We start from the raw sequence: 142502 nt of genomic DNA, 5'->3' as shown, positions 1-142502 counted from the left end.
TTTGTTTCCCATGCGACGTTCCCCAACAGTGGCATCATGAGCTAGGTTCATGCGTAGATGTCTTCTCGAGTAGAACACAAAAGTTTTTGTGGGCGGTGATGTGCGTTTTGCTGCCCTCCTTAGTCTTTTCTTGATTCCGCGGTATTGTTGGATTGAAGCGGCTTGGACCGACATTACTCGTACGCCTACGAGAGACTGGTTTCATCGCTACGAGTAACCCCGTTGCTCAAAGATGACTGGCAAGTGTCGGTTTCTCTAACTTTAGTTGAATCGGATTTGACCGAGGAGGTCCTTGGATGAGGTTAAATAGCAACTCATATATCTCCGTTGTGGTGTTTGCGTAAGTAAGATGCGATCCTACTAGATACCCATGGTCACCACGTAAAACATGCAATAACAAAATTAGAGGACGTCTAACTTGTTTTTGCAGGGTATGCTTGTGATGTGATATGGCCAACGATGTGATGTGATATATTGGATGTATGAGATGATCATGTTGTAATAGAAAATATCGACTTGCACGTCGATGGTACGGCAACCGGCAGGAGCCATAGGGTTGTCTTTATACTAACGTTTGTGCTTGCAGATGCGTTTACTATTTTGCTAGGATGTAGCTTTAGTAGTAATAGCATGAGTAGCACGAGAACCCCGATGGCAACACGTTGATGGAGATCATGGCGTGGCGCCGGTGACAAGAAGATCGTGCCGGTGCTTTGGTGATAGAGATCAAGAAGCACGTGATGATGGCCATATCATGTCACTTATGAATTGCATGTGATGTTAATCCTTTTATGCACCTTATTTTGCTTAGAACGACGGTAGCATTATGAGGTGATCTCTCACTAAAATTTCAAGACGAAATTGTGTTCTCCCCGACTGTGCACCGTTGCTACAGTTCGTCGTTTCGAGACACCACGTGATGATAGGGTGTGATAGACTCAACGTTCACATACAACGGGTGCAAAACAGTTGCGCACGCGGAACACTCGGGTTAAGCTAGACGAGCCTAGCATGTGCAGACATGGCCTCGGAACACATGAGACCGAAAGGTCGATCATGAATCATATAGATGATATGATTAGCATAGGGATGCTTACCACTGAAACTATACTCAACTCACGTGATGATCGGACTTGAGCTAGTGTAAGTGGATCATGAACCACTCAAATGACTAGAGAGATGTACTTTTTGAGTGGGAGTTTAGCGAATAATTTGATTAAGTTAAACTCTAATTATCTTGAACATAGTCTAAGTCCACTTTGAATATATTTGTGTTGTAGATCATGGCTCACGCGACAGTCATCCTGAATTTTAATACGTTCCTAGAGAAAGCTAAGTTGAAAGATGATGGAAGCAACTTTGTAGACTGGGCTTGTAATCTTAAGCTAATCTTACAAGCTGGGAAGAAGGATTATGTCCTTAATGCTGCGTTAGGAGATGAACCACCCGCTACGGCTGATCAGGATGTTAAGAACGCTTGGTTAGCACGTAAGGAGGACTACTCAATAGTTCAATGTGCAGTCTTGTATGGCTTAGAACCGGGACTTCAACGTCGCTTTGAGCGTCATGGAGCATTTGAGATGTTCCAGGAGTTGGAGTTTATCTTTCAGAAGAACGCCCGGATCGAGAGGTATGAGACCTCCGATAAATTCTATGCTTGCAAGATGGAGGAAAACTCATCTGTCAGTGAACATATGCTCAAAATGTCTGGGTACTCAAACCGTCTAGCTGAGCTGGGGATTGAACTCCCGCAAGAAGCTATCACTGACAGAATCCTTCAATCACTGCCGCCAAGCTATAAAGGCTTTGTGTTGAACTACAACATGCAAGGGATGAACAAGTCTCCCGGCGAGTTGTTTGCGATGCTGAAAGTCGCAGAGTCTGAACTCCGTAAAGAGCATCAAGTGTTGATGGTGAATAAGACCACTAGTTTCAAGAGAAACGGCAAAGGCAAGAAGGGCAATTCAAAGAAGAGCGGCAAGCCTATTGCCAATCCGACGAAGAAACCCAAAGATGGACCTAAGCCAGAAACAGAGTGTTACTATTGCAAGGGTATGGGTCACTGGAAGCGCAATTGCCCCAAGTATCTGGCAGATAAGAAGGCGGCCAAAGAAAAATTAGGTATATTTGATATACATGTTATTGATGTGTACTTAACCGGCTCTCGTAGTAGTGCCTCGGTATTCGATACCGGTTCTGTTGCTCATATTTGCAACTCGAAACAGGAACTGCGGAATAGGCGAAGGCTGGCGAAAGATGAAGTGACGATGCGCGTAGGAAATGGTTCCAAGGTTGATGCAATCGCCGTCGGCACAGTGTCACTTCAGTTACCGTCAGGATTAGTGATGAACTTAAATCATTGTTATTTAGTGCCTGCGTTGAGCATGAACATTATATCTCGATCTTGTTTATTGCGAGACGGTTACTCTTTTAAGTCAGAGAATAATGGTTGTTCTATTTCTATGAGTAACATCTTTTATGGTCATGCACCGAATGTGAGAGGATTGTTCATATTGAATCTTGATAACGATACGCATATACATAACATTGAGACCAAAAGAGTTAGAGTTAACAATGATAGCGCCATATTTTTATGGCACTGCCGCTTAGGTCATATTGGTGTAAAGCGCATGAAGAAACTCCATGCTGATGGACTTTTGGAGTCACTTGACTTTGATTCACTTGACACGTGCGAACCATGCCTCATGGGCAAGATGACTAAGACTCCGTTCTCCGGAACAATGGAGCGTGCAAGTGACTTGTTGGAGATCATACATACCGATGTGTGTGGTCCGATGAGCGTGGAGGCACGCGGCGGATATCGTTATTTTCTCACCTTCACTAATGATTTAAGTAGATATGGTTATGTCTACTTGATGAAGCACAAGTCTGAAACATTTGAAAAGTTCAAACAATTTCAGAGTGAAGTGGAAAATCATCGTAACAAGAAGATCAAGTTCCTACGGTCTGATCGTGGGGGTGAATATCTGAGTTTCGAGTTTGGTACTCACTTAAGACAATGTGGAATTGTTTCACAGTTAACACCGCCTGGAACACCACAGCGTAATGGTGTGTCCGAACGTCGTAATCGTACTCTATTAGAGATGGTGCGATCTATGATGTCTCTTACTGATTTGCCGTTATCATTTTGGGGTTATGCATTAGAAACAGCTGCATTCACTTTAAATAGGGCACCATCAAAATCCGTTGAGACGACACCATACGAACTGTGGTATGGCAAAAGGCCAAAGTTGTCGTTTCTTAAAGTTTGGGGATGTGATGCTTATGTCAAAAAGCTTCAGCCTGAAAAGCTGGAACCCAAAGCGGAAAAGTGCGTCTTCATAGGTTACCCAAAAGAGAGAGTTGGGTACACCTTCAATCTCAAATCCGAGGGCAAAGTGTTTGTTGCTAAAAACGGAGCTTTTCTCGAGAAGGAGTTTCTCTCGAGAGAATTGAGTGGGAGGAAGATAGAACTTGACGAGGTTGTCGAACCTCTCATCCCTCTGGATGGTGGCGCAGGGCAAGGGGAAACCTCTGTCATTGCAACACCGGTTGAGGAGGAAGTTAATGATGATGATCATGAAGCTCCAGTTCAAGTTTCTGTCGAACCACGCAGGTCGACGAGACCACGTGCTGCTCCAGAGTGGTACGGTAATCCCGTCTTATCAATCATGTTGTTAGACAACAATGAACCTGTAAATTATGAAGAAGCAATGGTGGGCCCAGATTCCAACAAATGGCTAGAGGCCATGAAATCCGAGATAGGATCCATGTATGAGAACAAAGTGTGGACTTTGGAGGTACTACCTGAGGGCCGCAAGGCTATTCAGAACAAATGGATCTTTAAGAGGAAGACGGACGCTGACAGCAATGTGACCGTTTATAAAGCTCGACTTGTGGCGAAGGGTTTTTCACAAGTTCAAGGAGTTGACTACGATGAGACATTCTCACCCGTAGCGATGCTTAAGTCCGTCAGAATCATGTTAGCAATAGCTGCATTTTTCAATTACGAGATCTGGCAGATGGATGTCAAAACGGCGTTCCTTAACGGTTTCCTTAAGGAAGAGTTGTATATGATACAACCCGAAGGTTTTGTCGATCCTAAGAATGCTAACAAGGTGTGCAAGCTCCAGCGATCCATTTATGGACTGGTGCAAGCATCTTGGAGTTGGAACAAACGCTTTGATGAGGTGATCAAAGCATTTGGGTTTATACAAGTGGTTGGAGAATCTTGTATTTACAAGAAAGTGAGTGGGAGCTTTGTGGCGTTTCTAATATTATATGTGGATGACATATTGCTGATTGGAAACAACGTGGAGTTTTTAGAGAGCGTAAAGGATTACTTGAATAAAAGTTTCTCTATGAAGGACCTAGGAGAAGCTGCTTACATTCTAGGCATTAAGATCTATAGGGATAGATCAAAACGCCTGATAGGACTTTCACAAAGCACATACCTTGATAAAGTTTTGAAGAGGTTCAAAATGGAACAGTCCAAGAAAGGGTTCTTGCCAGTTCTACAAGGTACGAGATTGAGTAAGACTCAGTGCCCAGCAACTGATGAAGATAGAGAGCATATGCGCTCCGTTCCCTATGCTTCAGCCATAGGTTCTATCATGTATGCGATACTGTGCACTAGACCGGATGTTAGCCTGGCCATAAGTATGGCAGGTAGGTTCCAGAGTAATCCAGGAGTGGATCACTGGACAGCGGTCAAGAATATCCTGAAGTACCTGAAAAGGACTAAGGAGATGTTTCTCGTGTATGGAGGTGACGAAGAGCTCGCCGTAAAAGCTTACGTCGATGCAAGCTTTGACACAGATCCAGACGACTCTAAGTCACAAACCGGATACGTATTTATTCTTAATGGGGGTGCGGTAAGCTGGCGCAGTTCCAAGCAAAGCGTCGTAGCAGATTCTACATGTGAAGCGGAGTACATGGCTGCCTCGGAGGCGGCTAAGGAGGGTGTCTGGATGAAGCAGTTCATGACGGATCTTGGAGTGGTGCCAAGCGCACTGAATCCAATAACCTTGTTCTGTGACAACACTGGTGCCATTGCCTTAGCAAAGGAACCACGGTTTCACAAGAAGACCAGACACATCAAACGACGCTTCAACCTCATCCGCAACTACGTCGAGGGAGAGGACGTAAATATATGCAAAGTGCACACGGATCTGAATGTAGAAGACCCGCTGACTAAACCTCTTCTTGTGTCAAACCTAATGATTATGGGGCTGGATATGAATCAACTTTGGTTAAAAAGTGTGTTGGAATTATGCCCTAGAGGCAATAATAAATATAGTTATTATTATAATTCCTGTATCAAGATAATCGTTTATTATCCATGCTATAATTGTACTGAATGAAGACTCATTTACATGTGTGGATACATAGAAAAAACACCGTCCCTAGGAAGCCTCTAGTTGGCTATCCAGTTGATCAAAGATAGTCAGTGTCTTCTGATTATGAACAAGGTGTTGTTGCTTGATAACTGGATCACGTCATTAGGAGAATCACGTGATGGATTAGACCCAAACTAATAGACGTAACATGTTGATCGTGTCATTTTGTTGCTACTGTTTTCTGCGTGCCAAGTATTTATTCCTATGACCATGATATCATATAACTCACTGACACCGGAGGAATGCTTTGTGTGTATCAAACGTCGCAACGTAACTGGGTGACTATAAAGATGCTCTACAGGTATCTCCGAAGGTGTTAGTTGAGTTAGTATGGATCAAGATTGGGATTTGTCACTCCGTGTGACGGAGAGGTATCTCGGGGCCCACTCGGTAATACAACATCACACACAAGCCTTGCAAGCAATGCAACTTAGTGTAAGTTGCGGGATCTTGTATTACGGAACGAGTAAAGATACTTGCCGGTAAACGAGATTGAAATAGGTATACGGATACTGACGATCGAATCTCGGGCAAGTAACATACCGAAGGACAAAGGGAATGACATACGGGATTATATGAATCCTTGGCACTGAGGTTCAAACGATAAGATCTTCGTGGAATATGTAGGATCCAATATGGGCATCCAGGTCCCGCTATTGGATATTTACCGAGGAGTCTCTCGGGTCATGTCTACATAGTTCTCGAACCCGCAGGGTCTGCACACTTAAGGTTCGACGTTGTTTTATGCGTATTTGAGTTATATGGTTGGTTACCGAATGTTATTCGGAGTCCCGGATGAGATCACGGACGTCACGAGGGTTTCCGGAATAGTCCGGAAACGAAGATTGATATATAGGATGACCTCATTTGATTACCGGAAGGTTTTTCGGAGTTACCGGGAATGACGAATGGGTTCCGGGAGTTCACCGGGGGGGCAACCCACCCCGGGGAAGCCCATAGGCCATAAGGGTGGCGCACCAGCCCTTAGTGGGCTGGTGGGACAGCCCAAAAGGGCCCTATGTGCCATAGAGATAAAAATCAAAGAGAAAGAAAAAAAAGGGAGGTGGGAAGGAAGGGAAGGACTCCCACCCACCAAACCAAGTCCAACTCGGTTTGGGGGGGGGGGGAGTCCTCCCCCCTTGGACTCGGCCGACCCCCTTGGGGCTCCTTGAGCCCCAAGGCAAGGTCCCCTCCCTCCCACCTATATATACGGAGGTTTGGGGGCTGATTTGAGACGACTTTTCCACGGCAGCCCGACCACATACCTCCACGGTTTTTCCTCTAGATCGTGTTTCTGCGGAGCTCGGGCGGAGCCCTGCTGAGACAAGGTCATCACCAACCTCCGGAGCGCCGTCACGCTGCCGGAGAACTCTTCTACCTCTCCGTCTCTCTTGCTGGATCAAGAAGGCCGAGATCATCGTCGAGCTGTACGTGTGCTGAACGCGGAGGTGCCGTCCGTTCGGTACTAGATCGTGGGACTGATCGCGGGATTATTCGCGGGGCGGATCGAGGGACGTGAGGACGTTCCACTACATCAACCGCGTTCACTAACGCTTCTGCTGTACGATCTACAAGGGTACGTAGATCACTCATCCCCTCTCGTAGATGGACATCACCATGATAGGTCTTCGTGCGCGTAGGAAAATTTTTGTTTCCCATGCGACGTTCCCCAACAAAGTGTCCCAATGATTCGGAGTCCATCTATCTTGATGCTAAAAGCATTGAAAGTGGAGTAGAAGATATTAAAACTTTGAGTAGTAATGAAATTACTACTATGGATTTCAAGGAATTCAATTACGATTGTTGCTCCTTGATTGAATACATTTCCTTGATGCAATCCATGTTAAACTCTCCACACGCTTATAGCCAAAACAAGGCCTTTACCGATCATATCGTCGAAGCTATGATAAAATCTCTTGAAGAGAAACTTGAATTGAAATTCTCTATCCCTAGAAAGCTTCATGATGAGTGGGAACCTACTAACAAAAACAAAATCAAAAACTATGAATGCAATGCTTTGTTTGATTTGGGTGCTAGTATTTCCGCGATTCCAAAGTCTTTATGTGATGTTGTCGGTTTTAATGAGATTGAAGAGTGTTCTCTTAATTTGCATCTTGCTGATTCTACTGTCAAGAAACCCATGGGAAGGATCAATGATGTTCTTATTATTGCAAATAGGAACTATGTACCCGTGGATTTCATTGTGTTTGACATTGATTGCAGTCCTACATGCCCTATTATTCTTGGTAGACCTTTCTTAAGGACTATCGGTGCTATCATCGATATGAAGGAAGGGAATATTAGATTTCAATTTCCTTTAAGGAAGGGCATGGAACACTTTCCTAGAAAGAAAATAAGATTGCCTTATGAATCCATGATGAGGGCCACTTATGGTTTGAATACCAAAGACGATGATACGTGATTCTATTGCTTTTATGCCTAGCTCAGGGCGTTAAACAATAGCGCTTGTTGGGAGGCAACCCAATGAATTTATCTTTTTTTCTTTCTGTTTTGTTGCGTCCACACCATCATAATTCTGTTGTGATTGTGTTTTTGTGTTACTTTTTGTGTTTGAGCCAAGAAAAACCTTTATGACTAGTCTTCGTAATGGTTGTTTGATCCTGCTGGAAAAAGACTGAAACTTTTCGCTCATGAGATGATTTTTCATTTTTATTCAGAAAGAGATTTTGAGTTGATTCTTTTTTATGCTGGTTGATATGCATTTTGTCAAGGCATTCGTAATTTTTCAGATTTTTTGAGGTGCCATAAGTATACGAAGTATACAGATTGCTTCAGACTGGTCTGTTTTTGACAGATTCTGTTTTTTGTTGAGTTGGTTGCTTGTTTTGATGAAACTATGGTTAGTATCGGGGGGTACTAGCCATCGAAAAGTGAGAATACAGTAGCCCAACACCAATATAGATAGAATTCAAGTTTGCTACAGTACCAAAAGAAGTGGTAGTTTGTTTTCTTGTGCTGATGTTATCACGAGTTTCTGTTTAAGTTTTGTGTTGTGAAGTTTTAAAGTTTTGGGTGATGTTCTCATGGACAAAGAGATAAGGAGTAGAAAGAGCTCAAGCTTGGGGATGCCCAAGGCATCCCAAGACAAATTCTTTGGCTGTTATTTATCGCTTCTTTGGCTGTTATTTCACTTCACGGTACAATTCTTATGCCTTTTCTCTCTTATTTTGCAAGGTTTACATGAAGAGGTAGAATGCCGGCAACTGGAACTCTGGCCTGAAAGTGGAGCAAAGTTGAGATACCTATTATGCGCAACTCCAAATACCGTAAAAATCAACGAGGATTTTTTTTCCCGATTTATCAAAAATACTGGGCCGAAGAAGTGCCAGAGGGGTACCAGGGGGTGCCCACAAGCCTGCACGGCGCGGCCACCCCCCCAGGCCGCGCCATGAGGGCTTGTGGGCAGCCCACTGGCCCACTTGCTCTCCTCTTTTTCTATATGGAGGGTTTCGTCCAGGAAAAATCAAGGAGGAGCTTTTTCGTGGTTTTGCCTCCGCCACGAGGCGGAACTTCAGCAGAACCAATCTAGAGCTCCGGCAGGACGATCCTGCCGGGGAAACTTCCCTCCCGGAGGGGGAAATCGTCGCCATCATCATCACCAACAGTCCCCTCATCGGAGGGGGCTCGTCACCATCTACATCTTCATCAGCACCATCTCATCTCCAAAGCCTAGTTCATCACTTGTAACCAATCTCCGTCTCGCGACTCCGGTTGGTACTTGTAAGGTTGCTATTAGTGTTGATTACTCTTTGTAGTTGATGCTAGTTGGATTACTTGGTGGAAGAGTTTATGCTCAGATCCTTGATGCTACTCATTACCTCTCTGATCATGAATATGATTATGCTTTGTGAGTAGTTACTTTGTTCCTGAGGACATGGGATAAGTCATGCTAATAGTAGTCATGTGAATTTGGTGTTGGTTCGGTAATTTTATATGTTGTATGTTGTTTTTCCTGTAGTGGTGTTATGTGAACGTCGACTACATAACAATTCACCATTATTTGGGCCTAGAGGAAGGCATTGGGAAGTAGTAAGTAGATGATGGGTTGCTAGAGTGACAGAAGCTTAAACCCTAGTTTATGTGTTGCTTCGTAAGGGGCTGATTTGGATCCACTAGTTTAATGCTATGGTTAGACTTTGTCTTAATTATTCTTTCGTAGTTGCGGATGCTTGCGAGAGGGGTTCATCATAAGTGGGATGCTTGTCCAAGTAAGGGTAGTACCCAAGCGCCGGTCCACCCACATATTAAACTATCAAAGTAACGAACGTGAATCATATGAACATGAGGAAACTAGCATGACAGAAATTCCCGTGTGTCCTCGGGAGCGTTTTTCCTCCTATAAGACTTTGTCTAGGCTTGTCCCTTGCTACAAAAGGGATTGGGCCACTTTGCTGCACCATTTCTACTTTTGTTACTTGTTGCTTGCTACGAAACATCTCACCACATAATCACTTGTTACCGACAATTTCAGTGCTTGCAGATATTTCCTTGCTGAAAACCACTTGTCAGATCCTTCTGCTCCTCATTGGGTTCGACACTCTTATCATAGCTATCCTTACAAGCTATTAAGTCCTCAGCTATCTCTCCCTCCATAACATATCCCTCAGGCATATCAGGCAATTCATATCTAGGAGAGCTAGTTCTAACAGGCGAAATAGCAGGTTCTACTTCAATAATCTCAGCAGTTTTAGAAGTATCATCACATCTAGCAGCAACTCTAGCAATTTGTGCATCAAGGAATGCACCTAGTGGCTGTTGGGTAACGTAGCATAAATTCAAAATTTTCCTACGCATATTCAGATCTTCCTATGGAGAGACCAGCAACGAGAGAGGGGTAAGAGCATCTTCATACCTTTGAAGATCGCTAAGCGGAAGCGTTGCTAGAACGCGGTTGATGGAGTCGTACTCGTAGCGATTCCAATCTAGTGCCGAACAACGGCACCTCCGCGTTCAACACACGTGCCGCCCGGTGACGTCTCCCGCACCTTGATCCAGCAAGAAGGAGGGAGAGGTTGGGGAAGAACTCCAGCAACACGACGGCGTGATGTCGATGGAGAGACGAAGTCTCCCGACAGGGCTTAGCAAAGCACTGGCGGAGAGGAGGAGGAAGAAGAGCAGGGCTGCGCCGAGAGATAGGGAAAAACCGTGTGTCTCAATGGCCAAAAGTGCCCGATATATATATAGGGGGAGGGGAGAGGGGGTGCCACCCCTAGGGTTCCCACCCTAGGGGGTGCGGCAGCCCCCCCAGATGGGAGGTGCGGCGGCCAGAAGGGGAGGAGGGGGTGGCGCACCATCTGGTGGGCCTTAGGCCCACCTGGCCTAGGGTTTGCCCCCCTTTTTTCTCTCCCTTGCGCAATGGGCTGAGTAGGGAGGCGCACCAGCCCACCTAGGGGCTGGTTCCCACCCCCACTTGGCCCACCTTATCTCCCGGGGTCGTTGCCCCCTTCGGTGGTCCCCCGGGGCCACCTTCGGTGGTCCCGGTGGTCCCGGTACGTTACCGGTGATGCCCGAAACACTTCCGGTATCCGAAACCATCCATCCTATATATCAATCTTTACCTCCGGACCATTCCGGAGCTCCTCGTGATGTCCGGGATCTCATCCGGGACTCCGAACAACTTTCGGTAACCTCGTATAACAATTCCCTATAACCCTAGCGTCATCGAACCTTAAGTGTGTAGACCCTACCGGTTCGGGAGACAGGCAGACATGACCGAGACACCTCTCTGGCCAATAACCATCAGCGGGGTCTGGATACCCATGGTGGCTCCCACTTGCTCCATGATGATCTCATCGGATGAACCACGATGTCTAGGATTCAATCAATCCCGTATACGATTCCCTTTGTCTGTCGGTATAGAACTTGCCCGAGATTCGATCGTCAGTATACCTATACCTTGTTCAATCTCGTTACCGGAAAGTCTCTTTACTCGTTCCGTAGCACGTCATCGCGTGACTAACTCCTTAGTCACATTGAGCTCATGATGATGTTCTATCGAGTGGGCCCAGAGATACCTCTCCGTCACACGGAGTGACAAATCCCGATCTCGATTCGTACCAACCCAACAGACACTTTCGGAGGTACCCGTAGTGCACCTTTATAGTCACCCAGTTACGTTGTGACGTTTGATACACCCAAAGCACTCCTACGGTATCCGGTAGTTGCACAATCTCACGGTCGAAGGAAAAGATACTTGACATTAGAAAAGCATTAGCATACGAACAATACGATCTAGTGCTAGGCTTAGGATTGGGTCTTGTCCATCACATCATTCTCCCAATGATGTGATCCCGTTATCAATGACATCTAATGACCATGATCAGGAAACCATGATCATCTATTGACTAACGAGCTAGCCAACTAGAGGCTTGCTAGGGACACATTGTGATCTATTTATTCACACATGTATTATTGTTTTCTGTTAATACAATTATAGCATGAACAATAGACGATTATCATGAACAAGGAAATATGATAATAACCATTTTATTATTGCCTCTAGGGCATATTTCCAATAGTCTCCCACTTGCACTAGAGTCAATAATCTAGTTACATTGTGATGTATCGAACACCCATAGTATTATGGTGTTGATCATGTTTTGCTCGTGGAAGAGGTTTAGTCAACGGGTCTGCAATATTCAGATCCGTGTGTACTTTACAAATATCTATCACTCCACTCTGGACATGGTCCTGGATGGAGTTGTAGCGGCGCTTGATGTGCTTCGTCTTCCGGTGAAACCTGGGCTCCTTGGCTATGGCAATGGCTCCAGTGTTATCACAGAAGAGTGTCATAGGACCCGACGCGCTTGGAACCACTCCAAGGTCGGTGATGAGCTCCTTCATCCAAATTCCTTCATGAGCCGCTTCTGAAGCAGCTATGTACTCCGCTTCACATGTAGATGCTGCCACGACTTCTTGCTTGCTGCTGCACCAGCTCACTGCCCCACCATTCAACACATATACATATCCGGTCTGTGACTTAGAGTCATCCGGATCTGTGTCGAAGCTAGCGTCGACGTAACCCTTTACGACGAGCTCTTCGTCACCTCCATAAACGAGAAACATTTCCTTAGTCCTTTTCAGGTACTTATGGATATTCTTGACCGCTGTCCAGTGTTCCGTACCGGGATCACTTTGGTACCTCCCTACCAAACTTATGGCAAGGTTTATATCAGGTCTGGTACACAGCATGGCATACATTAGAGAGCCCACGGCTGAAGCGTAGGGGACAAAACTCATCTTCTCTCTATCTGCTGCCGTGGTCGGCGACTGAGTCTTACTCAATCCCATACCTTGCAAAACTGGCAAGAACCCTTTCTTTGAGTTTTCCATATTGAACTTCTTCAATATCTTGTCAAGGTATGTACTTTGCGAAAGACCTATGAGGCGTCTCGATCTATCTATATAGATCTTGATGCCTAATATATATGCAGCTTCTCCAAGGTCCTTCATTGAAAAACTCTTGTTCAAATAGGCCTTTATGCTCTCCAACATCTCTATATTATTCCCCATCAATAATATGTCATCCACATACAGTATGAGGAAAGCTACAGATCTCCCACTCACTTTCTTGTACAGACAGGCTTCTCCGTAAACCTGTATGAACCCAAACGCTTTAATCACCTCATTAAAGCAAATGTTCCAACTCCGAGATGCTTGCACCAGCCCATAGATGGAGCGCTGGAGCTTGCACACTTTGTTAGCACCCTTAGGGTCGACAAAACCTTCTGGTTGCATCATATACAACTCTTCCTTAAGGTTCCCGTTAAGGAACACTGTTTTGACGTCCATTTGCCAAATTTCATAATCATAAAAGGCGGCAATTGCTAACATGATTCGAACTGATTTCAGCTTCGCTACGGGAGAGAAAGTCTCTTCGTAGTCAACTCCTTGAATTTGTCGAAAACCCTTTGCGACAAGTCGAGCTTTGTAAACCGTATTTGGAGAGAATTTGGAGAGAAAGTCTCTTTGTAGTCAACTCCTTGAATTTGTTGAATTACCGTTTGCATCAGTCTTCTTCTTGAAGATCCATTTATTTTCTATGGCTCGCCGGTCATCGGGCAAGTCCACCAAAGTCCATACTTTGTTCTCATACATGGATCCTATCTCGGATTTCATAGCCTCAAGCCATTTGTTGGAATCCGGGCCCGCCATTGCTTCTTCATAGTTCGAAGGTTCACCGTTGTCTAACAACATGATTTCCATCACAGGGTTGCCGTACCACTCTGGTGCGGAGCGTGCCCTTGTGGACCTTCGCGGTTCAGTAGTAACTTGATCCGAAGCTTCATGATCATCATCATTAACTTCCTCTTCAGCCGGTGTAGGCGCCACAGGAACAACTTCCCGCGCTGCGCTACTTTCCTGTTCGAGAGGGGGTGTAATTACCTCATCAAGTTCTACCTTCCTCCCACTTACTTCTTTCGAGAGAAACTCTTTCTCTAGAAAGGATCCGTTCTTGGCAACAAAGGTTTTACCTTCGGAGCTATGATAGAAGGTATACCCAATAGTTTCCTTAGGGTATCCTATGAATACGCATTTCTCCGCTTTGGGTTCGAGCTTTTCTGGTTGAAGTTTCTTCACATAAGCATCTCAGCCCCAAACTTTAAGAAACGACAACTTAGGTTTCTTGCCAAACCACACTTCATACGGTGTCGTCTCAACGGATTTAGACGGTGCCCTATTTAAAGTGAATGCTGCAGTTTCTAATGCGTATCCCCAAAATGATAGCGGTAAGTCGGTGAGAGACATCATAGATCGTACCATATCTAATAAAGTGCGATTACGACATTCAGACACTCCATTGCGCTGCAGTGTGCCAGGCGATGTCAGTTGTGAAACGATTCCACACTTCCTTAGGTGTGTGCCAAACTCGTGACTCAAATATTCTCCTCCACGATCAGATCGTAGACATTTAATTTTTTCTGTCACGTTGATTCTCAACCTCACTCTGAAATTCCTTGAACTTTTCAAACGTCTCAGATTTGTGCTTCATCAAGTAGATATACCCATACCTACTCAAATCATCGGTGAGAGTGAGAACATAACGATAACCACCGCGAGCTTCAACGTTCATTGGACCACACACATCAGTATGTATTATTTCCAATAAGTCGGTTGCTCTCTCCATTATTCCTGAGAATGGAGTCTTAGTCATCTTGCCCATGAGGCACGGTTCGCATGTGTCAAATGATTCAAAGTCAAGAGACTCTAATAGTCCATCAGTATGGAGCTTCTTCATGCGCTTAACGCCGATATGACCAAGGCGGCAGTGCCACAAGTATGTGGGACTATCATTATCAACTTTGCATCTTTTGGTACTCACACTATGAATATGTGTAACATCACGATCGAGATTCATCAAGAATAAACCATTCACCAGCGGAGCATGACCATAAAACATATCACTCATATAAATAGAACAACCATTATTCTCTGACTTAAATGAGTAGCCGTCTCGCATTAAGCAAGACCCTGATACAATGTTCATGCTTAAAGCTGGTACTAAATAACAATTATTAAGGTTTAAAACTAATCCCGATGGTAGATGTAGAGGTAGCGTGTCGACGGCGATCACATCGACCTTTGAACCATTCCTGACGCGCATCGTCACCTCGTCCTTGGCCAGTCTCCGCTTATTCCGCAGTTCCTGTTTTGAGTTGCAAATGTGAGCAACAGCACCGATATCAAATACCCAGGAGCTACTACGAGCGCTGGTAAGGTACACGTCAATAACATGTATATCACATATACCTTTAACGTTGCCGGCCTTCTTGTCCGCTAAGTATTTGGGGCAGTTCCGCTTCCAGTGACCCTTTCCCTTGCAATAGAAGCACTCAGTCTCAGGCTTGGGTCCATTCTTTTTCTTCTTCCCGGCATCTAGCTTACCGAGTGCGGCAACAGCTTTGCCGTCTTTCTTGAAGTTCTTCTTACCCTTGCCTTTCTTGAAACTAGTGGTCTTGTTGACCATCAACACTTGATGCTCTTTCTTGATTTCTACTTCTGCAGACTTGAGCATCGAGTACAACTCGGGAATGGTCTTCTCCATCCCTTGCATGTTGTAGTTAAGCACAAAGCCTTTGTAGCTTGGTGGGAGAGACTGGAGGATTCTGTCAATTATAGCATCATCCGGAAGTTCGACTCCAAGTGAAGTCAGACGACCGTGTAACCCAGACATTTTGAGTATGTGCTCGCTGACAGAACTGTTCTCCTCCATCTTACAGTTGAAGAACTTGTCGGAGACTTCATATCTCTCGACACGGGCATGAGCTTGAGAAACTAGCTTCAGCTCCTGGAACATCTCATATGCCCCGTGTTGCTCAAAACGCCTTTGGAGCCCCGTTTCTAAACTGTATAACATGCCACACCTGACCTGAGAGTAGTCATCACTCCGCGTTTGCCAGACGTTCAGAATGTCCTAGGCTGCTGCGGGAGCGGGAGGGTCAACTAGCGGCGCATCAAGGACATAAGCCTTTTTAGCTGCTTCAAGGATGAGCTTCAAGTTGCGAACCCAGTCCGCATAGTTGCTACCATCATCTTTCAGCTTGTTTTTCTCTAGGAATGCGTTGGAATTGAGGTTGACGTTGGACATCTACAATATTTATAAAGACAACTTTTAGACTAAGTTCATGACAATTAAGTTCATTTAATCAAATTAAGTATGAACTCCCACTTAAATCGACATCCCTCTAGTCATCTAAGTGATACATGATCCATGTTGACTAACCCGTGTCCGATCATCACGTGAGACGGACTAGTCACCATGGTGAGCAACTTCATGCTGATCGTATTCAACCATACAACTCATGTTTGACCTTTCAGTCTCTTGTATTCGAGGTCATGTCTGTACATGCTAAGCTCGTCGAGTCAACCTAGGTGTTTCGCGTTTGTAAATCTGGCTTACACCCGTTGTATGCGAACGTTAGAATCTATCACACCCGATCATCGCGTGGTGCTTCGAGACAACGAACCTTCGCAACGGTGCACACTTAGGGGAATACGTTCTCGAAATTTTAAGAGGGATCGTCTTATTATGCTACCGTCGTTCTAAGCAATAAGATGTAAAACATGATAAACATCACAATGCAATCATATAGTGACATGATATGGCCATTATCATCTTTGCTCTTTCGATCTCCATCTTCAGGCATCGCATGATCATCATCGTCACCGGCGTGACACCATGATCTCCATCATCATGATCTCCATCATCGTGTCTCCGTGAAGTCGTCACGCCAACTACTACTATCACTACTACTATAGCTAACCGTTAGCAATGAAGTAAAAGTAGTAAGCACATGGCGTTGCATCTCATACAATAAATTAAGACAACTCCTATGGCTCCTGCCGGTTGTCATACTCATCGACATGCAAGTCGTGAAACCTATTACAATAACATGATCATCTCATACATCATACATGCAACATCACAACTTTGGCCATATCACATCACATGTCAAACCCTGCAAAAACAAGTTAGACGTCCGCTAATTGTTGTTGCAAGTTTTACGTGGCTGATTTGGGTTTCTAGCAAGAACGCCTTCTTACCTACGTGACAGCCATAACGATGATATGCCAAAGCTATTTACCCTTCATAAGGACCCTTTTCATCAAATCCAATCCGACTAGAGTAGGAGAGACAGACACCCGCTAGCCACCTTTATGCACGGTGTGCATGTCTGTCGGTGGAACCAGTCTCACGTAAGTGTATGTGTAAAGTCGGTCCGGGCCGCTTCATCCCACAATACCGCCGGAAAAGAATAAGACTAGTAGCAGCAAGCAAATTGACAAATCATCGCCCACAACTTTTGTGTTCTACTCGTGCATAGAATCTACGCATAGAAAACCTGGCTCGGATGCCACTTTTGGGTAAAGTAGCATAAATTCAAAATTTTCCTACGCATATTCAGATCTTCCTATGGAGAGACCAGCAACGAGAGAGGGGTAAGAGCATCTTCATACCTTTGAAGATCGCTAAGAGGAAGCGTTGCTAGAACGCGGTTGATGGAGTCGTACTCGTAGCGATTCCGATCTAGTGCCGAACAACGGCACCTCCGCGTTCAACACACGTGCAGCCCGGTGACGTCTCCTGCACCTTGATCCAGCAAGGAGGAGGGAGAGATTGGGGAAGAACTCCAGCAACACGACGGCGTGATGTCGATGGAGAGACGATGTCTCCCGGCAGGGCTTCGCCAAGCACCGGCGGAGAGGAGGAGGAAGAAGAGCAGGGTTGCGCCGAGAGATAGGGAAAAACTGTGTGTTTCAATGGCCAAAAGTGCCCGATATATATAGGGGGAGGGGAGAGGGAGTTCCACCCCTAGGGTTCCCACCCTAGGGGGTGCGGCAGCCCCCCCCCCCCCAGATGGGAGGTGCGGCGGCCAGAAGGGGAGGAGGGGGTGGCGCACCATCTGGTGGGCCTTAGGCCCACGTGGCCTAGGGTTTGCCCCCCTTTTTTCTCTCCCTTGCGCAATGGGCTGAGTGGGGAGGCGCACCAGCCCACCTAGGGGCTGGTTCCCACCCCCACTTGTCCCACCTTATCTCCCGGGGTCGTTGCCCCCTTCGGTGGTCCCCCGGGCCCACCTCCAGTGGTCCCGGTGGTCCCGGTAAGTTACCGGTGATGCCCGAAACACTTCCGGTATCCGATACCATCCGTCCTATATATCAATCTTTACCTCCGGACCATTCTGGAGCTCCTCGTGATGTCCGGGATCTCATACGGGACTATGAACAACTTTCGGTAACCTCGTATAACAATTCCCTATAACCCTAGCGTCATCGAACCTTAAGTGTGTAGACCCTACCGGTTCGGGAGACAGGCAGACATGACCGAGACACCTCTGTGGCCAATAACCATCAGCGGGGTCTGGATACCCATGATGGCTCCCACTTGCTCCACGATGAACTCATCGGATGAACCACGATGTCAAGGGTTCAATCAATCCCGTATACGATTCCCTTTGTCTGTCGGTATAGAACTTGCCCGAGATTCGATCGTCGGTATACCTAGACCTTGTTCAATCTCGTTACCGGTAAGTCTCTTTACTCGTTCCGTAGCACGTCATCGCGTGACTAACTCCTTAGTCACATTGAGCTCATGATGATGTTCTACCGAGTGGGCCCATAGATACCTCTCCGTCACACGGAGTGACAAATCCCGATCTCGATTCGTACCAACCCAACAGACACTTTCGGAGGTACCCGTAGTGCACCTTTATAGTCACCCAGTTACGTTGTGACGTTTGATACACCCAAAGCACTCCTACGGTATCCGGGAGTTGCACAATCTCACGGTCGAAGGAAAAGATACTTGACATTAGAAAAGCATTAGCATACGAACAATACGATCTAGTGCTAGGCTTAGGATTGGGTCTTGTCCATCACATCATTCTCCCAATGATGTGACCCCGTTATCAATGACATCTAATGCCCATGATCAGGAAACCATGATCATCTATTGACTAACGAGCTAGCCAACTAGAGGCTTGCTAGGGACACATTGTGATCTATTTATTCACACATGTATTACTGTTTCCTGTTAATACAATTATAGCATGAACAATAGACGATTATCATGAACAAGGAAATATGATAATAACCATTTTATTATTGCCTCTAGGGCATATTTCCAACAGTGGCAAAGCAGTATCAAGCATAGCATCATCACAAGCATCATGGATAGCAGAAGTAGCATCATCAAGCACAGGCGACATATCAAAATTTCTAGCAGGAGGTGGTGTCGCAAACTTACTCATAGCTGAAGGTGAATCAAGTGCAGAGCTAGATGGCAGTTCCTTACCTGTCCTCGTAGTTGAGGGCAAGACTTTAGTTCTTGGATCTTTCGGATTCCTCATAGTGATCAGCAGACGTAAATCCCAAGTGACTCAGAGAATAGAGCTATGCCTCCCCGGCAACGGCGCTAGAAAAAAGGTCTTGATAACCCACAAGTATAGGGGATCGCGACAGTTTTCAAGGGTAGAGTATTCAACCCAAATTTATTGATTCGACACAAGGGGAAGCCAAATAATATTCCCAAGTATTAGCAGTTGAGTTGTCAATTCAACCACACCTAAAAGACTAAGTATCTGTAGAAAAGTATCAGTAGCAGAGTAATATGATAGCAACAGTAGCAACAGTAACCAGTAGGAAAAACTCGTAGGCATTGGATCGGTGATGGATAATTATGCCGGATGGTATTCATCATGCAACAGTTATAACACAGAGAGATAAGTAACTAGCTCCAGTTCGTCAATGTAATGTAGGCATGTATTCCGTATGTAGTCATACGTGCTTAGGGAAAAGAACTTGCATGACATCTATTGTCCATCCATCCCGTGGCAGCGGGGTCCTAATGGAACCTACGGGATACTAAGGTTCTCCTTTTAATAGAGAACCGGACCAACGCATTAACACTTAGTGAATACATGAACTCCTCATACTATGGTAATCTCCGGGAGTGGTTCCGGCTATTGTCACTCCAGGGTTGCCTGGTCATAACACATAGTAGGTGACTACAACTTGCAAGATAGGATCAAGAACACACATATATTGATGAGAACATAATAGGTTCAGACCTAAAATCATGGCACTCGGGCCCTAGTGACAAGCATTAAGCATGGAAAGGTAGTAGCAACATCAATCTCAGAACATAGTGGATACTAGGGATCAATACCCGTCAAAACTAACTCGATTACATGATAGATCTCATCCAACCCATCACCGTCCAGCAAGCCTACAATGAGATTACTCACGAACGGTGATGAGCATCATGGAATAGGCGATGAAGGAAGGTTGGTGATGACGATGGTGACGATCTCCCCTCTCTGGAGCCAGAACAGACTCCAGATCTACCCTCCAGAGGAAGAACAGGTGGTGGCGGCGCCTCCGTATCGTAAAACGCGATGAACTCTTCTCCTTGATTTTTTTTCCGGATGAAAGGGACTAAATAGAGCTGGATTGGAGGCGGTGGAACAACGTGGGCCCCACAAGCATGCTAGGCGCGGCCAGGGGGGCCCGCGCCTGGTGGTCTTGTGGGATCCACGCTCCACTTCTCCGGTTGATTCTTGCGCTAGTATTTTTTATATATTCCACAAAAACTCCTCGTAAATTTCCAGGTCATTCCGAGAACTTTTATTTCTGCGCAAAAACAACACCATGGCAATTTTGCTGAAAACAACGTTAGTCCGGGTTAGTTCCATTCAAATCATGCAAATTGGAGTCCAAAACAAGGGCAAAAGAGTTTGGAAAAGTAGATACGACGGAGATGTATCAAGTATCTCTACTTAGTGCGGAAGTTTTGGCTAATCTGAGGTGGAAGCAATCGTCACATGCTAAGGGATCTCTAGTCATATAACATTGTTCGGAACCAAGCAAACACAATTCATTATGTTGTCTTCCTTGTCCAACATCTACTTCTAAGCATGTAATAGTTTAGTGAGTGTTCACAATCATAGATGGTGTCAAAGATGATATATTCATATGTGAACCTCTCCTTCTTTATCACTTCCTAATAATTACAACAATGACCAAGGTCTACGTTTGTCCACCCTCAACAAGATTCAATCAACATTCTTTTTATATGTGAAGCCATCACTTCCCATAAGATCATTACATGATCTTTATTGATTTTGTTATTTTCTCATTCTCTTGATCATGGCATGAGGCAAGGCCTTAACTAAAACACTCTTTATTGTATGACTCACGAACTCGAATACATCGGGGGTGACACAAAACAAAACTCAAGCCTAAAACACTAAGAACTTTATTCTACTAGAGAAAGATAAAACCAAAAAGGATCGAACTAAGAAAAGGTAAAGGCAAAAGATGTGATGGTGATACGATACCATGGAAACTCCCCCAAGCTTGGCACAAACCAAGGGGATTACCCATACCCGTGCTTAGTTGTCTTCCTTTGGAGGTGATGGTGGTGGAGTTGTTGCAACCTTGGTTTGATCCTCCGTCTTCCAAGGCATAGGTGCTCCATAATGGAAAGATGATCGAGTCTCCAAAATCCTCAAATCTGTAGCCAACCGTATTGATTTAAATCTATACTCATACTCATAGTTTTGGTTCTGCAGGTCATAGATCTCGGCTTGGAGGTGATCAATTCTATCATAGAACCTGGAAAGGTGTTTCCTGATGTCATTGGCATTGATCTTGTGCTTGTTTGCGAACTATGTGATCATCATGTGGTTGACGTTGAGTCTGCGTTCCACCATCCCTTGGCACTTGAAGACTTGTTGCTCCATTGCTTCGAGCCTCGCCTCCATGCTTCCGGTCTTCTTGGGCCCCTCAACATCATGGATGTGCAGCACCCGCTCATGCATCTCGATAGATTGAGGGTGTTGCAGCACTCCTGCGAGGTAGGGATTGATGACCTTCTCGAAGAACTTGTCCTTCGGAGCTTTTGGGGATGCCATAGCGATCTAGATCTGTCTACACAACAGCTCAAAACGAAAATAGAGGAAATTTGCGTGATACGAGGGTTAGACCTTTCGGGATAATATACAATGATTTTTTCCCGACCAGAAGGAATACTCCGCAAGAAAACGGAGTCCGGGAGGCACGCGAGGTGGTTGATACGTCGCCAACATATCTATAATTTTTTATGGTTTCATGCTATTATCTTGTCAAACTTTGGATGTTTTGCATGCCTTTTATATATTTTTTGGGACTAACTTATTAACTCAGTGCCAAGTGCCAGTTCCTGTTTTTTCCATGTTTTTGACCCCTTTCAGAGGAGGATTTTGAACGGAGTCGAAACTGAATGAAACTGCCAAAAAGATTTTTTCCGGAACAGAAAAGGATAGGAGAGCCGGAGAATCAGGATAGGGGCCCACCAGGGACCCCACAAGCCCTCATGGCGCGGCCAGGGGGAGGTCGCGGCCCCCTGGCTTGTGGGCTCCCTGAGGCCCCTTTGCCCTAGGTTTTGCACCTATATATCCCCAAAAATTCCACAAAAAATCAAGAGATCATCGAAAGTACTTTTCCACCGCCGCAAGCTTCTGTCTCCGCAAGATCCCATCTTGGGCATGTTCTGGTGCCCTGTCGGAGGTGGGATTCGGATACGGAGGGCTTCTTCATCAACACCATGACCTCTCCGATGATGCGTGAGTAGTTCACCATAGACCTATGGATCCATAGCTAGTAACTAGATGGCTTCTTCTCTCTCTTGGATCTTCAATACAAAGTTCTCCATGATCTTCATGGAGATCTATCCGATGTAATCTTCTTTTGCGGTGTGTTTGTCGAGATCCGATGAATTGTGGATTTATGATCAGATTATCTATGAATCTTATTTGAGTTCCTTATGATCTCTCTTATGCATGATTTCATATCCTTGTAATTCTCTTTGAGTTGTGGGTTTTGTTTGTCCAACTAGATCTATGATTCTTGCAATGGGAGATGTGCTTGGTTTTGGGTTTGTACCATGCGGTGACCTCACCCAGTGACAGAAGGGGTAGTGAGGCACGCATCATGTTGTTGCCATCAAGGGTAAAAAGATGGGGTTTTCATCATTGGTTTGAGATTATCCATCTACATCATGTCATCTTGCTTAAGGCGTTACTCTGTTCGTCATGAACTCAATACATTAGATGCATGCTGGATAGCGGTCGATATGTGGAGTAATAGTAGTAGATGCAGAAAGTATCGGTCTACTTGTCTTGGACATGATGCCTATATGTATGATCATTGCCTTAGATATTGTCATGACTTTGCACGGTTCTATCAATTGCTCGACAGTAATTTGTTCACCCATCGTGATATTTGCTATTTTGAGAGAAGCCTCTAGTGAACACTATGGCCCCCGGGTCTACTCCACACTATATTTTCAGCCTTACACTTTTTACTTCGTTGCACTTTCCGCCTTCAGATCTCACTTTGCAAACAATCTTGAAGGGATTGACAACCCCTTTGAAGCGTTGGGTGCAAGCTCGTTTGTGTTTGCGCAGGTACTCTGGACTTGACGAGACCCTCCTACTGGATTGATACCTTGGTTCTCAAACTAAGGTAAATACTTACTGCTCCTTTGCTGCATCACCCTTTCCTCTTCAAGGGAAAAACCAACGCAAGCAAGTCTCCGACAACGTGTCAATTTCTGGCGCTGTTGTTTGAGAAGTAGCAAGAAGAATTTCTGGCGCCGTTGCCGGGGAGGAAGATCAAGTCAAGAACTCATCCAAGTAGGTGTCGCAAACTCATTGCTTGCATTTACTTTGTTTGCCAGTTGCCTTTCGTTTTCCTCTCCCCCACTTCACCAACTTGCCTTTCTCGTTTGCCATTTCGTTCGCCCTTTTTCTCGCTTGCTCTTTTTTCGCTTGTGTGCTTGCATGCTTGCCGAAGTCACCATGAATGAAAACACCAAACTTTGTGACTTCTCGAATACTAATAATAATGATTTTATTAGTACTCCGATTGCTCCCGCCACTAGTGCGGAGTCATACGAAATCAATGCCACTTTGCTGAATCTTGTTATGAAAGAGCAATTCTCCGGCCTTCCTAGTGAAGATGTCGCATCCCATCTCAATACCTTCATTGAGCTTTGCGATATGCAAAAGAAGAAAGATGTGGATAATGACATGATTAAATTGAAGCTTTTTCCTTTCTCGTTGCGAGATCGCGCAAAAACATGGTTTTCTTCTTTGCCCAAAAATAGTATCGATTCTTGGGATAAGCGCAAAGATGCTTATATATCCAAGTATTTTCCGCCGGCTAAGATCATCTCTCTCCATAATGATATCATGAATTTCAAGCAACTTGATCATGAACATGTTGCACAATCTTGGGAGAGAATGAAATTAATGATTAGAAATTGTCCCGCTCATGGCTTGAGTCTTTGGATGATTATTCAAATCTTTTACGCTGGCTTGAATTTTGCTTCTAGAAATATCTTGGACTCCGGATCAGGTCAAATGTTCATCGTAATCATGTTAGGGGAGGCCACAAATCTCCTAGACAACATCATGACGAACTACTCTCAATGGCACACTGAAAGGTCACCTACTAGTAAGAAGGTACACGCTATAGAAGAAATTAACTCGTTCAGTGCTAAGATGGATGAGTTAATGAATTTGGTTGCTAGTAGAAGTGCTCCTTTAGATCCTATTGATATGCCCTTGTCTTCTTTGATTGAGAATAGCAACGCTAGCTTGGATGTTAATTTTGTTGGTAGGAATAACTTTGGCAACAACAATGCTTTTAGAGGAAACTATGTTCCTAGGCCTTTTCCTAGTAACTCCTCTAATAATTTTGGCAACTCCTACAACAATACTCATGGAAATTACAATAGATTACCCTCTGATCTAGAGAATAATATCAAAGAGTTCATCAACTCTCAAAATATTTTCAATGCGTCCATAGAGGAAAAGCTACTCAAAATTGACGATTTGGCTAAGTGCGTTGATAGAATGTCTAGTGATGTTGATGCTTTGAAAGATAGATGTGCTCCTCCCAAGATCAACATGCATGAAACTTTGAAAGCTATGCGTGTTTCCATGATTGAGAGCCAAGAAAGAACCGCCCAAATTCGTGCTAGACATGAATGGCTTAAAAAGGCGTGTTCTCGTGATAAGAATCACGAAGATCTTAAAGTGCGTGGTGTGACTCCCATTGAATCTTTGTTTTCCTGTGTCAAACCTAATGATTATGGGGCTGGATATGAATCAACTTTGGTTAAAAAGTGTGTTGGAATTATGCCCTAGAGGCAATAACAAATATAGTTATTATTATAATTCATGTATCAAGATAATCGTTTATTATCCATGCTATAATTGTATTGAATGAAGACTCATTTACATGTGTGGATACATAGACAAAACACCGTCCCTAGCAAGCCTCTAGTTGGCTATCCAGATGATCAAAGATAGTCAGTATCTTCTGATTATGAACAAGGTGTTGTTGCTTGATAACTGGATCACGTCATTAGGAGAATCACGTGATGGATTAGACCCAAACTAATAGACGTAGCATGTTGATCGTGTCATTTTGTTGCTACTGTTTTCTGCGTGCCAAGTATTTATTCCTATGACCATGAGATCATATAACTCACTGACACCGGAGGAATGCTTTGTGTGTATCAAACGTCGCAACGTAACTGGGTGACTATAAAGATGCTCTACAGGTATCTCCGAAGGTGTTAGTTGAGTTAGTATGGATCAAGATTGGGATTTGTCACTCCGTGTGACGGAGAGGTATCGCGGGGCCCACTCGGTAATACAACATCACACACAAGCCTTGCAAGCAATGCAACTTAGTGTAAGTTGCGGGATCTTGTATTACGGAACGAGTAAAGAGACTTGCCGGTAAACGAGATTGAAATAGGTATACGGATACTGACGATCGAATCTCGGGAAAGTAACATACCGAAGGACAAAGGGAATGACATACGGGATTATATGAATCCTTGGCACTGAGGTTCAAACGATAAGATCTTCGTGGAATATGTAGGATCCAATATGGGCATCCAGGTCCCGCTATTGGATATTGACAGAGGAGTCTCTCGGGTCATGTCTACATAGTTCTCGAACCCGCAGGGTCTGCACACTTAAGGTTCAACGTTGTTTTATGCATATTTGAGTTATATGGTTGGTTACCGAATGTTATTCGGAGTCCCGGATGAGATCACGGACGTCACGAGGGTTTCCGGAATAGTCCGGAAACGAAGATTGATATATAGGATGACCTCATTTGATTACCGGAAGGTTTTTCGGAGTTACCGGGAATGTACCGGGAATGACGAATGGGTTCCGGGTGTTCACCGGGGGGCAACCCACCCCAGGGAAGCCCATAGGCCATAAGGGTGGCGCACCAGCCCTTAGTGGGCTGGTGGGACAGCCCAAAAGGGCCCTATGCGCCATAGAGATAAAAATCAAAGAGAAAGAAAAAAAAAGGGAGGTGGGAAGGAAGGGAAGGACTCCCACCCACCAAACCAAGTCCAACTCGGTTTGGGGGGGGGGGAGTCCTCCCCCCTTGGACTCGGCCGACCCCCTTGGGGCTCCTTGAGCCCCAAGGCAAGGTCCCCTCCCTCCCACCTATATATACGGAGGTTTTGGGGCTGATTTGAGACGACTTTTCCACGGCAGCCCGACCACATACCTCTACGGTTTTTCCTCTAGATCGCGTTTCTGCGGAGCTCGGGCGGAGCCCTGCTGAGACAAGGTCATCACCAACCTCCGGAGCGCCATCACGCTGCCGGAGAACTCTTCTACCTCTCCGTCTCTCTTGCTGGATCAAGAAGGCCGAGATCATCGTCGAGCTGTACGTGTGCTGAACGCGGAGGTGCCGTTCGTTCGGTACTAGATCGTGGGACTGATCGCGGGATTGTTCGCGGGGCGGATCGAGGGACGTGAGGACGTTCCACTACATCAACCGCGTTCACTAACGCTTCTGTTGTACGATCTACAAGGGTACGTAGATCACTCATCCCCTCTCGTAGATGGACATCACCATGATAGGTCTTCGTGCGCGTAGGAAATTTTTTGTTTCCCATGCGACGTTCCCCAACAGTGGCATCATGAGCTAGGTTCATGCGTAGATGTCTTCTCGAGTAGAACACAAAAGTTTTTGTGGGCGGTGATGTGCGTTTTGCTGCCCTCCTTAGTCTTTTCTTGATTCCGCGGTATTGTTGGATTGAAGCGGCTTGGACCGACATTACTCGTACGCCTACGAGAGACTGGTTTCATCGCTACGAGTAACCCCGTTGCTCAAAGATGACTGGCAAGTGTCGGTTTCTCTAACTTTAGTTGAATCGGATTTGACCGAGGAGGTCCTTGGATGAGGTTAAATAGCAACTCATATATCTCCGTTGTGGTGTTTGCGTAAGTAAGATGCGATCCTACTAGATACCCATGGTCACCACGTAAAACATGCAACAACAAAATTAGAGGACGTCTAACTTGTTTTTGCAGGGTATGCTTGTGATGTGATATGGCCAACGATGTGATGTGATATATTGGATGTATGAGATGATCATGTTGTAATAGAAAATATCGACTTGCACGTCGATGGTACGGCAACCGGCAGGAGCCATAGGGTTGTCTTTATACTAACGTTTGTGCTTGCAGATGCGTTTACTATTTTGCTAGGATGTAGCTTTAGTAGTAATAGCATGAGTAGCACGAGAACCCCGATGGAAACACGTTGATGGAGATCATGGCGTGGCGCCGGTGACAAGAAGATCGTGCCGGTGCTTTGGTGATAGAGATCAAGAAGCACGTGATGATGGCCATATCATGTCACTTATGAATTGCATGTGATGTTAATCCTTTTATGCACCTTATTTTGCTTAGAACGACGGTAGCATTATGAGGTGATCTCTCACTAAAATTTCAAGACGAAATTGTGTTCTCCCCGACTGTGCACCGTTGCTACAGTTCGTCGTTTCGAGACACCACGTGATGATAGGGTGTGATAGACTCAACGTTCACATACAACGGGTGCAAAACAGTTGCGCACGCGGAACACTCGGGTTAAGCTAGACGAGCCTAGCATGTGCAGACATGGCCTCGGAACACATGAGACCGAAAGGTCGATCATGAATCATATAGATGATATGATTAGCATAGGGATGCTTACCACTGAAACTATACTCAACTCACGTGATGATCGGACTTGAGCTAGTGTAAGTGGATCATGAACCACTCAAATGACTAGAGAGATGTACTTTTTGAGTGGGAGTTTAGCGAATAATTTGATTAAGTTAAACTCTAATTATCTTGAACATAGTCTAAGTCCACTTTGAATATATTTGTGTTGTAGATCATGGCTCACGCGACAGTCATCCTGAATTTTAATACGTTCCTAGAGAAAGCTAAGTTGAAAGATGATGGAAGCAACTTTGTAGACTGGGCTTGTAATCTTAAGCTAATCTTACAAGCTGGGAAGAAGGATTATGTCCTTAATGCTGCGTTAGGAGATGAACCACCCGCTACGGCTGATCAGGATGTTAAGAACGCTTGGTTAGCACGTAAGGAGGACTACTCAATAGTTCAATGTGCAGTCTTGTATGGCTTAGAACCGGGACTTCAACGTCGCTTTGAGCGTCATGGAGCATTTGAGATGTTCCAGGAGTTGGAGTTTATCTTTCAGAAGAACGCCCGGATCGAGAGGTATGAGACCTCCGATAAATTCTATGCTTGCAAGATGGAGGAAAACTCATCTGTCAGTGAACATATGCTCAAAATGTCTGGGTACTCAAACCGTCTAGCTGAGCTGGGGATTGAACTCCCGCAAGAAGCTATCACTGACAGAATCCTTCAATCACTGCCGCCAAGCTATAAAGGCTTTGTGTTGAACTACAACATGCAAGGGATGAACAAGTCTCCCGGCGAGTTGTTTGCGATGCTGAAAGTCGCAGAGTCTGAACTCCGTAAAGAGCATCAAGTGTTGATGGTGAATAAGACCACTAGTTTCAAGAGAAACGGCAAAGGCAAGAAGGGCAATTCAAAGAAGAGCGGCAAGCCTATTGCCAATCCGACGAAGAAACCCAAAGATGGACCTAAGCCAGAAACAGAGTGTTACTATTGCAAGGGTATGGGTCACTGGAAGCGCAATTGCCCCAAGTATCTGGCAGATAAGAAGGCGGCCAAAGAAAAATCAGGTATATTTGATATACATGTTATTGATGTGTACTTAACCGGCTCTCGTAGTAGTGCCTTGGTATTCGATACCGGTTCTGTTGCTCATATTTGCAACTCGAAACAGGAACTGCGGAATAGGCGAAGGCTGGCGAAAGATGAAGTGACGATGCGCGTAGGAAATGGTTCCAAGGTTGATGCAATCGCCGTCGGCACAGTGTCACTTCAGTTACCGTCAGGATTAGTGATGAACTTAAATCATTGTTATTTAGTGCCTGCGTTGAGCATGAACATTATATCTCGATCTTGTTTATTGCGAGACGGTTACTCTTTTAAGTCAGAGAATAATGGTTGTTCTATTTCTATGAGTAACATCTTTTATGGTCATGCACCGAATGTGAGAGGATTGTTCATATTGAATCTTGATAACGATACGCATATACATAACATTGAGACCAAAAGAGTTAGAGTTAACAATGATAGCGCCATATTTTTATGGCACTGCCGCTTAGGTCATATTGGTGTAAAGCGCATGAAGAAACTCCATGCTGATGGACTTTTGGAGTCACTTGACTTTGATTCACTTGACACGTGCGAACCATGCCTCATGGGCAAGATGACTAAGACTCCGTTCTCCGGAACAATGGAGCGTGCAAGTGACTTGTTGGAGATCATACATACCGATGTGTGTGGTCCGATGAGCGTGGAGGCACGCGGCGGATATCGTTATTTTCTCACCTTCACTAATGATTTAAGTAGATATGGTTATGTCTACTTGATGAAGCACAAGTCTGAAACATTTGAAAAGTTCAAACAATTTCAGAGTGAAGTGGAAAATCATCGTAACAAGAAGATCAAGTTCCTACGGTCTGATCGTGGGGGTGAATATCTGAGTTTCGAGTTTGGTACTCACTTAAGACAATGTGGAATTGTTTCACAGTTAACACCGCCTGGAACACCACAGCGTAATGGTGTGTCCGAACGTCGTAATCGTACTCTATTAGAGATGGTGCGATCTATGATGTCTCTTACTGATTTGCCGTTATCATTTTGGGGTTATGCATTAGAAACAGCTGCATTCACTTTAAATAGGGCACCATCAAAATCCGTTGAGACGACACCATACGAACTGTGGTATGGCAAAAGGCCAAAGTTGTCGTTTCTTAAAGTTTGGGGATGTGATGCTTATGTCAAAAAGCTTCAGCCTGAAAAGCTGGAACCCAAAGCGGAAAAGAGTGTCTTCATAGGTTACCCAAAAGAGACAGTTGGGTACACCTTCTATCTCAAATCCGAGGGCAAAGTGTTTGTTGCTAAAAACGGAGCTTTTCTCGAGAAGGAGTTTCTCTCGAGAGAATTGAGTGGGAGGAAGATAGAACTTGACGAGGTTGTCGAACCTCTCATCCCTCTGGATGGTGGCGCAGGGCAAAGGGAAACCTCTGTCATTGCAACACCGGTTGAGGAGGAAGTTAATGATGATGATCATGAAGCTCCAGTTCAAGTTTCTGTCGAACCACGCAGGTCGACGAGACCACGTGCTGCTCCAGAGTGGTACGGTAATCCCGTCTTATCAATCATGTTGTTAGACAACAATGAACCTGTAAATTATGAAGAAGCAATGGTGGGCCCAGATTCCAACAAATGGCTAGAGGCCATGAAATCCGAGATAGGATCCATGTATGAGAACAAAGTGTGGACTTTGGAGGTACTACCTGAGGGCCGCAAGGCTATTCAGAACAAATGGATCTTTAAGAGGAAGACGGACGCTGACAGCAATGTGACCGTTTATAAAGCTCGACTTGTGGCGAAGGGTTTTTCACAAGTTCAAGGAGTTGACTACGATGAGACATTCTCACCCGTAGCGATGCTTAAGTCCGTCAGAATCATGTTAGCAATAGCTGCATTTTTCAATTACGAGATCTGGCAGATGGATGTCAAAACGGCGTTCCTTAACGGTTTCCTTAAGGAAGAGTTGTATATGATACAACCCGAAGGTTTTGTCGATCCTAAGAATGCTAACAAGGTGTGCAAGCTCCAGCGATCCATTTATGGACTGGTGCAAGCATCTTGGAGTTGGAACAAACGCTTTGATGAGGTGATCAAAGCATTTGGGTTTATACAAGTGGTTGGAGAATCTTGTATTTACAAGAAAGTGAGTGGGAGCTTTGTGGCGTTTCTAATATTATATGTGGATGACATATTGCTGATTGGAAACAACGTGGAGTTTTTAGAGAGCGTAAAGGATTACTTGAATAAAAGTTTCTCTATGAAGGACCTAGGAGAAGCTGCTTACATTCTAGGCATTAAGATCTATAGGGATAGATCAAAACGCCTGATAGGACTTTCACAAAGCACATACCTTGATAAAGTTTTGAAGAGGTTCAAAATGGAACAGTCCAAGAAAGGGTTCTTGCCAGTTCTACAAGGTACGAGATTGAGTAAGACTCAGTGCCCAGCAACTGATGAAGATAGAGAGCATATGCGCTCCGTTCCCTATGCTTCAGCCATAGGTTCTATCATGTATGCGATACTGTGCACTAGACCGGATGTTAGCCTGGCCATAAGTATGGCAGGTAGGTTCCAGAGTAATCCAGGAGTGGATCACTGGACAGCGGTCAAGAATATCCTGAAGTACCTGAAAAGGACTAAGGAGATGTTTCTCGTGTATGGAGGTGACGAAGAGCTCGCCGTAAAAGGTTACGTCGATGCAAGCTTTGACACAGATCCGGACGACTCTAAGTCACAAACCGGATACGTATTTATTCTTAATGGGGGTGCGGTAAGCTGGCGCAGTTCCAAGCAAAGCGTCGTAGCAAATTCTACATGTGAAGCGGAGTACATGGCTGCCTCGGAGGCGGCTAAGGAGGGTGTCTGGATGAAGCAGTTCATGACGGATCTTGGAGTGGTGCCAAGCGCACTGAATCCAATAACCTTGTTCTGTGACAACACTGGTGCCATTGCCTTAGCAAAGGAACCACGGTTTCACAAGAAGACCAGACACATCAAACGACGCTTCAACCTCATCCGCGACTACGTCGAGGGAGAGGACGTAAATATATGCAAAGTGCACACGGATCTGAATGTAGAAGACCCGCTGACTAAACCTCTTCTTGTGTCAAACCTAATGATTATGGGGCTGGATATGAATCAACTTTGGTTAAAAAGTGTGTTGGAATTATGCCCTAGAGGCAATAATAAATATAGTTATTATTATAATTCCTGTATCAAGATAATCGTTTATTATCCATGCTATAATTGTATTGAATGAAGACTCATTTACATGTGTGGATACATAGAAAAAACACCGTCCCTAGGAAGCCTCTAGTTGGCTATCCAGTTGATCAAAGATAGTCAGTGTCTTCTGATTATGAACAAGGTGTTGTTGCTTGATAACTGGATCACGTCATTAGGAGAATCACGTGATGGATTAGACCCAAACTAATAGACGTAACATGTTGATCGTGTCATTTTGTTGCTACTGTTTTCTGCGTGCCAAGTATTTATTCCTATGACCATGATATCATATAACTCACTGACACCGGAGGAATGCTTTGTGTGTATCAAACGTCGCAACGTAACTGGGTGACTATAAAGATGCTCTACAGGTATCTCCGAAGGTGTTAGTTGAGTTAGTATGGATCAAGATTGGGATTTGTCACTCCGTGTGACGGAGAGGTATCTCGGGGCCCACTCGGTAATACAACATCACACACAAGCCTTGCAAGCAATGCAACTTAGTGTAAGTTGCGGGATCTTGTATTACGGAACGAGTAAAGATACTTGCCGGTAAACGAGATTGAAATAGGTATACGGATACTGACGATCGAATCTCGGGCAAGTAACATACCGAAGGACAAAGGGAATGACATACGGGATTATATGAATCCTTGGCACTGAGGTTCAAACGATAAGATCTTCGTGGAATATGTAGGATCCAATATGGGCATCCAGGTCCCGCTATTGGATATTTACCGAGGAGTCTCTCGGGTCATGTCTACATAGTTCTCGAACCCGCAGGGTCTGCACACTTAAGGTTCGACGTTGTTTTATGCGTATTTGAGTTATATGGTTGGTTACCGAATGTTATTCGGAGTCCCGGATGAGATCACGGACGTCACGAGGGTTTCCGGAATAGTCCGGAAACGAAGATTGATATATAGGATGACCTCATTTGATTACCGGAAGGTTTTTCGGAGTTACCGGGAATGACGAATGGGTTCCGGGAGTTCACCGGGGGGGCAACCCACCCCGGGGAAGCCCATAGGCCATAAGGGTGGCGCACCAGCCCTTAGTGGGCTGGTGGGACAGCCCAAAAGGGCCCTATGTGCCATAGAGATAAAAATCAAAGAGAAAGAAAAAAAAGGGAGGTGGGAAGGAAGGGAAGGACTCCCACCCACCAAACCAAGTCCAACTCGGTTTGGGGGGGGGGGAGTCCTCCCCCCTTGGACTCGGCCGACCCCCTTGGGGCTCCTTGAGCCCCAAGGCAAGGTCCCCTCCCTCCCACCTATATATACGGAGGTTTGGGGGCTGATTTGAGACGACTTTTCCACGGCAGCCCGACCACATACCTCCACGGTTTTTCCTCTAGATCGTGTTTCTGCGGAGCTCGGGCGGAGCCCTGCTGAGACAAGGTCATCACCAACCTCCGGAGCGCCGTCACGCTGCCGGAGAACTCTTCTACCTCTCCGTCTCTCTTGCTGGATCAAGAAGGCCGAGATCATCGTCGAGCTGTACGTGTGCTGAACGCGGAGGTGCCGTCCGTTCGGTACTAGATCGTGGGACTGATCGCGGGATTATTCGCGGGGCGGATCGAAGGACGTGAGGACGTTCCACTACATCAACCGCGTTCACTAACGCTTCTGCTGTACGATCTACAAGGGTACGTAGATCACTCATCCCCTCTCGTAGATGGACATCACCATGATAGGTCTTCGTGCGCGTAGGAAAAATTTTGTTTCCCATGCGACGTTCCCCAACAAAGTGTCCCAATGATTCGGAGTCCATCTATCTTGATGCTAAAAGCATTGAAAGTGGAGTAGAAGATATTAAAACTTTGAGTAGTAATGAAATTACTACTATGGATTTCAAGGAATTCAATTACGATTGTTGCTCCTTGATTGAATACATTTCCTTGATGCAATCCATGTTAAACTCTCCACACGCTTATAGCCAAAACAAGGCCTTTACCGATCATATCGTCGAAGCTATGATAAAATCTCTTGAAGAGAAACTTGAATTGAAATTCTCTATCCCTAGAAAGCTTCATGATGAGTGGGAACCTACTAACAAAAACAAAATCAAAAACTATGAATGCAATGCTTTGTTTGATTTGGGTGCTAGTATTTCCGCGATTCCAAAGTCTTTATGTGATGTTGTCGGTTTTAATGAGATTGAAGAGTGTTCTCTTAATTTGCATCTTGCTGATTCTACTGTCAAGAAACCCATGGGAAGGATCAATGATGTTCTTATTATTGCAAATAGGAACTATGTACCCGTGGATTTCATTGTGTTTGACATTGATTGCAGTCCTACATGCCCTATTATTCTTGGTAGACCTTTCTTAAGGACTATCGGTGCTATCATCGATATGAAGGAAGGGAATATTAGATTTCAATTTCCTTTAAGGAAGGGCATGGAACACTTTCCTAGAAAGAAAATAAGATTGCCTTATGAATCCATGATGAGGGCCACTTATGGTTTGAATACCAAAGACGATGATACGTGATTCTATTGCTTTTATGCCTAGCTCAGGGCGTTAAACAATAGCGCTTGTTGGGAGGCAACCCAATGAATTTATCTTTTTTTCTTTCTGTTTTGTTGCGTCCACACCATCATAATTCTGTTGTGATTGTGTTTTTGTGTTACTTTTTGTGTTTGAGCCAAGAAAAACCTTTATGACTAGTCTTCGTAATGGTTGTTTGATCCTGCTGGAAAAAGACTGAAACTTTTCGCTCATGAGATGATTTTTCATTTTTATTCAGAAAGAGATTTTGAGTTGATTCTTTTTTATGCTGGTTGATATGCATTTTGTCAAGGCATTCGTAATTTTTCAGATTTTTTGAGGTGCCATAAGTATACGAAGTATACAGATTGCTTCAGACTGGTCTGTTTTTGACAGATTCTGTTTTTTGTTGAGTTGGTTGCTTGTTTTGATGAAACTATGGTTAGTATCGGGGGGTACTAGCCATCGAAAAGTGAGAATACAGTAGCCCAACACCAATATAGATAGAATTCAAGTTTGCTACAGTACCAAAAGAAGTGGTAGTTTGTTTTCTTGTGCTGATGTTATCACGAGTTTCTGTTTAAGTTTTGTGTTGTGAAGTTTTAAAGTTTTGGGTGATGTTCTCATGGACAAAGAGATAAGGAGTAGAAAGAGCTCAAGCTTGGGGATGCCCAAGGCATCCCAAGACAAATTCAAGGACACCAAAAATCCTAAGCTTGGGGATGCCCCGGGAAGGCATCCCCTCTTTCGTCTTCAATCCATAGGTAACATTACTTGGAGCTATATTTTTATTCACCACATGATATGTGTTTTGCTTGGAGCGTCTTGTATCTTAGGAGTCTTTTCTTTTTGTTGTGTCACAATCATCCTTGCTGCACACCTTTTTGAGAGAGATAGACATGCACTCATCGTGATTTTCCTAGAATGCTCATAGTGCTTCACTTATATCTTTTGAGCTTGATACTTTTTCTCTTTGTGCTTCACTTATATCTTTTAGAGCACGGCGGTGCGTGATTTGGTAGTTGGCTTATGCTATGAAAGTAGTCCCAAATGCGATAGGTACCCAAAGACGATGCAAAAACCTCCATCTTCATGTGCATTGAGTAGAAAAGAGAAGTTTTGATTCCTCTCAATTAGTTTTGAGACGTGAATTTGGTAATATTATGAGCTATGTTTGTAGGGTGTTGTGAATCTAGAAATACTTGTGTTGAAGTTAGTGATTCCTGTAGCATGCACATATGGTGAACCGCTATGTTAGGAAGTCGGAGCATAATTGATCTATTGATTGTCATCCTTTGTGTTGAGGTCAGGATCGCGCGATGGTTAACACCTACCAACCCTTCCCTAGGAGTATGCGTTTAGCACTTTGTTTCGATTACTAATAAAAACTTTCGCAACAAGTATGTGAGTTCTTCATGACTAATGTGAGTCCATGGTATAGATGCTCTTTCACCTTCCACCATTGCTAGCCTCTCTAGTGCCGCGCAATTCTCGCCGGTGCACAAACCCACCATATGCCTTCCTCAAAACAGCCACCATACCTACCCACTATGGCATTTTCATAGCCATTCCGAGATATATTGCCATGCAACTCCCACCGTTCCGTCTCATGACTTGTGCCGTCACTCTCATATTTCCATTGCATGATCGTAAGATAGCTAGCGAGATGTTTCAACGTCATACGCCATGCTAGATCGTTGCACATCCCGGTACACTGCCGGAGGCATTTCCTATAGAGTCATCATCATTTTGAGCTCTGAGCTGTGAGTAAATAAAAGTGTGATGATCATCATTATTAGAGCATTGTCCCATGTGAGGAAATAAATAAATAAATAAATAAAAGAGGCCAAAGAGCCCAAAATAAAAAAGAGAAAAAAGAGGCCCAAGAGCCCAAATAAAAAAAGAGAGAAAAAAAAGAGAGAAGGGACAATGCTACTATCCTTTTCCACACTTGTGCTTCATAATAGCACCATGGTATTCATGATTGAGAGCTTCTTTCTTTGTCACTACCATATGCTAGTGGGAATCTTCATTATATAACTTGTCTTGTATATTCCAATGATGGGCTTCCTCAAAATTTCCCTAGGTCTTCGTGAGCAAGCAAGTTGGATGCACACCCACTAGTTCTCCTTTTGAGCTTTCACATACTTATAGCTCTAGTGCATCTCTTTTATGGCAATCCCTACTCATTCACATTGATATCTATTAATGGGCATCTCCATAGCCCTTTGATACGCCGAGTCAATGTGACCATCTCCTCATTTTTGTCTCACAACCACCACCACACTATATTCTACTTACAGTGTTATATCCATGGCTCACGCTCATGTATTGCGTGATAGTTATAAAAAGTTTGAGAAACTAAGAGTGCGAAAACAATTACTTGGCCAATACCGGGGTTGTGCATGATTTATATTAGTTGTGTGAGGATGATGGAGCATAGCCAAACTATATGATTTTGTAGGTATAACTTTCCTTGGCCTTGTTATTTTGAAAATTCATGATTACCTTGCTAGTTTGCTTGAAGTATTATTGTTTTCATGTCAATAGCAAACTATTGTTTCGAATCTTACGGATCTGAACATTCATATCACGTGAAAGAAGTTGCAAAGGACAACTATGCTAGGTAGCATTCCACATCAAAAATTCATTCTTTATCACTTCCCTACTCGAGGACGAGCAGGAGTTAAGCTTGGGGATGCTTGATACATCTCCAACGTATCTATAATTTTTGATGGTTTCATGCTATTATCTTGCCAAACTTTGGATGTTTTGCATGCCTTTTATATATTTTTTGGGACTAACTTATTAACTCAGTGCCAAGTGCCAGTTCCATTTTTTCCATGTTTTTGACCCCTTTCAGAGGAGGATTTTGAACGGGGTCCAAACGGAATGAAACTGCCAAAAAGATTTTTTTTGGAAGAGAAAAGGATCGGAGAGCCGGAGAATCAGGGCAGGCGCCCACCAGGGACCCCACAATCCCTCATGGCGCGGCCAGGGGGGGCCGCGGCCCCCTGGCTTGTGGGCTACCTGAGGCCCCTTTGCCCTAGGTTTTGCGCCTATATATCCCCAAAAATTCCACAAAAAATCAGGAGATCATCGGAAGTACTTTTCCGCCGCCGCAAGCTTCTGTCTCCGCAAGATCCCATCTTGGGCACATTCTGGTGCCCTGCTGGAGGGGGGATTCGGATACGGAGGGCTTCTTCATCAACACCATGAACTCTCCGATGATGCGTGAGTAGTTCACCATAGACCTACGGGTCCATAGCTAGTAACTAGATGGCTTCTTCTCTCTCTTGGATCTTCAATACAAAGTTCTCCATGATCTTCATGGAGATCTATCCGATGTTATCTTCTTTTGCGGTGTGTTTGTCGAGATCCGATGAATTGTGGATTTATGATCAGATTATCTATGAATCTTATTTGAGTTTCTTCTGATCTCTCTTATGCATGATTTCATATCCTTGTAATTCTCTTCGAGTTGTGGGTTTTTTTTGGCCAACTAGATCTATGATTCTTGCAATGGGAGAAGTGCTTGGTTTTGGGTTCGTACCGTGCGGTGACCTCACCCAGTGACAGAAGGGGTAGCGAGGCACGCATCATGTTGTTGCCATCAAGGGTAAAAATATGGGGTTTTCATCATTGGTTTGAGATTATCCCTCTACATCATGTCATCTTGCTTAAGGCGTTACTCTGTTCTTCATGAACTCAATACATTAGATGCATGCTGGATAGCGGTCGATGTGTGGAGTAATAGTAGTAGATGCATAAAGTATTGGTCTACTTGTCTTGGACATGATGCCTATATGTATGATCATTTCCTTAGATATCGTCATGACTTTGCGCGGTTCTATCAATTGCTCGACAGTAATTTGTTCACCCATTGTGATATTTGCTATTTTGAGATAAGCGTCTAGTGAACACTATGGCCCCCGGGTCTACTCCACACCATATTTTCAGCCTTACACTTTTTACTTCATTGCACTTTTCGCCTTCAGATCTCACTTTGCAAACAATCTTGAAGGGATTGACAACCCTTTGAAGCGTTGGGTGCAAGCTCGTTTGTGTTTGCGCAGGTACTCTAGACTTGACAAGACCCTCCTACTGGATCGATACCTTGGTTCTCAAACTAAGGGAAATACTTACTGCTCCTTTGCTGCATCACCCTTTCCTCTTCAAGGGAAAAACCAACGCAAGCAAGTCTCCGTCAACGTGTCAATTTTTGGCGTTGTTGTTTGAGAAGTAGCAGTGGTCACAAGCCCCCCAGGCGCGGCCAGGGGGTGGCCCGTGCTTGGCAGGCTTGTCGCCTCCTCGTGCGCTTTCCGGACTATTTTAATTTTTTCTAATTTTCTAAAAATTATAAAATGGAGAAAATTTCCTACTTGAAAAGTTTTGGAGTGTGTTTACTTACCGAATCACATACATCTTCGTTTTTGGAGTCTAAAACAGGCTGATAAATATCCCTTATGTACTCCTTCGGAGTTATGGTATTGATAATATTGCTTTCAACATTTATGGGAGTACCTGAGATATAATGCTTGATTCTCTACCCATTTACCACTCTCGGAAAATTACCTTCCGTGTTGCTGATCTTGATGGCACCGGAACGATATACTTCCTCAACAACATAGGGACCTTCCCATTTAGAAAGAAGCTTGCGTGCAAAGAATCTTAAACGTAGAATTATATAGCAAGACATAATCACCTACATTGAACTCACGTTTCTGTATCCTTTTATCATGCCACCTCTTAACCTTTTCTTTGAACAACTTGGCATTTTCATATGCCTGAGCTCTCCATTCATCAAGCGAGCTAATATCAAATAACCTCTTCTCACCAGCAAGTTTGAAATCAAAGTTGAGCTCTTTGATTTCCCAATAAGCCTTATGCTCTAGCTCAAGAGGTAAATGACATGATTTGCCGTAAACCATTTTGTACGGAGACATGCCCATGAGATTCTTATAAGCAGTTCTATAAGCCCACAGTGCATCATCGAACTTCTTAGACCAATTCTTTCTAGACCTATTGACAGTCTTTTGCAGAATTAGTTTAATCTCTCTATTACTTATCTCTACTTGACCACTGGACTGAGGGTGATAGGGAGATGCGATTCTATGATTGACATCGTACTTAGCGAGCGTTTTACGGAAAGCACCATGAATGAAATGTGAACCACCGTCGGTCATTAGATATCTAGGGACTCCAAATCTAGGGAAAATAACTTCTTTAAGCATCCTGATAGAGGTGTTATGATCAGCAGTGCTAGTTGGGATAGCTTCTACCCACTTAGTAATGTAATCAACAGCAACTAGGATATGAGTATACCCTTTGGATTTTGGAAAAGGTCCCATATAATCAAAACCCCAAACATCAAATGGTTCAATGACAAGTGAATAATTCATAGGCATTTCCTGACGTTTACTGATATTACCTATTCTTTGACATACGTCACAATACAAGACAAACTTACGGGCATACTTGAAGAGAGTGGGCCAATAGAAACCTGATTGCAATACCTTGTGTGCAGTTCTATCTCCCACATGGTGTCCTCCGTAGGCCTCGGAATGACACTTTTGTAGGATCTGTCCCTGTTCATGTTCAGGTAAACAACGTCTAATAACTCCATCTACTCCTTCCTTATAAAGGTGAGGATCATCTCAAAAGTAATGTCTCAAATTAAAGAAGAATTTCTTCTTTTGCTGGTAAGTGAAACTAGGTGGTATATATTTGGCAACGATATAGTTTGCATAATCAGCATACCACGGTGTACTACGTGAAGTATTGATGACATTCAATTGCTCATCAGGAAAGCTATCATCAATAGGTTGTGGGTCATCAAGAACATTCTCCAACCTAGACAAGTTATCTGCTAACGGGTTATCAGCACCCTTCCTGTCAACAACATCCAAATCAAATTCTTGTAGCAAGAGAACCCATATGATAAGTCTAGGTTTAGCATCTTTCTTTTCCATGAGGTACTTAATAGAAGCATGATCAGTGTGAATAGTGACTTTGGAATCAACTATGTAAGATCTGGACTTTTCACATGCAAACACGACTCCTAAAAATTCCTTTTCCGTAGTAGCATAGTTTCTTTGGGCACTGTCTAGAGTTTTACTAGCATAGTGAATAACATTCAACTTCTTATCAACTCTTTGTCCTAGAACAGCGCCAACAGCATAATCACTAGCATCACACATAATTTCAAAAGGTAAGTTTCAATCAAGTGGTTGAACAATAGGCGCAGTTATCAAGGCCTTCTTAAGTATTTTGAAGGCTTCCTCACAATCATCGTCAAAAACAAAAGGAATATCCTTTTGCAAGAGATTGGTAAGAGGCCTAGAGATCTTAGAGAAGTCTTTAATGAACCTTCTATAGAAACCAGCATGACCAAGGAAACTTCTTATACCTTTGATATCTGTGGGGCATGGCATTTTCTCGATCGCATCAACCTTAGCCTTATCGACTTCAATACCTCTTTCAGAAATTTTATGTCCTAAGACGATGCCTTCATTAACCATGAAGTGGCACTTCTCCCAATTCAAGACAAAATTGGTATCTTTACATCTCTGCAAGACTCGATCAAGGTTGTTGAGGCAATCATCAAAAGAAGACCCGTAAACGGAGAAGTCATCCATGAAACCTCAACAATCTTTTCACAAAAGTCAGAGAATATAGCCATCATACATCTTTGAAAGGTGGCTGGTGCATTACATAAGCCAAAAGGCATACGTCTATAAGCAAAGGAACCGAAAGGGCAGGTGAAAGTGGTTTTCTCCTGATCAGATTGTGCAACAGGTATTTGGGCGAAACCAGAATAACCATCTAGAAAGCAGAAGCGTGTGTGTTTAGACAGTCTTTCTAGCATTTGGTCGATAAAAGGCAAATGGTAATGATCTTTCCTAGTGGCTTTATTCAATTTCCTAAAATCGATCACCATCCTATAGCCAGTAATAATCCTTTGTGGGATCAATTCATCCTTATCATTAGGGACAACGGTAATACCTCCCTTCTTAGGGACGCAATGCACCGGACTTACCAATCACTATGAGCAATAGGATAGATAATACCTGCTTCCAGGAGCTTTAGTATTTCCTTTCTTACTACCTCTTTCATCTTATGATTTAATCTCTGTTGATGATCGGCAACTGGTTTGGAATCTGGATCGGTTTTAATCTTGTGTTGGCATAGAGTGGGACTAATGCCCTTAAGATCATCAAGAGTATATCCAATAGCAGCACGGTGCTTCCTCGGAGTTTTTAGTAACTTCTTTTCTTCATGCTCTGAGAGGCTAGCACTAATTATAACAGGATATATCTCCTTTTCATTGAGATAAGCATACTTAAGAGTATGAGGCAACTGTTTGAGCTCAAACATAGGATCACCCTTTGGTGGGGTGGATCTCCAAGCAGTTCAACAGGCAAGTTATTCTTAAGGATAGGATATTGTTCAAAGATAACTCTATCTATCTCATACCTTTCATCCATATGCATATCATTTTCATGCTCAAGCAAGTATTGCTCTAAAGGATTAGTAGGAGGCACAGCAATAGAAGCTAGGGCAATAATTTCATCCTTACTAGGCAACTCTTTTTCATGAGGTTGTCTACCAAACTTGGAGAAATTGAACTCATGTGACACACCTTCAAAGCCAACAGTGATAGTTTGCTTCTCACAGTCAATATGAGCATTGATATTATTGAGGAAGGGTCTGCCAAATATGATGGGACAAAAGCTATCTTGTGTGGTAGCAAGAACGAGGAAGTCAGTAGGATACTTCGTTTTACCACACAAGACTTCAACATCTCTAACAATTCCCACAGGGCAGATAGTATCTCTATTGGCAAGCTGAATAGTGACATCAATAGGTTCCATCTCAACAGGTGCAATATCGTATTTAATTTCATCATATAAGGATTGAGGTATTGCACTAACACTAGCACCCACGTCACATAAACCATGATAACAATGATCTCCTATCTTAACAGAAACAACAGGCGTGCCAACAACAGGCCTATATTTGTCTCTAGCATGTGGTTTAGCAATTCTAGCAGCATCTTCACACAAGTGAATATCATGGCCATCAACATTGTCGGACAGGAGATCTTTGATAATAGCAATGCTAGGTTCAACTCTAATTTGTTCACGGGGTGTAGGTGTTCTAATGTAGCCCCTACGTATCACAGTTGAAACTTTAGAATGATCCTTTATCCTAACAGGGAAAGGTGGTTTCTCAATGTAAGCATTGGGAACAATAGGATCATTATAGGCAATGACTTTCTCTTCAACTGGATTGGGTTTAACTACATTGACTTCTAAGGGAGGATGATATTTAAACTACTTCTCTTTAGGGAGATCAATATGAGCAGCAAATGATTCACACAATGAAGCTACTATCTCAGAGTCAAGTCCATACTTAGCGCTAAAATCACAAAAAGTATTTGTTTCAGCAAAGGATTTACCGCAATCAAACTTGAAATTCATACCTGTCTCCTTACCTTCATCAAGCTCCCAATCTTCATAGTTGCATTTAATTCTTTCCAATAAATTCCATTTGAAGTCAATATCTCTCTTCATGAAAGAACTGGTACAAGAAGTGTCAAGCATGGTGCGATCATCATGAGAAAGCCGAGCATTGAAGTTTTGAATGATAATTTCTCTCGAGAGCTCATGGTTGGGGCATGAATATAACATTGATTTAAGCCTCCCCCAAGCTTGACTGATGCTTTCTCTGTCACGAGGCCAAAAGTTATAAATATAATTCGGATCACGATGTACTAAATGCATAGGATAAAACTTTTGATGAAATTCCAATTTCAACCGATTGTAGTCCCATGATCCAGTATCATCACATAGGCTATACCATGGCAACGCCTTATCCCTCATAGATAAAGGAAAGACTTTCTTCTTCACCTCAGCCTCGGGCAAACCTGCAAGCTTAAATAAACCACAAACTTCATCTACATAGATTAGATGCAAGTATGGATGTGATATTCCATCCCCTGTAAAAGGATTAGCCAGCAGTTTCTCAAGCATACCCGAAGGAAATTCATAGCAAATATTTTCAGTAGGTGCAGAAAATTGAGGAGCAACTCCGTGTGCTTCCGTTCGAGGTGAAGATACCCCGAACAAGCTCCTCAAAATTCCATAGTGACAAGTGACAATAAATTTCAGCACACTATATAAATGTTTCCTTACCAAATTCCACTTACCAAAGGCGCCTCACTACCCGGCAACGGCGCCAGAAAAGAGTCATGATGACCCACAAGTATAGGGAATCTATAGTAGTCCTTTCGATAAGTAAGAGTGTCGAACCCAACGAGGAGCAGAAGGATCTGACAAGTGGTTTTCAGCAAGGTAATCTCTGCAAGCACTGAAATTATCGGTAACAAGTAGTTGTGTGACAAGATGATTCGTAGCAAGTAGCAAGTAACAACGGTAACAAAGATGTAGAAAAGTGGCCCAATCCCTTTTGTAGCAAGGGACAAGCCTGGAGAAACTCTTATAGGAGGTAAAACGCTCCCGAGGACACATGGGAATTTCTGTCAAGCCAGTTTTCGTCAAGTTCATATGATTCGCGTTTGGTACTTTGATAGTTTGATATGTGGGTGGACCAGTGCTTGGGTACTGCCCTTACTTGGAAAAGCATCCCACTTATGATTAACCCCTCTCGCAAGCATCCGCAACTACGAAAGAAGAATTAAGACAAAGTCTAACCATAGCATTAAACTAGTGGATCCAAATCAGCCCCTTACGAAGCAACGCATAAACTAGGGTTTAAGCTTCTGTCACTCTACCAACCCATCATCTACTTACTACTTCCCAATGCCTTCCTCTAGGACCAAATAATGGTGAAGCGTTATGTAGTCGACGTTCACATAACACCACTAGAGGAGAGACAACATACAACACATCAAAATATCGAACGAATACCAAATTCACATGACTACTTATAGCATGACTTATCCCATGTCCTCATGAACAAAAGTGACTACTCACAAAGCATAATCATATTCATGACCAGAGAGGTAATGAGTAGCATCAAAGATCTAAACATATAATCTTCCACCAAGTATTCCAACTAGCATCAACTACAAAGAGTAATTAACACTACTAGAAACCTTACAAGTACCAATCGGAGTCGCGAGATGGAGATTGGTTACAAGAGATGAACTAGGGTTTGGAGATGAGATGGTGCTGATGAAGATGTTGATGGTGATGAGTCCCCTACGATGAGAGGAGTGTTGGTGATGACGATGGCGATGATTTCCCCATCCAGGAGGGAAGTTTCCCCAGCAGGACGACCCTGCTGAAGTTCTAGATTGGTTCTGCTCAAGTTCCGCCTCGTGGCAGCGGCGATTTCTCCCGAAAGCCTCCTCTCGATTTTTTCTGGAACGAAACCCTCCTTATAGCAAAAGAGGGGGGGCAGTGGGCCAATAGGGAGCCCACAAGCCCCCTAGGCGCGGCCAGGGGGTCGCGCCTAGCAAGCTTGTGGCCTCCTGCTGGCTCCCCTCTGGTACTTCTTCGGCCCAGTATTTTTTATAAATTCCAAAATAAATCCTTGTTGATTTTCACGGCTTTTGGAGTTGCACGGAATAGGTATCTCAAACTTGCACCTTTTTCAGGACAGAATTCCAGCTGCCGGCATTCTCCCTCTTCATGTAAACCTTGCAAAATAAGAGAGAAAAGGCATAAGTATTGTACTGTGAAGTGTAATAACAGCCCAAAAAGCGATAAATATCAACATGAAAGCATGATGCAAAATGGACGTATCAAGGGACTCCGCCCTAGGGTTTCAACCCTAGGGCGGCGGTCAAAGGAGAGAGGGGCGGCGGCCAAAGGAGGGAGGGGCGTCTGCCCTAGGGGTGGCTTGCCCCCCAAGTTAGGGTGGCGCCCCCCTCTAGGGTTGGCCCTCCACCAGCCCAGCCACATGGGCCTTAGGTGGGGAGGTGCGCCCAGCCCACCAGGGGCTGGTGCGTATCCCTCACAGCCCGTGTGGGGCCTCTGTGGCTGGTGGCCCCTTCCGGTGGACCCACGGAACCCTTCCGGCACCCCCCGTACGCTATCGCTGACGCCCGAATTTTTTCCGGTGACCAACACAGAACTTCTCATATATCAATCTTTACATCCAGACCATTCAATAGCTCCTCATGACGTCCGGGATCTCATCCGAGACTCCGAACAACCTTCGGCCACCAACATACATAACTCAACTATACCAAAATGTTGTCGAACTTTAAGTGTGCAGATCCTACACGTTCGAGAACTATGCACACATGACCTGAGACACTCTCTGGTCAATAACCAATAGCCGGACCTGGATGCCCATATTGGCTCCTACATGTTCTACAAAGATCTTTATCGATCGAACCACAATGTCAAGGATTCAATCAATCCTGTATACTGTTACCTGTGTCCATCGGTATGTTACTTGCCCGAGATTCGATCATCGGTATCTCCATACGTAGCATATGATCGTGTCAGTTTATTGCTATTGTTTTCTGCATGTCAAGTATTTGTTCCTATGACCATGAGACCATGCAACTCAATGAAACCGGAGGAATACCTTGTGTGTATCAAACGTCGCAACATAACTGGGTGACTATAAAGATGCTCTACTCGTATCTCCGAGGGTGTCTGTTGGGTTGGCATGGATCAAGACTAGGATTTGTCACTCCATGTGATGGAGAGGTATCTCAGGGCCCACTCGGTAATACAGCATCACAACAAGCTTGCAAGCAATGTGACTAAAGAGTTAGCCACACGATCTTGTATTACGGAATGAGTAAAGAGACTTGTCGGTAACAAGATTGAACTAGGCATGCAGATACCGACAATCAATCTTGGGCAAGTAACATACCGATAGACAAAGGGAACAGCATACGGGATTAACTAAATCCTTGACATAGAGGTTCAATCGATAAAGATCTTCGTAGAATATGTAGAAACCAATATGGGCATCCAGGTCCCGCTATTGGTTATTGACCAGAGAGTGTCTCGGTCATGTCCACATAGTTCTCGAATCCGCAAGGTCTGCACACTTAAGGTTCGGTGACCTTTTGGTATTATTGAGTTATGTATGTTGGTGACTGAAGATTGTTCAGAGTCCCGTATGAGATCATGGTAGTCACGAGGAGCTGCGGAATGGTCCGTAGGTAGAGATTGATATATGGAAAGTTCTATGTTGGTCACCGAAAAAAGTTTGGACGTCACCGGTAGTGTACCGGGAGTGCCAGAAGGGTTCCGGGGGTCCACCGGAGGGGCCACATGGGCTGTAAGGATGCGCACCAGCCCTTGGTGGGCTGGGCACACCTCTCCACCCAGGCCCATGCGGCCAGGCTTGTGGGAGGGCAACCCTAGGGGTGGCGCCACCTCTAGGGCGCATCCACCCTTGGCCGCCACCCCAAAGGAGAAACCCTAGGGGTGGGCGCCTCCACCCCTCCCTAAATATACTTGAGGGGACAGAGGGCAGCCACACCTGAAAAATCCATGTGTTGCCCTATCCTCTCTAGATCGTCTTCCTCCTCTAGATTAGTTCGGCACATCTAAGCGAAGCCCTGTCAGACTAGTTCACCACCACCGCCACCACGTCGTTGTGGTGCCAGAAGAACTCAACTACCTCTCCGCCCTCGCTTGTTGGATCAAGGAGGTGGAGATCGTCATATAGCTATTCGTGTGCTGAACGAGGAGGTGCCATCCGTTGGGCACTAGATCGTGATTGCATAGCGGGGTGGCTTGCAATTTGGATCGTGAAGAAGTTTGACTACATCAACCGCATTTGTTAACGCTTCCGCTTAGCGATCTACAAGGGTATGTGGATCCGCTCTCTCCTCTCGTAGATGCTCATCACCATGGATAAATCTTGTATGTGTGTAGGAAATTTTTTGTTTCCCATGCAATGTTCCCCAACAGTGGCATCATGAGGTAGGTCTATGCGTAGATGACATCTCGAGTAGAATAGAAAGTAGTTTGTGGGCGCTCATATTCAGATTGCTTCCCTCCTTAGTATTTGCTTGATTCAGCGGTATTGTGGGATGAAGCGGCCCGGACCAACCTTACTCGTCCACGTACGAGAGACATGTTCCATCGACTGACATGAAACTTGTTGCATAAAGATAGCTGGTGGGTGTGTGTCTCTCCCACTTTAGTTGAATCGGATTCGACAGAGGTGGTTTTTGTAGAAGGTTAAATAGCAACTTCCTTATCACCGCTGTGGTTTTGCGTAGGTAAGAAGCGTTCTTGCTGGATACCCATAGCAACCATGTAAAACATACAACAACAAATTAGTGGACGTCTAACTTGTTGTTTTTGCAGGGTATGATGTGATATGATATGGCCACAGACATGATGATATATATTTAATATATGAGAAGATCATGTTGTAATAGTTAATATCGACTTGCATGTTGACGGCAACCAAAAGGAGCCATAGGGTTGTCTTTAATTATTGTATGACATGTGTGTCAATCATTAAGCGCTATGTAATGCTTTACTTTATTGTTGAACGGTAGCAATAGTAGTACAAGCATCGCTGGCACGACAACCTTGATGGCAACATGATAATGGAGATCATGGTGTTGTGTCGGTGACGATGGAGTTCATATTGGTGCTCTGGAGATGGAGATCAAAAGCACAAGATTATGGCCATATCATGTCACTTATGATTTGCATGTCATGTTAATACTTTTATGCACCTTGTGTTTGCTTAAGACGATGATAGCATTATAAGGTGATCCCTCACTAAAATTTCAAGATAAAATTGTGTTCTCCGTGTGTGTGCACCATTGCAAAAGTTCGTCGTTTCGAGACACCACGTCATGATCGGGTGTGATAGACTCTACGTTCACATACAACGGGTGCAAGACAGTTTTGCACATGCTAAACACTCGGGTTAAACTTGACAAGCCTACTATGTACAGACATGGCCTCGAAACACAAGAGACCGAAAGGTCGAACATGAGTCATATAGTAGGTATGATCAACATGAAGATGTTCACCACTAAAACTAGCTCATCTCACGTGATGATCGGCCTTGGGTTGGTGGATTTGTATCGTGTATCACTCGAATGACTAGAGGGATGTCAATTTGAGTAGGAGTTTTGTTTGTAATATGATTGAGTAAATTCATTATCTTGAACAATAGTCTAAGTAATCTTTGCAAATTTATGTTGTAGATCAATGGTTCGCGCAGTAGCACCCCTAAATTTTAATGTGTTCCTAGAGAAAGCTAAGTTGAAAGATAATGGGAGTAACTTTGTAGACTGAGCCAAAAATCTGAGGATTGTCCTCACGGTTTCCCAAAAGGATTATGTCCGTGATGCACCGCCTGGTGATGCACCTATCCTCCCGGTGACTGAAGACGTTATGAACGTCTGGGAGGCGTGTTCTGATAACTACTCAATAGTTTAATGTGCAATCTTGTATGGCTTAGAACCAGGACTTCAAAGACATTTTGAACATCATGGAGCATATCAGATGTTCCAGGAGTTGATGTTTATCTTTGAAAAGAATGCCCGGATCGAGAGGTATGAGACCTCCGATAAGTTCTATGCTGGCAAGATGGAGGAGAACGGGTCTGTCAGTGAACACATACTCAAAATGTCTGGGTATTCCAACCGTCTTGCTGAGTTGGGAATTGCTCTACCGCCAGAGGCAATCACTGACAGAGTATTTCAATCACGTCCACCTAGCTACAAAGGATTTGTGTTGAACTATAACATGCAAGGGATGAATAAATCACTTGCCGAGTTGTTTGTGATGCTGAAAGTCACTGAGTCAGAAATTCGGAAGGAACATCAAGTGTTGATGGTCAATAAAACCACTAGTTTCAAGAAAAATGGCAAGGGCAAGAAGGGTAACTCCAAGAAGAGTGGCAAAGCAGTTGCCCCTCCCGTGAAGAAACCCAATGCTAGACCCAAGCCAGAAACTGAGTGCTTTCATTGCAAAGGGACTGGTCACTGGCAGCGGAACTGCCCCAAGTATCTAGCTGACAAGAAGGCGGCCAACATCAAACAAGGTATATATGATATACATGTCATTGATGTGTACCTAACCAACTCTCGTTCTAGTGCCTGGGTATCTGATACCGGTTCGGTTGCTCACATTTGCATCTCAAAGTAGGAACTACGGAATACACGGAGGTTGGTGAAGGACAAAGTGACGATGCGCGTGGGAAATGGTTCCAAGGTTGATGTGATCGCCGTTGGCACGCTCTCACTTCAATTACCATCGAGATTAGTGATAAACCTGAATAATTGTTATTTAGTGCATGCGTTGAGCATGAACATTATATCTGGATCTTGTTTATTGCGAGACGGTTACTCATTTAAATCAGAGAATAATGATTGTTCTATTTATATGAGTAATATCTTTTATGGGCATGCACCCAATGTGAGGGGTTTATTCTTATAGGATCTTGAAAGTGATAGCACACATGTTCATAACATTGATGCCAAAATATGTAAAGTTCATAATGATAGTACCACTTTCTTGTGGCACTTCTGCTTAGGTCATATTGGTGTAAAATGCATGAAGAAGCTCCATGTTGATGGACTTTTGGAGTCACTTGATTTTGAATCACTTGACACATGTGAACCATGCCTCATGGGCAAGATGACTAAGACCCCGTTTTCCGGAATAATGGAGCGGGCAAGTGACTTGATGGAAATCATACATACTCATGTGTGTGGTCCGATGAGCATTGTGACGCACGGTGGATATTGTTATTTTCTCACCTTCACTGATGACTTAAGTAGATATGGGTATATTTACATAATGAAACACAAGTCTGAAACGTTTGAAAAGTTTAGGCAATTTCAGAGTGAAGTTGAGAATCATCGTAACAAAAAGATTAAATTCCGACGATTTGATCGAGGAGGAGAATATCTGAGTTATGAGTTTGGCACTCACTTAAGACAATGTGGAATTGTTTCACAGTTGACACCGCCTGGAACACCATAACGTAATGATGTGTCCGAACGTCGTAATCGTACTTTATTGGATATGGTCCGTTCTATGATGTCTCTTGCCGATTTTTTGTTATCATTTTGGGGTTATGCATTAGAGACAGTTGCATTCACTTTAAATAGGTCACCATCAAAATCCGTTGAGACGACGCCATATGAACTGTGCTTTGGCAAGAAACCAAAGTTGTCGTATATTAAAGTTTGGGTATGCGACGCTTATGTCAAAAAGCTTCAACCAGAAAAGTTGGAACCCAAAGTGGAGAAATGCGTCTTCATAGGATACCCAAAAGAGACAGTTGGGTACACATTCTATCTCAGATTTGAAGGCAAAGTGTTTGTCGCTAAGAACGGAACATTTCTTGAGAAAGAGTTTCTCTTGAAAGAATTAAGTGGGAGGAAGATAGAACTTGATGAGGTTATTGAACCTTTAATTCAACCAGAAAGTAGCGCAGCACATAAACATGTTTATGTGGAGCCTACATCAATTGAAGAAGAAACTAATGAAGATGATCATGGAGCTTCAGATCACGTTGCTATCGAACCTCGTAGGTCGACAAGGGCACGCACTGCTACTCAGTGGTACGGTAACCCTGTCTTAGCAGTCATGTTGTTGGACAACAATGAACCTACGAGCTATGGAGAAGCGATGGTGGGCCTGGATTCCAACAAATGGTTAGAGGCCATGAAATCCGAGATAGGATCCATGTATGAAAACAAAGTATGGACTTTGGAAGTATTACCTGAAGGGCGAAAGGCCATTCAGAATAAATGGATCTTTAAGAAGAAGATGGACGCGGACGGTGATATCACCGTCTATAAAGCTCGACTTGTGGCAAAGGGTTTTTCACAAGTTCAAGGAGTTGACTACGATGAGACTTTCTCACGTGTAGCGATGATTAAGTCCATCAGAATCATGTTAGCTATAGCTGCATTTTTCGATTATGAAATTTGGCAAATGGATGTCACAACAACATTCCTTAATGGATTCCTTAAGGAAGAGTTGTATATGATGCAATCGGAAGATTTTGTTGATCCAGAGAATGTTGACAAAGTATGCAAACTCCAACGATCCATTTATGGACTCGTGCAAGCATCTCGGAGTTGGAATCAACGCTTTGATGAGGTGTTCAAGGCGTTTCGGTTTATACAAGTTTATGGAGAAGCTTGTATTTACAAGAAAGTGAGTGGGGAGCTCTATAGCATTTCTAATATTATATATGGATGACATATTGCTGATTGGAAACAATACAGAATTTTTGGGAAGCATAAAGAATATTTGAATAAGAGTTTTTCAATGAAGTGCCTAGGAGAAGTTGCTTTCATATTAGGAATCAAGATCTATAGAGGTAGATCGAGACACTTAATAGGACTTTCACAGAGCACATACCTTGACAAAGTTTTGAAGAAGTTCAAAATGGATCGGTCCAAGAAAGGGTTCTTGCCTATATTGCAAGGTGTGGAGTTGAGTAAGACTCAATGCCCAGTGACTGCAGAAGATAGAGAAAAGATGAGTGTTGTCCCCTATGCTTCAGCCATAGGCTTTATCATGTATGCAATGATGTGCACAAGACTTGATATCAGGATTTCCATAAGTATGGTGGAAAGGTTTCAGAGTGATCCAGGAATGGAACACTCGACAGCGGTCAAGAATATTCTGAAGTACGAAAAAAGGACTAAGGAAATGTTCCTCGTGTATGGAGATGATCAAGAGCTCATCGTAAAGGGTTACGTCGATGCAAGATTTGACACTGATCTAGATGACTCTAATTCTCAAACCGGATACGTATTTATTCTCAATGGGGGAGTGGTAATCTAGTGTAGTTCAAAGAAAATCGTGGTAGCTGATTCTACATGTGAAGCAGAGTACATAGTTGCCTCGAAGGCGGCTAAAGAAGGTGTCTTGATGAAGGAGTTCATGACAAATCTTGGAGTCGTGCCCAGTGCACTCGATCCAATGACTCTGTTCTCTAACAACACTTGTGTCATTGCTCTAGCCAAGGAACCAAGGTTTCACAAGAGGACCAAACACATAAAGTGACGCTTCAATTCCATCCACGATTACATCAAGGAGGAGGACATAAGTATTTGCAAAGTACACACGGATCTGAATGTTGCAGACCCGTTGACTAAGCCTCTTCCACGAGCGAAACATGATCAACACCAGAACTATATGGGTGTTAGATTCATTACAATGTAAATCACATAGTGATGTGAGCTAGATTATTGACTCTAGTGCAAGTGGAAGATTGTTGAAAATATGCCCTAAAGACAATAATAAAATGGTTATTATAATATTTCCTTGTTCATGATACATGTTTATTATCCATGCTAGAATTGTATTGATTGAAAACTCAAATACATGTGTGGATGCATAGACAACACGCTGTCCCTAGTGAGCCTCTAAAGTACTAGCTCGTTTAACCAAGATGGTCAAGGTTTCCTGGACATAGACATGAGTTGTCATTTGATAACGGGATTACATCATTAGGAGAATGATGTGATGGAAAATACCCAAACTATGAACATAGCATATGATCGTGTCATTTTATTGTTATTGTTTTCTGCATGTCAAGTATCTGTTCCTATGACCATGAGATCATGCAACTCACTGAAACTGGAGGAATACCTTGTGTGTATCAATCGTCGCAATGTAACTGGGTGACTATAAAGGTTCTCTACAGGTATCACCGAGGGTGTCTGTTGTGTTGGCATGGATCAAGACTGGGATTTGTCACTCCGTGTGACTGAGAGGTATCTCAAGGCCCACTCGATAATACAGCATCACAACAAGCTTGCAAGCAATGTGACTAAAGAGTTAGCCATGTGATATTGTATTACGGAACAAGTAAAGAGACTTGTCGGTAATTAGATTAAACTAGGTATGCAGATACCGATGATCGAATCCCGGGCAGGTAACATACCGATGAACAAAGGGAACAACATACGGGATTAACTGAATCCTTGACATAGAGGTTCAACCAATAAAGATCTTCGTACAATATATAGGAACCAATATGGTCATCTAGTTCCCGCTATTGGTTATCGACCGGAGAGTGTCTGGGTCATGTGTACATAGTTCTCGAACCTGTAGGGTCTGCACACTTAAGGTTCGGTGACGTTTTGGTATTATTGAGTTATGTATGTTGGTAACTGAAGGTTGTTCGGAGTCCCGGATGAGACCTCGGACGTCACGAGGATCTCTGGAATGGTCCGGAGGTAAAGATTGACATATGGGAAGTTCTGAGTTGGTCACCAGAAAAAGTTCGGGCATCACCAGTAGCATTCCGGGAGTGCCAGAAGGTTCCGGGGGTCCATGAGAAGGGGCCACATAGGTTGTGAGAGATGCGCACCAGCCCCTGGTGGGCTGGGCACACCTCCCCACCCAGGCCCATCCGGCTGGGATTTTGGGAGGGCTAAAATATGGGTGGTGCCACCTTTCCTTGGGTGGCAAGCCACCTCTAGGGCGCCTCCACCCTTGGCCGCCGCCCCAAAGGGGAAACCCTAGGGGTGGATGCCTCCACCCCTCACCCTATATACACTTGAGGGGAGAGAGGGCAGCCACACCTGAAAAAGTCATGTGATTCCCTCTCCTCTCTAGATCGTCTTCCTGTTGTAGATTAGTTCGGTAGAGCTCGGCGAAGCCCTGCCGGATTAGTTCACCGATTTGGGCCATCTTTATATCCCTTTTTTTAGGAAACCTTTGTATCAATTTCGATTTTCTCGAAAAGGATTCATCCAATGGTGGTTTCTTGGCTGGTTTGAGGCAACCGAGCATCGATTCGGGCCATCTTTATATCATTTTTTTAGGAAATCTTTATATCAATTTCGATTTTCTCGGAAAAGATTCATCCAATGGTGGCTTCTTGGCTGGTTTGAGGCAATCGAGCACCGATTCGGACCATCTTTATATCTTTTTTTAGGAAATGTTTATATCAATTTCGATTTTCTCGAAAAGTGTCATTCAATGGTGGCTTCCAATCATAAGTTTGACTTCATCTTGGCATAGGCCAACATACTTTTGAGCATCAATAATCGGTTCTCCTTTTGCATAGGCCAACATACTTTTGTTGAACACATGTTTCTACACATACATACATATACTGCCCTAAAGAACGCATACATATGCCGTAAGATGTAACTATAACATCAGTTTACCATTGTATCCCATTTGAATCTTTAAATCATGCGGTTCCTATTGATGATAGCACTTGGCTCGAACGCATCTAGGCATATGTCGTTTGTGAACCATTTTACTACGCCACGCCCGCATCCCGACATAACCGGACAGAAACGCGTCAATCATCAAATGTTGCCCGTTTCACCTTCTGAATCGAAAGAAATGTAGATAGGATACGGCCGAAACTTCGTCGAGCCGAATCCGTGCCGGTTTCACCCTTAACCATGATGAAGAAGGCAGCCAAACTTAGCCGATTTGATGCAAAGCGTTTGAACCAGTCTTGGCAGGATGCGTTGCCCTGGGATATGTACGTGATGGGCCAACTTTCCCACCTACACTCCGCCGGCCTCCACTTCAATTCGACCGTTGGCAGCCCGCTCCCGATTTAAACCGACTTCCCCCACCGATCCAACCGCAAAGCAGAGCACAACTAGCCGTTGCCCAACCAACACTCTGCTTCCTTCCTTCTCCCCCGTCGCCGCGCCGCACACATCGCCCGTCCTCTGACCCCGATGGACTCCGCCGCGGCGTCCTCCCTCGTCGTCAGCCCCGCCTCCGACGACCGCTTCTGGGACGGCCTGCGCAACCGCGTCGACACCATCCTCGAGGACCGCCGCCTCGTCGCCTCCGCCGCGTCCACGGTACTCTCTCTCGATCGATCCCGACTGAAATCCCTCCTTTTCTTTCTTTGTCTTGAGTTGGATGGATCCTGACGCGTGCGTGCGTGCTTGCTTGCTCTGATCTGATCTGTTGGGCGCAGTGCGCGGTGGCGTCCGGGCGCCCCAAGCGGCTCCGGGAGGACTCGCTGATGCTGGTCCGCGGCCTCGACTCCGTCGCCGCGTCGCTCGCGCAGCTCTCCGACACCCTCACCGCCGCCCAGAAGGTACCGGCGGTTCCTTCCTTCCCTCGCCGGCAGTTCCAGTTGCACGATCTGACACCGGACCTGCGTGTGCTCCGGGTTTTTTCCAGGGCGTGAACGCTCTGGCGACGTGCTCGTCCCAGGCAAGGGAGCGCGAGAGCGGGGAGGAGGAGCCCGAGCCGAAGCGGCACTGCGGCGGCGCCTCGACCCTGGACGCCCAGAAAGTCGCCGACCAAGCTTTGGGCAACGCGGACGCGAAGCCCAACGGCGACGTCGTGCTGGCCTCCGCCGAGGTCGCGCAGAGCACCAACCTGAAGCGGGCGCGCAGTGTGGGTGGCCGCGAGACAAAATAAATTCCCCCATTTACTTAATCCAACGCGATCTTCGCTGGTGATCTCGTCGCTGATTCGGATGGACGAAACGGTGCAGCTGGCGGTGTCGATGGCGGGCAGGGCGGCGAACCTGGCGCGGGAGCTGACGACCATCAAGTCGGAGCTGCGGTTCATGCAGGAGCGGTGCGGCCTGCTGGAGGAGGAGAACAAGCGGCTCCGCGACGGCTACGACGGCGGCGGCGCCGCCGCCCCCGAGGAAGACGACCTGGTACCCACATTTCTTGAGAACCAAAATCGATGTTAGTATCGTTTATGCTTTGCTGATCATCTTGAGCTTGTGTGATGATGCGGCGGCAGGTCCGGCTGCAGCTGGAGGCGCTGCTGGCGGAGAAGTCGCGGCTGGCGCAGGAGAACGCGAACCTGGCCCGGGAGAACCAGAGCCTGGTGCAGCTGGTGGAGTACCACCAGCTCACCGCGCAGGAGGAAGAAGAAGAGTTGGAGGACCACCTCCTCACCGCCTCCTACGAGGAGGCCATCATGCAGGGGATGCGGCTCGACTTCTCGTCGCCGCTCGGCAAGTTCGACGGCGAGTTCGACGGGGTTCCGGCGACCCCCGGCAGCAAGCTCGGTGTGCCTGATGAGTAGCCAGATGCCGGGAGGAGAATGAGCTGGGTGGTGGTGCGTGCTTCAGTTTGAGCACTCTCTCCGGTGGCCAGATTTGGTGCTTATTATCTTAGATGTTGCTTCTTCATTCTTATTTATTCAGAGGCTCTTCATAACCGCCTCAGATAGTAGAAACTACTGTGTTGTAACTGCACAGATTATTAGCATGCTCCAATGAGCTCTGAATCTTGTTATCACAGTGCAATCCTTGGGTGGTTCTGAAGAGATGATCTCCGGGACTTAATTCTGTCTGTGTTCTCTATTCAGACTGTGTTCCGCTCTGAAGTCTGTGTAACCTGGATGATTCTGACGGAATGAAGTCACAGATTCTGTTAACTTTCTTCGAAACAAGTTTACCCAACTGAAAACGCGGATGACGTTTCCATTAACCAGTTCAGGAACCAAAAATAATAATTTAAGGCAGGCAGCCGAGCCATAAAAAAGCGGCATCGCAATTGCATTTTCTTGATGATCTAGACAGAATAGGCGATTTACAGGACAGCGCTTCTTGTTGTCTATGCTCTAAACTATTCCCTCCGTCCCAAAATAAGTGACTCAAGAACGGAGGGGGTACTACCTAGTCAGTCTCTACTGTGTCTATATATACTAATTTACAACCATTTTGCTCCAAACCCAATTAGAAGATCAGCAAATGGAGGAGCACAAACATCATCAAAAGCAAGCTATTATTGTGCCACCACACTAGAGGAGGGGAGCTGCTGACGTGCCTCAACTGGCTAGCACCGGCTGGGTTTTTCGTCTCCTGGGGAGAGTAGTTCTCAGGCGTCGAGTTCCGTGAGTTGATGGAGAGAGGGTTTAAGCTATCGGTGTCATAACCTGCATATCCGCAAAACAAACATATCATAAGCATAATACGCAAATGACTTTCTATGAAGAAACAAAGCATTCGTAACGGTTTGCTTACAGTTGAATTTCTTCCAGCCAAGTATCTTCCTCTCTCGGTCGAATACAACGCGGACACCGGTCATGAAATTTTCTGCGCCACAAACAATGCAGAGTCCATTTCTTAACTGATTTTACCATTGGGAGAATGCACTTCCCCAGTTGGGTGCCTACTGCCTAGAGTCCTGGACTGCCCTATCCTAGACAGATCCCATGTGAGTATGTGACTATATAGTTTCATTTGATAGAGATAGGCATTGGCAAGGTTACGATGGATTTTAAAAGGTACTCATGTTTGTAGGGTGAGCACTCTAAACTACATTACTGCAGATGGCATACAAAACACTTCAATAATGAAACCAACGAAAACGTGGTAGTGCTTGTTTGTTTTGGGCATAATGAAGCACATTTAAACAGAGTAACGTGGGACTAATAAATCTCTGGCCAAGTTCGACACAAGAAATAAGGCTAGAAACAAAGAAAAAAGGAACTTACTAGCATTTTCGCATAAAACCAACACAATGCTAAATCAGGTGCTAAGTTCTGTAAAGACATATTTGGGCCTCATAGGCATGAGACTACACAACCCCTAGACTTTGCTAACTACTCAGCCTCAGGATCAGAAAGATTAGTGGCTGCCTAATTTCTTTACTACTATTATTTGGTTTAATTCATATTAAAAAAAACTGTTGTCCGTATGAACTTATACAAGAAAACAAACAAATATTGTACCATCCCGGACAAGCAACCAAAGAAAAAATGTTGTATAAATATAGTTCAGATAGGCTATATCCCAAGTTAATACATGATGTTATCTCAACTTAGGACATCGTTTCCAAATACTCTGTACATGATACATTTAGATGATTTAAGACAAGCAACTGTATGCCCACTGGACAGATTTGCAATTGTGATATTGGCAATCGCAGCAAAAGAAAAGAATCTGAAATGCTTATGTGAATTGCCTCTTCTGTTACCTTCTTAAGTGAGAATAATTTATTACCGTTGAAAACCATGATGATTTTGGTTTTCAGCAAGACCAGGTTGATTTGTTGTGGCTTGTGGGGATGAAATTCCCTAGATACATTGCATTATTACTCAAAAGGATACAAAAGGAGACAACACAATTCTTACTCGGGAGCCAGAGAAAATTACATGTTTTGTTCTTCTCAATGGTCTCGGCATACAAAAAATGAGAAGCAAAAATGACATTGTAAAAATGCTTAGAAGTGTCAATGATAGTGCAACAGAACAGTTCCAAAGTAAAGGTTCTGCAGTAAACTTACGTCCAATTATATTTAGCTTCGTGCTCTTGACAATCGCCAAGCAATAAACATACTCATGTTGCTGCAAATTTCAAAGCCAGGGAGATGGTTATATAATCATCGTCCTAGTGTTAAGAGAACTGCAGAATCTGAGGCTCACAATACCTGGATGGAGATAACCTGCCCTGGATCAATAGCAGGGAACAGGCTTCCACCTACTGTTCTAAGACTTATACTAGGAGTTTGAATCCTTGCCTCACTAGAGCTGCACAAGTAAACCTTGGTCATTTTAGTCATGGATTGACAAAGCATACAACTAATGGTTCTTATAAAAATTATTTATGACATAAAATAACCTCAGATCGTAGCAATATTCGAAGGGAATTCTTGAGTCAGCGGCGTGGCGATTTGCTTGAACTTGACTATGGAACTGAAAATGAGAAATTACGGCATGAATATTCCCCTATGCAAGACCAAACCAAGACAAAAAAAAATACTTACACCATCTGTTATATATGTATATGCTGGGTCTGCCAAGTATGTGAAGGACGTCCCTGTGTCGAAAATAGTACTAACTTCCAAATCCATTAGGTTATTTCCAACAGCAATCCCAGTGATAGTGATAGCATATGTGGGGCTGGAAAACAAGAAATTATCCCAGGCAGGAGGCCAAATTAACAGGAGGGAGACAGCAATGGACTTGGCAAGGTAAATGGACAAGTTTTGCTTACTGTTTCTGATTGATGTCAAGTGGTGTCTCTTCTTGGTCTGAGCTGCCTTGGTCTCCAAAACTGATCCTCCCAATACCATCACGGCCAAAACACATTGAGAAGGAATTTGATGTCAGACCTTTCTGAGCTAAAATGCTAGGGACTGATATCATGTCTACTCCAAGTCCAAAAAGACCGTTTGGAGCAGCAGCATCAAGAAATGAGCCTGTCTGAACCTCTCCACAACTGATAAACATGAAACAGATCAAAGTTTATCAAAAAGCTAGAAATAATATTTTTCATCTCGCCAGATACAGAATAAATATTACCCAAACATTATTTGTGCCTTGAGAAATTGAGGGTGAGTATCCTCTGTTGATAGGTAAAGTACATCCTCAACAAGAAATCCAGAGGATGATGTGTCTGCAGACACATACACCATCTTGTATGGACAACTTGATGTTTTAGAGCATTCTTTTCTAAGACCACAAAAGTCACTGTTGCAAGGAACTGCTTGGCTTGTTGATGACAACGAAGGAATGTAAAACGAAGCCTGAAATCTCAGAAAATTAACAAACTATAAGTAGACAAAAATGTAACTCTAAAAAGAGAAAATGCAGGCATACAGAAAGGTAACACAAAAGGTTAGATAATACGTGTGTTCCTATATCACAAATGATACTACTGAGAGGGAAGAAAGGAAAGGAAAACGTTTTTACAATAAACAGAGCTCAAGATATGCAGAATGATTTTGGGAATAACAGCGCTGACCCTAATGACCCATACACCATGTATTTGTAGTGCTAAGGACTGCACCCACCGTAAAACAGACTACCATTAGACCTGAATTTTAACTGTCAAACAGAGGCTGTGCAAACAAGAACAGAAAACCCAAAAAGGAACACTCAGGTGCTACTCATGTAGATGTATGCCTAACAATTTGGTCAGGTGATTCTTTCAATGATCCAGTAAAACAAGAATATAAGTCGACAAAATTAAAGGACTAGAGATTTTTCTTTCAGTAAATTAAAAAAATCAGATTTATGAGGTTTGAGCCAATCTATCATCAAAGCAACATAAAACAAGGGGCAAAAGAAAATGAGAAGTTCATAAAACTTGTAAGTAGATCTACACTGCACTTCAGGCCTTTCTTATTCTCCACTATTAACTGCACCCAGAATAATGACACCGTAGAAAAGAACAGTTCTGTAATTAACTACAAACAGTCAAAGAGCACTGAAAATTCACCCCAGAACTTGTCACCCCGGATCAGTGTTACATGATAAATGAACATGTAAGCAATTTATTACTATTAGAGACTACACATAAATAGTGCATACATACACATTAACGGTACACATCTAACACATTTTCCTTCATACGCAGATACTGTGACAACCAATAGTTGTCCACAATGGCAGCACAGCTGATAGGAGAGGCTGAAATTTGAGAAACCTCTGAGGAGAACAGAGGTGTTACCGGTGCGGACGCGGCCGAAGAGAGCGGCGGCGTGCAGCCGTCGCACTGGCAGGGGAGCCAGAAGAGGTCGCTGCCGGTGTCGAGCGCCACCATGAACGTGTGGCCCGGCGTGCCCACCGTCACGAGCGCATAGTGCAGGCTGCAGCCAGAAAGCGCAAACAGTAGTGAGCATCTGAATTGTGAAGCACCAAAAGCATGCTAACAGAATCACGAGACGGGGGTAGGTGGTGGTGGCTGGGAGGGGCTTACAATCCGAGGTTGCTGACCTTCAGCGTGGCGTTGCCCTCGGAGAAGGTGAGCGGCGGGCGTCCTCCGGCGGCCGACAGCGCGCGGTGGCGGTCGTGGCCGGCGAGCGCGGCGACGTAGGCGAAACCGCCGGGCGACGGCCAGCCGCCCGGGAGCTCGTGGCCGCGGGAGTCCGCCCACCGCCGCACGCGCGCGGAGAACCGGTGGTGGAACTCCAGCGACGGCGCCCCGCCCGCGACGCCGGCGACGAGGAGCAGGGCCGGGAGCAGGAGCTGGGACGCGGTCAACATCGGGGATGCGGCCGCCGCATGTGCCTCCGCTCCGTGGTCCGGCGGCCTCGGTCGGAACGCGACGGGCGGTCGGCGGCGGGACTTCCGGTGGTGTGCTGGTGTGTGTCGGAGTGTCAGTGGGTGCGGCGTCGAGTCGCTTTGCTTTGCGTTGGGATGGATGATTATTTTTAGCGGCTTGTTAGAGTACGGGGGCCAATAATTGCTGTTGGCTTTGCCTTTTTACTCGTGGGCTGGGCTGTAAAATGAAGGAAAGTTGCGCGCCTAATGGCATCCGCATCTCCCTCCTTTTCCACCTTTCCCCCTCCCCCTCCCCTTCTCCTTTCACCCTCCATCTTGGCCAAAAATGCTCATAACCTCTTTAGAGGTGGTTTATCGTTTCGGAGCGATCGATATGTTCCCCTCTTAGTCCGAGGTTTCAGGGTGAAAATACAAGTCCGCTCCTTCAGACTCGTCGACGATGACGCTTTGCGTCGCTACCCTCTTGGAGGTGTAGCCATGGAGCTCGGGCACCTTTTTCCGCCGCGAGCACGACTGCCGGTGAATACTCACAACATATGTCATAGGTAGGCTAAAGTCGGTGAGAACCGAAGGGACAAAGGTGGGCGCTGGAAACGAGGTTGGTACACGCATGGGACGCACGATGTACCCAGATTCAGGGCTCTCCGTAGAGATAATACCCCTAATCCTGCCGGAGTGTTTGATGTATAGGAACAGAGTACAATGTCGCTCCTGGAGCTGTGTTGGGAGGAGGAAGAGGGGAGCAGCCGGCTCGTCTCTACCTCTCTCTATGCGGTTGGTGAGTGTGCGGTGTTGAATGACTGGTGAATCATCGCCCCCCCTGCATGGGGGGCGACCGGGGGGTTTTATAGACGAACCCGCCAGCCTACAATATGGATAAAGGGTACAAGTGTGGGACCCGGTTGGCTGCTTTGCCGGCTGGCCAGGGGCCCACAAGGGTCTTGTCTTGTCAATGAGGGGCCCGCCGGCTGCATGGTCTCGATTGCCTGTGGGACCCGTCGGTTGGCCAATGGGGCTCTCGCGTAAGGCTGACGCTGAGCACGCGTTGTACGTCAAGCGTTGCCCCGCGAGATTCGTCATGGGCAGGTAGTACGACCGCCTGCACTGTTCCCCACGCCGAGTGCAGTAATGGAGTGGGAGTGTGACGGTCCAACACTATGCTAGGTGATGGATCAGAGCCGGGGTAGGTTAGCGGCGTGGCCGCCGACGCTTGTACCTGTCGGACGCCCTGATCCCGTACCTTTGCCGACGCGTAGCTACCTTTAATCGTGAGGTCTCTTCCTGACCTACGATCTGATGTGACTTGTGATCCTTGGCCGGCTAGCCTGCTTGGTCAGCCGGCTTGAGGGTGGCCGCCTCCCCCTCAGTCCGGCTGGCGGGACCAGGCCGGCTCTGAAGGGAAGCCCGCCTGGATTCTAGCCGGCAAGGGTTGCCTCGCCGGCCAGAAAGGTGGCTGCCTCGTCTTCCAGCCGGCAGGTGATGCCTAGCCGGTCAGAAGACTTGGGCCTTGGGAATCTTCATACGTTCATGTCCATTGGGCCGGAAATGAAGGAATAGGCTTGATGAGCCTACCCCGGGGTTATCCCCCCGACAGTAGTCCCCGAAGCTGACGAGGTCTGCCGCCTACGGGCGGGCGGCCTCACCGGCTTATTGGTTTGTCTTGATATTTTGGCCGTTTATTCGCGGCGAAGGACGCCGGCTTCGGAACCTGGTGGCTTCGAAGCGACGCCTCGGTCCAGTCGTAACTGGCCCGGAGAACGCCACGTGCCAGGCCCCGCCTGGCGTAATGATGGCGATTACTGCTGACGGGACCGGGCCTGGGCCCTGGGTCCCACCACGACGCCCCCTCGGCCTGTTGGGTTACGTAGCATAAATTCAAAATTTTCTTACACATATTCAGATCTTCCTATGGAGAGACCAGCAACGAGAGAGGGTAAGAGCATCTTCATACCTTTGAAAATCGCTAAGCGGAAGCGTTACTAGAATGCGGTTGATGGAGTCGTACTCGCGGCGATTCAGATCACGGTGTGATTCCGATCTAGTGCCGAACTACGGCACCTCCGCGTTCAACACACGTGCAGCCCGGTGACGTCTCCCGCACCTTGATCCAGCAAGGAGGAGGGAGAGGTTGGGGAAGAACTCCAGCAGCACGACGGCGTGGTGTCGATGGAGAGACGAGGTCGCCCGGCAGGGCTTCGCCAAGCACCGGCAGAGAGGAGGAGGAAGAAGGGCAGGGCTGCGCTGAGGGAGAGGGAGAAGTCTATCTCCCAAGGGCCAAAATCCCTCTCTATTTATAGGAGGAGGGGGAGGGGGTGCGCCACCCCTAGGGTTCCCCCCTAGGTGGTGCGGCAGCCACCAGATGGGAAGGGGCGGCGGCCAGGGCAGGGAAAGGGGGGCGCCCTAGGTGGGCCTTGGGCCTCCCCTGCGCCTAGGGTTCCCCCCCCCCCTTCCCCTTCTCTGGTGCGCATGGGCTGGGTGGGGGGCGCACCAACCCACCTAGGGCTGGTTCCCTTCCCCACTTAGCCCATCTAGCCTCCCGGGGTCGTTGCCCCCCTTCGGTGGACCCCCGGGGCCACCTCCGGTGGTCCCGGTGGTCCCGGTACGTTACCGATGATGCCCGAAACACTTTCGGTGTCCGAAACCATCCGTCATATATATCAATCTTTACCTCCGAACCATTTCAGACCTCCTCGTGACGTCCGAGATCTCATCTGGGACTCCGAACAACTTTCGATAACCTCGTATAACAATTCCCTATAACCCTAGTGTCACCGAACCTTAAGTGTGTAGACCCTACGGGTTCGGGAGACAGGCAGACATGACCGAGACGCCTCTCCGGCCAATAACCATCAGCGGGGTCTGGGTACCCATGGTGGCTCCCTCTTGCTCCATGATGATCTCATCGGATGAACCACGATGTCAAGGATTCAATCAATCCCGTATACGATTCCCTTTGTCTGTCGGTATAGAACTTGTCCCAGATTCGATCGTCGGTATACATATACCTTGTTCAAACTCGTTACCGGTAAGTCTCTTTACTCGTTCCATAGCACGTCATCGTGTGACTAACTCCTTAGTCACATTGAGCTCATGATGATGTTCTACCGAGTGGGCCCAGAGATACCTCTCCGTCACACGGAGTGACAAATCCCGATCTCGATTCGTACCAACCCAATAGACACTTTCAGAGATACCTGTAGTGCACCTTTATAGTCACCCAGTTACGTTGTGACGTTTGATACACCCAAAGCACTCCTACGGTATCCGGGAGTTGCATAATATCACGGTCGAAGGAAAAGACACTTGACATTAGGAAAGCTTTATCATACGAACAATACGACCTAGTGCTATGCTTAGGATTGGGTCTTGTCCATCACATCATTCTCCAATGATGTGATCCCGTCATCAGTGACATCTAATGCCCATGATCAGGAAACCATGATCATCTATTGACTAATGAGCTAGCTAACTAGAGGTTTGCTAGGGACACATTGTGATCTATTTATTCACACATGTATTAATGTTTCCTGTTAATACAATTATAGCATGAACAATAGACGATTAAAATGAACAAGGAAATATGATAATAACCATTTTATTATTGCCTCTAGGGCATATTTCCAACACGGCCTCCGCGCGGGAGATCCTCTGCGGATTTACTCCGCGGCGGTTGGGCTTAGGGGAGCGTTACCGCCCGTAATACACGGGATTAATGGGGCCCGACGCGCATCGGATCCCCTCCCCACGACGCTTTGTGGGGGTTTAAATGGGACGCGAGGGTTCCGAGGAAGCCATTCGCCCCCTCTTCTCGCCCTGCGTCCGTGCTCTCTTCCTCCCTGCGCCCTGAGAAGAAGAGCTCGCGTCCTTTGTCTTCTTCATCCTCGCGTTGCGGCATCGTTGACCACTTCGAGCTTTCACCACCCGCAGCCATGGCCGGCGGTTCTTCCTCGAAGAAGTCGTCGGCGCAGCAGGCGTCCTCGCAGGGGGCCTAGCTGGGCAGCGACGTCGACGAGGGGCACATCGAGGCGCTTCGTCACCATCGACTGCTGCCCCCGGCCTCCCAAGTGTCGGTGCGCCTTCCCAGCTCCGAGACCGCTCCCGCACCCGCCGCGGGAGTGGTTGTGGTCTTCGTCGAGCACTTCTACCGGGGTTTCGGGCTCCCGGCTAGCTCCTTCTTCGCCGAGTGGCTCCAATTCTTCGGCCTGCAGCCGCAGCATCTGGCGCCGAACGCCATACTGCAGCTGGCCACCTTCGTGGTCCTGTGCGAGGGCTTCGTGCGGATCGAGCCTCGCGTCGATCTGTGGCGCAACCTGTTCTTTTTTAAGCAACAGTCCATCGCCATGGAGAAATCCGAGGTGGCGAAGCTTCGAGGGCCGCGCCCCATGACGCCGTGCGGGGCCGCGCTGGTGCACCATCGCCTGAAGTCTGCCTTCCCCCAGATGCGTCTGCAAGACTCCATCAAACATTGGCAAAAGGGTTTCTTCTACGTGAAGAGCGCCGACCCGGCCCAGGACGCCCTCAACATGCCCCCCTTTGCCATCGCTCCTCCGACGCGGCGGAACTGGGATGCGAAGACTCCCAGGCCGCATCCTGAGGTGGCGCTTATCTGCGCCCACCTCGACATCTTGGGGAAGAGCGGCCTCCTCGGCCACGACCTTCTCGCCACCATGGTGGTCCGCCGGATTCTGCCTCTGCAGAGGCGGCCGCATCCGGTCTGCGAGATGAGCGGCCGGCTTGATCCATGCCGGCTGTCCACCAAGAGGTTTACCCCGGGCGCTGTAGCGCGAAGGGTGAACCTGATCTCCACCGCCCGCATAGATGAGGGCGGGGAATGGACATGGCGGATGTCCCCGTTTAACCGGGCTCACCCGCCTCCGATGGTAGCCTTACTCCATTCTTCTTTGTTGTTTTGTCTTGAAGTTGGTAGCGTTGCTGAGCCTTTGGTTGAATTCCTTTTTTGTAGCTGTTCAAGACCCTGCAGGGGTCCCTCCGTCAGCCTGCTCCTGACGTGGAGGTGTCCGACGCCTCCGAGATGGAGGACGAGGGCGCGATGGAGCCCCGCTCAGACTCCTCCGTCGGCTCGGAAGATCCCCTGGAGTCGGAAGGGACCGAGTCGTCTGGTGAGTAATCCAGGAGTGGATCACTAGACGGCGGTCAAGAATATCCTGAAGTACCTGAAAAGGACTAAGGAGATGTTTCTCGTGTATGGAGGTGACGAAGAGCTCGCCGTAAAGGGTTACGTCGATGCAAGCTTTGACACAAATCCGGACGACTCTAAGTCGCAGACCGGATACGTATTTATTCTTAATGGGGGTGCGGTAAGCTGGTGCAGTTCCAAGAAAAGCGTCGTAGCAGATTCTACATGTGAAGCGGAGTACATGGCTGCCTCGGAGGCGGCTAAGGAGGGTGTCTGGATGAAGCAGTTCATGACGGATCTTGGAGTGGTGCCAAGTGCACTGAATCCAATAACCTTGTTCTGTGACAACACGGGTGCCATTGCCCTAGCAAAGGAACCACGGTTTCACAAGAAGTCCACACACATCAAACGACGCTTCAACCTCATCCGCGACTACGTCGAAGGGGAGGACGTGAATATATGCAAAGTGCACAAGGATCTGAATGTAGCAGACCCGCTGACTAAACCTCTTCCACGGGCAAAGCATGATCAACACCAGAACTGTATGGGTGTTAGATTTATTACAATGTAATTCACATGATGATGTGAGGGCTAGATTATTGACTCTAGTGCAAGTGGGAGACTGTTGGAATTATGCCCTAGAGGCAATAATAAATATAGTTATTATTATAATTCCTGTATCAAGATAATCGTTTATTATCCATGCTATAATTGTATTGAATGAAGACTTATATACATGTGTGGATACATAGACAAAACACTGTCCCTAGCAAGCCTCTAGTTGGCTAGCCAGTTGATCAAAGATAGTCGGTGTCTTCTGATTATGAACAAGGTGTTGTTGCTTGATGACTGGATCACGTCATTAGGAGAATCACGTGATGGACTAGACCCAAACTAATAGACGTAGCATGTTGATCGTGTCATTTTGTTGCTACTGTTTTCTGCGTGTCAAGTATTTGTTCCTATGACCATGAGATCATATAACTCACTGACACCGGAGAAATACTTTGTGTGTATCAAACGTCGCAACGTAACTGGGTGACTATAAAGATGCTCTACAGGTATCTCCGAAGGTGTTCGTTGAGTTAGTATGGATCGAGACTGGGATTTGTCACTCCGTGTGACAGAGAGGTATCTCGGGGCCCACTCGGTAATACAACATCACACACAAGCCTTGCAAGCAATGTGACTTAGTGTAAGTTGCGGGATCTTGTATTATGAAATGAGTAAACAGACTTGCCGGTAAACGAGAGTGAAATAGGTATGCGGATAGTGACGATCGAATCTCGGGCAAGTAACATACCGAAGGACAAAGGGAATCACATACGAGATTATATGAATCCTTGGCACTGAGGTTCAAACGATAAGATCTTCGTAGAATATGTAGGATTCAATATGGGCATCCAGGTCCCGCTATTGGATATTGACCGAGGAGTCTCTCGGGTCATGTCTACATAGTTCTCGAACCCGCAGGGTCTGCACACTTAAGGTTCGACGTTGTTTTATGCGTATTTGAGTTATATGGTTGGTTACCGAATGTTGTTTGGAGTCCCGGATGAGATCACGGACGTCACGAGGGTTTCCGGAATGGTCCGGAAACGAAGATTGATATATAGGATGACCTCATTTGATTACCGGAAGGTTTTCGGAGTTACCGGGAATGTACCGGGAATGACGAATGGGTTCCGGGAGTTCACCGGGGGGGCAACGCACCCCGGGGAAGCCCATAGGCCTTGGGGTGGCGCACCAGCCCTTAGTGGGCTGGTGGGACAGCCCAAGAAGGCCCTATGCGCCATAGGAAGAAAATCAAAGAGAAAAAAAAGAGGAGGTGGGAAAAGGGGGAAGGACTCTCCTTCCAAACCTAGTTGGACTCGGTTTGGAAGGGGAGGGTTGCCCCCCTTGGCTCGGCCGAACCCCTTGGGGGTCCTTGGACCCCAAGGCAAGGCTCCCTCTCTTCCCCCTATATATACGGAGGTTTTAGGGCTGATTTGACACAACTTTGCCACGGCAGCCCGACCACATATCTCCACGGTTTTACCTCTAGATCGCGTTTCTGCGGAGCTCGGGCGGAGCCCTGCCGAGACAAGATCATCACCAACCTCCAAAGCACTGTCACGCTGCCAGAGAACTCTTCTACCTCTCCGTCTCTCTTGCTGGATCAAGAAGGCCGAGATCATCGTCGAGCTGTACGTGTGCTGAACGCGGAGGTGCCGTCCGTTCGGCACTAGATCGTGGGACTGATCGCGGGACGGTTCGCGGGGCGGATCGAGGGACGTGAGGACGTTCCACTACATCAACCGCGTTCACTAACGCTTCTGCTGTACGGTCTACAAGGTACGTAGATCACACATCCCCTCTCGTAGATGGACATCACCATGATAGGTCTTCGTGCGCGTAGGAATTTTTTTGTTTCCCATGCGACGTTCCCCAGCAGTATGTGCCAGTGAAGTTGCGAACGAACGCCTCCTCGAAGTCCACCCAGGAGTTGACACTGCCGGCCGGGAGGCTGTTAAGCCAAGTCCGGGCCGAGCCGGCCAGCATGAGTGGCACGTAGCGAACCGCTACGCGCTTGTTGCCCCTGGCGATGCCTACGGTCGTGGTGTAATCGATCAGCCAGTCCTCTGGCTTGGCCGTGCCGTTGTATTTCGGCGTATCCCGAGGCAGGGTGAAACCTCAGGGGAACGGCTCCCCTCGGATCCGGGGGCCGAAGCATGCCGGACCGACGGGTCCGTCTTCCTCTAGGAGGGCTGACCGGGCCAGGACGATGATACGCCGGCGGGCGTCCCGCTCATCGTGGGTGACGGGGGCGCCAGCCCCGGTGGCGAGAGGGGAGGCGCCTCGGGAGCCGGAGGCGTGAGTTCTTCGCGGAGGACAATCCCCGTACCCCGAATCGCCCTCGTCGCCTCCGTGACGCAAGCCCGAAGTGTGCTCGCTCTAGCGCTGAGAGCGCCGGTCTTGGCTTCCCTCGCCCCTCCAGCCGGAAGGGCGATGCGAGGAAGATCCTTCTGCGTGGTGCTGGCCGCAAGGGTGGCGGCGTGCCCCCGAGTTCGGTCCCGGGGACTCTGATTGAGCCTGACCGGGGTCGAACCGAGCGTGTTGCTGGTTAGCGGCGTCAAGGAGATCCTTGACACGCTTTTCCTGGAAGGCGCGCTCCTCGCCTTCCAGGCTTGCCATTTCCTCCATGGCCGCCTGCGTCGCCCGCATGTTGGCCGCAGGAGTCTCGTAGGTGGGCAGGTCCCCGCCTAGAACATCGGCGACGAACCGGCCGCGGCTGCGGACCGATCCAAGCCGGCTAGGGGCCTCGGAAATCGGAGTGAGACCGTATGCGGAGTTATACTCGCGCTGCGTAGCCTCTAACCGACGTTTCGCCGAGGCCACGGCGATGCCCTCCTCCAAGATACGCTTACGAGCCTCCTCCAGCGAGGCCCGAGCGTCTGCAGGGTCGGAGGAAGTGGTGACCGGTGTCTTCAGGCCGGCGATGGCGTCCCGAAGAGCATAAGCGGTGGCTGCAGCGGGCTCGCCGGCGCCTGCGGAGGCCTTGCCGGGAGCCGTGCTGGTGTCGGCGCCGATAACCATCACCTCCACAGTGTTGGAGACGGCAGCAACGTGGTATGGGGTGAAGAACCCCACTGACGACGGAGGGCCGTCAAAGATGAGGACGTTACTCGGGTAAACGTCGCGGACACGCATCTCAGCGATAGAGAGCCTGCTGAAGCTGGCGCAGAGCGCCTCAACGTCGAAGTCCTCGCCGAAGTAGCGCGGGCCGTCGTTGAGACGAAGGTCACTAAAGAGAACGCTGAGGTTCTCCATGGCAGCGACGACGACGCTAGGGAGCGCCTCGTCATCAGAATCTTCGTCCGAATCCGCATGGCGGACGGGGACGTCGATCATCATGGGTGTTGCCTCGTCGAAAGCAGGCTCCACGGGCATGCAGACTGATCCGGACGCGATGCATCCGGTGGTGTAGGTGCGGGGCCCCACCCAGCGCGTAAAGCCAGCCGATGTCGCGATCGGCCCCACGGTGGGTGCCAAATGTCGGTGAATACTCAGAACATATGCCATAGGTAGGCTAAAGTCAGTGAGAACCGAGGGGACAAAGGTGGGCGCTGGAAACGAGGTTGGTCCACGCATGGGACGCACGATGTACCCAGGTTCAGGGCTCTCCGTAGAGATAATACCCCTAATCCTGCCGGAGTGTTTGATGTATAGGAACATAGTACAATGTCGCTCCTGGAGCTGTGTTGGGAGGAGGAAGAGGGGAGCAGCCGGCTCGTCTCTACTTCTCTCTATGCGGTTGGTGAGTGTGCGGTGTTGAATGACTGGTGAATCATCGGCCCCCCTGCATGGGGGGCGATCGGGGGGGTTTATAGACGAACCCGCCGGCCTACAATATGGATAAAGGGTACAAGTGTGGGACCCGGTTGGCTGCTTCGCCGGCTGGCCAGGGGCCCACAAGGGTCTTGTCTTGTCGATGAGGGGCCCGCCGGCTGCATGGTCTTGATTGCCTATGGGACCCGTCGGCTGGCCAATGGGGCTCTCGCGTAAGGCTGACACTGAGCACGCGTTGTACGTCAAGCGTTGCCCCGTGAGATTCTTCATGGGGAGGTAGTACGACCGCCTCCACGGTTCCCCACGCCGAGTGCAGTAATGGAGTGGTAGTGCGACGGTCCAACACTATGCTAGGTGATGGATCAGAGCCGGGGTAGGTCAGTGGCGTGGCCGCCGACGCTTGTACCTGTCGGACGCCCTGATCCCGTACCTTTGCCGACGCGTAGCTACCTTTAATCGTGAGGTCTCTTCCTGACCTACGATCTAATGTGACTTGTGATCCTTGACCGGCTAGCCTGCTTGGTCAGCCGGCTTGAGGGTGGCCGCCTCCCCCTCAGTCCGGCTGGCGGGACCAGGCCGGCTCTGAAGGGAAGGCCGCCTGGATTCTAGCCGGCAGGGGTTGCCTGACCGGCCAGAAAGGTGGCCGCCTCGTCTTCGAGCCGGGAGGTGATGCCTAGCCGGTCAGAAGACTTGGACCTTGGGAATCTTCATACATTCATCAAATGAATGAATAGGCTTGATGAGCCTATCCCGGGGTTATCCCCCGACAACGACGATGTCTTAGGGTGGGCTTAGATTGTAGGTCAAAGCATCTTTGGTTTTCGGCAAAGCGTGGTCATGTTGATGCCTGTGTCGGCAATGCTCTCGTCCCGTACTACTCCTTGGCCAAATCTGTGCTCCACAGCCCAAAGCGAGAGGGCGGGTGGCCCTCTACGACGACAGTTGGGAGATGCACTACAAGGTACAGTTGCTCCTTCCGGAGGCGCGAGTCGGCTCGGCGACAACGGTTGCATGAGTGAATTACTAGAGTCTGACTACTCAAGTAACCATGCTCGCCGGCACAGTCTGTAGCACTTGTAGTGCATCTCATGTGTCTTCTTTGTGTTGTCTTTTATGCCGACTTACAAACATTATTGTGATAATTAACACATACTTTCATATACATCATGGCAAAATCAAACTATTTATGTCCTCCACTTATTTGGCTGATACTGTTTACAATTTGGAGTTATTTATTTGCAGTGAGATAGCTCCCTACATCTTGCCAACCAATGGATCAAGTGTGGATATCCACTTGTCGTAGTTCAGTGGAAAATCAAGGTCATTGAGTGGTATGCCATTAACAAAGTAGTAGGGTGTCCCGGTGACACCTCGTGCACAACCAAACTACAAAATAGAGAAAACACACGGTGAATAATGTGTCTAGAACAATACAAATTATAGAATACAACGTTTAATGCGAGATGAGTTCAACAAACCTTGAAGGAAATCCTTGCGGCCTGATCCGACCGTGAGTCGTTGAATCCTGCTATGTATGCAGCCAAATTGGCTTCGCCAATGATGGGCGTGACAAGGTTGTTCGCTATTTCGGCGACCACTGCCGCTCTTGTTTTGATGTATGTCGGCGCGTTGTAATAATCCTCCTGAAATGTACCATCCTTTAATCCTTGTGATCTCGTTGTGTGTGTTATATGTTGTGAGTTGTGACCAATCTAGGAGGTATTTCCCTCTTATGAAAAAAGTGTCATATTTTGCTTAAGCATGTTTGATGTATTCATCGGCTAATCCGTATTTTAAAAGCTAGCTGTGGATATAAGAGCATCTACAGCCGGACTTCTCATACTCATCCCATATACAACCGGATAGGAGAGAGAAGGAAAAACTTGATCCAACTGGACCCCTTATAGCCTTCTTAAATGATCGGGTTGTCCGACACTCCTCATATTGCCCTCATATATGGGATGAGTATGAGGTGCGTCCGGGCATGTACGGTCAGTCGTTCTGCGTTCGCCACATGGGATTTTGCCCATCTTTTTTATTTGTTGATTCTTTTTTTCTCTCACTTTATCTCTACCAATCACATGCATGTGACCGGACGTATAAAAAAAACATATCTATGAAAATAAAAATTAAAGAGGTGATCGGTCAGTATCCACGGACGCATCCGATCGCATCCGTGGACGTTTGAGGGGCCAGATTTCCTGGTTGCGGCTATAGATGCTCTAAGCTTTTGCTTATATATGACTTGGCATGGACAAAAGAAAACATTGCATGGTGGTTCCATCCAATGGGATGTGAGCAGGGTGCTTCTCGGTTCCCTCTCTTTGCCTCAAAAAGTTGCACTGCACTCCACCTATTAGTGCTTCCAAAGCAACGCCTAGTCATCTAGAAAAAGCAACAACGCCTTTTCTCTCCGTTTTTTAAAAAGGTGTTTTATTAACTCAAAATGCATCAAGCTGATACCTCTGCTTATATTGGCCGTGGTGTTCAGACAAGAGGCAGCACCAAACATCTCAAGATTTTCCTCTGAACAGCACCAAACGCTTGTGTTATGCCTGATTTATTTTTTCTCCTTTTCTTATACACCTTTCGCTTCTTCTCTTTTAGTAAAATTTTGCGGGTATGTAAAGAAGCATACAAGCAAGAGATAATTAACCTGGTATTTGAAGAACTTTTCGAGCAGGGGGTACACGGCTGACGCATTTAGCTTGTGCGCCGCGTGGATCGACCGACAAGCAATGAAGGCGTTGCTGTGGTAACTGCAAATTTCACAGAGAAATTCGTTACTCTTGCTGCTGCTTTACGATGATTTTTGTAAGCCACAAGCGGTCAGTGTATCGAATTAGAAAACTAAATATGACCAATGATGTAAGAGACCTTCTAATAAAAAGTTTCCACCTTTTCTTCTTTTTTGCGCCAAATATCGTTTTCACTGGACTTTTTGCTTACTTATTAATAACTTCCTAAGGCATATATCCAACTAAAAAAACTACCTAAAGCATATTGTACAAAACAAAATAATACCGTTAACAAGTTTAGTTTTTCTTTTTGTTATTGATTTGAAGAATCTTAGTCTATTTCTTCCAAAATGTGCGGTGCAAATTTCAGGGGAAGTATTTGATGCTCCCTCTTTTCACGCTATTTGCATGCTATGTATGTAACTATGCACAGAAGCCACAACCAAAATTTAAAGAATTTTTTTCCCAAAATAGCGTAAAACATTGGTACAGATCGATGCATCGACCATGCATCAAGTTTCATGTCCGAATAAGATTGCAAAAGAAATCTAAAAATATAAGAAGACAATATCAATTATGATTTGAATTTGAATTTAAATTTGGTGTCATTTAATGCTCCTTTTGTCTCTCAAACCGAGTAGCAAATTCAAGTGCAAAAAACCATGGCATCGTAGAACCGTATACATGGATCTGATATTAATTAGGGTTGTGGATGATATTGTCATGACTTGCACCAGCCTCATATGTCTTATCATTGTGTTTGCCTAATAACTGGGGCATCTCTTGTTTTTTTTCCTTTTTCCTTTTCTTTTCTGAGTGGAGGCTGATTGAATTGACATGATCCAAAAGCAGTTCTTATTTTCTTCCAGGAATACACGAAAAAATATGCACACATGCATGAAAGAAAAATAAATAGTGCAGTATGTGGCAGCTATTATAGTGGTGCTTTTGTTTTCTCTAGCTATAAAGCTGGACCACGCTCTTGTTGGAAAGTTTATGATGCAACAGATTTAATAACAGGACAATTAATCTTCCCTTTAATTAACCTAGGAAAGAATAATCTTGGTGTGTCATTTCCATAGAAAAGAATAATCTTGCCTTTAATTACGTGAACAAAAGAATAATCTTGCCTTGAATTACCAAGATAAAAATCTCTTTAACTATTCCCTCCGTCACGCTTTAGAACGCACTATTAAATTTGCGTGCGTTTTTAAAATAGACAAGGTTTAAGACGCGAAAGCAATTACTTCTATTAATTAGTACTATTATTACTCATGCATGCACTGGTTATTAACTCGACTGTGGGAACATCAAATGCTTATTTTCTTAATTGATTAGGTGCATTAGCGTCTACACCTGCTACATCTCACAACCAATCGATGACTACCTTGGTCTCAGAGATTTTCCAAACGTGCCTTCTAAACCGTGACGGAGGGAGTGTAATAAGATCAGTTTGGTGTGCCTTGACATAGAAAAGAATAATCGTTCCTTTAATTATCATCCAAAACTACACCCTCTGTAACATTTTATAAGACGTTTTTAAGTCCATGGCAATGTCAAAAAAAGTTTCTTATGTATTATGTTAACGATCGAAGGAGCATCTTATCTTACCCTTTTGTGCAAAATTAAAATGGAATGGACTTCAGTTCTGTGAGGTGCAGTTAAATGGACGGTAGCGAGGTACACAACAAATAGAGATCACATTGGAAAGGGCTCCATGTTTTCATTCCACACTCCTCTCGAATTGTGTTGTCTAGACAGACCTGGTCTGATCCTCTAGCACTCAGCAGGCAGCACTATGCAGTGACAACTTCCAAGTACCAGGTAGGCCAGCTATCTGTGTTCCGTCACCTTCAGGGCTGCTCCTGGGATTTTATGGGCCCGTGCAGAAGCTTAAGCTCGGGGCCTCTTGAAGCTGGCCGCGAAAACCGATTTCCTCGCAATTTTTCCCACTTTCACTTGATCCTAAGATTAATCTTCAGTCTCACGCCTCATAGAAATTACATATGCGGAGGAAGAATTTGAAGCACTACCAAATCCAGTACCTTGCAGAAAATCATGGACTAGCTTATTTTCTTCGTTGAGCGCTTGCATCAGCTCTTGTAGAAAACAAACAATATCCAATCAATTTATTTAGAAAAGCATCTCTACATTGCAATTAGCACCAGACGTTAAGACTTTTAGGCTGATGTTCTAACTTTTAATTTTTATGAGCTTTCCGTAAGCATCGTATCATAACATGTGCATAGGACATAGACTTAGTAATTGGAAATTAGAGAAAATCTATAAAAACACATCGATAAAATCCTATTGATTGTCACGTTCAACTCGTAATGACAAACCATGATAATTTTTTATTAATATTAGGGGGAAAATGCTAGTGCATAGGTAGCTGTTCAAGAATCAGCTTCTAATCTCTCAGTGGAGGGACCGGTGCTGGGTAGATATAGCTATTGAGTTTCTCATCATGGTAGCGTGTTATAACCTATAACGAGCTCATTATACGGTTGATAATCTAGCATTGTGTAATGAATGGATTATGTATAATGTTGCAATGACAATATATTTTTATTATCGACACCTCGCTTCATAAACATGACGCCATGTTCATCAAGCTCATCTTTCACTTGGGTACATTTAAGAACCTAAGCTTTGGGGAGCTTATATCTACATTTTGCATTGCAAATTTAGAGGAGAAATTTCCTGATTTTTCATGCAATTGAAATCACCATGGACATATTTTACCAATAATTTATCTATTAATATAGATTTGCATTGAAAATTTAACTGATCACAAGAAATTTCCGAAAGAAGCACATTGCTTTCTGATTGACTAGACCACAGTTATTGATAACCACAACAGAATTCTCGAGGGCACAAGAATGTTTCTTTTTTGGTATCGATCGATGAAAATATGCCTATGAATGAAAGTTGAAGAGCAAATTCTATTCATTTTTCCTTAACTCATACTATACTCTTTTGTTTAGTTTAGTTTTTTCTTTAGTTTATCAAAAATTACATCCATCTTTTGCATCATTATTATACACTTGTTGTTTTATAAGGCCTCTAAGGCATGTTATGGGACGGACCAGGCTGATGGACACAAGGGGCATGTCGGGCCTGTCTAGCCTGGAGTTGATTCCATCCGTCGAGGCTCGCTACTTACTCGTGCCCTAGCCGTCAGTCCTCTTTCAAGGAGAGGAGAAACCGTGCATAATTTCCGCCCACCGGCGTGCCCGTCGCCTGCCGGGTTGCAACATGGCCTTGGTGCCGCATCCTCCCCTTCCAAACAGTTGTGTCACCGAATCCAAGGTAAGACATCAAGCAATGCTTGAGTTATTTTGTCAATGAAGCCGATGTTCCTGTGACCAGTGTGTTCAAGGTGCTTGTTCCCAAAGGTTCGATTGTTTCGATCCACTGGATTTTGGATGTGGACGTAGGTGTATGTGTTGTTGCCATGTTTTTTTGCTCTTTTGGTGATGCAGTGACACGTGAATGCATCCCAACTTGTTCTCGTTGCAATTTATGTTTTTTTTCAAAACAAAATTACATCCTATGATGGCTTTGGCTTTGGAACAAGTTAAACATAAAAATATTTATATTAAACTCTTATACATTTTATAAATACCAACATTGATCTTAACTGTTATATATTTGTATTGTTTTGTATAAAATCAGAAGTCCGTATAAACATGTGGTGTTCTTAGTTATAAATTTCTAATATCTATCATTTAAACTATGCCAAATTCAAATTGTATGCCAAATATTATGCTACATTCTTGTGTCAAGATGGTAATCGCTCCTAAAAATGTATTCCGCTATACGGGATCACCAAAAATATAGTCTGTTACAATGAATCACCACATATCTTTGGATTTGTGACTTGCATATATTCGTATGTGCATGCACATATATTGATATCCTTAGATGATTTGTTAGAAAAAATCAAACCATAAGTCTTACAGATATCTTGATAAATATTTCTAGTGAATGATAAAATATCACAATAAATAAAGAATTCTAGAGTACATGAGGTGATTCGGAGAAGTTTGTCATTATGTTGGTGTTGCCACTTTACTGGTTTTATGGTGGAGAACTATGTCTTACATGTTCGAGTGGTTTCAGTACTAACGTAGTATATGTAGGTTACCGAGGTGGTTTAATGATTAATCGTTTATGGTCTGAAATCACCGAAATCTTCACTTAAAGTTGGCTCATGCAAAATCCAATATATTTATATGTCATCATTAAACCTAATAAGTTGCCCGGCCCGTGTGTTATTCGATTCCACAGATACTTGGCTTCGTGACTTGTGAGGAATCATCTCTATGGGAGTAACTGATGATTCTGTAGTCTAGTCTCACCTTTCGTCGTGAAAGTACGTACACAAGCGAGACGTGTGCCTAGTGTTTTTTTGGGGATTTTGGCTGGATTTTACTCGTTGGATTCACGGGCAATTACGTCGGGTCACGGGTGAATTTGCTAGGAACCGACACAGACCAAGACGACAATTCAAAGAGAGAATGGCTTACTGGCTTAGTGCATGCGTGACTTACGGGAGCGGGAAGAGGTGGACGACGACGGCGACGCGGCGGGCGCCGAAGTGGTCGGCGGCCCTCTGCAGCGGCGGCCAGGCGTCGCGGCTGTCCGGGCAGAGCGGGTCGAAGAAGGCCTCCACCACCACCGCCTCGCCCCACGCCGGCGCCCACGCCTGCCCACCGTACACGAACCCCACCGTCCTCGCCGGCACCGGCACCTGCGCGCCGCACCGCCCGGCCGCGGTCACCACCGCCACCAGCACCAGCAGCAGCGGCGACACGCGGTGGCGCTCTCGCCTGGCCTCCATTGACCGACCGATCGATCACCGGCCTCACAGAGTCACGGCGGTGGCTACTCGATCGTACGTGTCTGGTTGTTGAGCAACAGTGGCAAACAAGGTGAGCACCCGAGGCCGGCCGGTGCACGGCGGGGGCGCGAGTATTTATATGCGCGGCCGGCTCACGGTGACCGATGACTCGATCACTTCACGCCCAGTCTTCCTCCAGGACGATCGTCCGTAGATGCAATGCAAGATGAACTGCTGATGGGAAAATGGGTGCAATTGGAACCTTCTACAAATGCATGGCACAGTATCTGGCGGCCAGCGTACGATCTAGGGGTTCAAATGGAATCTCATTAGTACCGTATAAAAATGTCATTACTAGGGCGTTACTTCTAACTTTCCTAATAATGCGGCAGGCATGCACCAAGCCTGAAACACGTATACTCACTCCATTCCTGGCCTAGATACATTCGTTTGAATAACAACTAATTTCGGACCCTCAAACGGACTGTATACTCATGTCTAAATACATCTGTTTGAGCGATAATTAATTTCGGACGCTCAAATGGATGTAATTAGATGTGTCTAGATTTGTTTTAAACATGGTCCCTCAGGAGAGGATTCATTAAAAAATAGTACTCCCTCCGTTTCTAAATATAAGTCTTTAAAGAAGTTTTATTAATGAACTATATATGAATGTACATAGACATATTTTAAAGTGTAGATTCACTCATTTTGCTCCGTATGTAGACTCCTAGTAAAATATCTTAAAAGACTTATATTTAGGAACGGAGGTAGTACTGAATAAAGTTGTCCGGTTAATTAAGAAAATTCGGACGAAAACCGTTACAATGCGCACACAAGAAAGGGCACCCGGCCGACCTGTCACCAACAAGACCACACACATCATCGAAAAGAGGACATTGTCGAAGCTGCTTGGATTGTCATTGTTATCACCTCTCCCCGAGCAAAGGACTCTGACTTCGCCGCAGACGACGACCCTTCAAAACCCGAACGACACACAACGACCTAGTCAGTCATAGCCAAACAATTGACCACAGACGTCAGCGGCTGGCACCTTTGATTTTGCTTTTACGCTTCACACAAGACAGTTGCACGCCTTGCACCAACCTAACCCATCGCAAACTCCGGAGAGCACATCCCGCTCAAACCATCCTATTGGAGTCATCGATGTCGCAGGGGCCCCACCGCATGCAACTCTGGCTTCTCTGTCATAGTGGGATACAAATATAGGCACATTCGTTGGCGGACCGGACCGTCGACATGAGAAGGACATTATTGTGATAATCAACACATACTTCCATCAACATCATGGCAAAATCAAGCTATTTATGCCCTCCACTTATTTAGCTAATATTGATTATAATTTGGAGTTATTTAGCAGCAGCGAGATAGCTCCCTACATCTTGCCAACCAACGGATCAAGCGTGGAAATCCATTTGCCGTAGTCCATAGGAGAACCAGAGTCACTGAGTGGTATGCCATTAACAAAGTAGTAGGGTGTCCCGGTGACGCCTCGTGCACAACCAAACTATAAAATAGAGAAAACGCAAGGTGAATATTCCGGCTAGAAAATAGTACAAAATATAAAGTACGCCATATAATGCGAGGCAAGTTCAACAAACCTTGAAGGAAATCCTTGTGGCCTGATCCGACTGCGAGTCGTTGAAGCCGGCTTTGTATGCTGCCAAATTGGCCTCGCCGATGACGGGGGCGACAAGGTTGTTCGCTATTTCAGCGACCACCGCCGCTCTTGTTTTGGTGTATGTCGGTGTGTTGTAATAACCCTCCTGAAACATTGTCATCCTTTAAATCCTCGTGATATTATTATGTGCAATATATTGTGATATTTATCCCTTGGAACATAAATGAAAATGTCATATATTGTGCTTGATGTATCATGTATGTACTGGCTAAGCGATGGTGGAAAAGCTGGCTGTGGAATATGAGCTTTTGGTTGCATAGATGGTGCTTGGCATGGACAAAAGAAAACATTGCATGGTGGTCTCATCCAATGGGATGTGAGCAGGGTGCTTCTCGGTTCCCTCTCTTTGCCTCAAAAGGCTGCACTGCACCTATTAGTGCTTCCAAAGCAACGCCTAGTCACCTCCGTCTAAGAAAAGCAACACCATCCCTTCCACCGAAATGCCTATCCTCTTTTCTGCTTAATTATGTTGGAGTATTCACACTAAAGGCAAACACCAAACATTTCAAGATTGCCCTCTAAGCAGCAGGGATATTTTCGAAAACGTGATTTCCAATTGGTATGTATGCTTAATTTATCTCATTTTCTTTCGCACATTTTACATTTAAAAAAATACAGGCAATACATAACCTGGTATTTGAAGAATTTCTCAAGCAGGGGATACACAGCTGAAGCATTTAGCTTGTGGACCGTGTGGATCGAACGGCAAGCAATGAAGGCGCTGCTGTGGTAACTGCAAATTTCACAGAGAAAAACGCATCACAAAACCAAAACCAGTAAAAGGTTTATCGAGTCGTTACTCTTGCTGCTGGTGGAGCTGAAAAGAGCACTCTTATGATTTTTTGTAATCGAAAAGCCTTCACGGTATCATTTTTTCCTGAATGTGATGGATGATGTAAGCTGAGTTTCCAATGCAAACTCAATTTTACTTCTTTTTTCCACCAAACATCATTATTATTAGACGCTCCGCTTGCTTAATAAATATCTAAATCATACCATCAACAGTTTAGTGTTTTTTAGTGGAAGAAGTTTAGTTTATTGGTTGCAGATGTGCAATACGCATTTCAGAGATTGTGTTCGATGCTCGCTTTTCTCATGCTATTTTCCTGCTACATATGTACCTACGCATGAAAACCACAACCAAAAATTTTAAGAATTTCCTCCAAAATGGTTGAAAATATTGATACGTCATTCATCGATCCTGCCATGAAATTTCATGTCCAACTTATATTGCACAAGAAATATAAAGGAAGAAGACAAAACCGTTTGAATTTGAATTGAATTCGGTCATATTCCTTGCTCATTTTGTTGCTGATAATTGAATTTCAGCTACAAAAGTCATGGCATGGTACGTAGATGGATCTAATACTAGCGCAATCAATCATGTTGTCATGACTTGCACCTCATATGTCTTATCATTGTGTGTTTGCCTAATGGTTGGTGCATCTTTTATTTATTTATTTGTTCTTTTGCTTTTCTTTTCTGAGTGGAGGGCAATTGAATTGACATGAGCCAAAAGCAGCTCCTATTCTGTTACAGATATGCATCACTTGCATGGAAGAGAATATATATATATGTGGCAGCTATTATAGTGGTGCTTTCGTTTTGCAAAGCCCGATCACGCTCTAGTTGGAGAGTAGGTGAGATGTAACAGATTTAAAAGGTTCATCATACTTCACTACTTAATCATAAGGCCAGTTTGTGGTGTGCATAGAAAATACAATCAAGTGTTCCCTTATTTACCACTGTGTACGTAGAACCTCTTACCCTTTTTGACAGGCAAATTAAAAATAGACACTATGGAATTCAGTTCAAATGGACCGTAGCGAGGTAGACAACAAATATATAAAAACATTGGAAAAGGATCCATGTTTTGGCCTGGCCTGATCCACCGTGCAGTGACAACTTCCATGTACCTTCCAAATATATATTTTTCAGTTAGCTTTTGTCCTGAACTACCGCCTACCTAGGCTCTACCACACCTAGCTATTTGGAAATTTTGGCTGGATTTAAGAAAAAACACGATTTGTTTTAAAATGCCCGTGTTGTTAAAAGTAAACAATAGATTTCAAAGGATGTTCATGAACTTGAAAAATGTTTGCAAATTTTAAATATCCATGGACTTCAAAAAGGGTGTGGAGCTTAGAAATGTTTATAAATTTAAAAATGTTCATGAATTCAAAGATGGTTGTAGTTTTTTTTAAATGCTCACAACTTTTAATAAATAATCATGAATTAAAATGTGAAAAAATAAAATGAAGTATAAAATAAATAGGAAAAACCAAAAGAACAAGTATTAAACACAACGGGAACAGACGAAGAAAAAACGAGACAATACTTTCTTCAAATCGTAAAAAACTGGCCGTTCTAGCGGCACACGTCACAGAGGACGCGTAGTTGTGACGGTTGACTGTGAGTGACTTACGGGAGCGGGAAGAGGTGGACGACGACGGCGACGCGGCGGGCGCCGAAGTGGTCGGCGGCCCTCTGCAGCGGCGGCCAGGCGTCGCGGCTGTCGGGGCAGACGGGGTCGAAGAAGGCCTCGACGACCACCGCCTCGCCCCACGCCGGCGCCGCCGCATGCCCCCCGTACACGAACCCGTCCGTCCTCGCCGGGATCGGCACCTGCGCGCCGCAGCGCCCGGCCGCGATCACCACCGCCACCAGCACCGCCGCCGGCACACGGTGGCGCCTAGCCTCCCCCATCACGCACGCTTGCCCGGGCGGCCTGCCTGCCTGCCTGAGCTAGCTTGGTCAGGTGTCTGACTGCTAGCTAGCTCGTCGGTGAACTAACGCTCACACACAAATAATACGCGCTCTGTGCAACGCAACGCGGCCGAGCTAGGAAGGATATATGTATGTATATGAATTAGCCGAGCGGAGCGGAGGTCGTTAGGATAATTGATAAGAGCTGGACAGGATGAGTGCACGCGCGCACACAGAGAGAGAGAAGCAGAGGCAGCCAAAGGTGCACATTATGTATACGCAGAGACGGACGGGCGGACATTTCGCCGAAAGCGAAGCGATCGAGGTCGAGTCAGGGATAGAGGGTGACGGACGGACGGCTACCTCGCAACGACTTCATGGGCGGGCACGGGCATTGCAGGCCATGACATCATACGGATGGTAGCATGATGGGAGGGGGGACGTTCGTTCTTGACCCGCCGGATAAACATCATTCAGGTCTCCTGTGTGCCCTTCATAGCACGAATCTTAGAACATCTTCAGCCGTGCCTCAACAGGCCCCTCGGGGCCTTTTTTTCTCGTCGGCGGGGAAAAACGGCCTGGTCGCGTTTCCAGGAGTTCGTTTTTCATCGGTTGGGGTCAAAATTAGCTCCGACAATCCCAGGCCGAACCCAGCGCGTTGGAGGCATCCGGGGACGCGGGCAGAAGGAAAAACGGATCATGCCCCCCCCCCTCCGCCAGGCGGAAAAATGTTTTTTTCCTCCAGAGCCGCCCCTCGCGCACTACACCTTTCGCCGCCGTGTCGATCCCGGGGGTGCCCACCTACCTACCGCCGCTACAAAGGCCATCTCCCCATCGACGAAGGGAGGGTTCGCTGCGGGTTCGCCCCCTGCTTCTTGGTGAGTTTATTCGGTGTTCTGGGCACGCACGCGGCTTCGCGTCCGTCATGCGCGTCACGTGTTCGGTGATTTGCGTGGGCGATGGACTCCGACGACGAGGCGTTCGCGGCGTTAATGGAGGAGGAAGCCGATGCCGACACCCAAGATGAAAAGCATCTCATGGTCCTCGCCGCTCTGGCCGGCATGTTCGCGAGCAATGCAAAGCCGTGGCGAGGTGGCTCGGTGCCGGGCCGGCTGAAGGCAAAGCAGAGGCATCGACTGGAAGGCTATTGCTTCCTCTACATCGACTACTTCGCCCACGCTCCTCTGTACGGCGACTAAGTATTTCGGCGCCGTTATCGGATGAACCGAAAACTCTTCCTCGGGATTGTGAATTACATCAGGGAGTTCGACAACTACTTCAAGTGCAAAAAGGATTGCATCGGTACGCTTGGATTCGCCTTACTCCAAAAGTGCACGACAACTATGAGGATGCTTGCATACGAAGCTCCCGGTGATATTCCGGAAGACCATGGACGCATGGCCGAGTCCACCACTACTGAGTATTTGTACAAGTTCTGCGGGGCAGTGGTGACAGTTTTTGAACCTCGGTACTTACGATCACCCAATGCTGAAGATACAACTCGGATCCTAGCACAGAATGCAGCAGAAGGATTTTCTGGGATGCTTGAAAGTATCGACTGCATGCATTGGAAATGGAAAAACTGTCCATTTTCTTGACAGGGGATGTACAAAGGGATTTACCTAGCAGATAGCATTTATCCTAGATGGTCCATATTTGTGAAGACTATCTCAAACCTTGCACCAGGAGGCAAGAACTCCTACTTTGCCAAGCGTCAAGAAGCTTGCAGGAAGGATGTCGAGCGGGCATTTCGTGTGCTCCAATCTCGTTTTGCCGTTGTGTGGTACCCCGCTCAGACCTGGTCGAAAGATCAAATGTGGAAAGTCATGACTTGTTGTGTCATCTTGTACAACATGATCATTGCTCATCTTGCACAACATGATCACTGAGAGCGAGAGGAAGAGCCAGAGTTTGACACTGAACCATGTTACAGGCAAGATCCTCTTGCCCAAGTTGATCATCAGCTACCGGCAACCTGGACTGCCTTCCTCAACATGCGTCAGGAGATCCGAGACCCATGGATGCAGCAACAACTGCAGGACGATTTGGTGGAGCACCTATGGAGGCTGAAGGACAACGCCTAGCTCAATGTGTGATGAATTATGAGTTTTTATTTGTTAAACTATTTTGATTTGTATTGATTTGTTGAATCATTTTTGATTTGTATTGATTTCTGTGATGAACTACGTGATAAAAAAATAAAGGATTTGTTCAATTTGTGGCAAAGCACGCCGAATATGGGCCAAAAGTGGGCCAATTTGCGCCGAAAGTGTCTCATTTTGCGTCGAAAGTGGGCCAATTTGCGTCCAAAATGGGCCGAAATCAATGGCTGGGGGGCAACCTTGGGGCGGCTGGAACCAGAGCCCTTGCCCACGCCGATTTTTCTGTCGACGTGCACCGAGTCGGCGCTATTTCACGCCCCTGGGGGGTGAACGGCTAGAGATGCTCTTAAAAAACTTCCAACTAGCCCCAAGCATCTACAACCGGATCCCTCAAATCTGGCCCCGCAAACGTCCGCGGACCCGCCCGGGCGCGTCCATGGACACTGGCCGGTCACGTCTCAAATAATGCAGTCTACATCCAGACACCTCAAATCTCATATCTCAAATTCATAAAACCCATGCAACTACTACGTCGACACACACACGTCGTTCGACTACTCCATCACTGCTAAACATGCCATCAGACTATCAAAAATTGGCATGTTTGGCTATGATGGAGATCATCCACGGTTGCCCTTGTCCTTCCTGGCGCCCTTGTCGTCCTTGTCGCGAAAGTACCGGTCGAAGACGCAGTACGGATCGAGTCGGCTCTGTTCGTCGCCAGAGCTGTCCTCGCCGCTGCTCACCTCCTTCTCCTCCTTCGGTGATAGTCCGACCATTTCACGGCCTGCCTCTGCTCGCGCCGCCGCATCATCCGCCGCCGCCTCCACCATTTCCTCCGCGACATAGGCCTCGGTGATCCTTATCATCTCCTTCCCACGGCGGCCAGCCCGTTCCCGGTAGGACTCGAAGTCCGCGGGTCCGGTCGATGGATCTGCCCGCACGAGACAAGGATGATCCCCCCAAGAGGAACCGAGCGCCCTTTGAGCGGATGCTATGGAGTTATGGCGGACAGATCCTCCCGTCGGTCGGGCACTATCCTCGCGCGAGCGGCGGAGTGCAATGCGAACCGCCATTGCCTCCTTCACTCCGCATGAGGCGACCCCCGAGTCGACGGATCCAGACTGGTTAGAGTCGAATCCGCAGGAGGCCATGACGGAGAAGGCCTGAGATCGTCGGAGGTCAGCTTGGGTGTCAGATGAGAATGGAGGGAGGGGAGTGAAGTGGTTAGGATTTGGTCCAACCAACAAATGAGGACGAATATATATGGGATCGATGCGGGCCAGTGTGGGCCAGGCAGGCTTGCTCGGGCTCACTCATATCCGCTACATATTTAGATTGAAAATGTGAGGTGCTCGTTAGCCCGAACGTTTAAGACCGTTTTAAAAGACCCGTCTAGATTATTTTTTTATGACCGGCCGGCCCGAGCATTTGAAGAGGGTTTTAGGGGTTTGGTTTTAGATGCTTTATAAGAAGGGCCATGTTTTCTCTTAGCCAGGCTCACTGTGAGCAAGTCAGGCGATGATAGCAGCAGTCTGCATGTGTCATCGTCTTGACCGACTTGACGGGAGAAAACCACGCACATAATACCACTTGCTTTGGGAGTACCAACCAACCACGCCAAACGGAGAATACATCACAGTGGTCTTGTACAAATTTGCCAGTCCCTCATATAGTGTCAGAAAACGTCTCAAGACAAGAGGGAGTACCAACCAACCAACCATGCATAATACCCAGTTATTTGTTGGCTACTTTGGTGACCTATATAAAACGTCTTATGAAAGTAGACACAGGGAGCACTTATCCAAGATTTCAGATTCTTACCCCTGGGCATGTCCAACAGAACACCGGCAGCAGTAAACAAGCAACAGCCTTTTGCAGTTACACAATCAGCAGTACCGTTACAACAGCCCAGCCCAGCCCGGCCCAGCCCGGCCAGACAACCAAATGACGCCCATGAACAGCCAAGATGAACGAACGAGCCTTCTGCCCTCGGCTTCGCCTCTTAAGAATCACACAAGATGTAAGCCAGTGGTACCAACAAATATATATATCCACGGTCGATCGACGAACACAAGCATTGTCGACCGCTCACCCTTATTCGGAACTGTTCCCTGCATCACACCCACTAACTGGACGTAAGGTGCAGGTCCTTTGCAGATATTGCGACGGCGGAATCAATCAATCGCCGCCAAAAACAGAAGTCATCGCCTCCCGTGTGAAACCACGGTCTCTTCCTAGTGTTCCGAGCCGCCCAGGTCGCCCCATCTCACGTTGTACTTTGCTGCCAGGTAGTGGGCGCCCACGGGCCCGCGGCTCCCGTAGGGGTACAGCTCGGGGGCCATCCGCTTCTGCTCCAGCTCCTTGAGAAGGGGCGTGAAGAGCTCCCATGCGGCGTCCAGCTCGTCCGACCGGATGAAGAGCCTCCGCTCTCCTTCTATCGCGTCGAGCAACAGCCTCTCGTAGGCATCCGGTATCTCCTTCGGGTATCTGAGGCAAAGTTCATAACAACACTTTAGAGATTACAACCAAGTGGCTGCTGCAAATTGGTACTACACTCGAAAGACATAAGTAAATTGAATCAGAAGGACTCAAAAGGGAACATTTGAACATATTATAAACAAGGGCTGTAATAAACTGGATGGATTTACTCTTTCAAATTGGGTAGTTTATCCAATTCATGGAGTTTGATCAAGCACCATTTGCGGTTTCACCAAAATAAACTGTAAATGTCTAATAAAAATGATAATTTGTATGTCCAAGTTTATCCAATTTTTAATCTCCAAGAGACATCTCATACCACACATCGCACTCATTGTTACAATAACCAAGGCAGCCTATAAGTTCTAAACAAAGAGAACAAAACAAAGAAGAAAATGCTAGAGCTACAGTTTTTATCTGATTATGTACACGTGAAGAGAGGAGCATTTTAGGTACAACGTCAGAACTAATACATCCATTCTTCTAAATAAACAAACCCCTCTGGGCAAAAAAGTACAAGTGTTGGAAACTTCATCTTACCTTGCTGCATAGTGAAGATTCAAATTACTTCTATCTAGTCTCATGCCTAGACCAGGAATCTTGTTGTTAATCTTTAGGTAAATTCCTTCGTCCGGTTGCACACGTATCACAAGCTCATTAGTAGCCCTGTCAAGATCGGTTCCGAAAGATCCCTTGTAGAGATTTCCAGGAACATGTCGGAACTGCACTCTAATCTCAGCCCTGAAATTTGTTTGATTGTTAAGCAACTTGCAACATGGGCCAGGATCAGCGGCATAAAAGATAAACCAAAAAAAGGTTTTCAAGACAAACACTTTCGTGTTATCAACCCAAGATCAATACTAATAAATACAAGTCAAATTATTCTGTGTTCATATCTTAAGAGTATAGCCAATGAACTAGGTGATAACATTCTTACATATAAAGAATAAGTTGGTCTAACTGCATAAGCTAAAAATTAAATAACATGCACAAACAATTTAAAAAATGACATCAGGGTAAATATTCAACAAAATAGTAACAGATAGCTAAAGTGAACATGTGGCCAAGTGTAGGCACCATATTGACAATGACAAATATTTTGTAGTGCACTTACTGTTTAGTATGCAAAGCTTTTCCAGCCTTCATGAGAAAGGGAACTCCATCCCATCTAGCGTTATTTATAAAAAGCGCAGCCGCAGCAAATGTTGGAGTCAGACTACCCTTGGGCACCGTCTTATCTTCAGTGTATCCAGGGTACGTAATACCACCCTTCGTATGACTTTTATACTGTCCTATTACCACATCTTCCAGTCGCAACGGCTTCATGGAGCGCAAAACTTTAACCTGAAAGGAATACATGAAAGTGACACAAAAGGTCAATGAATGATGATTTCAGAATCAGTGTGCTTATTTCACATAAAACACAGATTATAAAATGGATCTATGCTGCTTGAAAGTATGTAACAGTAACAATCCCTCTGTCCCCAGCAGGCGCCAACAGTTTTTCAGTTAAAACTGCATGTCTCGGTAACTTAAAATATGTTATATCCTTTGAGTAATATTACTAAGGAACGGGCACAAACCTTCTCATTTCGTATGTCCTCTGCTTCCAAGCTAATAGGAGTTTCCATTGCAAATAGAGCTAGTATCTGAAGAAGATGATTCTGCATTATGTCTCGGATAATACCGTAGCTATCAAAGTACCTGAGTATTTCAACAATAAGGTAAGAGACAATCCAAGGCAACTAACATGGTGCCATAAAGACAAACAAATCATTACCCTCCTCGCCCTTCAGTGCCAAAGTCTTCTGAGAATATCAGTTGCACATTCCTTATATATTGCCTTGACCACAGAGGCTCAAAAACAAGATTCGAGAAGCGAAGGACGGATAAGTTCTCCACCAGCTCCTTTCCCAAGTAATGGTCAATCCTGCATAACAAACATAAAGGGGCAAAACATTCATAAGTATCCCACTCCATGAAAATAACTACGATGCATCTCATGTTCTTGAATTCCCAAGGGATCATATCACCACTTATATGTTTTTCAATTGGCAGACTGGTTTGATATTTACGGGGTATGAGAATGAGAGTTATATCTAAATTAGTGATACAAGAGAACATGAACAATTCTCACTAATTAAACTAGATGCCTGTATCACCTGAAGATTTGGTCCTCTGCCAGGAACTCCTTCAGACCTCTTGTTAGGGCAGCAGAAGACTCTGAGTCCCGGCCAAAGGGTTTTTCAACAATTACCCTTGTCCAGCCACTCGCAGATGATGCTGATTTGCTTGCACATTTTACAACATCCAGGAATATATTTGGCGGTATTGACAGGTAGAAAAGATGGTTAGATACTCTGGGACCCTGCATATAAAGAACAAGAATTTATCGGAATATAAGTAAATTGTTATTTTTAACAGAATGGATTAAGTATAAAATAGTTGCATATTTTTGTTTTTACAAGTCACATAATTAAGATTTGTAAAACTAATAGATGCTGGCTTATTAGATCATATTTTTCCATCTTACTATGTACATGCAATGTGCCAAAGTTATTAAGGGACAGTTTTGCGACGCTGTGATTTTAGCAAGATGGAAACAAAGAACTAGCAAGAAATTGTCCTACGAAGAATTCATCCCAAACAACTAGAAAACTGTAACCTCCTCATTAGAAGTAAAATCAATGATGCATTCTTGGTTTAAGTTGAAGTGCTTATACAAACCTGATGCAGTTCGATCTTCTTGCCTAGCTCTCTGAAATCTTCCTCTGAATCATATTGACCTGAGTGGTAGAAGCATCGTTTCAGAAACTCTTCCATTTTCTCACTACAGTTCTCCCTGAAAGAAAAGACAGAACAGTTAAAGCAGCACCAACATAAATAATTCTCTCTACACAGGATTTATTTACTTCATAAGTTATGGTTGCAAGATCTTCGTAGCTAAGCACCTTTTATCAATCCTGCAAGTCAGTGTTTTGCTGACCATGTGTCTCAGTTCAGCATCTGTCATTTTACTTCGTGCGTAGCCAAAGATGGAGAAATGCTACAGGAAAAAAACTCTAGATTAGTTGATTTTCTACAAAAAAAAAAAAGAGTAGCATTGGATCCTAGGTTGGAGAGAGCAAAGCAGTAGACAAACCTTGGGAAGACAGCCTTCATAGTAAAGAGCAAAAAGGGCAGGAAATATCTTCTTCTTCGCAAGGTCGCCTGACGCTCCAACCACAGTGATGCTAACAGACGCTTCGTCATCCTTGGCTAGAGAGGCCAAATCTTCATATTCCTCCACGGTGATTGCTGAAGAAGTGCCATTTTCCACCGGTGACGGGGCGGCGGGCGCAACGGTGTTCTCCACAGCAGTATCCATCGGACCTTTCACTACTGATGAAGAGGCGTAAAATAAGTAAACACAGCCGTTGTATATCATTCATAGTACTAGTTAAGAAACAGGGTCTCATCACATGAAACACTAACTAACTCACTATGCGCTGCAAGCAAATCAAAATGAGGCAGGTAAGAGTTGACCTGAGAACCAACCCTTAGTTATTACAGACAGATATGTAGTAGCATCTACAATACAGAAGTACATGCTGGATTCCACAATACATTACAATACAGACAGATATGTAGTTGACGGGCGATGTAACATTGCTAATAACTCAAAGAAGGGGCGGGAGGTTTGTTAAGAATGGTAAGTACATGCTGGATTTAAACATGTCTAATTTACCAAAGCTAGTGAGAATCATCTCAAAAGATTCGTAGACCCACTCCATTCATGTTGTTGTGACCTGTGAATGGCGACTCAATTTGTTTTAGACAGTAAGTAAGGTTGGTAACCGCGCACTAGGGTGTTAGGATTTCAGATACTATTGCAGAAAGAACGGTGGTGGTAATGCAGGAACAGAACGCGGCAGAACTCTAGGAGGAAGCTCGCAGGCAGAAAAGTCAACAGGCCAATTCAGTGGAGGAATCTGGGGCGGCTCTAGTGGTGGCTAGGTTGCGTTGGGTCAGCTGCACAATCCAAGGCATGTGCGCGCGCAGTTCGCAGCCCGTGGCCTCACCTATGGTGGTGGTATGCCCTGAATTTTTGTGAGCGAGCAAGGGAAGAGCGCGGAGAGAATGGATTCGACAACCCCGGCGGGACAGAGCAGGTCGAGTGGAGAGCGCCCACCTCCTTTCCCGGCGACGGCGTGGATGCGCCACCCTCCCGAGGCGACGGCGGCCGGTCTCCCGCCGCATCTGGCCAAGGAGAGCGCGACGGACGAGGAGGGCCGGCGCACGGCGGGGCCGGCGGCGACGGACGGGCACCTCATGCAGGAGAGCGCCATGGGGCCGCGGATGTCTCTGTCCCCGCGGCTGCTTCCTTCGGAGACGACGAGGCGGGGGCGGGGGCGGCTGGCCGGGCGAAGTGGTGGCGATAGGACGGGGGCGGATGGGGACGGAGGGAGGGAGGTTTTATCGGGGGTATCGAAGAAGGAAAGGGAAGGGAAAAGGCCAAAGCTTTGGTGCTGGATTGGGGTTGGGGCCTCTTGAGATCGCCGAGGGGTGGGGTGGGAGGGTTAAAAAAATGAAATGGTCGAGCTCTCCGGGCGGAAACGCAAAGAGGTCGTGGCCCCTTGGCCGCCGCTGCGGCCGCCGCGGCGGCGCTCCGCTCGCTCGGGCGGTGCCGTGGCCGTGCGGGGCGGGGCGGGGCGCGGGGTGGCTGACGAATCTGGTAGGTGGCTCTCAGATAAATTGGATCTTTTGTCCTGACTTTACTTCTCAATTTGATAATTTATCTCTTTTTCAAAACTGTCAGATGGGACCGTGATCATCGATCATTAAGATAACACTGAAGCAAATCATTCAATCCCTTGTAAAGTAGGGCAAACCATCCAATCCAATCCCCCGTGGCTCTCCTGGCTGGGGTTGGGGTTGATGGACTTTTTTTCTTTTTTGAACACAGTGAAGCCAAAACCCAAACGCTCCTCTCTTCTTCTTCTTTTTTGAAGGAGTTTCCTCCTTCTTCTTCTTCTTTTGATTGATTGATTGATTTAGATCAGATTGGGAAACATCGGCTCCTCCTAGTTTCGGTCAACGGCTACGTGTCCGCTTGATACGCAAATGCAATAGAACAAAAAAAAAGTCAAAGCACGGCATCAACGTCGTCGTCACAAGCACAGTGTCCTTACCTTCATTTCATGGCTGAAAAGAACCTAAATAATTGCTTGAAGAGGGTATTGGGCCCTGTACAGGAAATTTTAACAGACCAGTACAAGTCAATCCTATAAAAGGCATCGTGAATTATTTTTACGGTACGAAATTACCCCAGACAGAACAGACTCTGTAAATGAAATTGTATTTTATTATAGCTTTTTTTTTAATTTATTCCTTCCGTCTCCGGCCACGGGGTGCCTCGTTGTGGCGCCCCTGCTCGCCCCAGCGCCACCCGCCTCGTCCCGTCATCGCTCGTCTCGGGGCCACGCATGTAGTGGAGAAGCCCCGCGATGCCCGCCTCGTCCCGGTTTTGGTCGTTTCAGGCCACACATGCAGTGGAGAAGCCCTGCGTCGCCCGCCTCGACCGCCTACTTTGTCCTGTCCGTGGACGGCCTGACCTCGGCAGTGAAGGTCGAACAGGCCGCAATTCGGACCGGCGTGCAGCGGCGATGGATTCCGGTGAGTTCCAGGTACATTCCGGCTAGTTCCGCGGCGACGCGTGTGCTCCGACGAGGTTTGTCCGGTTTTACGGATTGAACTATATATTGCCTTCGAAATTTATAAACTTTTGCAGATGAATTTACCGTCCTCCTTAAAATGTTTAAGGGTCAAACAAGCTTTACGACGTATGCTAGGTGCCGTTTTTTTCAATCAAAATTGTAAACACTTCATTTTTTATGGGTTTAATTAGTTTACGGGGTTTGCTAGAGATGCTATGAGGCAACTACGGTTTGTTTGATCCATTTCCCTTAAAAAACGCCCTAATATGGTAAACCAGCAAATAAGACTCCATGGCATGTACATTCGACAATTTTGGAATTGGAAACACGTGAATACGCAAGGCAAGTGATTTTGTTGCTCCACAACAGAAATACATGAATTATCTATGAAAAATTAATTAGGTGTATGATGGCATTGTTGCCATTTTAGAAGAAAAAAGATAGCAAATATTCCATGAGACTCTACTAGATTATTAATTTAATTGCATGTTAAGTAGATCCATGAAAAACTCGTATTGTCTCTACAAACCAAACAAAGTAGATGGAACGTTATTCTCTTGCACCAAAGATGCCGTCAAGCACTCCTTTAAGCCAAAGGACGATGTTAGGAAAACTTTCTACGGATTTTATGAAACACCATTTTTCTTGTGTTAGAGTATCTCTATCAGAGCCCGTAAAACAGCCGAACCCGTAAAATTTCAACGAGTATACATGTTCAGTCTATTTTAATGGCCAGAACAGACCCCGTATCGCGCATTCGGCTCGTATTTTTTTACCGCGGCCCGAAAAAGACCCCTCCAACCAGCATATACGTGGTTTCACAGCGCAACCCTATCCTCCACTGCCGCAACTCTGTCGCGGTTCATCTCCCACTCCGCGCTAATTTCTCGTCGCCGGCGAGACAAAAAACCCATAACGGGCCGTCCCGACCATGGACGGCCACAAAAATGGAGGGATGCCGCCGAGTGTCGTCGCCGCCGCGCCTCTGACGCGCACGCAAACGGGGATCACGAAGGTGGCTGAACTACACGCCGGCTTTTGAATGCCGCGAGCTTGAGGAGTACGAGCATGAGCTCGCGGCTCGACGCATCGGCTCCTCTGCCGCTGGGAGTTCATCCGCGGGCGCCTCATCCTCGCGGACCATCACTTCGATGAAGAGAAGGGCGGAGGAGTTCGGGCCGCTCGCCGTCAAGCTCAAGGACGCCGCCGTCCCGCTGCGAGGAGGGGTCATTGGCCCCGAGGACTACCCCCCCCCCCCCCCCCGGGGAAGGAGGATCACCTCATGTGCGCCATCATGAAGCGTTCGATGAGGGAGGCGGCGAAGGACGCCACACACAACCGCCGCGAGCTCGAGATCGAGTAGATCTTCCTCGAGCAGGGGGTCACAGCTTAGCAGGCGAGCGCATCCAAGGAGGCGGACCTGTGCGTCCTGAAGGCCGAGCAGGACAAGATCTGGATCGACCTTGACTCCGACGAGGACTGAGCTCCCCGGGCTCCTCCGCCGCATCATCGCCGCTGCACTAGTCATTTTTGGTAGCCTTGGCTCGGGTACGCTGCACGGCCCGCAGATCCCCCTACCTAGTAGTAGTATGAAGAACTGTTGTAGTTTGATGAAGAACTGGTGTAGTTTGACGAAGAACCATGATGTAGTTTGATGAAAACCATGATGTAGTTTCACCCGTGAACCCTTTTTTCCAAATTTACAATTTCATATACGGGGTTTGATCTTCGGTGCGCGAAATGGCCCCGCAAAATTGCTCCGCAACGACGTGTAAACCCACTTGTGGGTCGCTCTTCTACGCGGTCTGCTAGAGATGCTCTTAGAGCATCTATAGCAGATCATTTAAATCTTAAACTATAAAACTGGGATAAAAAGCTCCTTCCTCTAGTCCGGCCGCCGCCGCCCCATCGCCCTTCGACCGCACCCCGTCCCTGCCGGTCGCGCCCCATCACCACGCTGACCGCGCCCCGTTGTCCGCCGACCACGCCCCGTCGACTCCGCTGTCCGAGCCTTGCTCCATTGCTAGCCGCACCTGCCGAGCCGTGCCCCTTTGCCTGCCCCGTCGGGAGGATTCCGGTGGCCAAGCTAAGGTCATGGGAGGCCATAGCGAACCGACGGCGATCGATTGCGGCGTCTAGCGGACTTTTTCGGTGTACGGTGATGAATTTCGACGAGATTAGGGCGAATTTCGACAAACTCCGCAGCGACGTGTTTGCTCCAACGAGGTTTGACCGGTATACGGGGCCCCCTCGGTTCGACCTTCTAACCTTCAAATATAAAGGTTTAGAGTGTGCATTTCCGGTGGTTCTTAAAAAATTACGGGTTGGACCAATTTTACGGTTTCTGTTGTGGACATTTTTTTCGACCAAAATTGTAAAACACAAAAACTATAAGGATTTGATCACTTATACGGAGTCTGCTTATACTAATACAAAAACATGTAGGTATGAAAAAAAAAACCTGAATGAACATGGGTCTAGGAGCTCCCTACTTGAATTTAGTTGTATTTTTAATATTTGAAAGATCAGAAAATTCCAAAACTTTTTTATCACAAACGCGGCCAAATATTATACTCACGTATGAAATTCGACAACAAAACCACTTTTGTGGTCTTGTGTGCGAATAATCAAAAAATTGGATCCATACAGAAGTTACATTTCAACTTTTTTTACCTTGCTTATCGGGAATCATGTTGGCGCTTTCAAGCATGGTCGGGGAGGTGCAGCCAGGCCCAGGCAGCGTGCGTAGGGAAATAGGGAGACCGGCCGGACGGCTTGCCGGCGACGAGGAGAGCAATAAGAGGCTCGCCTACAAGATAGGGGGTGGCCGTGACCCTAAGAAACCAGGAGGACGACAATGACGGTGGACAAGGCAGAGAGAGAGAAACCCTTTCTGAACTACTCGCGACAGACAATGGTGCACTCCATATATACTTTCGTCTCTGTGGCAAGCCTTCCCTCATATATATTCTTGGTTCCATTCAGGCCGGGTTACCCTGTTCCTCTCCTTTTTCTTTTCTTTTCTTTTCTTTCAAGACCATCGCCGATATCCCTCCCTCCTTTATTCTCTTCGCCGGCATTCCGTGCTTCAGGATGAACCCCCCTTTGGGCCTTTCGCATTTCCTTTCTCGAATTCCTTGCTTGCTTGCGAAGTTGATGAGAGAGACAACCTGAATCCTAGGAAACCCGATTTCGTGGCCTTCCTTCCTTTTCTCCAAAATTCCTAACTTGCTGGCTTGAGGAAACGACCTGGAATTTAATAACAAGAAGAAAAGAGCGGAAAAGCGACACGCTTTCTTGGTGCTCCTGTTTTGAATCTGCGTCTGCGGAGCAACATGTTTAAAACTGAATACTGCCTGTATTCTGTTGACATCATTGGCTACAAATGAAGAATCAAAAACCGACAACGCTCACCTGAAAGACGTGTAACTGAATAATAGCTGGGCACTCTAGCCAATGGCGAGTCGTTCTTCCCTTTTTTCGGAATTCCTAACTTGTGCAGTTGAGTAACAAACATGAACCCTGTCACAACTAGCCTTCCTTTTCCAAATTCTTAACTTTGCCGAGTCGAGGAGAGAACCTGAATTTCAGGAAAGCTGGAAAGCACAAGTCACAGCCACCAAGTTTCCTCATGCTCTATCTTAATTAGTGTTCTTACTAGATGTTTATTAAATGTGCATATCTGCAATATTTGACACTCATGGGTTCGTGACTCCAAGGAAAGAACAAAAACTGACGGCACCTACTGTATTATCGCATATCCTGCAAGTGATACAGCTATAATTTTGTATATAAGCATCAGAGTAGTGTAGCAACTGTACTATCACATATGTACATGGTGTTTAACATCTAGTTGCATGCCCATCCGACTAGTTGCCGTGGATCACAAGGTCTCAACAAATGCCTGTTTGATGGCAACAATCCTGGCACAAACATCGTGCATCCCTGGCCTATCTTTCGGCGATTCCATGGTGCACATCAGGCCAATGCTGACCAAAGGTATAATGTACTTTTGCATATGTAGGGAAAAGGCCGCCTCATCCTCCTCGGATGGCATATGGGGATCTAGAACTTCAGCGATTCTGTCAGGGAAGGCTAGGTCAACATACTTGCGAAGGCTGAGAGCGTTGCCGCATAGTGCGTCCGTTGGTCGAATTGCCGTGAGCATCTCCAGTAGCAGCACCCCGAAGCTGTACACGTCATAGCCTGTCGATATTTTGCATCCCATCCCGTATTCTGTAAACAGGAGCAGTGCACATAAATGCTTGGGAAACTAACGAAAACAAAGGGATCAGAGTTGAACTTGCAGTTTTTTGAAAGAAAAAATAAGTATAACTTACCAGGTGCAATATATCCAATCGTTCCTCCGACGCCAACCAAGCCTTCTGCTCCGCCAATACCTGAAGAGAGAAACTTGGCGGACCCGAAGTCACCGATGCGCGAGGTCATGTCGTAATCCAGCAGAACATTGCCTGGCTTCAAATCACAGTGAATCAAAGGAGGTGTCAGCTGGTTGTGCAGATAGTCCAGAGCAGAAGCAACATCAGCAGCAATACTTATCCGCTGACACAAGCTTAGCAGCCTCCTTGGGCTGCCTCGGTGAGGCCTCGGATGTATCCACATGTCTAGGCTACCGTTTGCCATGAACTCGTATACAATAGCCTTGAATTCATCGCCCTCAAAATCTACCGTGGAGCACAGGGTGATAGCTTGAACCAGATTGCGGTGGCGGGTGTGTTTTAGGACCTCGCACTCGGTGAAAAAGCTATTTCTCGAACCTTGCTCGCTAAGATGGAACACCTTGATGGCCACTAGATCTGTCTCGAACTCAAACCGACCAATGTAGACTGATGCTGTATGACTCGAGCTGATCCGGTTGACCAGAGAGAACCAATTGGTGGCTTTAAGAATGTCGCCGTATGACACCCTCTTCATTGTCTCCTTGAAGTTTTCAGACGGTTGAGTTTTGGTCCCTTTCATAAAACTGACAGCAACACACAAAAATGAGAACAGAGCAATGGTAACCGGTGGAGCTATTATCAGCAGCAGGCGTGTATTGACCTTCCTTTTTGTTGCTGAGGTGGTGGGGCAAATGGGCAGTCCAAATATGGCAGAAGCTGTTTCACATAATCCTGTATTACCATGCAGGAACACTGCAGTTGAATTTCCAAATATACCACCAGTCGGGATTGGCCCTTCAAAATTGTTGTATGATATATCAATATAATTTAAGCTGCTGAAGTTCCCGAAAAACTGTGGAACTTGACCAGTTAAATTGTTCTCGGACAGATCTATCTGCTGTAGGCCCTTCAAAGCACTGAAAGACTGAGGAATAATTCCACTAAGCATGTTCCCTTCCATGTGAAGGGATACCAATGTAACACACAGGCCAAGTGCAGAAGGAAGTTCACCAGATAACTTGTTGTTGGAAACACGTAGTAACCCAAGATTGATCAAGTTACCAACTTGCTGTGGTATCAACCCTGTCAGCTTATTGTTTGACAAGTCCAAACCCAAGGTAAGGGAAGAGATATTGAGGAGTCCAATTGGTATAGATCCATCAAGATTGTTAAATGACAAGTCCAGCAAAAGCAGCCTTTGGCACTGTCCTATATTTGCGGGTATGGCTCCAGACAACTCATTGTCATGAAGATAAAGCTCGCTGAGTTGAGCAAGATTACCAACTGTTGATGGAATTTTACCTGACAACCTATTCATGGAAAGTTTCAGGACAAACAAGTTGCTCAAGTTCCAAAATGTCAGGGGAATTTGTCCTGAGAGCATGTTCTGGCCCATGTCAAGTAGAGAGAGGTTTACAAGATTGCCTATCTCAGCTGGTATGTTTCCAGAAATTTGGTTTCTTCCAAAGTTTAACCGCTCCATCTTTATTGAAAGGTTGCCTACTGCTTGTGGAAAATTTCCACTCAGGAAATTCCCATCCACTGATAATCTGAACAATTGAGAGCAATTGGTGAGAGAGACAAGAAACGCCCAGTCACCAGCTTTGAGTTTGTTATTCCCTAGATGCACTTGACTCAAGTTTGCCAAGGATCCTAGAGATGGCACCACGCCAGACAGCAAGTTGGTTGAAAGATCAAGCACCTGCAGCTTTGACATGTTGCTCATAGAATCTGGGATTGATCCAACAAAACGGTTGCCTTCCATTTGCAATGTTCTGACATTCAGAAGTGAGTGGCCAATGTTAGAGGGTATCTGTCCAACAAATTCGTTGCTGCCTAGGCTAAAGAGCGTGAGTGATGACACATTGTAGAGTGTGGCTGGGATATCCCCCGACAAGCTATTGTAACTTAGATCTAGCATTTTTAGGTTTGGAATTTGACTCAAAGATTCTGGAATTTGTCCAGACAATTTGTTTAGTCCTAGCAACAGGGTTCTCAATGATGAAACATTGCCCAAAGATGTTGGTACAGTACCAGAAAGTGAATTCCCTGTAAGACCGAGAAATTTCAGAGCTCCCATCTTTTGGAAACGTGGGATAGCCCCAGAGAGACCATTCCACCGGAGATCAACATGACGAAGGTTGGATGAGTTGAACAAATTAGCTGGGATCACCCCAGCTAAGTTGTTTCGTGAGAGGAATATCTCACCGAGTGAAGAACTACTTGCTAAAGAATCAGGGATAACTCCGCTAAGAGAATTGTTTGCAAGATTGACATAGCTAAGATATGCAGACGCACCTAATGACGGAGGGATGTTACCTGCAAGGTTGTTGCCGGCAAGATTCAGGGATTGGAGGCTCCGAAGCTCACCTATCTTGCCAGGTATGCTTCCAGAAAATTGATTAGTTAGAAGGTCCATATGCTCTAGAGAACTAAGGCCTGCTATGCAACTGGATAGTGTTCCTGTGAGCAGCATAGACCTGAGTTGGAGGGAGACGACACGGATTGGGAGGGTGGTGCCGCATTTGACCCCTCTCCAGCCGCAGAAGTTGAGAGAGTCATTGTGCCACGAACCAAGAACACTGGCAGGGTCCTTGGAGATGCCAGCTTTGAAGCAGAGAAGGGCTTGCCGGTCATCTTCGGTTTTGTTGGTAGCCTGTGCTGATGAGAATACTATTGTGTTGGAGGACAGAAATATGAGGATGGTGTAGAGAAGAAAGAGTGCATGGTGGGAAGGAACAACCAGAGATGGGGTGCGAAAAACTTGAGGAGACATGTCTCTGTTCTTGTCCTAATGGAGTATGTTCCTTAAATGCTTTGTGTCCGTGCTTACATATATGTTGGAAGGGTAGGGGAGTTGAAGCTTCTTCAGTGCCGGGCTGCCGGCTTGTTTGGCTTGGTTTTATTGACGCCACGGCTCAGATGTTTTTTTCATTGTTGTTTTCCCGCAGACACACCCCCAGATGATTGAAAAAAGCCTGAGCACAACAGAAACTTGTGAGGTTCATGTGGGTACAGAATACGCATGCATAAACCAGTCTATGGAAGTACAGATACTATTCTTCGTTTGTTACACAATCTACAGCCTGTGCGCCCCAGAATCCGCCAAATGGAAGTACTAAGTGAGCTCCTCACTTACCATTATAGGAGTATGTCTTTGCCGCCTTCCAAGTACTAACAAAGAAAGAAAGAAATTGCACATGACATATGCTACAGTTGGATGAAGCATCATATTGTAAGCCCAGGCACAACTTAGCTGACTCTGCAAAGTGCCAGGTCAGTAATCAAGGAGAATAAGTGGACATGGGCATGATGCCAAAGACTTGGTCTGTCTTGGTAGCACTTGCAGGAAAGTTAGTCAGTGATCCACAACAACCTATCCCCATCACCAAGCTTCCTCGGACATGCATTATTATCTGAGAATCCTAAAAGGAGATGCTCGACAAAATTAGATCCATGGCATGATGATACTAATGAGTATACGCCCTCCACGGGGCATCTATCATGCTCAACAGAGTCTCCAAGAGAAACATCCTGAGCTCTTATTTTATTTGCGAACATGTTTCACTTACAGTCATTTGGCAAATGACTGCTGCCTTCCTCCCACTCCACACCTTCATCGCCCCCAAAAAATAATTTATGCGTCCGATCGAAGCAAATCACGCCCTGGCATCCAAATAGTTGAATGAATTAAGGCCTGACACTACACAAAGTCGTAATTTTTATTAAGGAAAAGTGTGAGCACAAATTGTACCTGGGGCTAGGGCCTAGGGTACGGGAACATGTCGAGGATGCAGCGCTGAGGTTGGGGCTTGGAGGCGCCGAGGCCGTTCCCGATGCCCGGGACTCGGCTGGGCCCCCGTCGTCGTACGGGCACCTCCTCCTCGCCCGCGCGGCGGGAAGCACGCGGCGTCGGCGGGCGGGAGGGATTCAGCGCTTGCGTCGCGAGGGGTTGGCGCGGGAGCTCCCATTTGGCTCGCTGCAGCCGCGTGGAGGTGGCGGCTGAGCGGGAGAAATGCCGGAGCGCGGTGACGGTGGGGGGGAGGGTGTTGCGAGGAAGAAGAAAAAGAAAAGGGTAAAGTGGTAAATATTTGTTACTCTGGAGTTAGTTCAAAAATGCATTTTGTAATAGCATTTCTAATGCTTAATGACTATTTTGTGATGGAGGGGCTGCATCATTTTTTTTTGGCCCACAAGTCCACAAATGTCATTTCATCATGAAAATTTACATGCATGTAAAGGAAACATCAAAGTTTCTTGTAAAAAAATTACTTTTGAATATTTTTACTATTTTTCAGATTGTATTGTTCATCCAGGATCACTAGAGCTCGGGATCACATGAGGACTTTCGGCAAATCAAATCGTTTTTTCAGTTTTGGGTGGCATAGTGGGTAATTTATGTCAAATTCAGAGATAATCTTAGTGATGGACGGGCAAAAGCGATGGCCCCTTTATTCATAAGGTATAGCTTTCTAAATGTTCCTCTTTACATTGCCTATTCTTTTTGTTTTTCCAGTATTTGCCTTCAACTAATCAACTTTTTGGTTTATCCCTCACTATTCCATTGTTTTCTTAAATAAATAGTCCTTTTGAAAACATTTCCATTGTTCATATTTCCTAGGTTTATCTTCTTCTTTTTTACTACTAACAGGTCGTCCATCAAACAGCTTTGAGCCAGGTTAGGGGCTATATATTATCTAGTTTGAACTTTGAGAGTCCTTCAGTACTTGACATTCATGGCTCCAAAGGAAGAATCAAATCAACAACACTTGTCTCAGGAATATTTAACTAACAGCATTTCAAGATATCATACCTATGTTGTTTCAGTGAAACAAAGTTCTAAAAGAGCCTGGACGCTCCCTCCCAAATGCTAAAAAATATCACTTCAATCTGTGATAAAAAGAGAAAGATTTACACCACACCGCTTACGTTGGCGAGCGCTTTGCATAGTGGTGCATATTTACCAGACACATACAAAAAAGAATGTTGGAATTGTTCCACAAGTGATATAGCTACTGTAATTTTGTATATAAGCCTTACAATAGTGTAGTGACTGTACTGTACTTCCGAAAATGTAATTATGTACTATACATAATCTTTAACAGCTACTGCCCAACCCATTCGTTGCCATAATCACAAGGTCTCAACAAATGCCTCCTTCATGGAAACAATTTTGGCGCAGACATCATGCATGCCTGGTCTATCTTTCGGCGATTCCATGGTACACATCAGGCCAATACTGACCAAAGGGATAATGTAGTTTTGCATACGCAGAGAAGCAGCCGCCTCATCCTCCTCGGATGGCATAGCGGGATCTAAAATCTTGGCGATTCTCTCAGGGAAAGCTAGGTCAACATACTTGTGAAGGCTGAGGGCGTTGCCGCAGAGTGCATCCGTCGGTCGCCTTGCTGTGAGCATCTCGAGTAGCAGCACCCCGAAACCGTACACATCGCCGCCTGTCGAGACTTTGCATCCCATCCCATATTCTGCAAAATGAGAGCAATACGCATAAAAATACTTGTGCAACTAACAAAACCAAGACCGATCAGAATCAAACTTGACAGTTGTCTTAAAGAAAAAAGAAGCGCAGCTTACCAGGAGCGATATATCCGATTGTTCCTCCGACACCAATCAAGCCTTCTGGCCTGCCACTACTTGAAGAGAGAAACTTGGCGGACCCAAAGTCGCCAATGCGCGAGGTCATGTCGTAGTCCAACAGAATATTGTCCGGCTTCAAATCACAGTGAATCAAAGGAGGTGTCAGTTGGTTGTGCATATAGTCCAGAGCAGAAGCCACATCAGCAGCAATACTTATCCGCTGGCCCAAGCTCAGCAGCCTCCTTGAGCTGCCAACCCTTGGGTGTATCCACATGTCCAGGCTACCGTTTGCCATGAACTCATATACTATGGCCTTGAATTCACCGCCGTCGAAATCTACGGTTGAGCAGACGGTGATAGCTTGAACCAGATTGCGGTGGCGGGTGTTTCTCAGCACTTCGCACTCGGTGAAAAAGCTAGTTCTCGAACCCTGCTCACTGAGATGGAACACCTTGATGGCCACTAGATCTGTCTCGAACTCAAATCGACCAATGTAGACTGATGCTGTATGACTTGAGCTTATCCGGTTGACTAGAGAGAACCAATTGGTGGCTTTAAGGATGTTCCCATATGACACCCTCTTCATTGTTTCCTTGAAGTTTTCAGATGGTTGAGTTTTAGTCCCCTTCATGACAGTGACAACAACACATATAATTGAGAACAAAGCAATCGTAATCAGTGCAGTTATTATCAGCAGCAGGCGTGTATTTATCTTCTTTTTTGTTGCTGGTGTGGTGGGGCAAATAGGCAGTCCAAATATGGCAGCAGCTGTTTCACATAACCCTGTGTTACCTTGCAGGAATACTGCAGTTGAATTTCCAAATATACCACCAGTCGGGATTGGCCCTTCAAATTTGTTGTATGATATATTGATATAATTTAAGCTTCTGAAGTTCCCGAGAAACTGTGGAACTTGGCCGGTTAAATCGTTCTCAGAAAGATCTATCTGCTGTATACCCTTCAGTGTACTGAGAGACTCAGAAATATTCCCACTAAGCATGTTCCCTTCCATGTGAAGGGATACCAATGTAACACACAGGCCAAGTGCAGGAGGAAGTTCGCCAGATAATTTGTTGTTGGAAACACTCAGTAACTCAAGATTGATTAAGTTACCAACTTCCTGTGGTATCGACCCAGTCAGGTTATTGTTTGACAAGTCCAAACCAAGGGAAAGTGAAGAAATATTGAGGAGTTCCCTTGGTATGGATCCGTCAAGGTTGTTGATTGATAAGTTTAGCATAGCTAGCCTTTTACACTGTCCTATAGATGCCGGTATGTTTCCAGACAATTTGTTGACATCAAGATGAAGCTGGCCGAGTTGAGGAAGATAACCAATCGTTGATGGAATCTGACCTGATAATTTATTCCTGGATAGTTCCAGGATAAACAAGTTGCTGAAGTTCCCAACACTCGGGGGAATATTTCCTGAGATCATGTTCTGGCCCATGTCAAGCAGAATGAGGTTTGCAAGATTGCCTATCTCAGCCGGTATGTTTCCAGAAATTCGGTTTCTTCCAAAGCTTAACCGCTCCAGCTTCGTTGAAAGGTTGCCTACTACTTTCGGTAAGCTTCCATTCAGGATATTCCCATACACTGATAATCTTAACAACTGAGTGCAATTGGTCAGGGAAGTAAGGAAGGCCCAGTCACCAGCTTCGAGTGTATTATTTCCTAGAAGCAGTTGGCTCAAGTCTGACAAGAATCCTAGAGATGGCACCATGCCAGTCAGCAGGTTGCTTGAAAGATCAAGCACTTGGAGCTTTGACATGTTGGTCAGAGAATCTGGGATTAATCCACGGAACTTGTTGCCACCCATCACCAATGTTTGGAGATTTGGAAGTGAGTTGCCAATTTCAGAAGGAATTTGCCCATTAAAACTGTTGCTGCCTAAGCTAAAGAGTGCGAGTGATGACATATTGTACAGTGTGGCTGGGACATACCCCGTGAATCTATTGAAACTCAGATCTAGCATTGTTAGGTTTGGAATTTGACCCAAAGTTTCTGGAATTGATCCTGCTAAGTCGTTTTGTGCTAACAGGAGGGAACGCAATGATGAAACATTGCCCAAAGATGCTGGTATGGTACCAGAAAGTGAATTCACTGTAAGATCAAGATACTGCAAAGCATCCATGTTTTGGAAATGTGGGATCTCCCCGGAGAGTGCATTCGACCGGAGGTCAACAAAGACAAGTTTGGATGACGTGAACAGATTAGCTGGGATCACCCCAGACAACTTGTTACGTGAGAGGATTATACCACTGAGTGACGAACTATTTGCTAAGGAATCAGGGATAGCTCCGCTAAGAGAATTGTTTGCAAGGTTGACATATCTAAGAGATGCAGCTGTACCTAATGACAGAGGGATGTTACCTGAAAGCCTGTTGCCAGCAAGCATCAGGGTTCGGAGGCTCCGAAGCTCATCTATCTCTTCAGGTATGCTTCCAGATAACGTATTGTTCCAAAGGTTCAAGTGAACTAGAGAAGTAAGGGCAGCTGTGCAATTGGATAGTGTTCCTGTGAGCTGCGCAGACCTGAGTTGGAGGGAGACGACACGGATTGGGAGGGTGGTGCTGCAGGTGACCCCTTGCCAGCCGCAGAAGTTGAGCGAGTCATTGCGCCATGATCCAAGAACACTGGCAGGGTCCTTGGAGATGCCAGATTTGAAGCAGAGAAGGGCTTGCCGGTCATCTTCGGTTTTGTTGGTAGCCTGTGCTGATGAGAATACTATTGTGTTGGAGGACAGAAACATGAAGATGGTGTAGAGAAGAAAGAGTGCATGGTGGGACGGAGGAACCAGAGATTGGGTGCGAAAAACTTGAGGAGCCATGCCTCTGTTCTTGTCCTAATGGAGTGTGTAATTAAAATATTTTTGTGTGTGCTTGGATATATGTACAAGCAAGGGCAGGAGATTAGAAACTTCTATGCTTTGACTTCAGCACCCGGATGATTGAAAAATATCCTGGACACAAAAATAATTTGCAATAAGAGGTTTATGTGGGTGAAGAAACGTGTGCATAAACCAGTCTATCAAAGAACAAATACAATTCTCTGCGTGCTATGCAACCTAAAGCTTCTGCGCCCCCAAAATCCACCCATCCATGGAAATATTGGCTGAGCTGAATAGTAGAAAAGGGGACTGGAAGCATGGAACAAAAAAAAAAGACCGGAACAGGGTTGGCTCCTCGCTTGCTAACATTATTTCTTTGTCATGGTCAAGTAAAAAAACGGAACATGACCATTTTCACTAATGGAAAACTCAACACGGCGTGTCGCTACGGCTGGCTTCTGTGGTTCAGGAACTATCCTACTGTAAAGCCCAGGCACACTTTGCTTGGACACTACAAAGTGCCAATCCAATCATCAAGGAGAAGAAACGGGGCAAAGCCAGAGACTTGTCCGTCCCGTCCTCGTCGTGCTGCGGGAAAAATCAATTGTTGGTCCACAAGATTTTGCAGTCAGGATCCAGCTATCCAACCTGCTCCACGCGAGCTACCTGATGGATTCAAAAGGGATGGCTGCCATGATGAAATGTTCCAAACATCCCTCTCCGCATGATAATACCTGGTTGAATTTTACGCGGTAGGCATTGCCAGCCCAGCATTGCCTCTTTCCCCCCTTCTTCTTCTTCGCAAATCCTCCTTTTTCTCATTCGCCGGCCATGGCAGCCACCATGGCTGCCAACGAATCGCGCGCACCACCTCCCAGCATCCTAACAGTGATTTAAAGGGTCGCAGTCAAGTCGAACGAATTCGACCACAGATTTCGCGTGGAGAGAATGGCAGATGCAGGTACAGCGTACCTGGGGTAGGATGTGGCCCTTGGGCTTGTGGATGCCGACGTCCGGCGGCCGGGGCTCGACACGCTGCCCCTCACATTGCATCTTCCGTGGTACCACCTCCTCCTCGCCTCTGCAGCTTCCGCGCGGCCGGAGGCACGCGGCGCTCGCGTCCTTAAGGGCCATCGGTTTGGGGTGGGGAGGGTAGGAAAGGGTTCGCGCGGCTCGCTTCTCATCCCCGAGCCACGAGCGGGCTGCCGGAGCCGAGATGATAGGAGAGGATTTGGGAGGAAGAAGGGTGGGGGTAAAGTGGTCATTTTCGTAGATATCAGACTTACTCCTGCTTATTTACAAAAAAAAATAAAAATAAAAATAAAAGGAATAGTACTCTACTCCCATTCCATTAGAACAAGCAAAATAGCATCATGTTGACTCTTTATTTTATCTTGTACCCTCTACGTTCACAAATATAAGATGTTTTAGATATTTTTATACAGACAAGATGTTTTAGATGGCTGACATGCCCGGCGAAGAGACATATTAAAACATGCCTATATACGTTTAATTTAAAAAGAAAAATAGTGAAAAATCTTATGTTTGCAAATGGAGGGAGTTTAGGATTAACGTTGCCATAAAAATCATCATGTTTCCTGGTTCTTAAAAGACGTTTCTAAACTTTTTTACTCCCTCCGTTCCATACTAATTGTCGCAGATTAGTACACCTTTCTTTTCGGTCTGTCCTTTCTACGTTCTTAAAAATAAGTCTTTCAGAGATTTCATTAGGTGACTAGATACGGAGAAAATGAGTAAACCTATACATCAAAATATGTAGTCCCCTAGTGGAACCTTTAAAAGGACTTACATTTAGAAACGAAGGGAGTACAAGAATTTCGCCATACACACAACTCAAGATCAAAATAAAAATAATTCAACAAATATACAACAAAGGACAGTTGATGCTTTTTGTAGCCACTTATTGCCCAGTGCAAATCATATCTATGTCCTATACTTGTTACTACATTCTTAATAATAAAGAATCAATGTGCCCTAACAGACTTGAAATATCCGTCAATCGTCATGATGGCGTTCCAGAAAATCGTCTCTGAGAGCAGAAAGTTTTGCACAAACATCTTTCATTCCAGGTCTGTCCTTTGGAGATTCCACAGTACATGACAGCCCAAGAGCAACCAATGGGACAATATATCTCTGCATCCATGCTTCTACGCACCCTTGATGCTCCTCATGCGCCATATGAGGATCTAGCATCTCCACCACTAGGTCAGGAAACATGGATTCAGAGAAAATGCGAAGGGTGAGTCCATCGACAAACATATCATCGGTTGGTCGTTTTCCAGTAAGCAACTCCAGTAGAAGCACTCCAAAACTATACACATCGCCTCCTACAGAGATCTTGCAGCCCAGCCCATACTCTGCAAATGCACATAAGTAATCAAAATATACCATACATACATACATGAAGAAAAAAATGCGTTGTACAAGTGAAGCAATAGATGTAGTACAAGACAAAAAAATTAATTGGAGATTTGGAAAGGTATTCTCACCAGGTGCTATGTATCCAATAGTCCCTCCGACATCAACCAGACTTTTACGAATAACCTCACCTGGTAATAGAAACTTTGCTGAGCCAAAGTCACTGAGCCGTGCAGTCATGTCATCGTCCAAAAGGACATTGTGTGGCTTCAAATCACAATGGATCAAAGGAGGAGTCAGTTGGTTGTGGACATAATCAAGAGCAGAAGCCACATCTGCTGCAATGCATATCCTCTGGCCAAAGCTTAGCACTCTGTCTGGGATTACATTGTGCTGCTCAGAGTGCAACCACCTGTCAAGGCTGCCATTAACCATGAACTTGAAGATCAGTGCTTTGAACTCATGGTTTTTTGAATCAAGTGTCGAGCATAGGGTCATAGGTCGCATTATATTCCGATGGCGGGTGCTTCGTAACACCTCACACTCCATAAAGTAACTACCATATCCACCAGGCTCATTCAGGTTGAATACTTTGATGGCAACTAGGCTCCTATCGGACTTGAACCTACCAACATAAACTGATCCGGTACAGGTTGAGCTGATAGTATGGACTGAAGAAAACCAGTTGGTAGCTTTTAGAATGTCACCATATGATATCTTCTTCAGAGTCTCCTTGTGGTTAGGACATGCAACCACTTCTCTTATCTTCTGGTTGGCAACTGCTTCTCTTTTCTTCCGGTTGGCAACTAAATATAACACACCGGGAATCTTATTACACCTTGGAAATGCAAGCTGTGCCCTTCTTTTCCAAACAGTGAAAACCAAATATAACAATAACACACCAGCAATTAACGGTGTAATTATCATTATTATTCTTAGCAAGGGCACATGGTTCTTTGTTTGGGTGTCATCACAAATTGGAAGCCCTAGCATGAAGACTCTTGCACACAACATCCTATTTCCATCCAAAGCTACCATACTCGAGTTCCTAAAGCATCCACCAGAGGGAATTGGCCCTTCAAAGTTGTTGTATGATAGATCCAGCTTGTCCAACAAAGTGAGGTTGCCAAAGAATTCCGGCACTGGACCAGATAAAATATTTCGAGCTAGATTAATCTGCTGGATGGACCGCAACTTGCTGAAACTTTGAGGAATTTGCCCTTCAAGCATGTTTCTCTCCATGCGCAAGAACAATAAAGTAAGACAGCTTCCAAGAGCTTCAGGAATCGTTCCAAACAACATATTGTTGGAAACATTCAAAAGAGCAAGATTTGCCAAATTACCAACTTCTGATGGTATTTCTCCTATGAGCTTGTTGTACGAAAAGTCCACACCCAAGGAAAGTGGAGGGCGATCAAAAAGTTTGACTGGTATTGACCCATCAAGGCTGTTAGTAGACAAGTTTAGTTCAAGAAGTCCCTTGCACTGACCTAAACTATGAGGTATGTTTCCACTCAAGTTGTTATCATCAAGATAAAGCTTGCCCAGTTGAGTAATGTCACCAACTGAGGAAGGGATCTGACCTGATAATTTGTTCTTTGATAGATTTAGGATATATAGGTTTTGCAGCTTTCCAATGGTAGAAGGTATGCTTCCAGAAAGAAAATTGCTTTCCATCCTAAGAGAAGCGAGATTAACAAGATTTCTAATTTCAACAGGTATGGAGCCTGAAATTTTGTTTGACCCAAGCGACAAATCTTGTAGCCTCGTGGAAAGATTAACAACTGCTACAGGTAAGCTGCCATTCAGACCATTCCCTTCCAAGGACAACTTTGTCAGCTGGGTGCAATTTGCTAGAGAAGTTAGAAATGACCATTCATGTGCTTCTAGCAAGTTGCTCCCCAAAATTAACTGACTCAAGTTTGCCAAAGAACCAAGAGACGGAATAGGGCCATTCAGCGAGTTGCTTGAAAGATCAAGTATTTGGAGATTCGACATGTTGGCCAGTGAAGCAGGGATCAGGCCTCCCAGGCTGTTGCTTCCCATAATTAGGGACTGGAGATTTCGTAGTGAGTAACCAATGTAAGATGGTAACTGTCCAACAAGGCCATTGCTGCCCACACTAAAATTTTGGAGCGATGACATGTTGTAAAGAGAGACCGGGACACTACCTGATAAACTGTTTAAACTTAGATCAAGTTCAACCAGTTTTGAAATTTGACTCAAAGTTTCCGGAATTAATCCTGATAGCCTATTTTGGCCGAGCAATATAGAAGTGAGGGAAGAAGCATTTCCTATTGAAGGAGGTATGCTTCCAGAGAGGAAGTTCTCTGTCAGGCAAAGAAATTTTAGTGCTGTGACCTTATGGAAACGCGGGATGAGACCAGTGAAGGAATTCTTCTGGAGATCAACCTTAGTAAGCTTAGATAAGTTATCAAACAAAGTAGAAGGGATCTCTCCAGAGAGGTTATTACGTGACAGTATAAGTGTGTTGAGTGAGGAGCAATTGGTCAACGAGAGAGGGATACCGCCGGTAAGAGTGTTGTTTCCAAGATTGACATAGCTAAGTGAATTGCTAGTGCCTAATGAATCAGGGATGTTACCTTCAAGATTGCTGTTGGAAAGATTCAGTGTATGGAGGTTTGGAAGCTTACCCAGCTCTCCAGGGATGGTTCCCGACAGATGATTATCGGCAAGGTTCATCCACGATAGAAAAGTCAAGTTGCCTAGGCATCCAGATAATTGCCCACTGAGACGAGCGGAGGTGAGGTTGAGTGAGACCACCCGTGGTGGAAACCTTGTGCCGCAACTGACCCCTTTCCAGCTGCAAAAGTTAAGTGAGTCATCACTCCATGAATTTAGGATGCCAAGCGGATAAGAGTTGATGCCGGACTTGAAGCAAAGGAGGGCCTGGCGATCAATCTCGGACTTGTTTTCTTGCGCTGCTTCGAGCGTTGTAGTGTTGAAGGAGAAAAGGATGAGGAGAATACAGAGCAGAGACAAAAATGAGGGCATGATGTTCAGAGTTTACAGGGTGTGGAAGAACCAAGAAGCTGGGAAAACTTTAGGTTGGAGCTTGGGAGATCTTGTGTGTACTGTGTAGAATGTGGATGCCTTTTAAAGGATTTGTCTGCCAGAAGGAATGGGCCTGGAGTTATGCTAGACTATTGACTTGACTTAACAAACAATGGTGAGCTGTCTCACCCTTGAAGAATGAAACAAATATCTGTGGAAGAAAACGTGTGCAGGCCGAGTAATGGATTGTGACCAGTAGAATCTCAGTAAGCAAAATAAAAACCGGAAGAGAAACGGTGAATTATTTTGACAGCGTCACAAAGGATGCTGTAAGACTAGTCCTGGCTCACACCGTGATTGTAACCTGCGGAGCACGCATCAAACAAACACCAAGAGGCGGCACCAAGGCAAACCAAGCCATTGACTGATGCCGGAGTCGTGAGACTTGGTAGCATCGACCCATAACAGATTAACAAGCCTGAACCACTCAAAATGATGAGATATTTCTTCAAAGAACAAACTGATTCTGAATTGCAATTTCGTGATGCACCGACATGCTTCGTAACTGAATCTGAATGGGGCAACGCAGGATGGAACAATGGAAATTTTGGGGGCAGATAACCATATCGCACCCAGTTTACATACATGGAAAGTTGGGAATCTAGCTGCAGGAGCAGGACTTACCGCATACAGGGCACGCTCGTCTTCCACACCCCGCCGAAGCGAGGGCGGAGGGTTAGCCTGCCCATCAAACTTCTGCTGGCGCTTAAGATTCCAAGGTCCGATGCGGAGGAGGCCAATCCGACGAGCCGGTCGCGCAGAAACCCTTGGCGAGGCTCGCGCGGCGACGGCCACTGGTGGCGTTCGTCACCGAGCCGCACGGGCTCGGGAGGTGTCGGCCGCGCGTCGAGGCGACAAGGGTACTGCTGGAGGCGCTCGATGCCGGCCGGGGAGAAGGCAAGAGGGCGCGGCGGGGGAGTCGCCGGAGGCTCACACCATCACACCGTCTGGTAGTAATAACGCCAAAATGTGCTGCAAATTCATGTTCAAGTTGAAATAAGGCCGAATCCCTTTCCTTTTGACATCCCCATGCCGCCACACCACAGGGGGGAATCAGTGATGAATTGTTAGAAAGAGGGCTGAGCTATAAAATCTATAAAATGGAGCTTGATCGGTAGCTTCGGCCCCTTGAGCGCCTTCTCAAAGGGTTCTCAAAAATTCGAGATAGAATGAAATCTATCGTATCATGACGCTCGGAACCCACATCAGGCTCAATAGAAGGACAGGCTGTCTCGGAAGTGCTTCCGCCCTCAGATATGTTTTGTGTTCACGGCCTGGAGTACTTCAGTCAACTTGAATAAGATAGGGCCCTGTTAGGTACTTGATCAGAAGTATCCAGCAGCGCCACGCCTGAGTGACTTGCGGGGTCCGAGCACGAAGATCCAACGGTTGAGATTGCATCTTCAAGTTAGTGTTACACTACCACGATGCTCACTATAGCTGCCCAAACGGGCCGGGCTAAACAGGCCGGCCCGCGAGCCCGCCGGCACGGCATGCCATAGATCGGGCACGACACGACTTAAAGGGGTCCGTACCAGGCACGCAGCCCGTCTCGGATCGTGTCTGGGCCTGAAGGCTAGGCACGTAGGCCGACACGGCATGGCCCGTTTATGTATTTTTATTTTTTATTTATAATCCAATAATCTGAAATCAATTCAAAAACTATCTAAAAGAGGCCACAAATCGTGCTTAGCGTGTCCACGGACTGACCCGTTTAGCTCCCGTGACGTGCCTGGGCCGGCAGGCTGCGCACATGGGCCGGCCCGTTTGGCCAGGTATGATGCTCACGAATGAACGTGGTTGGATAATTGAAAGGACAAAGGTATTTTTTGATCACCAGATTGACGATGATAAAATATCGTTGGCGTCTTTTAGGACCGTTGCATGATTTATAAATATATTTTTTAAATATACAATGAAAGAAATGCAGTGTCAAAGATTTTTATATAAAAAGATGAACTAAATTGACTAAATTAGACTTATATCTGCTATAATCCTCACAACATTATATTGCTACAATATTTCTTTGAAAAAAGCTGACCATCGTCCGGCAGATAGCAACGGACGCATCCGCCACTTTCATGCATGACACGCGTGCATATCTGTTGGAATTATGCCCTAGAGGCAATAATAAATGTATAGTTATTATTATAATTCCTGTATCAAGATAATAGTTTATTATCCATGCTATAATTGTATTGAATGAAGACTCATTTACATGTGTGGATACATAGACAAAACACCATCCCTAGCATGCCTCTAGTTGGCTAGCCAGTTGATCGATGATAGTCAGTGTCTTCTGATTATGAACAAGGTGTTGTTGCTTGATAACTGGATCACGTCATTGGGAGAATCACGTGATGGACTAGACCCAAACTAATAGACGTAGCATGTTGATCGTGTCATTTTGTTGCTACTGTTTTCTGCGTGTCAAGTATTTATTCCTATGACCATGAGATCATATAACTCACTGACACCGGAGGAATGCTTTGTGTGTATCAAACGTCGCAACGTAACTGGGTGACTATAAAGATGCTCTACAGGTATCTCCGAAGGTGTTAGTTGAGTTAGTATGGATCAAGACTGGGATTTGTCACTCCGTGTGACGGAGAGGTATCTCGGGGCCCACTCGGTAATACAACATCACACACAAGCCTTGCAAGCAATGTAACTTAGTGTAAGTTGCGGGATCTTGTATTACGGAACGAGTAAAGAGACTTGCCGGTAAACGAGATTGAAATAGGTATGCGGATACTGACGATCGAATCTCGGGCAAGTAACATACCGAAGGACAAAGGGAATGACATACGGGATTATACGAATCCTTGGCACTGAGGTTCAAACGATAAGATCTTCGTAGAATATGTAGGATCCAATATGGGCATCCAGGTCCCGCTATTGGATATTGACCGAGGAGTCTCTCGGGTCATGTCTACATAGTTCTCGAACCCGCAGGGTCTGCACACTTAAGGTTCGACGTTGTTTTATGCGTATTTGAGTTATATGGTTGGTTACCGAATGTTGTTCGGAGTCCCGGATGAGATCACGGACGTCACGAGGGTTTCCGGAATGGTCCGGAAACGAAGATTGATATATAGGATGACCCCATTTGGTTACCGGAAGGTTTTCGTGCATTACCGGAAAAGTTTCGGGCTCATCGGTAGTGTACCGGGAGTGCCGGGAGGGGTGCCGGGGACCATTGGGAGGGGTGTCACGCCCCAAGGGGTCTCATGGGCTATGGGAAGAGATAAACCAGCCCCTAGTGGGCTGGAATAAGTTCCCACTAAGGCCCATAAGGTTTGAGAAGGAAAAAACACAAGGTGGAAAGAGTTTCCAAGTGGGAAGGTGGAATCCTACTCCAAGTAGGATTGGAGTAGGACTCCTCCACCTCCAATTTCGGCCAAACCTTGAGGGTTTGAGGCTGCCTCTTCCCTCCCCCTCCCTCCTATATATACTAAGGTATTAGGGCTGATTTGAGACAACTTTTGCCACGGCAGCCCGACCACATACCTCCATAGTTTTTCCTCTAGATCGCGTTTCTGCGGAGCTCAGGCGGAGCCCTGCTGAGACGAGATCATCACCAACCTTCGGAGCGCCGTCACGCTGCCGGAGAACTCTTCTACCTCTCCGTCTCTCTTGCTGGATCAAGAAGGCCGAGATCATCGTCGAGCTGTACGTGTGCTGAACGCGGAGGCGCCGTCCGTTCGGTACTAGATCGTGGGACTGATCGCGGGATTGTTCGCGGGGCGGATCGAGGGACGTGAGGATGTTCCACTACATCAACCGCGTTCTCTAACGCTTCTGCTGTACGATCTACAAGGGTACGTAGATCACTCATCCCCTCTCGTAGATGGACATCACCATGATAGGTCTTCGTGCGCGTAGGAAAATTTTTGTTTCCCATGCGACGTTCCCCAACAGTGGCATCATGAGCTAGGTTCATGCGTAGATGTCTTCTCGAGTAGAACACAAAAGGTTTTGTGGGCGGTGATGTGCGTTTTGCTGCCCTCCTTAGTCTTTTCTTGATTCCGCGGCATTGTTGGATTGAAGCGGCTTGGACCGACATTACTCGTACGCTTACGAGAGACTGGTTTCATCATTACGAGTAACCCCCTTTGCTCAAAGATGACTGGCAAGTGACGGTTTCTCCAACTTTAGTTGAATCGGATTTGACCGAGGAGGTCCTTGGATGAGGTTAAATAGCAACTCATACATCTCCGTTGTGGTGTTTGCGTAAGTAAGATGCGATCCTACTAGATACCCTTGGTCACCACGTAAAACTTGCAACAACAAAATTAGAGGACGTCTAACTTGTTTTTGCAGGGTATGATTGTGATGTGATATGGCCAATGATGTGATGTGATATATTGGATGTATGAGATGATCATGTTGTAATAGAAATATCGACTTGCACGTCGATGGTACGGCAACCGGCAGGAGCCATAGGGTTGTCTTTATACTAACATATGTGCTTGCAGATGCGTTTACTATTTTGCTAGGATGTAGCTTTAGTAGTGATAGCATAAGTAGCACGACAACCCCGATGGCGACACGTTGATGGATGATCATGGTGTGGCGCCGGTGACAAGAAGATCGTGCCGGTGCTTTGGTGATGGAGATCAAGAAGCACGTGATGATGGCCATATCATGTCACTTATGAATTGCATGTGATGTTAATCCTTTTATGCACCTTATTTTGCTTAGAACGACGGTAGCATTATGAGGTGATCTCTCACTAAAATTTCAAGACGAAATTGTGTTCTCCCCGACTGTGCACCGTTGCTACAGTTCGTCGTTTCGAGACACCACGTGATGATCGGGTGTGATAGACTCAACGTTCACATACAACGGGTGCAAAACAGTTGCGCACGCGGAACACTCGGGTTAAGCTTGACGAGCCTAGCATGTGCAGACATGGCCTCGGAACACATGAGACCGAAAGGTCGATCATGAATCATATAGATGATATGATTAGCATAGGGATGCTTACCACTGAAACTACTCCCGACTCACGTGATGTTCGGACTTGGGATAGTGTAGGTGGATCATGAACCACTCAAATGACTAGAGAGATGTACTTTTTGAGTGGGAGTTTAGCATCTAATTTGATTAAGTTGAACTCTAATTATCTTGAACATAGTCTAAGTCCACTTTGAATATATTTGTGTTGTAGATCATGGCTCACGCAAGTGTCATCCTCAATTTTAATACGTTCCTAGAGAAAGCTAAGTTGAAAGATGATGGAAGCAACTTTGTAGACTGGGCTCGTAATCTTAAGCTAATCTTACAAGCTGGAAAGAAGGATTATGTCCTTAATGCTGCGCTAGGAGATGAACCACCCGCTACGGCTGATCAGGATGTTAAGAACGCTTGGTTAGCGCGTAAGGAGGACTACTCAATAGTTCAATGTGCAGTCTTGTATGGCTTAGAACCGGGACTTCAACGTCGCTTTGAGCGTCATGGAGCATTTGAGATGTTCCAGGAGTTGAAGTTCATCTTTCAGAAGAACGCCCGGATCGAGAGGTATGAGACCTCCGATAAATTCTATGCTTGCAAGATGGAGGAAAACTCGTCTGTCAGTGAACATGTGCTCAAAATGTCTGGGTACTCAAACCGTCTAGCTGAACTGGGGATTGAACTCCCGCAAGAAGCTATCACTGACAGAATCCTTCAATCACTGCCGCCAAGCTATAAAGGCTTTGTGTTGAACTACAACATGCAAGGGATGAACAAGTCTCCCGGCGAGTTGTTTGCGATGCTGAAAGTCGCAGAGTCTGAACTCCGTAAAGAACATCAAGTGTTGATGGTGAGCAAGACCACTAGTTTCAAGAGAAACGGCAAAGGCAAGAAGGGCAATTTGAAGAAGAGCGGCAAGCCTGTTGCCAATCCGCCGAAGAAACCCAAGGCTGGACCTAAGCCTAAAACAGAGTGCTTCTATTGCAAGGGTATGGGTCACTAGAAGCGCAGTTGCCCCAAGTATCTGGCAGATAAGAAGGCGGGCAAAGAAAAATCAGGTATATTTGATATACATGTTATTGATGTGTACTTAACCAGCTCTCGTAGTAGTGCCTGGGTATTCGATACCGGTTCTGTTGCTCACATTTGCAACTCGAAGCAGGAACTGCGGAATAGACGAAGGCTGGCGAAAGACGAAGTGACGATGCGCGTAGGAAACGGTTCCAAGGTTGATGCAATCGCCGTCGGCACAGTGTCACTTCAACTACCATCGGGATTAGTGATGAACTTAAATCATTGTTATTTAGTGCCTGCGTTGAGCATGAACATTATATCTGGATCTTGTTTATTGCGAGACGGATACTCTTTTAAGTCTGAGAATAATGGTTGTTCTATTACTATGAGTAACATCTTTTATGGTCATGCACCGAATGTGAGAGGATTGTTCATATTGAATCTTGATAGAGATACGCATATACATAACATTGAGACCAAAAGAGTTAGAGTAAACAATGATAGCGCCATATTTTTGTGGCACTGCCGCTTGGGTCATATTGGTGTAAAGCGCATGAAGAAACTCCATGCTGATGGACTTTTGGAGTCACTTCACTTTGATTCACTTGACACATGCGAACCATGCCTCATGGGCAAGATGACTAAGACTCCGTTCTCCGGAACAATGGAGCGTGCAAGTGACTTGTTGGAAATCATACATACCGATGTGTGTGGTCCAATGAGCGTGGAGGCACGCGGCGGATATCGTTATTTTCTCACCTTCACTGACGATCTAAGTAGATATGGTTATGTCTACTTGATGAAGCACAAGTCTGAAACATTTGAAAAGTTCAAGCAATTTCAGAGTGAAGTGGAAAATCATCGTAACAAGAAGATCAAGTTCCTACGGTCTGATCGTGGGGGTGAATATCTGAGTTTCGAGTTTGGTACTCACTTAAGACAATGTGGAATTGTTTCGCAGTTAACACCGCCCGGAACGCCACAGCGTAATGGTGTGTCCGAACGTCGTAATCGTACTTTATTAGAAATGGTGCGATCTATGATGTCTCTTACTGATTTGCCGTTATCATTTTGGGGTTATGCATTAGAAACAGCTGCATTCACTTTAAATAGGGCACCATCGAAATCCGTTGAGACGACACCATACGAACTGTGGTATGGCAAAAGGCCAAAGTTGTCGTTTCTTAAAGTTTGGGGATGTGATGCTTATGTCAAAAAGCTTCAGCCTGAAAAGCTGGAACCCAAAGCGGAAAAGTGCGTCTTCATAGGTTACCCAAAAGAGACAGTTGGGCACACCTTCTATCTCAAATCCGAGGGCAAAGTGTTTGTTGCTAAGAACGGAACTTTTCTCGAGAAGGAGTTTCTCTCGAGAGAATTGAGTGGGAGGAAGATAGAACTTGACGAGGTTGTCGAACCTCTCATCCCTCTGGATGGTGGCGCAGGGCAAGGGGAAACCTCTGTCGTTGCGACGCCAGTTGAGGAGGAAGTTAATGATGATGATCATGAAACTCCAGTTCAAGTTTCTGTTGAACCACGCAGGTCGACGAGATCACGCGCTGCTCCAGAGTGGTACGGTAATCCCGTCTTATCAATCATGTTGTTAGACAACAATGAACCTGCAAATTATGAAGAAGCGATGGTGGGCCCAGATTCCAACAAATGGCTAGAAGCCATGAAATCCGAGATAGGATCCATGTATGAGAACAAAGTATGGACTTTGGAGATACTGCCTGAGGGCCGCAAGGCTATTCAGAACAAATGGATCTTTAAGAAGAAGACGGACGCTGACGGTAATGTGACCGTTTATAAAGCTCGACTTGTGGCAAAGGGTTTTTCACAAGTTCCAGGAATTGACTACGATGAGACTTTCTCTCCTGTAGCGATGCTTAAGTCCGTCAGAATCATGTTAGCAATAGCTGCATTTTTCGATTATGAAATCTGGCAGATGGATGTCAAAACGGCGTTCCTTAACGGTTTCCTTAAGGAAGAGTTGTATATGATGCAACCCGAAGGTTTTGTCGATCCTAAAAATGCTGACAAAGTGTGCAAACTCCAGCGATCCATTTATGGACTGGTGCAAGCATCTCGGAGTTGGAACAAACGCTTTGATGAGGTGATCAAAGCATTTGGGTTTATACAAGTGGTTGGAGAATCTTGTATTTACAAGAAAGTGAGTGGGAGCTCTGTGGCGTTTCTAATATTATATGTGGATGACATATTACTGATTGGAAACAACGTAGAGCTTTTGGAGAGCATAAAAGGTTACTTGAATAAAAGTTTCTCTATGAAGGACCTAGGAGAAGCTGCTTACATTCTAGGCATTAAGATCTATAGGGATAGATCAAAACGCCTGATAGGACTTTCACAAAGCACATACCTTGATAAAGTTTTGAAGAGGTTCAAAATGGAACAGTCCAAGAAAGGGTTCTTGCCGGTGTTACAAGGTACGAGATTGAGTAAGACTCAGTGCCCAGCAACTGATGAAGATAGAGAGCATATGCGCTCCGTCCCCTATGCTTCAGCCATAGGTTCTATCATGTATGCGATGCTGTGCACTAGACCGGATGTTAGCCTGGCCATAAGTATGGCAGGCAGGTTCCAGAGTAATCCAGGAGTGGATCACTGGACGGCGGTCAAGAATATCCTGAAGTACCTGAAAAGGACTAAGGAGATGTTTCTCGTGTATGGAGGTGACGAAGAGCTCGCCGTAAAAGGTTACGTCGATGCAAGCTTTGACACAGATCCGGACGACTCTAAGTCACAAACCGGATACGTATTTATTCTTAATGGGGGTGCAGTAAGCTGGTGCAGTTCCAAGCAAAGCGTCGTAGCAGATTCTACATGTGAAGCAGAGTACATGGCTGCCTCGGAGGCGGCTAAGGAAGGTGTCTGGATGAAGCAGTTCATGACGGATCTTGGAGTGGTGCCAAGTGCACTGGATCCAATAACCTTGTTCTGTGACAACACTGGTGCCATTGCCTTAGCAAAGGAACCAAGGTTTCACAAGAAGACCAGACACATCAAACGACGCTTCAACCTCATCCGCGACTACGTCGAGGAGGAGGACGTAAATATATGCAAGGTGCACACGGATCTGAATGTAGCAGACCCGCTGACTAAACCTCTTCCACGGCCAAAACATGATCGACACCAGAACTGTATGGGTGTTAGATTTATTACAATGTAATTCACATGGTGATGTGAGGGCTAGATTATTGACTCTAGTGCAAGTGGGAGACTGTTGGAATTATGCCCTAGAGGCAATAATAAATGTATAGTTATTATTATAATTCCTGTATCAAGATAATAGTTTATTATCCATGCTATAATTGTATTGAATGAAGACTCATTTACATGTGTGGATACATAGACAAAACACCATCCCTAGCATGCCTCTAGTTGGCTAGCCAGTTGATCGATGATAGTCAGTGTCTTCTGATTATGAACAAGGTGTTGTTGCTTGATAACTGGATCACGTCATTGGGAGAATCACGTGATGGACTAGACCCAAACTAATAGACGTAGCATGTTGATCGTGTCATTTTGTTGCTACTGTTTTCTGCGTGTCAAGTATTTATTCCTATGACCATGAGATCATATAACTCACTGACACCGGAGGAATGCTTTGTGTGTATCAAACGTCGCAACGTAACTGGGTGACTATAAAGATGCTCTACAGGTATCTCCGAAGGTGTTAGTTGAGTTAGTATGGATCAAGACTGGGATTTGTCACTCCGTGTGACGGAGAGGTATCTCGGGGCCCACTCGGTAATACAACATCACACACAAGCCTTGCAAGCAATGTAACTTAGTGTAAGTTGCGGGATCTTGTATTACGGAACGAGTAAAGAGACTTGCCGGTAAACGAGATTGAAATAGGTATGCGGATACTGACGATCGAATCTCGGGCAAGTAACATACCGAAGGACAAAGGGAATGACATACGGGATTATACGAATCCTTGGCACTGAGGTTCAAACGATAAGATCTTCGTAGAATATGTAGGATCCAATATGGGCATCCAGGTCCCGCTATTGGATATTGACCGAGGAGTCTCTCGGGTCATGTCTACATAGTTCTCGAACCCGCAGGGTCTGCACACTTAAGGTTCGACGTTGTTTTATGCGTATTTGAGTTATATGGTTGGTTACCGAATGTTGTTCGGAGTCCCGGATGAGATCACGGACGTCACGAGGGTTTCCGGAATGGTCCGGAAACGAAGATTGATATATAGGATGACCCCATTTGGTTACCAGAAGGTTTTCGTGCATTACCGGAAAAGTTTCGGGCTCATCGGTAGTGTACCGGGAGTGCCGGGAGGGGTGCCGGGGACCATTGGGAGGGGTGTCACGCCCCAAGGGGTCTCATGGGCTATGGGAAGAGATAAACCAGCCCCTAGTGGGCTGGAATAAGTTCCCACTAAGGCCCATAAGGTTTGAGAAGGAAAAAACACAAGGTGGAAAGAGTTTCCAAGTGGGAAGGTGGAATCCTACTCCAAGTAGGATTGGAGTAGGACTCCTCCACCTCCAATTTCGGCCAAACCTTGAGGGTTTGAGGCTGCCTCTTCCCTCCCCCTCCCTCCTATATATACTAAGGTATTAGGGCTGATTTGAGACAACTTTTGCCACGGCAGCCCGACCACATACCTCCATAGTTTTTCCTCTAGATCGCGTTTCTGCGGAGCTCAGGCGGAGCCCTGCTGAGACGAGATCATCACCAACCTCCGGAGCGCCGTCACGCTGCCGGAGAACTCTTCTACCTCTCCGTCTCTCTTGCTGGATCAAGAAGGCCGAGATCATCGTCGAGCTGTACGTGTGCTGAACGCGGAGGGGCCGTCCGTTCGGTACTAGATCGTGGGACTGATCGCGGGATTGTTCGCGGGGCGGATCGAGGGACGTGAGGACGTTCCACTACATCAACCGCGTTCTCTAACGCTTCTGCTGTACGATCTACAAGGGTACGTAGATCACTCATCCCCTCTCGTAGATGGACATCACCATGATAGGTCTTCGTGCGCGTAGGAAAATTTTTGTTTCCCATGCGACGTTCCCCAACAGTGGCATCATGAGCTAGGTTCATGCGTAGATGTCTTCTCGAGTAGAACACAAAAGGTTTTGTGGGCGGTGATGTGCGTTTTGCTGCCCTCCTTAGTCTTTTCTTGATTCCGCGGCATTGTTGGATTGAAGCGGCTTGGACCGACATTACTCGTACGCTTACGAGAGACTGGTTTCATCATTACGAGTAACCCCCTTTGCTCAAAGATGACTGGCAAGTGACGGTTTCTCCAACTTTAGTTGAATCGGATTTGACCGAGGAGGTCCTTGGATGAGGTTAAATAGCAACTCATACATCTCCATTGTGGTGTTTGCGTAAGTAAGATGCGATCCTACTAGATACCCTTGGTCACCACGTAAAACTTGCAACAACAAAATTAGAGGACGTCTAACTTGTTTTTGCAGGGTATGATTGTGATGTGATATGGCCAATGATGTGATGTGATATATTGGATGTATGAGATGATCATGTTGTAATAGAAATATCGACTTGCACGTCGATGGTAAACGGGCCTTTGGCCGGGACCCTTTAGTCCCGGCCTGCCTCTGGGCCGGGACTAAAGGCCCGGCCACGTCGCCCCAATTCTCAATGCCTCCCTCGAGGCTTTAGTCCCGGCCCGTAAGGAGCCTTTAGTCCCAGTTCGTGTCCCAAACCGGGACTAAAGGGCTACGCGGTGGGCAGTGATGGTGGCAACCGTTCGTATCCCCCTTTAGTTCCGGTTGGTGGCTCAACCCGGGACTAAAGGCCTAACACGTGGCCTGCCGTAGTGGTGGCAACCGTTGGTATACCTCTTTAGTCCCGGTTGGTGGCACGACCCGGGACTAAAGGCCCAAACGGTTTGCATCCCGCGTCGTTTCGGGCGATGAAAAGCACGAACCGAAGCAGAGTCGCCATTTCTCTGTTTCTTCTTCTCTCTCGCTCTCGCTCTGTTCTTCTCCTCTCTTCTTCCCTTCTCTTCTTCCACCATGCCAACTCGCTTTGGAGAGGTGCTCGCACATGGCAAGACCAAGCTTGATGTCGTGTACACGAACGAGAGCAGGGAGATGCCGTATTTTCTTGAACAGTTGAAGGAACGATGGCTTGACGCCGAATGGATCATGAGAAGTTCTTGGGGCTTGATCTGGAGTACACGGCCGATCAACGCGGTGTTGCCGTCATCCAACTATGCTTTGCACACCATGTCTTGATCTTCCAATGGGCGAGGTAAGTTTTGAGGCTTTCTTTGATCCAAGGTAATGACATTGTAAGTTTATTTGTTTCAATCATAGTTGGTTCCCTTCAAATAGTTGTAGTGAAACAATTTTGATTAGTTGAAGGGGAACACAATCTGATTGGAATAGTGTTCCATAATCTGAAAAATCGTATTAGAATCAACTAGTGTTTAATATGTTCCATTGGAATCATAGTTGGTTCGCTTCAAATAGTTGTAGTGAAACAATTTTGATTAGTTGAAGGGAACACAATCTGATTGGAATAGTGTTCCACAATCTGAAAAATCTGATTGGTTCAATATGTTCCATTGAAATCATAGTTGTAGTGATACAATTTTATGCGGTGTTCTTTGATCCAAGGTTATGAAAATTGCATATAGCTAGTGATCTCTCTAGGTTCCATTGAAAACAACAAAAGATGCATACGTTTCATACGAGTTGTACCGCAAGATTCGAGTCGTCAACTATGACCAGCGTCACCTCGAATAAGGTGGACATTCTGATTCGAGTCGTCAACTATGGCGAGCGTCACCTGGAATATATATATCTATGATGGCTATTATTATGTACTGTTTGGACTAGTATCATGTACTGCTTGGACCAATTTATATATGTCTAGTTTCTGTTTGTGCCATTATAGTTTCCAAATTTGAATGGTTTAGCCCTTTCTAACTTCATTTGCTACTTTTGAATGGTTTAGCCCTTTCTAACTTCATGGTATCATGCATTTCGACCACATATATATACAAAAAGTCTTCAGTTCAAATAAGTTCAAAAAATGAAATCCCTTTTGTAACAGACCTGTTTTTGATTAAAACAGTCATTTAAAAATGAAAGACCATTAGTCCCACGTGGCGTGCAGCGGAACCACGTGGCGTGCAGCGGAACCACGTGGCGTGCCGCGGAACCACTTTTGTTGTGGGGGTCTCTTTTCCTTCTTCTCCTTGTGCTAGATATTTGTTATGCATTAGGGAAAGAAGGAATAGCGACCATCATCGACGGTCAAAAAATCAGGTGAGGGAGTGTCCACCATACATGAGAGAAGAAGAATGTCGACTTTTGTTGTGGGGGTTGCTTCTCCTTCTTCTCTTTGTGCTAGATATTTGTTATGCACTAGGGGAAGAAGGAGTAGCGACCATCATCGACGATCGAAAAATCAGGTGAGGGAGTGTCCACCATACATGAGAGAAGAAGAATGTCGATTGTTGCTGTGGGGGGTCGTTTCTCCTTCTTCTCCTTGTGCTAGATATTGGTTATGCACTAGGGTAAGTAGGAGTAGCGACCATCATCGACGGTTGAAAAATCAGGTGAGCTAGTGTCCACCATATATGAGAGAAGAAGAATGTCCACCATATACCATAGGTGAGCTAGTGTCCACCATATATGAAATTGTTGAAATTTTGTGACGTGCCTTTGAATGGTGCATTTTGAAAACACAAAAAGTATGGAGTTCAAATAAGTTCAAAAAAAATGAAATCCCTTTGTAAGAGATGAGTTCTCGTTCGAAACGCTGATACTTCAAGAGAGATTGTCCGTTTTGTACACGAAGTGCATCCAGTTTTTGTCGTAGCCCTCTCAACTTTTTAACACATGCTATGTGGGTGAAATGATGATAGCATGCCAACTTTCAACATTTTCAGAGTTCATTTTTAGTGCTTTTCAATTTCAGGGTCAACTAGCTCAAAAAAAATAAGTAAATGCACGAAGAATACCAAATGAAGTCAGAAATTGTTGAAATTTTGTGATGTGCCTTTGAATGGTGCATTTTGAACACACAAAAAGTATGGAGTTCAAATAAGTTCAAAAAAATGAAATCCCTTTGTAAGAGATGAGTTCTCGTTCGAAACACTGATACTTCGAGAGAGATTGTTCGTTTTGTACACGAAGTGCATTCAGTTTTTGTCGTACCCTCTCAACTTTTTAACACATGCTATGTGGATGAAATGATGATAGCATGCCAAATTTCAACACTTTCAGCGTTCATTTGTAGTGCTTTTCAATTTCAGGGTCAACTACCTCAAAAAAAATAATAAGTTAATGCACGAAGAATACCAAATGAAGTCAGAAATTGTTGAAATTTTGTGATGTGCCTTTGAATGGTGCATTTTGAACACACAAAAAGTATGGAGTTCAAATAAGTTCAAAAAAATGAAATCCCTTTGTAAGAGATGAGTTCTCGTTCGAAACGCTGATACTTCGAGAGAGATTGTCCGTTTTGTACACGAAGTGCATCCAGTTTTTGTCGTAGCCCTCTCAACTTTTTAACACATGCTATGTGGGTGAAATGATGATAGCATGCCAAATTTCAACATTTTCAGAGTTCATTTGTAGTGCTTTTCAATTTCAGGGTCAACTACCTCAAAAAAAATAAGTTAATAGTTTGGATAGTCAAAATAATTACTTTTCAAAATAGAAAATAGTTTTGCATTATTTATTCAATTTCAAACACTTTTCATTATCATAGTTTTGTCAAATTCTCAAATATGCAAAAAAATTTAATAAACATAGTTTTTAATTGAAAATAACAAAATAGATAATAGTTTGGATAATCAAAATTATTAATTATGAAAATAGAAAATAGTTTTGCATTATTTATTCAATTTCAAACACTTTTCATTATCATAGTTTTGTCAAATTCTCAAATATGCAAAAAGAATTTTTAATAAACATAGTTTTTAATTGAAAATAACAAAATAGATAATAGTTTGGATAGTCAAAATTATTAATTATGAAAATAGAAAATAGTTTTGCATTATTTATTCAATTTCAAACACTTTTCATTATCATAGTTTTGTCAAATTCTCAAATATGAAAAAAGAATTTGTAATAAACATAGTTTTTAATTGAAAATAACAAAATAGATAATAGTTTGTATAGTCAAAATTATGAATTATGAAAATAGAAAATAGTTTTGCATTATTTATTCAATTTCAAACACTTTTCATTATCATAGTTTTGTCAAATTCTCAAATATGCAAAAAGAATTTTTAATAAACATAGTTTTTAATGGAAAATAACAAAATAGATAATAGTTTGGATAGTCAAAATTATTAATTATGAAAATAGAAAAAAATTGAAACTATATGAGAATTTATAGAGAAAATTCAATCTAAATTCAAAGTGAACTCACTTTGAATTCATGTTGAATTTTCTCCATAATTTCGAATATAGTTTCAATTTTCAGTGAGTTTAGGCCCGTAATCCTGCTTTAGAGAGGAGCTCGATGGAGAAGGTGCGACGGGGCTTATAAACAAGTGCTAGTCCCCCTCGCTGGGCGAGGTGGGACTAAATTTATCGTGCAGCCGAGGAGGGGCTGTAGTGTGACAGCCCGATGCCGACGTTCCAGAAGATTCCCCTTTCCTTTCCGTTTCTGTCGTGTGGGTATTTTTATTTGTTGCATCATCATCGCATCATGCGCATCATATGCATTGCATCGGCATCTCCGTTGCCGCCCGTTTTCAAAACTTGCATCCGTGGGTAGTTGCCGGTTCTCATCGTTGTCCGTTCTGAGCCCGACCGCACACGCACGCGCCCGCGGCATCGTCGAAACCCTGTTTTTAAAGTGTGTTGAAAACTTTCTCGGATTGAGCTGGAATTTGTCGTGCGGTTTTATCTATATATAGGTAGGCCGCCTGTCAAATTTCGTCGCGATCGGAGTCCGTCTGGTACCCGAACGGTCGACCGTAGCGGCACCGTATTCGGTCTACCGTCGGACGTCTGTCGGTATTTTAAAATTGTGTCGCCGCGCCGCCCGTTCTCCCTCTCGTCTCCGGTAAACCACTCTACGCGGCCGCGTACCCGTTCCCACGTGCGGAATCGTTCGAATCCGCCCCCGCGGTTGGAACCGGGTCGAAATTTCGCTAAACCTAGCCCCCCATTTGTCTATATATAGTTCCCCGTGCATTTTAGACAACCTCTCCCTAATCCCTCCTCGTTTTGCGCGCCACCCCACCAAACCCTAGCCTCTCTGTCTCCCTGCTCCAGCCGCCGGGCCCGCCGAGCCCATCGCGCCGCCGCCTCTCTTTCTCTGCCCGCAAGCCGCCGCGCCCTCTCCCCATGGCCTCTCGTGCTCCCGAGCACCTCCTATGGCGGCCTCCTCTCGCGCTCCCCATCGCCGGTGCCACCCGCCGGCCCCAACCTACGCCGCCGCCGCCGGCAAGCCTCGCCCCGGTCCGGTCCAGTCCGGATCCGGCCATCCCCGTCGCCGCTGGACCTCGCGTCCTCGCTGCCGCCTCTCCTGCCGCCGCCGGGGGCTGCAGCGCCGCCTCCCGCGTTAGTCCCTCGCTGGATCTGGCCGCGTGGGCCCCCGCCGAACTGATCCACGCGCCGTCCCTGCTTCGCCTCACCGCCTCGTGGAGACCCCGTGCTCCCCGCCGCCGCGTCCTGTCCAGCCGGACGAGGAGCACGATGATAACGACGAGCCGAGCGCTTCGCCTCGCCGCTCCTGGGCCTCGCGAGCCGAACCGGCCCAGCTGCACCCCGACCGGCCCAGCCGACCGGTCTCCTCTAGGCCTGCCTCACCGCCTCACCCCGCCTGCCTCTCCACCCACCGGGCCGGCCCAAGGTGAGCCACCCCCGCTAAACCCCGCTCAGGCGCATGCTAGTTATCTAGCGCCCATTTGCTGTTAGGCCCATTTAGATTAGGGTTGTTTTTCTGAGAAAATATTATTTCCAGAAAATAGGTAACTATTTGGATGCCCGTATCTTTTTATCCGTATGTCGGATCAGAGCGAGTAATATATGTAAAATGTGTAGAATTCCGCGTAGAATCCGATTATAAAACTTGCATATTTGTTTGACGTTGTTTAGCGTGCTGGATGCCTAGAGTAACGTGCTGTTTTAATAGGATATAGCCCGTATTATTTTTTCGCGCAAGACCGGATTTCTCGTATGCTGTAGATTAAAAGTTCATGTTTTAGGAGCCCCTTTGCTAAGTATTTTAGAGCTGTCACTCGTATTTTTGCGCGTAGGGAATTGCCGGTAATTTATTTTTCCCGCGTATAGGTTATTTCCTCGCATTTATGTGCGGCATTATTTTGTGTTGCAAACCCCACATATTTTATACGTTTAGTTTTAGCTTTTGAGCAAGTTAGTTCGCGCGATATTTTGCGGTGTTGCCCTTTTGATTAATTCGTAGGATTTATTCCATGCGTCGTTTGACGGAGTTGTCAATTAGAGATTTGATCTTGGATGTTTTGTGTAGCCTCTGGTATTTTTAGTTGCAATAGAAAAGCATGTTTAGGTGTGGTTTGATTGCCCTCAAGTTGCTAGAAATAGTGCTGTTTTAGAGGAGCTAAAATATTTCTAAGTGTGGAATCTGTTATTATTTTGTTGCTGTCTTGTCTTGCTTGTATCTTGTGATCCGTAGCTCGTTTGAGGTTGGTCCAATGGAGTTATTTGTACCCCTTGTGTTTCTCTAGCATGCTGTAAATTTTCATGCCATTCGGAGTCCTGAAGCTATTGGTTTTGGTGCTGTCAATATAGCTTCAGATTGAAAACTGCACCTTCGTGAGGTGTAATTTTCACTAAGTCTGAAATAGTGTGTGGGAAGCCATTTTGTGACTTCTTTTCCTAGTGTTCCTTGCTGCCATGCTAGTTGTTGTTAGTTGTTCGTAGTAGTGCTTCTTGCCCTCTTCCGTGTCATGCCTTGTTTGTGCATATCGGAGTCGTGTAGTCGTAGTTGTGGGGTGTAGAAGTTGCTATGTGGCCGATTTTGGCAGATTGTAGTCATTTCTTGTTTTGCTCGTAGTTGTTGAACCGTAGCTCCGATTTGATCGTGTCCTACATGAAACTTGCTTAGAATCTCGTGTAGTTTCATGTTCTCTTGCTGTTTGTATGATTTGAAGTGCTCGTGACCATCGTTGCACACATATTGCATTCATGCCATCATATCTTCCGGTGCTTGTATCTTTTGATCCTTAGCTCCGTTGGAGATGATCCTTATGTGTAGGTTGCTTGAAATGACGCGTAGAATCATGTGAACCTATTTGTTTTGCTGTTTAACAACCAATTAAATGCATTAGTTCAGATCTGGACAGAATTGTAAATTAACATGTGAGGTCGTCTCGGAGGTGCTATATGTCATTTCCGACCTCATTTGAAATGTCTAGATAAGTAGTTTAATTTCCGCTTCACCTCTTGCATGTTTAACCACATTTAATATTGCCGTGTAACTAATCGGGATAGAACTATATAATTAACGTGGAGTTTCGTCAATATGCAACTCGTTGCATATTGAACTTCACTTAATGTGTAGTGTTTGATTGTGTGAATTATCATGCCGTGATTTACATGTATTTAACTGCTCATGCATCATATGTGTTGTGCGTGGTGTGGTGAATATCGTGTGTTGATTTGTGTTTCCGGTCTGCTTCGTCTCGATAGAGTTCCGCAAGCGTGTCGGATGTGAGGACCCGTTCGACTACGTCGGTTCGTCTGCTTCACGGAGTCATTCTTCTTCCAAGCGATATCTCAGGCAAGATGATCATTTCCCTAGATACCATTACTATCATTGCCATGCTAGTTTTACCGTTGCTATCGTTATGTCTCGTTGCCTACCACCTGTTAAATATCAGCCTCTCAACAATGCCATGATTACCTTCAACCTGTTCAACCTAGCAAACCACTGATTGGCTATGTTACCGCTTGCTTAACCCTGTTGATAGCGTTGCTAGTTGCAGGTGCAGATGCTTCCATGCGAAAGCATGAGTTCCTTGTTATATCACCATATTAAATGATATTTAATTTAATGCACCTATATACTTGGTAAAAGGTGGAAGGCTCGGCCTTTTCTAGCCTGGTGTTTTGTTCCACCTTTGCGCCCTTAGTTTCGGCTACCGGTGTTATGTTCCATCTTGAGCGCTCCTAACACGATCGGGGTTGTTATGGGGACCCCCTTGATAATTCGTTTTAGATTAAAGCTGGTCTGGCAAGGCCCAACATTGGTACTACATTTGCCTAATCACCTAATAAAATTGCATAGGGACCCGCCGGCACCCGCGGACTAATTTAATCAACCCCCGGGCCAGTGCTCCTCATGAGTGTTGGTCCAAAACAGAGCACCGTGCGGGGCCACCGCGAGGAAACTCGAGGTTTGGCACTCGTACGCTTCGCTTATCCGTCGTGTCCTGAGAACGAGGTACGCGACTCCTATCGGGATCGTCGACATGTCGGGCGGCCTTGCTGGATTAGTTTTACCTTTGACGAGATATCTTGTGCATCGGGATTCTGGTGATGCTTTGGGTAATCTCAGAGTTGAGGTTTTCCACTAGGGAATCCGACGAGATCGCGAGCTTCGTGATTGAGGATTTCTATGCGGCTGGTGGTAATTTGTGATGGACTAGTTGGAGCACCCCTGCAGGGTTAAATCTTTCGGACAGCCGTGCCCGCAGTTATGTGGCAACGTGGAGACTTTGTTTAACACTGGTTCTAGATAACTTGAAGTAACTTAATTAAAATATGCCAACTGTGTGCGTAACCGTGATTGTCTCTTTCGTGAGTTCCTTCTCCGATCGAGGACACGGTGGGGTTATGTATGACGTAGGTAGGTGTTCAGGATCATTCCTTTGATCATCAGTAGTTCACGTCCGTTATGCGTAGATCTTCCCCCTCTTATTTCTTGTATCCGTAAGTTAGCCACCAAATATATGCTTAGTTGCTGCTGCAACCTCACCACTTAAACCATGCCTCACCCATTAAGCTTTGCTAGTCTTGATACCTTTGGAAATGAGATTGCTGAGTCCCCTGTGGCTCACAGATTACTACAACACCAGTTGCAGGTACAGGTAAAGGTTACTTGACGCGAGCGCGTTGATTGTTCATTTGGAGTTGCTTCTTCTTCTTCATCATCATCGATCTAGGATGGGTTCCAGGCCGGCAGCCTGGGATAGCAAGGATGGACGTCGTTCTTTCTTTTCTCGTTTGTTTTCGTCCGTAGTCGGACCCTGCTCTTACTCTTGATGATTATGTAATGTACTGATGTGACTCTGATGTAGCTTGTGGCGAGTGTAAGCCAACTCTTTATATATCTCTTCTTTTCTGTACATGTACTTGTAACGATATCCATTCTTGCGACACGACGAGATGCGCTTCTATTCCTGACGAGGCCCTCGTGCCAAATTGAGGATAGGGTCGCATCTTGGGCGTGACATGTAGTCCCGGGTGGAGCCACGCCCCGGGACTAAAGACCCCCTTTAGTCCCGGTTGGAGCGCCGCGCCGGGACTAAAGGCCCCTGCTTCCCGCCTTCTGGTCTGCCGAAAAAGGGCCTTTAGTCCCGGGTCGTGGCTCCACCCAGGACTAAAGGGGGTCTGTAGTCCCGGATCGAGCCCCGAACCGGGACTAAAGATCCACCTATATAAGCGGGAGTTAGAAAATTTCCAACCAAAATCGCATTTCCTTCTCTCCTTCTTCCTCGTTCTCCTGCCCGGCGCGACATAGCGGCGAACTCGACGACGCCGTCAGGCTGCCCGCCGTCCTGCTCGCCGCCGCCTGCCGTCCTCCTCGCCGTCGCCGTCGTCCTCCTCGCCGCGCGTCGCCCTCCTCGCCGCGCACCGTCGTCCTCCTCGCCGCACGCCGCGCCGTCCTCCTCGCCGCACGCCGTCGACACCTCCGGCCGGTAAGCCCCCCGCCCCCTCCTCCCCAACACTCCGGCTAGTCGAAGAAAAAAGAAAAAGGAGAATAAAAGAAGAAAAAGGAGAAGAAAGGAAGAAAAAGGAGAAGAAAGGAAGAAAAAGGAGAAGAAAGGAAGAAAAAGGGAAGAAAAGAAGAAAAAGATTTTTTTTGTCATTTAATTCCTATTGTTATTAGGTTTGTGCTAGATTATTAGGGTTAGTAATATTTAGAATTAGGAAAAAGGAAAATAAGAAGAGGAGGAGAAGAAAAGAAGAAAAAGGAGAATAAGAAGAGGAGGAGAGGAGAAGAAGAGGAAAAATAGAAGGAGAGGAGAATTAGAAGAAGAGAAAAAATTAGAAGAGGAGGAGAGGAGAAGTAGAAGAAGAGAAGAGGAGAAGTAGTAGAAGAAGAGGAGAAGTAGAAGTAGAAGAAGAAGTAGAAGAAGAGGAGAAATAGAAGAAGAGGAAAAATTAGTTTAGGGTTACAAGAAGAAGAAATATTGTATAGTGTATATGCTTAAGTGTTAATAGTGTTTCTTAGATTATTGCTTAATTTTGCTATTGTATATGCTTAAGTGTTAATAGTTTAATTTTTCTATTGTATATGCTTAAGTGTTAATAGTTTATTTTTAGCAAGAAAATTAATAGAACTAGTTTATTTTTTTAGTTCATTTTACGATGCATATCCCGCATCCTCGTCGTCGACTCGGCGGAGGACACCTGCTTGATCAGAGGGGCCCTGTCCGGGACTGGGCTCCGCCCGGCTGGTATTGGGAGGTGCTACCTTCCGAGGGGCGTAGGTTGGTGAGGAGCCAGCTCGTCGTTGACCCGATCCTTGTTTGGTGCCGGTCGCGTGGGCCAGTGACGGTGCCGAGGCTTCCGGACACCGCGGAGGTGGTATGTCACCGTGTCAGCGAGGATGATGAGCACGTCCGTCGCTACATGGTTGCGTTGGAGGGCAGGTTCGAGCATACCTGGCAGGTTCTTTGGGGATCTCACTGGAGCTATGATCATGTGATGGTTCCTTCTCTTTGGGTGTTGATGGGGTCATAGTCCTAGGGTAGGGTCATAGGCCTGCCTTGTAGGTCCAACCCAAGGACTACCCCTCATAATGGATAAGACCCTTAGTCAGTTCCGACTGAACTAAGGAGTTCCCTCCATCCAGTCGGTAACAGATCCTCGACCGTCCAGTCGGAGATTAGCATTCGGAGTTTATCAAACTAACCGACTGGATTCCACTCTGTGCATCGTAACCCCCCTGGAGGGAAACGGTCATACGTTTCCATGTGCCTTTATTAGCATTTAAGACATATGTTACCTGTAACGTAGGCATTTATTCGCCACTACTCCACCCCTGTGCACCGAACCGTTGTGGAGGGCAGCGCACTCTATATAAGCCACCCTCCCCCACTGGTGCAGGGGTTAGCGATTCACTGTATTGGATATTCCACTCGACAACAAGCTCCCTGAGCACTGAGACGTAGGGCTATTACCTCCACTGCAGAGGGGCCTGAACTCATACAACCTCGCCGTAGCTAAGGCTCTGCCCATCCCTTTCGTACCCTACACATCTACTGTCAGGCTTATACCCACGACAGTTGGCGCCCACCGTGGGGCAGGCGTCTAAGCGACTTCCGGCGAGTTTGCGACTACATCACTTCGTCATGTCGTCCGGTGGAGATTCGAGCATGGGTCACGAGATCCTCTTCGGCGCTCTCTCCTTCATCGTCGATGATTCGGCATGGCTTCGGGACACCCCTCTCGACGTCGAGGCGCTTCCCTGCCGCAGGGCTACACACTTCCGTGCCGGCGCCCGCGACATTCTTCTTCTCCAGCAGTCGGCTCCGGTGTCGACCTACACCGCCGTCACGCGCCGCAACAAGCGGTCCCGCCATCCGCGGCTCCAGCGTTGGGTGCAACATGCCCAGGCGCGCCAGAACGCGTCTTCACAAGTGGCGGTTCTAGAGTCAGTTGTGGTTGCCCCGCCGTCCCAGCGCTCGGGCTCGGTTCCGACTGAGTTTCCTTCCGAGTACGCGGGTCGCGGGCCTGCAGCAGAAGTACACATGGCCAATTCCCATGAAGATCCCCGTCAAGCTGGCCGGAACGAGCACGAGATCAGCGAAACGTCCGGCGCGCGTCGTCCGCCTCGCCGTTCTGCCAGTCGGCACACTCGGCGTAGCAACGTGGAGTTGTTCCGCACACCCCTCCTCAACTTGGCCACGGCTGCCAAGATAGCCGATTCCCTTCAGCCGATTGATTCAGAGGCTCGCAGAGGGATCGAGCAAATCTGCGCCCTGTTGCACACGGCGCAGCAGCAAAATTCGGCGGTCTCCCAGTCGCACAACAGGATCTACAATAGTTCTGTTCATGCGAATACGCATCGGTCAGTTCATAGCCCTGGTTCTCATCAGCGACACAGAGGAGGCAGTCGTTCCATAAATCCCGAAGATCATCGCCATTCACGCACCCCTTCGCGGGGTGGGCCCTACGGGCCCCAACATCATGATGATCGGCATTCAGTCGGCGGCACCTACGACCCAAGGCCCGACGCGAGAGGGCATATCGCCCAGCGGAGGGTCGACAGGGGCCGAGCCCACCGCGATGATTACGATATTGACCGTCCGAGTGGAAGCAGAACCATCGTTTCTGGTCCCGAGTGTTTCAGTCGAGCCATCCGTTCGGCTGACATCCCTCCCAACTTCCGATTGGCGACGGGAATTAGCAAGTTTACAGGAGAGTCCAAGCCAAAAACGTGGCTGGATGATTACTGAGTAGCAGTCCAGATCGAAGGAGGAGACGACCATGTCGCCATGAAGCACCTCCCTCTGATGCTCGACGGCTTGGCGCGAGCGTGGCTGAACCAGTTGGCCCCCTCAAGCATCTACAACTGGGCGGATCTGGCCCGAGTGTTCATCAGGACCTTCGAAGGGACGTGCAAGCGCCCTGCTGGCCTCGTGGAACTCCAGCACTGTGTCCAGAAGCAGAATGAGCCCCTGCGTGATTTCGTTCAGCGTTGGACAACTCTCTACCACACGGTGGAGAACGTCACAGAGCATCAAGCAGTCTGCGCCTTCAAGGCAGGCGTGCGGTACAGAGATCTGTACCTGAAGTTCGGCCGAACAGGCGACATCTCCATGAGCAAGATGATGGAGATAGCGACACGCTATGCAAATGGCGAAGTAGAGGACCGCATCCGAAGCGGCAAACACAAAACAGTCGCCGATCGATGGAGATGGGAATAACACTCGGAAGCAGAAGCAGAAAGCTCCGTCCGCTCCGCAGGCAGAAGCTGCAGCCGTAACCAATGCCAAGTTCAAGGGCAAAGGGAAGGCTTAGTTCACCCCCAAGAAGAAGCAGTTCAATAACCCCATCCTGGACCAGCCATGTCCGGTTCATACGAAGATGGATGAAGAGGGCAACCCCATATATGCGAAGCATACCACTCGACAGTGTCGCCTCCTGATCCAGGAGTTTAGCGAAGGGCAACCGAGTGAGAAGGACAATGAACAGGATGAGGAGGATAAGGAGGATCCGTTCCCCCAAGTCCATGCAACACTGATGATTTTCGCTGACGTTGAGAGCAAGAGTCGACTGAAGCTGGTGAACAGGGAGGTGAACATGGCCACCCCTACCAACCCCAAGTTCCTCAAATGGTCTCTGACTGCGATCACCTTTGACCAGTCGGACCATCCGGCACACGTACCCACCCCAGGAAGACAGGCTCTGGTCATCGACCCGGTGGTGGAGGGAGTCCGACTGCGCAAAGTCCTCATGGACGGCGGCAGTGGCTTGAACATCATGTACGCTGACACTCTGAAGGGGATGGGCATTCTGATGTCCAAACTCAGCGAGAGAAGCATGCAGTTCCATGGAGTCGTCCTTGGACGAAAGGCCAAGTCACTCGGCCAGATCGGGTTGGACGTCGTTTTCGGCTCCGACAAGAACTTCCGCAAGGAAAAGCTGACGTTCGAAGTGGTGGACTTCCAGAGCGCTTACCATGCAATTCTGGGCCGCCCAGCGTATGCGCGTTTCATGGCCCGTCCGTGTTACGTATACCTGAAGCTGAAGATGCCAGGCCCGAAAGGTGTGATCACCATCACGGGCAATCGACAGCGGGCCGAAGAGTGTCTGCATCAGGGATCGAGAATCGCCGACCAGCAGATGGCCGTCCTCGAGCTTGACGAGTACAAGAAAACAGTCGACCCCGCTGACTTGATGCGTTCGAAGAAGCCAGCTTCGGAGTCTGCATTCCAGTCGGCGGGAGAGACGAAGAAGGTCAACATCCACCCGACGGACGCCACTTCTGCCCCGACGAACATCTCCACCACCCTCGATCCTAAATAGGAGGCCGAGCTCACCCAATTCCTCCGTGAGAACTGGGACATCTTCGCATGGAAATCCTCTGACATGCCAGGTGTACCCAGGGAGTTGGCTGAGCACCGACTGCATGTGGATCCCACCGCTCGGCTTGTCCGAGAACGCCTTCGTCGGTCCGCCGCGCACAAGAGGAAGGCAATCGGAGAAGAGGTGGCCAAGCTGTTGGCAGCCAACTTCATTCGCGAGGTTCACCACTCCGAGTGGCTCGCCAATGTTGTCATGGTGCCCAAGAAGGACAAGTCGCTCCGAATGTGCATCGACTTCAAGCACCTCAATAAGGTCTGCCTGAAAGACCATTTTCCGCTCCCCCGCATCGATCAAATCGTCGATTCGACTGCGGGTTGCGAGCGTTTGTCATTTCTTGATGCCTACTCGGGCTATCATCAGATCCGTCTGTATGGCCCCGATGAATTAAAAACAGCCTTCATCACCCCATTCGGGTGCTTCTGCTACATCACTATGCCATTCGGTTTGAAGAATGCAGGAGCTACCTTTATGCGCATGATCCAAAAATGTCTCCTCGACCAGATCGGTCGGAATGTGGAGGCGTATATGGATGATATCGTAGTCAAGTCACGCAAAGGTTCCGACCTGCTGACTGACTTGGCAGAAACATTCGCCAACCTTCGTAGGTACGATATCAAGCTCAACCCCGCCAAATGTTCATTCGGCGTTTCCAGCGGAAAGTTACTCGGTTTCTTTGTTTCCGAACGAGGGATCGATGTCAACCCCGAAAAGATCGGGACCATCGTCCGAATGGAGAGGCCGGTCAGAATACACGATGTTCAACGGCTCACAGGTTGCCTAGCGGCTTTGAGCAGGTTCATCAGTCGACTCGGCGAGAAAGCACTTCCTCTGTACCGACTCATGAAGAAATCAGATACTTTCGAGTGGACAGACGAAGCCCAAGTCGCATTCGACGACCTCAAAGTCCTACTTTCCACCCAGCCGGTTCTTACTGCTCCGCTCAGTAAAGAGCCCCTTCTTCTGTATATCGCGGCTACAAATCAAGTCGTCAGCACTGTTCTTACAGTCGAATGAGAAGAAGAAGGCAAAGCATACAAAGTTCAGCGGCCAGTGTATTACGTCTCCGAAGTCCTGACTCCTTCCAAGCAGAGGTATCCCCACTATCAAAAACTTATCTACGGGATTTACATGACTGCGAAGAAGGTGGCCCATTATTTCCAAGACCACTCGGTGTCTGTCGTTTCTGACGCTCCGTTGTCGGAAATCCTCCACAATCGAGGCGCATCAGGCCGAGTGGCGAAGTGGGCAATGGAGATGTTGTACTGCGATATCAAGTTCGAGGCCAAGAAAGCTATTAAGTCTCAAGCTCTGGCTGACTTCATAGCAGAATGGGTAGAACAACAGCAACCAACCCACATCTACTCGGCTCACTGGACAATGTTCTTCGATGGGTCCAAGATGTTGAATGGTTCCCGCGCTGGCGTTGTGATCATATCGCCAAAGGGCGACAAACTCAAGTATGTGCTGCAGATACACTTTGATTCCTCCAACAACGAGGCAGAGTATGAAGCTCTCCTCTATGAATTGCGCATGGCCATCTCACTCGGCGTCCGTCGCGTGATGGTCTACGACGATTCGGATTTGGTGGTCAATCAAGTGATGAAGGAGTGGGACGTCAGGAACCCCACCATGACTACATACTGCAATGCGGTGAGGAAGCTCGAGAAAAAGTTTGAAGGTCTAGAACTCCACCATGTTCCATGACTGAAGAACCAAGCAGCTGATGAGTTGGCAAAACTCGGATCCACTCGGAAACCAGTCCCGAGTGACGTCTGCCTCGAGCACCTCCACCTTCCCTCAGTCAAAGAAGATCCTTTCACAGAGGAACCAGTACAACCAAAGAGCTCGACAGATCCGACTGAAGTCGACGTACCTGCTGTGGTTGATCTGATCATGGAGATTCTTGCTGTCATCCCCGATTGGAATGTGCCGATCATTGCATATATCCTGAGGCAGGAATTACCAGAAGACGAAGTCTAGGCCAGGCAGATAGTCCGCAGGTCGAAGTCGTTCACTGTCATTGATGGCCAGTTGTACAAGGAAAGCGTTTCAGGCATTCTTCAACGATGCATCTCCCCAGAGGAGGGACAGTTAATCCTGGAAGATATTCACTCGGGAACCTGCGATCATCACGCCTCTTCGAGAGCGATCGTCGCCAAAGCATTCCGAGCTGGTTTCTTCTGGTTGCAGGCAAACGAAATGGCTAAAGATATGGTCGACCGATGTGAAGGCTGTCGGTTCTACTCCAACAAGTCCCACAAGCCAACATCTGCGTTGAAGACAATCCCTCTTGTGTGGCCGTTTGCAGTATGGGGATTAGATACAGTCGGTCCATTCACGACAGGCCAAGGAGGATACACACATTTGTTAGTGGCAGTCGACAAGTTCACAAAATGGATTGAAGCCAAGCCCATCAAGAAGCTCGATGCCCTAACAGCCATCAAGTTTGTCAGGGACATCATCTCCAGATTCGGTGTACCTCACAGCGTAATCACGGACAACGGGACAAACTTTGACTCGGACAGATTCAAAGGTTTCTATGCAAGCCAAGGTATCCGAGTGGATTTTGCTTCCGTGGCGCATCCTCAATCCAATGGACAAGCAGAGCGGGCGAATGGACTTATTCTGCAAGGTTTGAAGCCCCGACTCCTGCGAGAGGTGGGACATGCCGCTGGCGCATGGGTCACCGAACTACCTTCAGTGCTTTGGGGTCTCCGCACAACCCCGAACTGATCTACACGGCGATCACCGTTCTTCCTCGTTTACGGAGCAGAAGCAGTCCTTCCGAGTGACTTGCTTCACAATGCTCCACGAGTCGAACTCTTCTCCGAAGCTGAAGCAGAACAAGCAAGGCAAGATGGAGTGGACCTTCTAGAGGAGGAGCGCGAGATGGCACTGACTCGCTCAACCATTTATCAACAAGATCTGCGGCGCTTTCACGCACGCCACGTCAGGAGTCGCACGTTCCAAGCAGGTGACCTGGTGCTCCGAGTGGATCAACAAAGACCTTACAAGTTGGCTCCTGCCTCGGAAGGACCCTTCATCATCTCCAAGGTGCTGAACAACGGAGCATACAGACTCTACAACATCGACAGGGAGACAGACGAGCCGCGAGCATGGAACAGAGATCTCCTGAAGCGGTTCTACACATGATCGTCGACTGAAGCGATGTAAAGAACAAGTATTGATGAAATAATATAAAGCAGATTGAGCTTTTGCAGATTCAGAATTCTACCGCGGTCACAGACTCCGGTCTCAAAAAAAAAAACTTAGTTGCGATCCAGAATCGCCTAAGTTCTAACTTTCTCCGAGTGTGCACTTAACGTCGCACTCGGGGACTTAGCTGCGATCCAGAATCGCCTAAGTACTAACTTTCTCCGAGTGTGCACTAAACGTCGCACTCGGGGACTTAGCTGCGATCCAGAATCGCCTAAGTACTAACTTTCTCCGAGTGTGCACTCAACGTCGCACTCGGGGACTTAGCTGCGATCCAGAATCGCCTAAGTACTAACTTTCTCCGAGTGTGCACTAAACGTCGCACTCGGAGACTTAGCTGCGATCCAGAATCGCCTAAGTACTAACTTTCTCCGAGTGTGCACTAAACGTCGCACTCGGGGACTTAGCTGCGATCCAGAATCGCCTAAGTACTAACTTTCTCCGAGTGTGCACTAAACGTCGCACTCGGGGACTTAGCTGCGATCCAGAATCGCCTAAGTACTAACTTCCTCCGAGTGTGCACTAAACGTCGCACTCGGGGACTTAGCTGCGATCCAGAATCGCCTAAGTACTAACTTTCTCCGAGTGTGCACTAAACGTCGCACTCGGGGACTTAGCTGCGATCCAGAATCGCCTAAGTACTAACTTTCTCCGAATGTGCACTGAACGTCGCACTCGGGGACTTAGCAGCGATCCAGAATCGCCTAAGTACTAACTTCCTCCGAGTGCACACTGAACATCGCACTCGGGGACTTAGCTGAGATCCAGAATCACCTAAGTAATAACTTTCTCCGAGCGTGCACTGAACGTCGCACTCAGGGACTTAGCTGCGATCAAGAATCGCCTAAGTAATAACTTTCTCCGAGCGTGCACTACTCGTCACACTCGAAGACTTAACTGCGATCAAGAATCCCTGAAATGGGAAAGCTTCCCGCGACTATATCCTACAGATACACTCGGGGACTCAGCAGACCTTCATTGACGCTCATGTGGATGTCAAGATCACTGACAATTACATGAGTAGTAGACCCTCATTGAGGCTCATGTGGATGTCAAGACAACTGACAATTACATGAGTAACAACTCGCTCCGAGTGCAGCATGTCCGTCGCACTCGAAGACTTAGCCGCGATCATGAATCGCCTAAGTACTCTATTACCTTCGAGTGTATCCTACAGATCCACTCGGGGACTCAGCAGACCCTCATTGAGGCTCATGTGGATGTCAAGACAACTGACAATTACATGAGTAGCAGACCCTCATTGAGGCTCATGTAGATGTCAAGACAACTGACATGGGTAACAACTCGCTTCGAGTGCGGCATATCTGTCGCACTCGAAGACTTAGCCACGATCATGAATCGCCTAAGTACTCTATTACCCTCGAGTGTATCCTACAGATCCACTCGGTGACTTGGCAGACCCTCAGAGAGGTTCACACAGATGTCAAGGAAACTGCCAATTACATGCTCCGCATGTTTGCCATTGGCTTAACCAAGAATTCAAATTCGAAGTTCACCTAAAGATGGTTCACTCGGTGCGGATCAAGCTTACCCGCACCGAACCAAGAATGTGACGGCCAACAGAAGTGGCCAAGGTTTCTTACAACCAACACTCGGCATACCAAGGTAAAAGTTTTCTTACGCGTCGTCCGGATTGGCGCCAGGACTGGAGGGCTCCACGAATATGTCCAAGTCGATCCCGTCGGCGATGCGGGTGGCACTCTCAAGGAAGGTTTCCATGAAGTCTTCGAATCGAAGTTTCTTCGTGTTGGCGACCTTCAACGCTTTCAGCTTCTCCTCGCCCACCGTGGGGCCTACGCACGGTGGAGTTGAGTTCTCAAAGGGAGCCCTACCAGGGTTTGGGAGTTACGCGACGGCGCTCATGACTCGGAGCCGCCGCGGGATAACCTACATCGACAACCAGCGATGGGGACCTGAAGCGAATTCGATCGAATCTGGCTACAGGGTCCCCTTCGGCAAGATCAACATCTTCATCGGCATGATCGGATCATCCGTTCCTGAGCCGGACATCTCCACCGACATCGTCGAGCCGGCCAGGTATGTCCGCCCAGTCATAACACATAATTTAACTCGCCCGGTCTTTGTGGGGTTCACGCAGGGATCGGAGGAACCAGAACACTTGGCGACTCAGGAAGTTACCCCGGTCAACTCTGACGACGAGTCATCCATGGGCGATTCAGATTCCATCCGGTCTCTCCATGGGGACGGTCTCGGAGGCTTGTCGCTGGCCATGGATCCGGAAATCCTTGATCGAACCCGCTGCCGGATCGCCATCTACATGGCTGGGGCAACTCAACCCGCACAAAACCCTACCGGAGGCGATGGGACCGGCGGGACATCCAGAAGTGCATCCGCAGTCCTGGTGGATTTAGCGGCGGAAATCACGAGAC

The 142502-nt window shown here is 46.3% G+C and overlaps 8 protein-coding genes across 13 annotated transcripts; 1 reads left to right on the top strand and 7 right to left on the bottom strand.

Moving 5' to 3' along the window:
• The first annotated feature begins 55239 nt into the window (after positions 1-55239).
• On the top strand, positions 55240-57034 carry LOC123424514. Its single transcript, XM_045108142.1, has 5 exons — positions 55240-55485; positions 55605-55727; positions 55814-56032; positions 56133-56303; positions 56393-57034. The coding sequence occupies exons 1-5, from the start codon at positions 55357-55359 to the stop codon at positions 56678-56680; spliced, it is 930 nt and encodes a 309-aa protein (XP_044964077.1). The 5' UTR covers positions 55240-55356; the 3' UTR covers positions 56681-57034.
• A 57-nt stretch (positions 57035-57091) lies between these two features.
• On the bottom strand, positions 57092-61776 carry LOC123424513 (aspartyl protease family protein 1-like). Its single transcript, XM_045108141.1, has 10 exons — positions 61305-61776; positions 61056-61194; positions 59906-60129; positions 59598-59822; positions 59368-59503; positions 59223-59296; positions 59032-59131; positions 58888-58948; positions 57624-57695; positions 57092-57535 (listed from the first exon to the last, which is right to left on the bottom strand). Exons 1-10 carry the CDS (start codon positions 61589-61591, stop codon positions 57336-57338), a joined length of 1518 nt encoding a protein of 505 aa, XP_044964076.1. The 5' UTR covers positions 61592-61776; the 3' UTR covers positions 57092-57335.
• Positions 61777-72172: 10396 nt separating this feature from the next.
• LOC123424516 lies at positions 72173-78743 on the bottom strand. Its single transcript, XM_045108145.1, has 4 exons — positions 78370-78743; positions 73732-73834; positions 72554-72718; positions 72173-72461 (listed from the first exon to the last, which is right to left on the bottom strand). Exons 1-4 carry the CDS (start codon positions 78657-78659, stop codon positions 72330-72332), a joined length of 690 nt encoding a protein of 229 aa, XP_044964080.1. The 5' UTR covers positions 78660-78743; the 3' UTR covers positions 72173-72329.
• Positions 78744-79398: 655 nt separating this feature from the next.
• On the bottom strand, positions 79399-83313 carry LOC123424515. Its single transcript, XM_045108143.1, has 4 exons — positions 82787-83313; positions 80992-81094; positions 80282-80446; positions 79399-80187 (listed from the first exon to the last, which is right to left on the bottom strand). Exons 1-4 carry the CDS (start codon positions 83065-83067, stop codon positions 80056-80058), a joined length of 681 nt encoding a protein of 226 aa, XP_044964078.1. The 5' UTR covers positions 83068-83313; the 3' UTR covers positions 79399-80055.
• Positions 83314-86969: 3656 nt separating this feature from the next.
• LOC123424512 (glucose-6-phosphate 1-dehydrogenase 2, chloroplastic-like) lies at positions 86970-96071 on the bottom strand. 3 transcript variants are annotated; one of them, XM_045108140.1, is made up of 10 exons: positions 96020-96071; positions 90793-91031; positions 90602-90696; positions 90378-90492; positions 89813-90018; positions 89431-89580; positions 89234-89354; positions 88765-88994; positions 88191-88391; positions 86970-87659 (listed from the first exon to the last, which is right to left on the bottom strand). In XM_045108140.1, the coding sequence occupies exons 1-10, from the start codon at positions 96054-96056 to the stop codon at positions 87407-87409; spliced, it is 1647 nt and encodes a 548-aa protein (XP_044964075.1). In that variant the 5' UTR covers positions 96057-96071; the 3' UTR covers positions 86970-87406. The 3 variants fall into 3 exon arrangements, with proteins under 3 accessions (XP_044964075.1, XP_044964073.1, XP_044964074.1); XM_045108138.1 differs by lacking the exon at positions 96020-96071 and adding an exon at positions 91822-92136; XM_045108139.1 differs by lacking the exon at positions 96020-96071 and adding an exon at positions 91822-92136 and having other exon boundaries at positions 90793-91028.
• A 1047-nt stretch (positions 96072-97118) lies between these two features.
• LOC123424509 (probable LRR receptor-like serine/threonine-protein kinase At3g47570) lies at positions 97119-101779 on the bottom strand. Of its 3 annotated transcripts, none has more exons than XM_045108131.1 (3): positions 101501-101779; positions 97687-101412; positions 97119-97582 (listed from the first exon to the last, which is right to left on the bottom strand). In XM_045108131.1, the coding sequence occupies exons 2-3, from the start codon at positions 100520-100522 to the stop codon at positions 97230-97232; spliced, it is 3189 nt and encodes a 1062-aa protein (XP_044964066.1). In that variant the 5' UTR covers positions 100523-101412; positions 101501-101779; the 3' UTR covers positions 97119-97229. The 3 variants fall into 3 exon arrangements, with proteins under 3 accessions (XP_044964066.1, XP_044964067.1, XP_044964068.1); XM_045108132.1 differs by lacking the exon at positions 101501-101779 and having other exon boundaries at positions 97687-100724; positions 100886-101410; XM_045108133.1 differs by lacking the exon at positions 101501-101779 and having other exon boundaries at positions 97687-101171; positions 101319-101410.
• Positions 101780-102687: 908 nt separating this feature from the next.
• LOC123424510 (probable LRR receptor-like serine/threonine-protein kinase At3g47570) lies at positions 102688-107418 on the bottom strand. Of its 2 annotated transcripts, XM_045108137.1 has the most exons (4): positions 107144-107418; positions 106906-107053; positions 103342-106303; positions 102688-103232 (listed from the first exon to the last, which is right to left on the bottom strand). In XM_045108137.1, exons 3-4 carry the CDS (start codon positions 106169-106171, stop codon positions 102880-102882), a joined length of 3183 nt encoding a protein of 1060 aa, XP_044964072.1. In that variant the 5' UTR covers positions 106172-106303; positions 106906-107053; positions 107144-107418; the 3' UTR covers positions 102688-102879. The 2 variants fall into 2 exon arrangements, with proteins under 2 accessions (XP_044964072.1, XP_044964069.1); XM_045108134.1 differs by lacking the exon at positions 107144-107418 and having other exon boundaries at positions 103342-107112.
• Positions 107419-107946: 528 nt separating this feature from the next.
• Positions 107947-112242, bottom strand: LOC123424507 (probable LRR receptor-like serine/threonine-protein kinase At3g47570). The gene is made up of 2 exons (XM_045108130.1): positions 108682-112242; positions 107947-108549 (listed from the first exon to the last, which is right to left on the bottom strand). Exons 1-2 carry the CDS (start codon positions 111563-111565, stop codon positions 108188-108190), a joined length of 3246 nt encoding a protein of 1081 aa, XP_044964065.1. The 5' UTR covers positions 111566-112242; the 3' UTR covers positions 107947-108187.
• Between the last annotated feature and the right edge of the window lie 30260 nt (positions 112243-142502).

The sequence above is a fragment of the Hordeum vulgare genome, chromosome 2H, assembly GCF_904849725.1.
Source record: "Hordeum vulgare subsp. vulgare chromosome 2H, MorexV3_pseudomolecules_assembly, whole genome shotgun sequence".
Classification (NCBI taxonomy): Eukaryota; Viridiplantae; Streptophyta; class Magnoliopsida; order Poales; family Poaceae; genus Hordeum; species Hordeum vulgare.
The sequence above is the reverse complement of the archived record's forward strand: the minus strand, read 5'-3'. Positions and strand labels throughout refer to the sequence as shown.

Bases quoted from the DNA above. Each gene is read 5' to 3' on its own strand.
- LOC123424512 (XM_045108138.1), bottom strand. From the start codon at position 91,978: ATGGCGCTCTCCTGCATGAGGTGCCCGTCCGTCGCCGCCGGCCCCGCC. The intron at 90,019-90,377 runs GTTTGTATAAGC...CTTTATATGCAG, and splicing joins AGAAGATCGAACTGCATCAG to GGTCCCAGAGTATCTAACCA. The intron at 89,581-89,812 runs GTGATACAGGCA...TTTGTTATGCAG, and splicing joins GCAGAGGACCAAATCTTCAG to GATTGACCATTACTTGGGAA.
- LOC123424513 (XM_045108141.1), bottom strand. From the start codon at position 61,591: ATGTTGACCGCGTCCCAGCTCCTGCTCCCGGCCCTGCTCCTCGTCGCC. The intron at 59,132-59,222 runs GTTATTTTATGT...TTACTTGTGCAG, and splicing joins GAATATTGCTACGATCTGAG to CTCTAGTGAGGCAAGGATTC. The intron at 57,536-57,623 runs GTAAGCAAACCG...GCGGATATGCAG, and splicing joins TGGCTGGAAGAAATTCAACT to GTTATGACACCGATAGCTTA.
- LOC123424510 (XM_045108137.1), bottom strand. From the start codon at position 106,171: ATGGCTCCTCAAGTTTTTCGCACCCAATCTCTGGTTCCTCCGTCCCAC. The intron at 103,233-103,341 runs GTAAGCTGCGCT...CTCATTTTGCAG, and splicing joins AATCGGATATATCGCTCCTG to AATATGGGATGGGATGCAAA.
- LOC123424514 (XM_045108142.1), top strand. From the start codon at position 55,357: ATGGACTCCGCCGCGGCGTCCTCCCTCGTCGTCAGCCCCGCCTCCGAC. The intron at 55,486-55,604 runs GTACTCTCTCTC...TGTTGGGCGCAG, and splicing joins TCGCCTCCGCCGCGTCCACG to TGCGCGGTGGCGTCCGGGCG. The intron at 56,304-56,392 runs GTACCCACATTT...ATGCGGCGGCAG, and splicing joins CCCCCGAGGAAGACGACCTG to GTCCGGCTGCAGCTGGAGGC.
- LOC123424507 (XM_045108130.1), bottom strand. From the start codon at position 111,565: ATGCCCTCATTTTTGTCTCTGCTCTGTATTCTCCTCATCCTTTTCTCC. The intron at 108,550-108,681 runs GTGAGAATACCT...GTGCATTTGCAG, and splicing joins TATTGGATACATAGCACCTG to AGTATGGGCTGGGCTGCAAG.
- LOC123424516 (XM_045108145.1), bottom strand. From the start codon at position 78,659: ATGGAGGCCAGGCGAGAGCGCCACCGCGTGTCGCCGCTGCTGCTGGTG. The intron at 73,835-78,369 runs GTAAGTCACGCA...TGAAATTTGCAG, and splicing joins GTCCACCTCTTCCCGCTCCC to TTACCACAGCAACGCCTTCA. The intron at 72,719-73,731 runs GTTAATTATCTC...GGTACATTTCAG, and splicing joins AAAAGTTCTTCAAATACCAG to GAGGATTATTACAACGCGCC.
- LOC123424509 (XM_045108131.1), bottom strand. From the start codon at position 100,522: ATGTCTCCTCAAGTTTTTCGCACCCCATCTCTGGTTGTTCCTTCCCAC. The intron at 97,583-97,686 runs GTAAGTTATACT...TCCTGTTTACAG, and splicing joins GATTGGATATATTGCACCTG to AATACGGGATGGGATGCAAA.
- LOC123424515 (XM_045108143.1), bottom strand. From the start codon at position 83,067: ATGGGGGAGGCTAGGCGCCACCGTGTGCCGGCGGCGGTGCTGGTGGCG. The intron at 81,095-82,786 runs GTAAGTCACTCA...TGAAATTTGCAG, and splicing joins GTCCACCTCTTCCCGCTCCC to TTACCACAGCAGCGCCTTCA. The intron at 80,188-80,281 runs GTTTGTTGAACT...TCTATTTTATAG, and splicing joins CCACAAGGATTTCCTTCAAG to TTTGGTTGTGCACGAGGCGT.